This window comes from Zea mays, chromosome 1 (genome assembly GCF_902167145.1).
Source record: "Zea mays cultivar B73 chromosome 1, Zm-B73-REFERENCE-NAM-5.0, whole genome shotgun sequence".
Classification (NCBI taxonomy): domain Eukaryota; kingdom Viridiplantae; phylum Streptophyta; class Magnoliopsida; order Poales; family Poaceae; genus Zea; species Zea mays.
Window position 1 is genome coordinate 120742415 of NC_050096.1, and position 144179 is coordinate 120886593.

The window sequence follows — 144179 nt, forward strand, 5'->3', positions numbered from 1 at the left end:
GCCTGACTGCCTGTCAGACTCACTCTGTCGAGTGGCACTGCAGTCGGAGTGGCGCAGGCGGCGCTGTCCTTCTATCAGACCGGTCAGTGGAGCGGCGAAGTGACGGCGGTCACTTCGGCTCTGCCGGGGGGGGCGCGTCAGGATAAAGGTGTCAGGCCACCTTTGCGTTAAATGTTCCTGCGACTCGGTCAGTTGGTGCGGCGATTTAGTCAGGGTTGCTTCTCAACGAAGGCAAGGCCTCGGGCGAGCCGGAGATGTGTCCGCCGTTAAAGGGGGGCCTCGGGCGAGACAGAAATCTCTCGGGGTCGGCTGCCCTTGTCCGAGGCTAGGCTCGGGCGAGGCGTGATCAAGTCGCTCGTATGGACTGATCCCTGACTTAATCGCACCCATCAGGCCTCTGCAGCTTTATGCTGATGGGGGTTACCAGCTGAGAATTAGGCGTCTTGAGGGTACCCCTAATTATGGTCCCCGACAGGTCACTTCGGCTCTGTCGACTGAGGAGCGTGCGTCAGGATAAGGTGTCAGTCGATCCTTGCATTAAATGCTCCTGCGATACGGTCGGTTGGCGTGGCGATCTGGCCAAGGTTGCTTCTCCACGAAGCCTGGGCCTCGGGCGAGCCGAAGGTGCGTCCGTTGTTTGAGGGGACCCTCGGGCGAGACGTAAATCCTCCTGGGTCGGCTGCCTTTGCCCGAGGCTGGGCTCGGGTGAGGCGAGATCGTGTCCCTTGAGTGGACTGAGCCTTGACCTTAATCGCGCCCATCAGGCCTTTGCAGCTTTGTGCTGATGGAGGTTACCAGCTGAGATTAGGAGTCTTGGGGGTACCCCTAATTATGGTCCCCGACAAGTACATACACCTAAGTTTGGTCTTTGGTACCCCAATGGATCCACCTTTGATTTGATAGGATATTCAGATGCTGATTGGGTAGGGTGTAAAATTGATAGGAAGATCACATCAGGGACTTGTCAGTTCTTGGAAAGATCCCTGGTGTCTTGGGCTTCAAAGAAACAAAACTCAGTAGCTCTTTCCACCACCAAAGCCGAGTACGTTGCCGCAGGCCATTGTTGCGCGCAATTGCTTTGGATGAGGCAAACCCTTAGGGACTATGGCTATAAATTAACCAAAGTCCCTCTCCTATGTGATAATGAAAGTGCAATCCGCATGGCAAATAATCCCGTTGAGCACAGCCGCACTAAGCACATAGTCATTCGGTATCACTTTTTGAGGGATCACCAACAAAGGGGGATATCGAGATTGCTTATGTTAGCACCAAAGAACAATTAGTTGATATCTTTACCAAACCACTAGATGAGAAAACCTTTACCAAACTTAGGAATGAGCTAACCATTCTTGATTCTAGGAACTTTGATTGATACTTTGCACACATAGCTAATTTATATACCTTTGATCATATTTCTTTCATGTGTTATGACTAATGTGTTTTCAAGAAAATTATTATGCTAAGTCATAGATTGAAAGGGAAATGGAGTCTTCGGCGAAGACAAGGCTTCCACTCCACTCTACCGATATCATTTACCCTTCGCCGTCACTCCGCATCGCTCTCCAACTTTGGTGTCATCTTCACTCATATTCATTTGTACCATTGGGGAGAAAGTAAAAAGGGCTCTAAAGACTTCATTTTTGGCGATTAATGCCAAAGGGAGAGAGAGTATTAGCCCAAAGCAAAAGGACCGCACCACCACACCAATTTCAAAAAAAAAATCGAAACAAGTTTAAGTTTTTAAATGTTCTTCAATTGGTATCTTTGAAATTCCTTTAAATTCTATCTCAATTGGTATCTATATTTTAAGGAGGAGTTTTTCAAAATTGGTATCTAAAATATTTGATATTCTTTCAATTTGAAAAACTCTTTTGAACACTAAGACGAGAATTTCATTAAGGGGGAGTTTTGTTTAGTCAAAGGAAAAGCATTTGAAATAGGGGGAGAAAATTTCAAATCTTGAAAATGCTTCTCGAAATCTTATTCATATACCTTTGACTATTTGCAAAAAGACTTTAAAAAGAATTTCCAAAAAGATTTGCAAAAACAAAACATGTGGTGCAAGCATGGTCCAAAATGTTAAAAGAAAGAAAGCAATCCATGCATATCTTATGAAAGTATTAATTGGTTTAATTCCAAGTAACCTTTGCACTTACCTTATGCAAACTAGTTCAATTCTGCACTTATATATTTGCTTTGGTTTGTGTTGGCATCAATCACCAAAAAGGGGGAGATTGAAAGGGAAATAGGGTCAAACCTTTTTCCTAAATGATTTTGGTGGTTGAATTGCCCAACACAAATAATTGGACTAACTAGTTTGCTCTAGATTACATGTTCTACAGGTGCCAAAGGTTCAACACAAACCAATAAAAAGTTAAAGTTAGGGTTCAAAAGGAAAGGAGCAAAACCAACCGAAGGCTACCCTGGTCTGGCGCACCGGACTATCCGGTGCGCCACCGGACAGTGTCCAATGCACCAGGGAGATCAACTCTGAACTGTTCAGCTTCGGGTTTTTGGAGAGCCACTCCGCTATAATTCACCGGACTGTATGGTGTAGCACCGGACTGTCCGGTGTGCCATGCAGAGCAACGGCTACTGTGCCAACAGTCGTCTGCAAAAGTGAACAGTGAACTTGAACAGTGCACGGATAGCGCGCGCAGAGTCAGAGCAGCGCCAGAAGGCGCACCGGACAGTGAACAGTGACTGTCCGGTGCACCACCGGACTGTCCGGTGGTCCCAGTTGTCAGAGCTCCAACGATCGAACCCTAACGGTTGGGTGACGTGGCTGGCGCACCGGACTGTCCGGTGCACACATCGACAGACAGCCTCCCCAACGGCCATTTTGGTGGTTGGGGCTATAAATACCCCCAACCACCACACTTCAAGGCATCCATGTTTTCAGACTTCACATTCAATACAAGAGCTAGTGCAATCAATACAAGACACAAATTCAATAGAATCAAAGCCTCTCCAAGTCCCATTTCCACTCCAAGCAAATAGTGACTAGAGAGAGAGTTTTTGCTCGTGTTCTTTGAGCTCTTGTTCTTGGATCGCTTTTCTTCTTCCTCATTTCTTGTTCTCAACACCTTTGTAATCAAAGCAAAACACACCAAGGTGTGGTGGTCCTTGTGGGGTCTAAGTGACCCAATTGATTGAGGAGAAAATCTCACTCGGTCTAGGTGACCATTTGAGAGTAGGAAAGGGTTGAAAGAGACCCGGTCTTTGTGACCACCTCAACGGGGAGTAGGTTTGCAAGAACCGAACCTCGGTAAAACAAATCACCGTGTCATCCTCTCTATTTTCTTTGGTTGATTTGTTTTCGCCCTCTCTTTCGGACTTGATTATATTTGTAACGCTAACCCGGCTTGTAGTTGTGCTTAAAGTTTGTAAATTTCAGATTTGCCTATTCACCCCCCTCTAGGCGACTTTCAGAAACTTTGCCCGAAAGGGGAGATCTTTGCGCCTGGGTCGTCCGATCGCGAACCAGCGATCACAATTAGATCCTCCTCTTCACGAACGGGTACGCCACGTGGTCCACCCGATCGTATCCAACGGTAGGGTTTTAACAAGATGTAATCTAATCAGGGATACCTGATCCCAATTCGAGGGCCTAGACTTCTTACCGGTTCAAACAAGCCCCACTCTAATCTATGTTGTCCATCAACTAATTGATGCCCCCGACTCTCTTCTTTCCCTAGTTGCCAGGCACGGCGCCGCCGCCTGGCGCACGGTGGAGCACGCCGACGACTTTGCGTCCAGGTGACCCTGTGGTCCCAAACTCCAATCCAAGCGGTGCTACACGATGCGGAGACGAGCGCGAAATAACAGAGGGACTTATTACCTATGGTTGAAGCAACAGCCGAGTGGGTCCACGACGTGGGGTAGTTTGGCGTAGAGCTCGAACTCCGGCAAGCAATCCCTGGCTCCTAGGTTGTCGATTACGTCCGGGGAGGAGTCGCACACGTTCCACGTGGCCCCATGTGGCTCTAAGACTCGATCCCGGACCCCAAGCGACTTCATGGACAAACTAGGTAAACACTCGTATGTTGCTACGGATTGAACATGTTATGATAAGATATACTGAAATTAAAAAATTTCTAATTTCCATTTTATGTTTTTGTTATCATCTTTTAAAGTTCTTCATTTTGTTTTCTTGTAACAAACCTATTTGGTGGACCTACATGTGCTTGTACTTAGATGCAATACATAATATCATGTATTATAATTTTTTACTTTTTTCTACCTTAGCACAAAGTGGTTGCTGATCATTGCCCAATTTTGATTACTTTATGTTACAAGAGCAGATTATTTGAGTGGTCGATAAGCATTGCATTTTAATGTACATGGTGAATTTGTTTCGATGTGTAAGATTTATGTAAAATTCTTAACTTTAAAAGATTTAACAAAAACATAAAATAGAAATTAGAATTTTTTAAAAATTTAATATATATTATCATAACATGTTCACTCCGTAGCAACGCACGGACGTTCACCTAGTTAGTTATTAAAAAGACAGGATTGACAAAATGCTTTATGCAGGTTTTAAGCCCAAAATAATACAAGAATAATAATCACATGTGCACATGTCTATGGAAATTGAAATATGAGGGCTCATGCCCAGTAAATCAGAAACTACATTGGTTGGCATCACTCTTGTTAGTCGTCTATTGCAGGCAAATATCATATTCATGCTAAACTAAATTATGAATGTTTCTACTTGGATGAAGCTATGGTCAGGAGACTTCTCTATACCCATGCTCTTCCCATCTGCCCTCTTATTTTCTGTGTCATCCCACTGACCACCTTCAGCATGTAAGTTTGAGATCAGCACACGTGCTCCCACATCATAGGAGCTAATTTAATTACAAGCTGAAAGAAGTGACCCCCAAATTACATGATTACGCATCTTTAGATTTTCTTGCAGCTTATTACTAGAGTCTAGAAAAAAAAACTCTACGCCCAAGATTTTGCGATGTGTGTTGTCGGTTTCTGTGACAGTATACTGACCCATTGACCATGGACTTCTTAAAAAGAACCACACGTTGAAGCCTTCCATGAACAAAAGCAAATAAATATAGTTGCAATAAGTGCAAAGAGTAGCATTAAACCTTTTATGTTTCTCATACTTCAAGTTCACGTCTCTTTCTTTGCATAGTGAATAACGTGGAATGCTCGATTCAGATAAGGACCTCAGGGTCCAACTCTGCTCGTTGCTCTCATCAACAATGAAATGTGCATCACCACCTCCCTCATCCTCACCTTCTATATCTAGGTTTTCCAATTCTTTGGTGCACGCATCAGCATCATCACCGTAAGCTCGCTGATCAGAATGCAAATGTTCTCCAGGAATTTCAGTGTCATTCTCTGCTTGATGTTCAAAATCATCAGAACGTGCACTAATTATCTCAGAGACAGAAGAAAGGCCATCAGTTGAAGTCAGACCATGCTCCAATCCACTATTTTCAGAGAGAACTTTATCATCATCAATTGATGGAACAACAGAACTTGTCTCAAAACTTTGTCCAGATTCCTTGAGGGCATCACGCCTTGCCTTCCTCTGCAAATATCTTCTGTGCATGCTATGGCTAATAGCATGCATCCAACCTACATCGTTCTCATCGTCCTCCCATGCAACAGGTGCATCCTTCTTTGATGGCTAGAGCTCTATATCCTCTTGTGCCCCACAAAGACTGTTGGTATCACACATGAAGATATCTTGACTCTCAATATTCTTCAGAGGAAGTATTCGAGAATTTTCAGAGGAGGAGGGTGCTCTCGCAAATGGCTAGTCCCATGGATCTCAGCTTCTAACATGTAAGCCAAAGCAATAATATTTATATCAACATCTGAAAGCGTTTGGGTGTCTCCTGTCTCCCTGGCAAACTTAGTAACTGCAAGCAGGATATGGAGAATCAAGCATTAGTTCGGGTGGATCGCCATGGCGGAAATTGGTGGGCAATCAGGATAAATGCCTTAAAGTTAATCAATCAAACCCATCACTGCTTTATCATCCTAGAAAATTCTTAATTATGTGCATATCTCGTTTTGCAGGAGACGCCAACACATGAAATAAATCATGGAAACTTCAAGCAGCCATAACCAATACACAGTAAACCCAGCCAGTTACCCAACATAAGCAAACAGGCGGTAGGGAGCTTACAGAAGGAGGGCGATGGTAGGAAGCTCTTGGCTTGGGGTTCTGGCGGCTCGCGCGGTGTGACAAGGACATCGCTGAACGACGCCGCCAGCTCGGCCACCACCGATTTCCCTTTGTCCATCCTGCCCCGTGGGGTCAGATCGAGGGCGCGGTATGGGGCGGCCACGGCAGCAAGGTGGGCGTGGGTGGAGATGGCGGTGGCGCGCGCGCCGCTTTGGAGGGCAGTAGTGGGGCAGGAGGCTTACTGAGGATGGTCAGATGGAGAATCGACCATTGGTCCGGGCGGATCGCCATGGCAGAAATTGGGTACCTCGACGACTCGCCCAGTGGACGGCCACCACGGCAGCGGACCCAGCCCCGAGCAGACGAGAGCGACCTGTACGCCCCTCGCTAATTTCATATGCCGCTGGGCGTGGGGGCACATGGCGAGAGGGACGGTGTCTCATGCCGGGGGGAGAGGGGGCGCGGAGCGTGGGGCGCCGAGTTGGGGGTCGTGCGGTGTCTGTCGCGCCGGGCAATGCGCGGTGCGGGGAGGGGCGGCTCCGCGAGCGGCGCGGATGGCGGCGCAGAGACGGGATCTGCGCGATTGGGGAGGATCGCGGAGGAGAGGGGGCAGAACCGTGCACCATGTCATGTGGGCGCCTACACTACTGTCTTAAGAAGTAGTATAGATAACAATGGCGGTGGGTTTCCCGTGTCTCGGCAGAACAGGTTTGCGCGATTGGCGATATTCTCACGACGGCGGCGGCTCGGTGCTTTTGCGCGTGGGCTAATAGGAAGGGTCATAGGGTCCCGAATTTACCCCCATGCCTTCGGTCAGGGGTGGTTGCAACGACCTAACGCTGCGGCGGCAAACTCGTGCGGCTCTGTTACGTGGAGGAGAAAGGGCTGACGTGGGGACCCCACCCGTCAGTGACCACTCAATCATGGAGTGCGCTGAGCACACGAGGTGAGTAATTCGGCTGAGCGCGCGGGGTGAGTAATTCGGCTGGCGAGCGGGGTCCGTTTGTCGGCGCCAAAATGCCACGCAGAGGCGAGCGGCATCAGGCTGACAGACGGGGCCCGCCTGTTGGTGCCCACTTCCAGCCGGGCTGAAAGTGTGGGGAGAAGTAGATGGGTCGGCCACAGGTTTTTGGCCCAGAACAACCTGATCCCCAATTTCTTTTATCCTTTTCTTTTCCTTTCCTTTACTGTTCTTTTATTCTTATGCTCCTACATTTTTAGAATTTAAATTTTAATCCAAAGCTAAATGTGTTTTAAATTTAAGTTTGAGTTTATTGTATAAACAAAATTTCAACATGGTGCATACTTGCATATGTTTATTTGGTATTCATTTAAAAAGGAAACATGCTCCAATAATAAACCACATAACCATAAATTTGAATGGCTAAAGTCTTAGAAATCACATCTTTAGGGTTTACAGGTTCCCACATGGAGTACTCAATTGGTGTGTACTCACTTGGTTTTAATCCATACCAGCTTCTAATGTTTTTACAGTGTTTTTGTCTCTATGGATTGCAGCTGCAACATTACAAACAACTGGCTTCAATCATAAAATAAGCTTTTATTCTTCATTCATGCTGTTTTTAGGTGCTCGATCTCTGCATACATCCACATTATTTGTCTAAGTAGTGAACCCTGGGTTGTATATATAAATGATGAAAATTGTTGTTTATTAGTGATGAACATACATATTAACATGTTTCCACTTTGGATTTATGCTGTGATTTTGCCGGTGTCGTGAGTTCTTGATAAACTGTTTATTCCTTTTATTAATGCTTAGGTGTAGTGACTGAAGCTATTTGCACTAACCTCTAATGCTGTAAGAATTGGTGTTCTTGGAGGTAAATCACATACAAAGAAATAAGGTGGCCGTATCAGGATGATCCAACTGAATTTAAAACTTAACTTAGGAAATATAGTGTGATACCGAGTACATTTCTTTTAAACCTGAACCAGGATGATCCAACGGATTTTATACTATTGTGCGACCTTATGTCATCTTATTTCTTCTGAGCTCCGAAGGCTTTGTGAATTTCATGATGGATGATCAGCAACAAAATCTTCCAGAGAATTCTCAATTTGATGGAACAACGTCACATGTCTAAGATGTTGAGGTCAAGAACAATGTTGGAATTGAAGAATTAGAAAGGGGCCAAGGATGATTTGGAAACAGGAAGAAGATGTTAGAGTGGTAATTTTAAAACTTGAACTCATGTAGTAGTTTCTTGCTTGCATAAAGGAGTAACACTGATATATTTAGATTTTTAATTCCTTGTCTAGAGATGAGTGCTTGGCTCAAACCCTCTATTGACCCAATTTGTGGGAACAACAAGAAAAGCGACAAATATTGGTAGGACGTAGCGGATGAATACAACCGCACCACCGAGACAAATAGATTAAGGACAAGAACTCAGGTGAAGGAGAGGTGGCATAAAATAAACAAGTGGACAAACAAGTTTAACGACTACTGGCTGAAGGCTAGGAGAGTGTTCAGCAGAGGATATTATGATCAGATGTGGATAGACGAAGCACAGAAATGGTATCAACTAGATCACAATGGGACAAGTTTTGTGTTAATGGATGTCTGGTATATGGTTCGTAACCAAGCAAAGTGGATTGGATATAACAACCAGGTGAGGAATAAGAGGAAAGACATGGACAACAACAATGCAGCAGAAGGACTGAAGGAGATTGTGCTGAAGAATTTGGCCTTCCTCGGCCGATGTGGGTCAGAAGGCGGCTAAAAAACTAGCATACGATGGCAAAGGTAAATCAAAAGGAAGTGCTACAGACATAGACGAATTTAATAAGTTTGAAAACGTTTAGGAAGGTGTCTATGCTAAACGCTTGAAAATATGCTCGACACTTACTATACTCGCCTCCTCACACAAGAGTACAAGACGTCTGGAACGTCTAAGTTAAATCTGAGCATGATGCCGCTCTAAAACTTCTAATGAAAAAATGTTTCTAGAATCGTTTTAATATATATGGACTAGAAGCAACGAGTGTGAACTTTAATATGTGAGATGTTGACTGCCTGTTCGTTAATCTTTAAACGTTGTACTGATGCTATGGATTCTATGATTATTCGAAACTGCAAATGACATGGTCTGTTTGCCTGATCTTTTGACATCATATTTGTACGAACATAAATGTGTTTTTACTAGAGATGGCAATAAGAAATTTCTCGTCACGTTTTGATCTCCCAGAACCGTCCCCGGCCCCGCAAATAGCCACAGGGGATTTTTCCCGTACCCGTCCCTGAGCGGGGATTTTTTTTCCCACGGGGATCCCCGTACCTGCTTCATTAAACAAGACAACAGCTGGTCAGCAGCACGGTTCAATACTTTCAATAACACAACAATAGCAAGGTGCATACTTTCAATAATACATAGTTTCAATAATTTCAGCAAGACAACAACATAGACAGTGACCAGTTCAGTGTTCATAAATCACAAAATACATAATTCACTAGCACCATTTAAGCATCACGCCCCCACTGCACCAGTGACCAGTACATAACATAATGTATAGTTTCATAACACAATTAAGCACTAGTGACCATTACAAAATGCATAGTTCATAGTTCACAACCACTCATCTTGTTCAGCAACACAGTTTCATATTTCGACACAAGAACTTGTTCATCCACTCATCTTGAAGCAAACACGGTTTCAAATCACCAAAAGACAAGCATGTGTCACATGTGCGCTTTCTTTAGTTCTTGGTCTAATCAACTAGTGCAAGACCCTACAACAAATATCAAGGAATGTATGAATTCACCATATAACTCGGAAGAGTATGCAACAAGCTTTATTTCATTTATCATAAAATTAGTACCTCAATCCTATCTTTGATTTCTTGAAGATAACTCCAAAAGGTAGTAGTTCCATTGTTACCGTCACCTACAAAACAACCATGTTAACAGGATAACATAACGAATATGGTACAAAACATATTCTTTACTACTCTATAAGGCACTATTGTAGGCGTCCACAAGCATGGTTCTGCCATCCTCCACCTCGCGCCCGCGTCCCTGCTCCCTCTCGCGCAATCCTAAGAAACCCTCCATCGCCCCGCGTCCGTGCTTCTGCCCCGGCTCACCTCCCTACAGCCGCTGCAGCTCCCTCCGGCCTCCAGTGGTCTGGCACGCCGCTCCTCGCCCAGATCCGTCCGTGGTCCGCCCCTGCCCCTTCGGCCTCGCCCAGCTCCAGATCTCCCTCCTGCTCGCGGGCACGCGGCCTCGCCCTGGGTCGTCATCTTCGGCATCTGGCCTGAGGGGTGAGCGCGTTGGCGCCCCGCTGCCGCCACCGGCAATCCTCACTTTGCACCGTCCCTGCTTTCCCAGATCCTCCTTGGCCCCCAGGTGATCCAACAGTTGTGCCGCCCGCCGCCAACAGTGGCAGCCAGCCGACTAACGTCTTGGCCGGTAGAGGCACCCGCCTCCAACATCCTCCCCCCTCGCACCTTCATTGACGCCTACGCAACATCGGGCCCATGTTCTCTCGCTCCGCCTCAAAGCTGCAGCCCGCTACACTCCTAACCCTAGCTCTGTTTGGTCGCTCCCCTCGGGCCCCAACGGCGGTGGTGACACCATCCTCACAAGCGGGAGGTGCGGGCTCCCCTCCATCGTCGTCCTCGTCGGCCCAATCGCCGGTCGGTTCGACCCCAGGTATGGATTCGCTCCCTCCTAGGAGCCAGTCATCGTCGACCTCCTCTGCTGCCGCTGCCACGGGGGTAGGATTAGGGTGTGGAGGCGGGCGGTGTAGGGTTTTGACTAGAACAGGGTTGGATAGCGCGGAGGTGGATTGGGGGGTATGAGTGGGGATGAGGATGTCCGTGTAGAGGTCGCCGAACTCATCGTCTTCCTCCATCGCGGCGGGATCTGGGGAGGTGAAGGATGCGAGGCAGCGGCGGCTGGATGGACCAGATGGTGCTAGGAAGAGGTGGATTGGGGGGTATGAGTGGGGATGAGGATGTCCGTGTAGAGGTCGCCGAACTCATCGTCTTTCTCCATCGCGGTGGGATCCGGGGAGGTGGAGGATGCGAGGCGGCGACGGCTAGATGGACCGGATGGTGTTAGGAAGAGGAGGCTGAGTCGTGGAGTTTGCTTCGGAGCTGCTACGTCTGCGTGTTTGGCACTCCAAGCATGAGCTGGCAAGACGTCAAACACTCTGCTCCCCTTTTAAATGCAGAAATCTCTTCTCTACTACTCTTTGGTATGATTTTTTTCTAGATAACAAGTTGCCCGTCTTCGGAGGATGCGCGGCGCTCGATGGGGTACTGATGCTCTTTTTGCGCTGCCTAGGGAGAAGACGGATGATGTTTTGATAGGTACTGAACCGAAGAAGGAGAAGCATTACGTCCAAAGCCTGAATACGATGAGTACTTGATTCTGGCATGGATGCTCCTGATCCACCAGGCTGTATTCGTTCGCTACGTTTGGATCAGGTGGTCCATTCACTCTTAAAAATCTGTAGGTTAGCTAGATATCGGGGTACTTGTTCAAGAAATAATTTCAGAATTCACTATAAGATATCTGCACTAAAATCTTTGGATTTGCTTCAAAAATTTCTTAGGCAACACTATTTGTTTCCTCTGCACTATGTTTACCATTACCCTTTTCGGTTACTGGTGTTTTTCGCTCTGCAATTTTGTGACATCCTTATACTTTCTGTTCTTTTTAAGGCGTGAAGAATCATTACCTATTTTTAAAAGGAGATTGTTGGGTGACTTGCTTGATTTTTCTGCCAGGGAGCTTCAAGTTCAGGTACTCCTTTTCTCGACATGATCTACCTGCTAAACATGGATCTTTTTATACATTGTATTGGCAGTTGTTTCTTATAGCTCTACTGTTGCTACTTCCTACAGTTAATTTTCATGTTTTTTGTCTCTTCCTATAAAATAAATGTTTTTGTCTCTTCCTATAAAATAAATGTTTTTATCATTCTCTGGTTTAAATTGTGATATATTATGGGGGGTGGGGGATAGGAATAGGTACAAATGATATATAAATAATGATTATGGGCAATTCTTATGTTTGAAAAGAGTTCGTGGTAGCTTTGACTACATTCCCTACTAGCTGCTCAAGTATAACAGGTTGGTGGCACCTAGACACAGTAGCACTGCTATGTAACAACAGTTTTTCTGTTATGTTGTCAGGAATACTGACACTCAATCACATTTCTATTTGTAGTTGTTTTATTTTAGAGGATAGCTGTAATAAATTTGTTATAGTTAGAGACTGAAAACCTAAACTTAATCAGGGTTGGGTGATATATTTATAACAGAGTTGTTGGGCCTAAGCCCATTACACAAAGACTCCATTACAATTCAACCACCATAACTCTAATAGTTATAATTCTGAATGGTTTACATAATTACATTATATCATCATCATGCAAAGTGTTGCATTATGATAGAGTTCTGTTGCTATTGCGTCCTCCCCCACGCGTCCTTGCTCATGCCCCAAACGCGCCCTGCCATCAGCGCCACCAAATCCTCGGTCGATACCGCGCCATCAGCGCCACCAAATCCTCGTAGGGTGGAGGGGAGTTCACAAGGGCAAGGCGAAGGGGACCTAACGCGAGCAGGCCACTGCTGGAGGGAAGAAGCACGGGCACAGGCGGAGCTCGGAGGGGGCCGGAGGAAAGCCTAGAGTCCGGAGAGGTCGCCGCCTAGATATCTCAACCGCTGCCGCCTGGAGCTTCTCTCACCGTAAGACTTTCTTACCCGCGTCCCTACTCCATCACGCAACCTTGTCGACACTCAAAGCGCCGAAGCAACGCCTCAAACCCTAAGGCGGAAACCCCAACCGACGAACTCACTTTACCTCCCCCCACCATCCCCTTCCATCGGCGCCCGAGGGGATCACCACACCAGTCAAGGCCATGCCCTTGCCCAACGCCACCCCCCAAATCCACGCTCGCCAAGACAACCCCCCACCCCCCTCAAGAAGCCCGGCGATGGCGCCGTCATCAAGGCCAAGGAGAACAGAAGATCGCCTACGCCAAGATCGGTCAAGGCACGGTGGCGACGAGCGTGCGACACCTCCCAGACCCGCAAGGGAGGCGGGGCGAGCGTGCGACACCTCCGACGGCTCCACAGATCTAGCACCATGCTTAGCCGAACATGGCGAGGCCGGCGAGGAGGAGAAGGAGCGCGCACTCATGCTACAGAGGGGTAAGATGAGTTGTTTTATTTTAGAGGATAGCTGTAATAAATTTGTTATAGTTAGAGACTGAAAACCTAAACTTAATCAGGGTTGGGTGATATATTTATAACAGAGTTGTTGGGCCTAAGCCCATTACACAAAGACTCCATTACAATTCAACCACCATAACTCTAATAGTTATAATTCTGAATGGTTTACATAATTACATTATATCATCATCATGCAAAGTGTTGCATTATGATAGAGTTCTGTTGCTATTGCGTCCTCCCCCACGCGTCCTTGCTCATGCCCCAAACGCGCCCTGCCATCAGCGCCACCAAATCCTCGGTCGATACCGCGCCATCAGCGCCACCAAATCCTCGTAGGGTGGAGGGGAGTTCACAAGGGCAAGGCGAAGGGGACCTAACGCGAGCAGGCCACTGCTGGAGGGAAGAAGCACGGGCACAGGCGGAGCTCGGAGGGGGCCGGAGGAAAGCCTAGAGTCCGGAGAGGTCGCCGCCTAGATATCTCAACCGCTGCCGCCTAGAGCTTCTCTCACCGTAAGACTTTCTTACCCGTGTCCCTACTCCATCACGCAACCTTGTCGACACTCAAAGCGCCGAAGCAACGCCTCAAACCCTAAGGCGGAAACCCCAACCGACGAACTCACTTTACCTCCCCCCACCATCCCCTTCCATCGGCGCCCGAGGGGATCACCACACCAGTCAAGGCCATGCCCTTGCCCAACGCCACCCCCCAGATCCACGCTCGCCAAGACAACCCCCCACCCCCCTCAAGAAGCCCGGCGATGGCGCCGTCATCAAGGCCAAGGAGAACAGAAGATCGCCTACGCCAAGATCGGTCAAGGCACGGTGGCGACGAGCGTGCGACACCTCCCAGACCCGCAAGGGAGGCGGGGCGAGCGTGCGACACCTCCGACGGCTCCACAGATCTAGCACCATGCTTAGCCGAACATGGCGAGGCCGGCGAGGAGGAGAAGGAGCGCGCACTCATGCTACAGAGGGGTAAGATGAGTGGTGGGCTGAAGCGTGGGCACACACAGCGCCGCCACTTCAAGCAGGGTCACGAGAATGTCTAGAAGCACAACCCTCAGCGTCCTCCTGCTGGTGAAGGAGGAGAGGATCGAGAGGGCAATCCCTCATAGTGAGTTTTTTAGATTGTTACTGATTTTACCGTTTGTCTCATCTTCTTGTTTTTGTTCTAGAATCTGTAGCGATCCATCAGCGTCCTCCTGTTGGTTGAATTAAGGGGATGCTTGTAAATATTGATACAAACAATGGTGATCCTCAAGTTGGTATGTGTCAGTACTATATATAACTCCTTTGTTTTTGAATAAGCGTATGGCCTAATATTGTTATATGTGTTACACTTTGGTGGCCAGCACGAGTTGGCCTTCTTCTCCGGCTCTAGCGACGCCGCCGGCCCCGCCACCCCATCCCCATGCTCATCTTCCTGGTGGGTACGCTGGCGCAAACCCTTGTCCAGCTCAAGGAGAAGACCACTGCCTCCGCTAGGGCCGCAGTGCGCACACGCCCATCAGTGGGGGAAAAGAAGTGAGTTTTCTTATTATTTCCATCTTCGTCCAAAAAACCATGAGCATCCAACTTTTGTTTTTTAACTTGTACAAACACATCTGAACTGAATCTCCTCATGGTGAATTAAACAGTTACATATATTTGATTTTGTATGCAGTACTTAGTGACAGCTTGGTAGAATTGCTTTGGTGGACAGAATTGCTAAGCAAATCAGTAGTTTTAATGAAAGTGCGGGTTCCTAACCTATTGAGTGGGTAAGAATTATGTCTTGTTTTTCAATAACATTGTATCTGCTATCTAATACTTAGATATAAATGCTATATATTGGGACACAAATTCTTCTCACTATGATGGTGTTAATTCATATTTTGCTAAAATGAAACCCACTTGTTGTGCTGCAATTTCAGCCGTAAGTCTCAAATGGTGCAAGATGAACTGGCAAGGTTGGGAGAATCTATGGTACAAAGTGCCGAAGGAACCCCAGCAGTTGCTTTGGAGTTGTGCCAAGAATTTGAGGACAAGTTTCTTGGTCACATAACATCTGGTGAGGTTAGTAATGAACTTATACTTCAAATTTGGTTATGTGGTTATACCTCCTTAGATAGTTGATAATGACGTCAGTAACAAAGTTTACTGTTTTTAATGTAATAGGAATTGGTTGCGAGGTCCTTTGCTTTCACATAATTTAGTTTAGATTGAATTAATATGATATTAATCTGTTTGTAGAAGGACATTGACAACAGAGCAGTGCTTCGATAGAAACTGTAGTTGTGTTTAAAATAATTATAATTTTTTTTGCATTATGTTCTTCTTCTGCTGGGCGAGAAGAAACTGAACAGAGAACACCCACTACCACATGTCCCTTGCATCCCTACCTATTTTCTAAATCCCAAGTCAAATATGAAACCTGAAGCACATAGGGTAATAAAAGTAAGTCATGATATGTGTCTGGCTGTAGGGATATGATTTGCATTGGAAGTGTAAACGATGGGTGGATTGACTTCATGGACGAGCGCTCCTTTGGTCCTTTGTTACATGTTATATATCACCTTCATTGCAGTCTTATCACCTTCATTGTAGTCTTACTGCATGTTTTTGGTGTAACAAAATTTTTGCTATTCTCACCGTGTTTTGTGAGGAGGTAACTAACTGGCCGATGCTTTTGCCTCAGGAGCTGAATATTGTTGTGGCTCGCTGCTGGGATCACTGTGCCATCCAAAGATTATGCATCACAATTATTATTCCTTTTTAGGTACCCTGAAGATTTCGTTTCTGTTTTTAATGAACGATGAGTAGTTCATTGTGCCATCTGCACACACTGTTTTGCTATAATTGTCGCATACTAGATCCATGTATTGGGATATTTTTAAAAAGTTCCTACTATATATCAAGAATGTATTCGACAAAACTTGTTCTTTGATAGACATTGTCCTTAACTAGACTGCCAAATTATGTGACATTCATTAGACTCATGCATTTGATTATTTCGACTTATGTTGCATTATCTGCATTCAACTTAACATGTTTTCTGAAAATTAATATCTATGAGACAATCTTATTCTGGAAAGGTTTATTATCAACTTTTTAATGTTGTAGATAACTGTTATATTAATAGTGAACAGTTCATCCTATTATAATTTTTGTTACACCTTTTATATGGCCATCAGTAATCACAGTTAAGGGTTGGACAAAGGCACTATGTAGCGTGGCCCTTCTAATTGTGTTGCTGAAGTTCTTATTGAGGTTATTAAGGTTTGCCAACTTTTTAGGTAGGTGTTCTAGAGCACGGAAGGCCCTTGAGCTAAGCCAACTTTTAGGAGTCAATATTTCTCCAACAGGTACTTTTGCAGTAGTCATGAGTCATTGCTTATATGAAGTAAGGAGAGAAAATTATTGTTTCTCTTTTCTGATGCGTGAGGTTGTACATGGACATTCTACAGAGAGCTGGTGAAGCAATGTGCCTTTCAAGTACTACATCAATGATTTCTTATTTCTTTATGGACTTGTAGCACCTGAATGGAACCCATTTTTGAACTCTGCATTTTTTAAGATGACATTATTGTTGTATTGTAATATAATTTGATATGTATCAGTTTTGTTCTGTATTGATTATTGCCAAAGAATTTATGAGATATTGAGATCGATAATTTACGTGGTATTTTTTATGTAATTGTTGTGCAATAACATTTTGCTGAATATTTTGTATACCGTTGCAACGCACGGGCAACTAACTAGTAACTATGAAAGCAGTATCTAAAATAAAAAGAGCAATGACATGCTTATCGAACCCCCAAAGACTTTAATAGTTGAGCACTGGTGCCGGAGGAAGTGGTATTTGGAGTTGATGGAGCCGACAGAGCTCCTTCGACCGCAAGATGACTTTTCATCTTGGTGGTCCTAGTCCTGTTCAACTTGAGTATGGGAGGACGCTTGGAGTTCTTTCTTTCTACTAGAGATGGCACTTTGGCCGGCAGATCTGGTGGCGGGTCCAAGTTCAGAGCATCGTCCCTATTCCCCCTTTGTGTGGACCGTCAAGTTAGTTAATTACGGAACGACGAACTACTAGGGTTATCGTTGCAAAACTAATAAAAAAGTGCTCACTACGACACTGCCTCATATTCATCAATCAATATTTGTTTAGTTGTTCTCACCTTGCTTGTTCTCCATCGGAGTTCATGGCATTGGGAGACTGAGACCAGCAGCGATGGTGATTGATGAGCTTCCTGGGTGACGGTGACCAGTTCTCAGCGAGAGGGGTTCGACTCTCGGCTTGAGCTCACGTGCCTCGCGAGACGTGAGCATGGAGTAGTGGCTGGCTCCCGGGAGAGAATTGCCATTATGGAACAAGAGAAAAGGGGATTCGACGAAATGGAGGCGTTGGCGATGGCTTGTATGTTTTGGAGATGCAGCCGACAGACTATTCCTGATATGGACAACAGACAGAGATTTGCGTCATTTGTCAACATTTAATTCACTCTGTTCTCACGCCATCAAAAACCTGGCACCGCCGTTACTTGCTCACGCGGGCTGCTTCCCCAATCCAGAAACCCTAGCCGTCGTTTCGTGCTCACGCGGGCTGCTTCCCCAATCCAGAAACCTAGCCGCCTTTCCTTGCTCCTCTACGGATGGATCTTCCTCCGAGCCAAGTGGTTGCCGATGTTGTAGAAGCGGTGCGTGCTGCTGCCATCGCGGCTTCGGAGGCGAGATGCGCGGTCGTTATTACAGAGAAGGAGGCCAAGGCTGCGGTTCAGTTCGCCGCCATTGCCGTCGACAAGGTTGAAGCAGTTAAGGTCTCATCAAATGTGGTACGTATTATCAAACTCATACACTCCTATGTTTTGTTGCTAGATAGGGTACATGGAAACTGATAGGAAACTGATATCTTTGTACGTCGTGATTATCATCTGGTTGTTGCACAGGAAAATGTCGATTTCAAGTATCATGTGAACATAAAGAATTCGTTGACATACGATATTCAAGAAATGAGGAGCCAATCTACACTGTTGCATTCGGTTAATAAATTGTGTTCCACTATCCCAGAAGTAGAAGGTGGCAAGATAGGAAAGGTTTGCGGCCATCTGGAACATGTGTGCAAGAAGCTAGAGAATACTTCAATTGTCTGTGAACAAGATCTGGAAACAAAGAATCCTAGTTGGGACCTTTATGACAACCCTTCTGTAGATGATGAACATCCTTTAGATGATGATGAACTTTGTGACGGCTACAGTACAGAAGATCCAGAGCTATGGGAAATGGTTTTTGATGACCTCAAGTGGGAAGAGAATAAAGCTAATGTCTCATTTGATGAGCACTATCGTGTCATAAACTACAGGTTCGAAGAGATAAATGATCGTAACATGTAGTTGTGAGCTCGTGTTTGGTTTGGATGAAGGTATTTTGTATGTAATGCTCCAAATGTAGTATGTAGAACCGCTATCTGTCTGGAGCAGTAGCCATTTGTTGGTTGAAGGTATTTTGGATGAATGTATTTTGTATGCTATTATGTCTGTTCTATGAAACAGTAGCGTTATCTGTCTCGAATTGTGAAAGTGCATTCATCCCTTTTGTGAGTTTTGGTGATTTGGATAACAACACATTTAAAGGTCTAACAAGTTTGCTAAGTGTTGAACAGGAAATTCAGTATGATGAACATACTTGAATAGTGTATAATGATCAGTGAACAAGGTTAAACACAAGGTCAAATAACCAGTGAGACAATGCAAATGGATATAATATGGTCTCTATATTGGTTTGAATATATGGACAAGTCCTGAGAAATCACTATGCATAAATATGATCATAATAGAGGTTGAAGTGATTAAGAGGATTGGTCAAGCCAAAGTGAATAAAATATGAGGAATCGTGAATTGGCTTGACCATATTACTATTAGTCCATATATGAATATATGAGAATCAAACTAGAGCTTGATTGATCTTAGCAGTTATATCTAGATGACATTCGAGCAAGGTTCACAATATTGAAGAAATGATTCTCTCAATGGATGCTCAATAGGATGTGACTCAAGAATGGCTTGATAGGGTGAAGATAGCAAGGAAAGGGCTTCGAGGAACTAAGCGAAGGTGAAGGCCAAGCGACGGCTTGTAGACCGAGGTACCATGGCTAAGGTGAAGAAGAGTGTACTTGCACTAAGTCGATGAACTAATCAGCTATGAAGAGTTACAACATGTTGATGCATCAGTAAGGTGACTTGAAGCCATGATTTGAACTCATATATGGTGAAATGGCACAAGTCACAGGCTCGATTTGTGTTTGCTTCATAAGGTGAGACAAAGATGTTTGTGATCCTTATGAAGCAACATCATGGAAAAATCACACTTGAGACACCAATGACTCAAGGAGTTTACTTAATTATATTTTCTTTGACTTGAGTATAGGAATCGTCGTACTATCAAGGGGGATCCATAAAGAAGGTTGGTGTTGGTACTAAAGCTCAAAATCCTTGATCTAAAACTTCCATTTTACCCTTGTTAATTCTTAGTGAAAGTATGTAGTACAACCTTTTTAAGTCTATCTCAGCCAAAATTGCTCTCTAGAAAATACTGGTTCAGCCGGACACTCAACCGGTTTTTGTCTGGTGGAAACCGGTTCAACTGGTTTTAAAACAGGTTCAACCAATTTTTGCACTGTTCACTTTTTCTGCCAGTCTGCTGTGTCAGCCAAAAAGCTGTACGCAGCTTTTTGAAAACCGGTTCAACCGGTTTTGGAACCGGTTTTTGAGCAGAAAAGTCAAAAACGGCTAGTTTTGGAGCCCCACCTATATATACTCACTCCTACCTCTCTCCCCTACAGTAGAGCACGACCCAAACCCCATTTCTAACCTGAGAAACACCTCCCACTCTCTCTCACACACCTCTTGTCTCTCCCATTTCAAATCTTTGGAGAGAAATCTTTGAGTGAGTTTGAGAGCTGTGGTTTTTGTGCTTCATCTCCAAATCTTTCTTACTCTTCTTCATTCGAGCTTTGGTACTACATCGAGTTCTTTGTGGATTCATTACTCTTGGAGCTTCTAGCTCCTAGATGACTAGGTGTCTCTTATGAGTCTCCAAATCTTGTGGAAGACCACAAGAAAGTTTGTATTACCCGCTCGTTTGAGCAAAGATTAGTGTGTGGGCTTGACCTTTGTGGTCGGCAAAGGGAGGATTAGGGTTGAAAGAGACCCGGCTCTTTGTGGGTGCCTCAACGAGGAAGTAGGGCACCTTGGTGGTGTGACCGAACCTCGGGATAAATCTTGTGTCTCGTGTGTTCTTGCTCATTGTGTTTGTTTGTGTTCTTCGTTCTCTCACCATTCCGTGGAAGATTTGTTTATATCTTTTTGGTGTGTGGATTTTGAGAAGTGCCCTTCTCAGATCTACTACTTTGAACCATGTGGATCAACTAGAACATATCATTTCCAAAGTTAACTGGGTGGATTTCGAGATCAATTCAGTTTTATATCTCATTCTTTAGTTGAGCTCGTGCAAATCGGTTGAACCGGTTTTGACACCGGTTGAACCGGTTTTACCCAGTTCATTTCTAGTTTTTGTTGAAAACGATTTAACTTGCCTATTCACCCCCCCCCCTCTAGGCAACTTTCACTTGGTATCAGAGCCTAATCCTCGTTCTAACGCTTAACCGCGTGAGGAAAAGATCATGTCGGGGGGGACTAAGAAACGAAAGTGCTTCTAAGCTTCAAAAAGTTGAGGTTGCCTCGACTTCATCTTTTGTTGCAGATGTTGATCCTAGGGCAATAGATCTTGCCATGAGAATCGCCGAAAGGATGTTCCTCAAAATGAAGGAAGATGAGGCGAAGATCAAAATTGAAGAAGAAAATGATCGATGGAGACCAAACGATGAATCCACCTCTTCACAAGGTTTGTCTTTCAAATCCACTTCTCATATGTGCTTTATTGCTAATGGGAGTGACAGTGAAAGCGAAAGTGAGGATGAGGAGGAGCAAGGAAGTGATAGTGAAGATGAGGATGATCTTCAACAATTCTTCGCTCAGCTAAGCAAGAAATATCGTATGAGCTTGCTCAAACTCATGAAAAGAGAGGAAGAACAAAAAGAAATGCTTCATAAGCAAGAAGACTTCCTCATCAGAAAAATCGAAGACTTAGAGAAGTTGACCAAAGAGCATGAGAAGCTAAAGTGCTCTCATGATGATTTGGTCCAAAGGTATGAAGACATTTCAATTGAGCAAATTAAAGTTGTTAATCATTCATCATATATTGCTCAATTAGAAAATAAAAATGCTATGTTCAAGAACACGATAGAAAGGCTAAATATTGAAAATCTAGCATTGCAAGAAAAACATGATATGCTTGTGTGCTCTCATAATAAATTTATGGATTCACATATCATGTTAGAAATGGCTCATGAGGTTGTGTTAACTAATTTGAAATCATACCAACCTCACATATGCACATGTACTCAAGTAGAAACTATATTATCATGTGCTAACAAATGTTGCTCTCAAGAAAGCCAATCTTCCATTGAGCTAGAAATTTCAGGAATTAGTGATATTTCTATCACACAAGAAAATAAAGAGCTCAAGGAAGAAGTTGGAAGGCTAAGAAGGAGCTTAACTCTTTTGAAGGGAAAGTGTCATGCTCAACCTTCTCAAGATAACTGTGATAATATGGTGAAAAAGCTTGAGAAGGGGACAATCGTAGCATGCACAAAACCCCTTCAAAATAATACCAAGCTTTCCAAGAAGGGCATGAGCAAAATTTATGGTAAGAAAATTAATGCTCATACTATTTGCTCTAACAATGTACCTATGTGCTTCAACAAAGAAAGATCAAAGAGAAGCGATAGAAGGTGTTATGGATGCAAGGAGAAGGGTCATGAAATTGATTCATGCCCCCACATGAAGAACCAAGACCTTGCATGATCAAGAAAGATGACCATCAAGAAAGATGAAAGCAAAAGGCAAATGCATTGCAAGGACAAGAACCGCATTTGCTACAATTGCCGTGAAAGAGGTCATCTATTCAAGGTTTGTCCAAAGGGTAAAACTCCTAAGCCTAACTTGTCAATACATTCAAATATGCTTAGGAGACCCAAATTTGACTCTTGTGCTAGAAAGGTAATTAGTTCACCTAAAACTAGCACAAAGGCCATTTGGGTGCCTAAGTACTTGTTAGCTAACCTTGGTGGACCCATCCAAAAATGGGTACCAAAATGTACTTAATAAGTTTTGCAGGTACCCAGAGATGATATGAAGCTTTGTGGTGCTTGAGCAGTTTAACTTGATTCTTATCTCAAGCTATCAATCTTACATTGTCTATCCTTTAAGATTGACCCAAAGATAAATTGAGTTGTTATATCATTAACTTCATATTCATCTCTAGCAATAACTTGTGTTGTAGGGAATAAAGATTAACCTTTGTGGGAATCAAGCAAAAGGCCTACAACCAAGTGATATCCAAAGGACGGTAACAATTAATTCTTAAGTGCACATTGCTTTTAATTAGTATATTCCTTTGTGTCTTTTGTAACCACATAGGAAAAATAAAGCACTTGAGAATGAACTTAAAAGATTTTACCGTGCCTTGGTAAAGTTCCAATCATATGGTAGATTGCAAGTTTATATTTTTATATTGTGACAATCTACATGATTTAAATTGGTTGTATGTATCTTGTGGCATATTTCAAATTTATTATCGTATTATTGCCATGACCTAGACATAAAGAGGATTATCCCATGTTCTTAAATGAATAGAGTGCTAAGTAAGAAATTCAAATTCTTAAAGCACTTACCAAAAGGGGAATTCTTATATGACTAGAGTTGTGAGACTAATGTTTCTATCCAAGTATTTATGTAGTCTCACAACATGAGAATGTGTTTCCCAAATGGAGTGTGCCATTCAACATTCAAAGAAGATCGAACCAATACTATGTGATGTATTCATTCTTGTTTAAATTGGTTTTGAGTCTTCTACATTAATCACTCACCATGCTATGAATTAAACTTGCCATGTAAACTTAATTAAATAATCATGCTACTTTCATCTTTTTTACAATTGATGTTATGCATGATGCTTGTAAGGGTAATTTAGTTCATATCATGAGGTTTCCTTGTTTTAGTAACCTTCTTGTCATTCATATACTAGAGGTTGCTAAATAGGAAACTATTGCTTGTGTTACTAATACAATCTATTTTAAGATATTTCATGGAAATTCATAAGTAGAGATTGTGCTCTTTCAATTGGTAAAATCACAAGCTTTAAAGGTTAATCTTCACCTAAAAGAAAGATTAGGAATGCTCAAGGCAAAGGTATGGAACAAATTGCTTCAATTGGTAGTTGATCAATAGTAGTTCCTTCCAAGTGGCATTCTTTCAATTGGTAATAATATATTCTATGGAAAGGAATGTCAATATGAAGGTTAAATTCCTTTTGGCTTAAATTTGTAAATTGGTGCATATTGTGAATTCACTGCTCCATGTGCATTAACTTAAAAGGAATTTAATTTATGCCTTTACGCCTCATAAATGATGATTTGTTTGCCATTCATATATAGATATCATCATTCATTAAATACTTCCTTGTACTACTAATACCTCTTTTCAAAGTGTTTTATCGACTAGTTTTAAAAGGAAAAGAGATAACAAAGAAAGAAGTCTCCACAAATGATGAAAAGAAGAATACTAAGGTGACACCACCACAGATAGTAAGATCTGTCAAATTGGTATAACAAATGGTACATTCTATATGGTGGTAAGTATTCTTAGGCATAAGTTAATTCATTGCAAATTTGTCATGCCTTGACCATGATATGTAATATACTCCTCATGAGACTCTTAACTGAATTGAAAGTGCATGTGGAAAGCCATTCAAATACTTGATGCACATATCTAGTGGGAGAACATTATATATCTTGTGTCATAGAGAATAAGTTTCACTTGAGTAAGCTATACTAAGACAATCCAAAATGGTAAATTTGTATCTCATTCATATAGATTGTAATCTTTGTTTTCTAAATAGCTACTCTTGATGTAGTTTAAAATTCCCTTATCGTTAATTCTAAAAGTGCATAAGAATCTTTTTGTTGATATTCATCACATACATATGCACTAACATGGATATGATTTTTAAACTGTAAAAGGTACAATTAGTGATCCATACTCTCTAAATTTTGGAAACCCATATTTTGATATCTTAGAAATCTACTTCAATCGATATCCATATGTTTCACATTGAATTGGATCACTAAATTGTAAATTCCATGCATAACTTGTCTTTATGATATGAATGCTTGTGCAACTAACCTTGATAAGCTAGGTGCACCCAAGGTCAAGCTAGGTTCATCATCAAGAAGGCAACACAATGATGTATCAAGAAAAGGAGAAAAGGCTCCTATTCTTAACTCTAGCTTTTATCTGTGTGATTAAATATTGACTTGAAACCATGTAAGATGGTTGTCAAGTATATGTGGATGCCTACACAAAGAGAAAGGCCACAATAAAGATTGTGTGGGTACTCAAGGCTCTTACTACTAATCTCAAAGGACCCAATTCAAATTAGGTACCAAGATACGAAGCTTAAACTTGTTTTGCAGGATCACTACTTCAATGGATCAAGTTGAGTGCTCGATAATGAATGTATAAATCATATTCGAAGATAGTAGCAAGGATGGTAACAACTGAATCTCAAGTGCATATTATTTTCAAATCTTATCTCTTTTGTGACTTGTGTAGCCACTAAGAAAAAGAGAAGCACTTGTGGATATACATCAGTTGTTGATTATGAAATAAAGGTCCAATTGGAAGATGAATGAATATTATCATATGATCAATAATCCAAAATTATGTGACGTATTCTCTATCTAGTTAATTTGGATTTGATTCTTCTTTATTAGACACTCACCATAATATGGATTAAGTCAGCCCTTTAGACTTCATTGAATAACCATGCATATTATCCATGTCATTCAAAATATATTGTGCATGAGGGCTCAAGGGAAATTTAGTCCATACTATGAGGTTTCTCTATTTTAGCAACTCGCTTGCCTTCCACATATAAAGGGTTGCAAAATATGAAACTAGTGCTTGTGCTACTAATGTCATCTCTTGTGTTGAGTTTATCCATAGAAAATCTATGTTAAGAGATGGTGCTTGTTTTAAATTGGATAAATCACAAGCTTAAAGGATACTATTCAACTAAAGTAAGATGAAGTTGATAAGAGGCCAAGGTATGAAAACTTACTCTCATTCAGTTGCTTTAGTATTCTATCCTTAGTGGGATGTACCATAGTATAGGTTAATTTCCTTGCAATATAAAATGTTCAATAGTGCATATAACTTTGACATGAACTATATGTGTGCACTAATTTAAAGGAATTTAGTCTATCATTTTGGGTTTCAATATTGATGATTCATTTGTCATTCACATATAAGGATAATCATTTGTGAAACCCTCTCTTGTGTTTCTAATGCTCTCTTTTCTAAGTGTTTCAACAAGGTTCTCCCAAGTTCTTTGAAGATGAATTCAAAATCTACAAATATAAGAGTCTTGGTTGTTTCAATCATTGAGTTTCAATTGATATCATATCAAGTAAGATCAAATCAAGAAAAGATGAAAGAAGTTCATGATCACTTGGTTGGATGAAATCTTAAAGAGAAAAGAGATCACAATGATTCAAGAAGGGAGTTATATTTCTTTCTTTCTTTCAACCAAATAATGAAGATGTAGTGACATAATCATATAATATCATTCATATGAGGTTTGAGGTTCATATTAGCATGCTTTACCCTTCAGGATTTTAATTGATATACTTTCAGTTCTTAAACTTTCAATTGGTTTAATTTTCATCATCTATGTAAAGCATGTTATGTTAAACCAAGATATAGTGCAAACTTCACCTTTAACCTCGTATTGTTGATGTGCATAAGTGTACTTTGTGTACTCTTGCATGCACAAATTGAGGAAGAGTTTAGCCTATATCTTGTGAGGCTAATGATTTCTTCAAGTTCATGTTTTGTAGTCTCACACCTTGGAGAACATCAAATGAGGATGAGTGGTTCCAAGGAAATGATCAAATATTTACCACATGTCACCCCATGGATTAGTTCTATTGGGGAACGATATGTGTTCTGTAGCATAAATTCAATTGTTTCAAATATATTATGCCTTGACCAAGATATATGATGAACTCCTCTAAGAATCTTAATTGAATCAAGTGCATGTTACAAGTAATTCGAGTACTTGATGCATACATTTATGGGGAGCTCATTCTATATCTTGTGTCCTTAAAGACTAACATTTTATTTTAGTGAATTTGTGTAGTTCTTTGAAGAGAATGAGTTTCTCTTGATCGTTTAACGAGGATAAGTTTCTCTTTGAAATGTCAAGCCTATCAAAAGCTAAGATAGAAATTCATGATTATAATGAAGACCATATGGCATGGAACAAAGGTGTGTCACTCCATGAACTATTGTATTACATTTGTGTATCTAGGCTCTTACAAGTTAGTGTATGCATGTATATGCAATATCTTAAGTCACATCATAAGGTTGCACTTGAATCTTGGCTTAAATTATTGCATATCATGTCTGTTAGTATACCTTTTGATTATGAGTAATTCCTTAAATTGGTGCAATTTCATATTTTCATACTTTATTTGTACCAAGGTTCAAATTGTAGAACTTAATCCCCTGGCCTCACAAGTCCAAGTGCATAAGCTAAACAAGTATTCATCACTTATATGCATACATTTAGGGGGAGAATGGTCTATAATTTGAATCTTTGAGACTAACTTCATTTTCAAGTCTATTATGTGTGTAGTCTCAAATTAGAAAGGAATCTTCAAGCAAAGACAATCGCTTCCACTGCAAAATTTGATGGGTATCAAAGATTCTTTGCTCCAATAAATGTATCTTCTGTACATTTCATAAGAGAATGAGTTTCTCTTGTATATGCTACTCCAACGTCATCTAAAATTGGTAAATATGTATCACATCCTTTTGGATTGCAAATGTCTGAAGTAGCATAGCTTATAAATTCTCTTGTCTAGAACTTAATTGATTAAATAGTGCACATGTTCCTTATGTTGCATGATTATGTTCAATTGATACTCCTTGTATGCCAATGGTACTTTAAGTTGCAAATAAGTACTCTCAATAGATATCAATTGAATCCATATATATGTGTGCACTAAACTTGAGGAGAACATTGTGTAATATGCTATTAGTGATCTGCTTATCTATAAAATTGTATCAATTGGTGTTTTCAATTGATATTTCGTACATGGTCACTAGTTGTATAATCCATACTTGTGCAATTTTCATGTTGCCTCTTGTTATGATAAGAAAATGCTAGGTGACATCTAGACTCCAGGTATCAAGATTTATCTTTCAATTAGTATGACAATATTCATTTGATATCTTGGACCTATGTCACAATTATGCCAACAAGAGATTGCAAAATGAACTCTAAATACAAAACAAGTGTGGAACACCCCTTTGAAAAGGTAAAACACAAAGGTACATCACTTATGACACTTCTCCATTACCTTTGTGCCATATAAGGACCATTTTCATGATAGTGTGTTCAAATCTTGATTAATCATAATTTCTACCCTTTATATTCTTTATATCTTTTTTTGGAGATTTATGACAAAGGGGGAGAAATTGTGCATTAAAGCTTACCTTTAGTCTTATGTAACTAAGTGTAAAAAGACTTTTGAAAAGGGGGAGAAATAATTGACAAAAGGGGGTTGAATCATAAGTAAAGCATAAGATGAAGGAAATTGATGAGTGCATAATATGTCATGAGCATCACGTTTATTTATGACACAAAGCACCCTATGAATAATATGATATAAGTTGTCTTCACTCTTTGACCCAAACATGTGCTTTTGGCATTTGAGTACAAAATTGGGATTTTCTAAAATGCACATATTTAGGGGGGAAACTATATCATAGGATTCAAAATCTTATTTATCAAATCTTATGTAAGCTTTAAATGTGTTGTCATCAATCACCAAAAAGGGGGAGATTGAAAGTGCATTCATCCCTTTTGTGAGTTTTGGTGATTTGGATAACAACACATTTAAAGGTCTAACAAGTTTGCTAAGTGTTGAACAGGAAATTCAGTATGATGAACATACTTGAATAGTGTATAATGATCAGTGAACAAGGTTCAACACAAGGTCAAATAACCAGTGAGACAATGCAAATGGATATAATATGGTCTCTATATTGGTTTGAATATATGGACAAGTCCTGAGAAATCACTATGCATAAATATGATCATAATAGAGGTTGAAGTGATTAAGAGGATTGATCAAGCCAAAGTGAATAAGATATGAGGAATCGTGAATTGGCTTGACCATATTACTATTAGTCCATATATGAATATATGAGAATCAAACTAGAGCTTGATTGATCTTAGCAGTTATATCTAGATGACATTCAAGCAAGGTTCACAATATTGAAGAAATGATTCTCTCAATGGATGCTCAATAGGATGTGACTCAAAAATGGCTTGATAGGGTGAAGATAGCAAGAAAAGGGCTTCGAGGAACTAAGCGAAGGTGAAGGCCAAGCGACGGCTTGTAGACCGAGGTACCATGGCTAAGGTGAAGAAGAGAGTACTTGCACTAAGTCGATGTACTAATCAGCTATGAAGAGTTACAACATGTTGATGCATCAGTAAGGTGACTTGAAGCCATGATTTGAACTCATATATGGTGAAATGGCACAAGTCACAGGCTCGATTTGTGTTTGCTTCAAAAGGTGAGACAAAGATGTTTGTGATCCTTATGAAGCAACATCATGGAAAAATCACACTTGAGACACCAATGACTCAAGGAGTTTACTTAATTATATTTTATTTGACTTGAGTATAGGAATCGTCGTACTATCAAGGGGGGTCCATAAAGAAGGTTGGTGTTGGTACTAAAGCTCAAAATCCTTGATCTAAAACTTCCATTTTACCCTTGTTAATCCTTAGTGAAAGTATGTAGTACAACCTTTTTAAGTCTATCTTGGCCAAAATTGCTCTCTGGAAAATACTGGTTCAGCCGGACACTCAACCGGTTTTTGTCTGGTGGAAACCGGTTCAACCAGTTTTAAAATAGGTTCAACCGGTTTTTGCACTATTCACTTTTTTTGCCAGTCTGCTGTGTCAGCCAAAAAGTTGTACGTAGCTTTTTGAAAACTGGTTCAACCAGTTTTGGGACCGGTTCAACCGGTTTTTGAGCAGAAAAGTAAAAAAATGGCTAGCTTTGGAGCCCCACCTATATATACTCACTCCTACCTCTCTCCCCTACAGTAGAGCACGACCCAAACCCCATTTCTAACCTGAGAAACACCTCCCACTCTCTCTCACACACCTCTTGTCTCTCCCATTCCAAATCTTTGGAGAGAAATCTTTGAGTGAGTTTAAGAGTTGTGGTTTTTGTGCTTCATCTCCAAATCTTTCTTACTATTCTTCATTCGAGCTTTGGTACTACATCGAGTTCTTTGTGGATTCATTACTCTTGGAGCTTCTAGCTCCTAGACGACTAGGTGTCTCTTGTGAGTCTCCAAATCTTGTGGAAGACCACAAGAAAGTTTGTATTACCCGTTCGTTTGAGCAAAGATTAGTGTGTGGGCTTGACCTTTGTGGTCGGCAAAGGGAGGATTAGGGTTGAAAGAGACCCGGCTCTTTGTGGGTGCCTCAATGAGGAAGTAGGGCACCTTGGTGGTGTGACCGAACCTCGGGATAAATCTTGTGTCTCGTGTGTTCTTGCTCATTGTGTTTGTTTGTGTTCTTCGTTCTCTCACCATTCCGTGGAAGATTTGTTTATATCTTTTTGGTGTGTGGATTTTGAGAAGTGCCCTTCTCAGATCTACTACTTTGAACCTTGTGGATCAACTAGAACATCTCATTTCCAAAGTTAACTGGGTGGATTTCGAGATCAATTCAGTTTTATATCTCATTCTTTAGTTGAGCTCGTGCAAATCGGTTGAACTGGTTTTGACACCGGTTGAATTGGTTTTACCCAGTTCATTTCTAGTTTTTGTTGAAAAAGATTTAACTTGCCTATTCACCCCCCCTCTAGGCAACTTTCAAATTGCCATTTGTCTGTTATGTATGGTGTTTCTGTCTGACTGGTGGTTCTGTTTGTCTATTTTCTCTGATGGTGTTGTTGTTGGCGACAACACAAACTAGGTTCGCGACAACACAAATGAATTCAGTTTCTGTCTGTGTGGTGTTACAGCGACTTAGTTCACTCGGATAGGCGACAACTGAATTAACACAAACTGTTGGTGAATTCATACAGACGACTGGCGAAAACATAAACAAACTTAGTTCATTTGGTTTGGCGACAACACAAACTGAATCAATACAAACTGAATTAACACAAACTGAATGAACTAGGCTGGCGACAACAGAAACAGAAACATAGTGATTTCATACAGAAGACTGGCGACAACAGGAACAAACTTAGTTCATTCGGTTCGGCGACAACACCAACTGAATTAATACAACAGAACTGGATGCAAAAGTGGGTGCAGAAGTTGGTACAGTACAACAGAAACTAATCCTGAAGTTTGGCGACAACAACAACAGACTGAAACTAACTGACAGTACAACAGCAACAACAGAAGTTTGGTGACAACAACAAACTGGTTCTTCTGAGCAGTTAATACTGGTTCTTCTGAGCACTAATCCCCGGTCTTTTCTTGGGGGTGATATTCTTAACTAGACATTTCCTTGTCGGTGGTGGAGAAGTTGGTGGAGTCTACTGGGCTGTTGCATCGGCCACTTGTGAAGTGATTTGTGCACCGACTGGCTCGCAGTACAATACCCAATTGTTCTGGCTCTGAAAGCTCTGGCTGTGATGCAGTAGTACCCCTTGGACTGTATATTTGTAGTACCCCTTCTGGCTCTTCAACCTCTTCTAGCTCTGGTTGTTCACGTACTGTCTGTGAAGAAGTACGCAGCTCTTTAGGAATCCAATTTTTGGTGGTGTTCTTCCGTGGTTTCCTTTTCCTACTCAAAAAAATACTCAAACATTTAGTTCATGAGTACTATTATAAACTAAGCATATAGAAGTAAGTTAAGAACTAGCCTTTTTTGTGCCATTCAAAGGGCACTTGTAGCAAGATTGGCGGTGTCCTAATTCACCACAATTAGGACAAGTGTATTGCATTTTGAGTCGCTTTCTCGTTTTTTCATTGTCGTTGCAACTACTTTTTCTAACACTCCCACCCTCGAGGCAGCTTTTAATTCTATTTTTTCTTTGCCTACCAAGACCTCTTCTAGCAATTGGTGCAAACACTCCACTGGCGAAATCAACAGATGGCCAAAACGAACGATCACCAATTGGTTCCACCCTTCTTGAATATGCTATCCTGAATCTTTCAACAGAGTAATAATCGTCAACAAAATTTTCCATGCCTACATCTCTGCAATCTTGGGCTATTATTAGGGCTAGACCATGTTGACACGGTTTCCCAGTGTGCTGCCATTCCTCATAAGAACATTGTTTCAAGTCTGCTTTCACCACATGTTTCGTCATACAATTTGTGTTGTCTCGTACCTCAGCCATGTAGTTTTCACATTTTACAATGGACAAGTGACCCAAACCTCTAGTCCTAGCCTTTAGCAAAGCTAAGACAGATTGCAAAATCCTTCCTTCAAGCTTCTGACCAATCCTTCACCTACGATGAAACAACTCCATCGTCATCTCCCTAATTTTCTCAGCCAAATCACACACAGGAAGGTCTTTGTGGTCTTTAACCCAGTTATTAAAAACCTCAGCCATGTTATTTGTGATGTAATCACATTTGATATATTTGTTGAAACCACTCCTATACCAAAAGAATTTGTGGTGTTGGTCTAAGTACTCAGCAATCTTATGAACATTTCTGACCTGGCTGACATGGTGTTCAAATACATCCCTCCTATATGCCCTAGCTGCTGGATACATGTGCTCTGAACCAGCATGGTGTTTGACATAGTTTCCCATTAAGTGTCTGAAGCATTCTCTTCTCTCAGCATACGGGAAAACATCATTTACATCATGCATCAGGCCTTTTTGTGCATCTGAACATATAGTAAGAACTGTCATATCACCCACGACCTTTTTCAACTGTGTCATGAACCAAATCCTGTTGTCAACCGTCTCTGATTGGAAAATGCCAAAAGATACAGGGTACATCCAATTGTGGCCATCTACACCAGTAGCTGATGCTAGATGCCCGTTCCATCTACCGTTCAATGTCGTCGAGTCTACACTAAGGTAAGGTCTGCACCCATCTCGGAACCCTGATATGCATGGACCTAAGGCACAAAAGAATCGACTAAAATAGTACTTCCCATCTTCCAAAATAACATCAATCTCAACCACACTATCGGCATCTTTGCAAGTACAACCTCCCTCCAAGAGAACAAGAGCTGGAAGCTTTCCTCCCAAGATCCATACAACTCTTTCAACGCTTTCTCTTTCCCCTTCCAAACTGTATCGTACCCAATAGTGACATTATGACTTCCCTGTAGTGTTTGTTGTAACTCTTTAGCACCCATTTGTGGTTTCTTCATGAGCAGCGGTTTAGCGTGGAATGCAACCCAACCACTAGTTGGAGTAGTAGTCTTCCTCCTTCCACTTGATGTGCAAGTGTGCACATCGTCTAGTACAACTACCACGATAGTAGGCAATCCTTTCTTCTCTTCACGTGCATAGATCCTCCAAGGGCAATAACCACCCTTACAATATCCAACGTATCTGGTTGTCGAAGTAACATCAATTCCAAGCTCGAACTCATGTTTTATTGCATACTGACGCATAGCAATCCTAAATTCTTTCATGTTAGGAAACAAACAGCCTGGCTGCATAGAAGGAATCATCCTATTGTACACCACCCTCTTCTCATCTGGAATGAAGTCTTCACATGGCTGATTAGCATGGTGGTCTTCGTTGTCAATATCCACACTTTCTTGCGTATGACAAGTTGTACCACTGCTATAAAATCTATCACGCATTCTATTATTCGCAGCCTCATCCTCTTTATTGAGTCCAAGATTACAATATATCTCATTTTCGCATGGTACTTGTACTCTTCCTTCTTCATCCAATACATCAGAAACTACAATCGAATCCCAGTCCAGTTGTGTTGTTCCATCAATCCTCTGAACTTCCTATATTACAGACAATGCAGGAGCATCCAAGCATTAGCGAGATTATTTTCACAATTAATGACATAGTTCTGTAAATTAATCTCACCTCACTGCCACCTATTTTCCCCAATGGCACTAGTGGCGCAGATGAACTTGGTGAAGCAAGATTGGTAAACGGTGATGGCACAGGGTGTAGATCGGGGGAGTTGAGAGGAGCGATGCAGTCTGGCGAAATGCCAAACGGATCGAAATCCATGGATCCGAACTCAGATAAACCCTAAGCTCACATCCGGGTATGGTAAGAGGAGAGACGATAACAACAGAAGAGAGATGAAAGTCGCCTAGAGGGGGGTGAATAGGGCGAAACTGAAATTTACAAAGTTAATCACAACTACAAGTCGGGTTAGCGTTAGAAATATAATCGAGTCCGCGAGAGAGGGTGCAAAACAAATCGCAAGCGAATAACGAGTGTGACACGCGGATTTGTTTTACCGAGGTTCGGTTCTCGCAAACCTACTCCCCGTTGAGGAGGCCACAAAGGCCGGGTCTTTTTCAACCCCTTCCCTCTCTCAAACGGTCCCTCGGACCGAGTGAGCTTTCTCTTCTCAAATCAACCGAGAACAAAACTTCCCCGCAAGGACCACCACACAATTGGTGTCTCTTGCCTCGGTTACAAGTGAGTATTGATCTCAAGAAAGAATGAGAAAGAAGAAAGCAATCCAAGCGCAAGAGCTCAAAAGAACACGACAAATCACTCTCACTAGTCACTAAAGCTTTTGTGGAATTGGGAGAGGATTTGATCACTTGGGTGTGTCTAGAATTGAATACTAGAGCTCTTGTAAGTAGTTGGAAGGTGGAAAACTTGGATGACTTGAATGTGGGGTGGTTGGGGGTATTTATAGCCCCAACCACCAAACTAGTCGTTTGGTGGAGGCTGCTGTCGCATGGCGCACCGGACAGTCCGGTGCGCCAGCCACGTCACCAGGCTGTTGGGTTCCGACCGTTGGAGCTCTGACTGCTGGGCCCGCCTGGATGTCCGGTGGCACACCGGACATGTATTGTAGAGTGTCCGGTGTGCCACTTCGCGCGTGCCTGACTTCTGCGCGCTCTGGCGCGCATTAATTGCTTCTGCAGGTGACCGTTGGCGCGAAGTAGCCGTTGCTCCGCTGGCTCACCGGATAGTCCGGTGTGCACCGGACATGTCCGGTGAATTATAGCTGAGCGGATTCCCGAAGCTGGCGAGTTCAGAGTCGCTCTTCCTTGGAGCACCGGACAGTCCGGTGAATTATAGCGGAGCGCCTCTGAGTTTTCCCAAATGTGAAGATTTTGACTTGGAGTTCCCTGGTGCACCGGACACTGTCCGGTGGCACACCGGACAGTCCGGTGCGCCAGACTAGGGCAGCCTTTGGTTATCCCTTGCTCTCTTTGTTGAACCCATTTCTTGGTCTTTTTATTGGCTAAGTGTGAACCTTTGGCACCTGTATAACTTATAGACTAGAGCAAACTGGTTAGTCCAATTATTTGTGTTGGGCAATTCAACCACCAAAATCAATTAGGAAAATAGGTGTAAGCCTAATTCCCTTTCAATCTCCCCCTTTTTGGTGATTGATGCCAACACAAACCAAAGCAAAGATAGAAGTGCATATTTGAACTAGTTTGCATAATGTAAGTGCAAAGGTTGCTTGGAATTGAGTCAATATAAATACTTATAAGATATGCATGGATTGTTTCTTTAATTTTTGACATTTTGGACCACGCTTGCACCACATGTTTTGTTTTTGCAAATTCTTTTGTAAATTCTTTTCAAAGTCCTTTTGCAAATAGTCAAAGGTAAATGAATAAGATTTTGCGAAGCATTTTCAAGATTTGAAATTTTCTCCCCCTGTTTCAAATGCTTTTTCCTTTGACTAAACAAAACTCCCCCTCAATAAATTCTCCTCTTAGTGTTCAAGAGGGTTTTGAGATATCATTTTTGAAAATACTAACTTCTTCCCCTTTTGAACACAATGAGATACCAATTTGAAATTGCCAATTGAAAATCATTAGTTTTTAAAATTAGGTGGTGGTGCGGTCCTTTTGCTTTGGGCTCATGCTCTCTCCCCCTTTGGCATAAATCGCCAAAAACAGAGTCATTAGAGCCCTTTGAATTACTTTATCCCCCTTTGGTCATAAATAAATGAGTGGAGATTATACCAAAGCCGGAGAGTTGCTCGGAGCGACGGCGAAGGATGAGTTATGGAGTGGAAGCCTTTGTCTTCGCCGAAGACTCCAATTCCCTTTTAATACACCTATGACTTGGTTTGAAATAGACTTGAAAACACATTAGTCATAGCATATATAAAGGCGACATGATCAAAGGTATATGAATAAGCTATGTGTGCAAATCAACAAAAGAAGTTCCTAGAATCAAGAATATTTAGCTCATGCCTAAGTTTGTTAAAGGTTTGTTCATCAAGAGGCTTGGTAAAGATATCGGCTAATTGATCTTTAGTGTTAATATATGAAATTTCGATATCTCCCTTTTGTTGGTGATCCCTTAGAAAATGATACCGAATGGCTATGTGTTTAGTGCGGCTATGCTCAACGGGATTATCCTCCATGCGGATTGCACTCTCATTATCACATAGAAGAGGAACTTTGGTTAATTTGTAACCATAGTCCCTAAGGGTTTGCCTCATCCAAAGTAGTTGCGCGCAACAATGGCCTGCAGCAATGTACTCGGCTTCGGCGGTAGAAAGAGCGACGAAATTTTGCTTCTTTGAAGCCCAAGACACCAAGGATCTTCCCAAGAACTGGCAAGTCCCCGATGTGCTCTTCCTATTAATTTCACACCCCGCCCAATCAGCATCCGAATAACCAATTATATCAAAAGTGGATCCCCTAGGATACCAAAGCCCAAACTTAGGAGTATAAACTAAATATCTCAAGATTCGTTTTACGGCCGTAAGGTGAGCTTCCTTAGGGTCGGCTTGGAATCTTGCACACATGCATACGGAAAGCATAATATCCGGTCGTGATGCACATAAATAGAGTAGAGACCCAATCATCGACCGGTATACCTTTTGATTGACGGATTTACCTCCCTCGTCGAGGTCGAGATGCCCATTGGTTCCCATGGGTGTCTTGATGGGTTTGGCATCCTTCATCCCAAACTTGCTTAGAATATCTTGAGTATACTTCGTTTGGCTTAGGAAGGTGCCCTCTTGGAGTTGCTTCACTTGAAATCCTAAGAAATACTTCAACTCCCCCATCATAGACATCTCGAATTTTTGTGTCATGATCCTACTAAATTCTTCACATGTAGACTCGTTAGTAGACCCAAATATAATATCATCAACATAAATTTGGCATACAAACAAGTCATTTTCAAGAGTTTTAGTGAAGAGTGTAGGATCGGCTTTTCCGACTTTGAACCCATTAGTGATAAGGAAATCTCTAAGGCATTCATACCATGCTCTTGGGGCTTGCTTGAGCCCATAAAGCGCCTTAGAGAGTTTATAAACATGATTAGGGTACTCACTATCTTCAAAGCCGGGAGGTTGCTCAACATAGACCTCTTCCTTGATTGGTCCATTGAGGAAGGCACTCTTCACGTTCATTTGATAAAGCTTGAAGCCATGGTAAGTAGCATAGGCCAATAATATACGAATTGACTCAAGCCTAGCTACGGGTGCATAGGTTTCCCTGAAATTCAAACCTTCGACTTGGGAGTATCCCTTGGCCACAAGTCGAGCTTTGTTCCTTGTCACCACACCATGCTCGTCTTGCTTGTTGCGAAAGACCCATTTGGTTCCTACAACATTTTGATTAGGACGTGGAACCAAATGCCATACCTCGTTCCTAGTGAAGTTGTTGAGTTCCTCTTGCATCGCCACCACCCAATCCGAATCTTGAAGTGCTTCCTCTACCCTATGTGGCTCAATAGAGGAAACAAAAGAGTAATGCTCACAAAAATGTGCAACACAAGATCTAGTGGTTACCCCCTTATGAATGTCGCCGAGGATGGTGTCGACGGGGTGATCTCGTTGGATTGCTTGGTGGACTCTTGGGTGTGGCGGTCTTGGTTCTTCATCCTCCTTGTCTTGATCATTTGCATCTCCCCCTAGATCATTGTCGTCATCTTGAGGTGGCTCATTAGCTTGATCTTCTCCTTCATCAACTTGAGCCTCATCCTCATTTTGAGTTGGTGGAGATGCTTGAGTGGAGGAGGATGGTTGATCTTGTGCATTTGGAGGCTCTTTGGATTCCTTAGGACACACATCCCCAATGGACATGTTCCTTAGCGCGATGCACGGAGCCTCTTCAACACCTATCTCATCAAGATCAACTTGTTCTACTTGAGAGTCGTTAGTCTCATCAAACACAACGTCACAAGAAACTTCAACTTGTCCAGAGGACTTATTAAAGACTCTATATGCCCTTGTGTTCGAATCATATCCTAGTAAAAAGCCTTCTACAGTCTTAGGAGCAAATTTAGATTTTCTTCCTCTTTTAACAAGTATAAAGCATTTGCTACCAAAGACTCTAAAATATGAAATATTGGGCTTTTTACCGGTTAGGAGTTCGTATGATGTCTTCTTGAGGATTCGGTGTAGATACAACCGGTTGATGGTGTAGCAGGCGGTGTTGACTGCCTCGGCCCAAAACCGATCCGAAGTCTTGTACTCATCAAGCATGGTTCTTGCCATGTCCAATAGAGTTCGATTCTTCCTCTCCACTACACCATTTTGTTGTGGCGTGTAGGGAGAAGAGAACTCATGCTTGATGCCCTCCTCCTCAAGGAAGCCTTCAATTTGAGAGTTCTTGAACTCCGTCCCGTTATTGCTTCTAATTTTCTTGATCCTTAAGCCGAACTCGTTTTGAGCTCGTCTCAAGAATCCCTTTAAAGTATCTTGGGTATGAGATTTTTCCTGCAAAAAGAACACCCAAGTGAAGCGAGAATAATCATCCACAATAACTAGACAGTACTTACTCCCGCCGATGCTTATGTAAGCAATCGGGCCGAATAGATCCATGTGTAGGAGCTCCAGTGGCCTATCAGTCGTCATGATGTTCTTGTGTGGATGATGGGTTCCAATTTGCTTCCCTGCTTGGCATGCGCTACAAATCCTGTCTTTCTCAAAATGAACATTTGTTAATCCTAAAATGTGTTCTCCATTTAGAAGCTTATGAAGATTCTTAATCCCAACATGGGCTAGTCGGCGGTGCCAGAGCCAACCCATGTTAGTCTTAGCAATTAAGCAAGTGTCGAGTTCAGCTCTATCAAAATCTACCAAGTATAGCTGACCCTCTAACACTCCCTTAAATGCTACTGAATCATCACTTCTTCTAAAGACAGTGACACCTATATCAGTGAATAGACAGTTGTAGCCCATTTGACATAATTGAGATACGGAAAGCAAGTTGTAATCTAATGAATCAACAAGAAAAACATTGGAAATGGAATGGTCAGGAGATATAGCTATTTTACCCAAACCTTTGACCAAACCTTGGTTTCCATCCCCGAATGTGATAGCTCGTTGGGGATCCTGGTTTTTCTCATAGGAGGAGAACATCTTCTTCTCCCCTGTCATGTGGTTTGTGCACCCGCTATCGATGATCCAACTTGAGCCCCCGGATGCATAAACCTACAAAACAAGTTTAGTTCTTTGTTTTAGGTACCCAAACTGTTTTGGGTCCTTTGGCATTAGATACAAGAACTTTGGGTACCCAAACACAAGTCTTTGATCCCTTGTGTTTGCCCTCAACAAACTTGGCAACTACCTTGCCGGATTTGTTAGTTAAAACATATGATGCATCAAAAGTTTTGAATGAAATGCTATGGTCATTTGATGCACTAGGAGTTTTCTTTTTAGGCAACTTAGCACGGGTTGGTTGCCTAGAACTAGATGCCTCACCCTTATACATAAAAGCATGGTTAGGGTCAGGGTGAGACTTCCTAGAATGAATTCTCCTAATTTTGCTCTCGGGATAACCGACAGGAACAAAATGTAACCCTCGTTATCTTGAGGCATGGGAGCCTTGCCCTTAACAAAATTGGACAATTTCTTAGGAGGAGCATTAAGTTTGACATTGTCCCCCTTTTGGAAGCCAATGCCATCCTTGATGTCAGGGCGTCTCCCACTATAAAGCATACTACGAGCAAATTTAAATTTTTCATTTTCAAGTTCATGCTCGGCAATTTTTGCATCTAATTTTGCTATATGATCATTTTGTTGCTTAATTAATACCATATGATCATGAATAGCATCAATATCAACATCTCTACATCTAGTGCAAATAGAAGTATGTTCAACGGTAGATGTAGAGGGTTTGCAAGATTTTAATTCTACAACCTTAGCATGTAATATATCATTTTTACTTCTAAGGTCGGAAATGGAAGCATTGCAAACATCAAAATCTTTAGCCTTAGCAATTAATTTTTCATTTTCATTTCTAAGGCTAGCAAGAGATATGTTCAATTCTTCAATCTTAGCAAGCAAATTATCATTATCATTTCTAAGATTGGGAATTGGAACATCACAAGCATTTGAATCAACCTTAGCTAATAAAATAGCATTTTCATTTCTAAGGTTGTCTATAGTCTCATGGCAAGTGCTTAGCTCACTAGATAGTTTTTCACATTTTTCTACTTCTAGAGCGTAAGCATTTTTAACTTTAACATGCTTCTTATTTTCTTTAATAAGGAAGTCCTCTTGGGTGTCCAAGAGATCATCTGTTGGGGGCCTTCGGCTTCCGAAGGTCCTCAAAAACATGATTTGACAATGTTTTCCAAGTATGCGAGCAGGCAGCTTCGGAATCAGGTTACGGGTAAACAAGAGCATGGTCAAGACGAAGCTTGACTGGGATGGAAGGCGATCATGACGAAGGATGAGACGATCACGAAGCTATATGCAGAAAAGCTTCGGCATGACAGCAGAAAAAGGGAACCGACTTAAAGATGAAAAGCCAAATTAGACCTCGAAGAATTACTATAGAGTTATTGATAAAAGTAAAGGGCATTAATGTAATTTTACACGGGCTGTGTCCCGTGCCTATAAATAGATGAACAGTATTCCCGTACTGTTCACGCTGACTTGGCATTAGCATCACGCTTGTACCCTTACTTTCCTTCAAGCCGAAGGTACATTTGTAATTTGTTGTTGTTTATATAAGTAAAATAAATAGAAATAAATTAATAATAATGTTTAAAGTAATCATGCTATTTTCCGTGTTTGTGTATAAATCTCTTTTATCTTTTATTATGATTATGAAGGTGTGACCTTCATAACCTTCGTCCGAAATCCATTATATCCAAAGGGAAATAATGCTTCGAAGGACGAAGGGCTTTGATATTTAACATTTTATGTTGCCTTGTTCTTAATTCATAGCATTTGAGAACAAGTCCCCAACATTGGCGCCCACCTCCGGTGAACTCACTTCCATTTCTTGAGCTTTGAACACCTTCGGCAAGCATCACCTTCGGCATGCCGCCGAAAAAAGCTTCAGCGACAGGGGCTGCCACTCTGCAGCCGCTGGACCCCAATCAGGACGTCCTTTCTCTTTGGGAGGCCCGAAGCCAGAAGAGGAAGGCCACTAGTCCAATGCCTCCGGAGGACGACTTGGACCAGGAAATCCAAAACCTAGAGATGCTCCATCAATAGGTGCAACGAAAGAAGGAGAAGATGGCTCGTCTAGCTGACCTTCAGAGGCAGATAGATGACGCTTCGGAAGAGGTTCGTCATCTTGCCCAAGATGACCAGAACCGAAGGCCTCCGCGCAGAGAGCTTCATCAGGAAGGCTTCTACAATGAGGACGACTGGTATGAAGATTTCCATCAAGGAAATTTTGCTTTTGATGATGCTTCTCCTCTATCAACAGAATTGCAGGCTACACCATGGCCCCAGTCTTACAAGCCACCCCAGCTCCCCATGTACGACGGTCATACAGACCCGAAGCAATTCTTGATGAGCTATGAAGCAACCATATCTTCGTATGGTGACAATACTGCAGTCATGGAAAAGTCTTTTGTCATGGCCGTCAAGAGTGTCGCTCAAACCTGGTACTCCACTCTTCGGCCAGTGACAATCACCTCATGGCAGAAGCTGAAGGATATGTTGATAACCAGCTTCCAAGGGTTTTAGACGAAGCCAGTTACTGCTCAAGCTTTATTCCAGTGTACCCAGGACCACGAAGAATATCTTTAGGCGTATGTCCAAAGGTTTCTGCGTCTGAGGGCACAGGCGCCAACAGTGCCCAATGAAATTGTCATTGAGGCCATGATTAAGGGACTTTGGCCGGGACCTTCAGCGCAGTACTTTGCCAGGAAGCCACCACAAACTTTGGAGAAGCTGCTCCAGAAGATGGACGAGTATATTCGAGCTGACAATGACTTCCACCAAAGAAGGGAGGAGGCATTCAGGTTCTCTGAAATGACCAGGGGCTTCGGAGGAAGATTTCATCCGAGGCACGTCAGGTCAATTCATAACTCCACTCAGAGTGATGATAGAGGGAGCCAATAGCAAAGGCCACAATACTCCTCGCAAGCTTCGGGGCAGTAGCAAAGTTCTTTTCGGCCGCCAGCGCCAAGGGGCAGAGGCACTAGGGGCTTCGGGGGAAGATTTGGGATCAGCTAAGAAAAATCTACTGCCTATTCTATGGTGAAGACAAGGGCCATACCACCAGGATGTGCCATGTTACCATCCAGAAGCAAAAGGAGATAGCAGAAGCTGCAACACAACAGAGTCAGCCGAAGCAGGTCATGCATACTGCTTCGTACCATTCGCCTTACATTCCAGAATATGTAGGCAATCACTCTGCAGCTTCTGTTGCTTCGGCAAGCCAACCCCAAGCATCTTGGCAACAGCCTCCACCACCAATACAACAAGGTCAGCAGCCTGAAGGGAGTCAGCACACTCACCTTCAGCGGGACTTCAGAGAGGGGTCCGAAGCTCGCACAGTCAATAGCACTGTGCCAGAGTCGAAGCACATTTACTGACAAATATCCTACCTCGATAGCAGATTTTCGCATTTTCACATTCAATATTATTTTCTTTTTAATAAGGAACAATTATGGAGAGTCTAAATGTCTTTTATCGTCTTTTAATTTCTTGTAATAGCTTCGCTTTTTACCATAATAAAAATATATCTTCTCCATAGGCCTAAGTTGCCGAAGCATGAGAATTTATGATGGCAAGGAGGACCTTCGAATTATCAAAAATTTGTTCTAAGGAACGCAACGCAATTTTTTCGAAGCAGCAAAAAGTCGTTCCTAAGGGAGTGCAGTGTAAGTTTTCTGAGCCTACAGCGAAAAATAAGCGCTGATTCCGCCGAAAGTAAAAGGCGAAGAAGCTCCTAAGGGAGGCTTACAGCGAAAAATAAGCGCTGATTCCGCTGAAAGTAAAAGGCGAAGAAGCTCCTAAGGGAGGCTTACAGCGAAAAATAAACGCTGATTCCGCTGAAGTAAAAGGCGAAGAAGCTCCTAAGGGAGGCTTACAGAGAAAAATTAATGTCAACCTTTGGCAAATATCATTTTGCACAGCATTACATCATTACATCATTTGCATAGCATAACATCATACATCATAGTGCATCAACAATGCAAGAAGGGGGTCTCGATATTGATATTCGAAGATTGTTTTGAAGAAATAGTGACAAGGCACAAAAAATAGCCGTTGAAAGGTTATACCATCGTCAAACTCTGAAATGGAAGGACCTATTGATTATTGATTTTACAAGGATTGGTCATTGATTTTTACGAAGCATGAAAAGAAGGGAAGGTGTTTTTTCGCCGAAGGCTAAAAAATGGTACGTATATGATGTTTCATGCATCGTCAAAAATAGAATTATAAACAGCTAAAATGCTATATCCAAAGTTACACCATATTACACATGATACTCAGCAAGCATTACAATCTAAATGTTTTTACAGCAACATTTAATCTTCCTTTAAGACTACTTCTGCAGCTTCATTTAGAAGCTGATCAACAACTCTATCCATGATGGCTTCGGCCATTTGTTTAATTTCGTCATCCCCCTTCGTGTGGGGGCCTGGTGATAGCTCAGCAGATTCTCAGGGAAGAGAAGATATGGATATATTACTATTACAAACCACGAACAAGTTCGAAATCAAAAAATTACAACGAAGAGCCAGTTATCACTAATTAATACCTATTTGTCCTTCGGGCTCTGCGCTTTTCTCAGCAGCCTCTGCTACCTTCCTAGCGTCATGGATGCCTTTTTCGCTTTTTTGGATGATTTCTTGGGCCATTTCTCGGCCGCCATTGTCCCAGATGTCGGTGAAAAATTTCCCACCGACCAGGCTTGCTTCGGCCGAGGGGTCTTTTATATCTTCGAAAGACAAGGCAGTTTTGGATTGCGCTAAAGATTTCACATGCTCACAGCCTTTTCTTTCCAAAACAGTAACAATCCCCCTAGCGCCCGAAAAAGCACAAATATCTCCGCGGCTATTCAAGATTTCCTCGAAGGCCTCAGCTTCGTGACTGATCCATTCAATCGGGCCTTCTGGATTACCTCTTGTGAAATTTTCTTCGCTAGAGAATGCGCCAACGCTGGCGAAGCTGGATTTTATTTTCTTAGCACATTCTATCGATTTGTCATAGCACCTTTTCCTGGATGCACGAAGCTCTTTAACATTTATTTCCAAATGATTTGTCCATTGATCATTAAGTTCTCGTTTTGTCTCTTCAAGTATGTGTTCTTCTTTAGCTCTGGCTAGCTGTTTCCGAAGATCTTCAATTTCGCGTTTTTGGGCTTCAGCTTGAGCCTTAGAGGTAGCTTCGTCTTCCTTTATTTTATCCACCAATGTAAGCAGAATTTTATCTTTTTCCAAAGCTTCATTCCTCAGCTTAATAACCTCTGTTCGTAGGTTGTTGAAAGCAATATTGTAGCTCTCGTCTTCGGCATTCTTTTGCGCTCTCAAAGCGTTGCTCAGTATTAAACCCTATATGAAAAAGAATTAGTATAAGAATAAAAGAATGATTCAAAAATAATAAATTTCCAAATATACAATTCTCACACCTTCAGGCTATTATATGCAAGGCTATCCGCAAGATCGTCCTTCGTCATAGCACAAAGTCCAGCTTCAAGCTTCGGAAACCCCATACTTCTAGCCATCTCCCGGCAGACAGATAATTCTTTGTTGTCTGGGAGACAGTATAAGAAGTCATCTTCGTCTGTGCCATTGAACACTAAGGCCCCCTTCGGATACTTCAGTTCTCGGGCATAGTGGTTAGCTTCAAAAATCTCTTCTTCAGATAATCTCTTCCCCGAAGCATGTCGTACAATATAATCACGTATTTTGGAAGATGCTTCGGGGGCAGCAGTGCCAGTTTCTTCACTCAAAATTTGTTCTGCTATACCTGTTTTTTCGTCTTACAAGGATTTCACCTTGGCGGGCTCTGAAGGCCCGGCTTCAGTTTCAGACTGTGGCTTTGAAGCTTCGGCGTCAAAGGTTTCAGTGTACACTTCAGAAGTTTTAGCAATTTTCTTTGGAGTTGTGCTTGAAGATTTAATTGTCTCTAAAACATCTAGCACATTAACCATCCTTTTTCTTTTAGGGGTCACTGCTGGACCCTTATGGCTTTTTGTTGCCTCAGTTTTTGCCGAAGGACTCAAGACTTCTGATGTTTTTACTTCCTCAACCCTCGTTTCTTCTATTTTTCAGTCACTGGCACTTCGGCCAACACTTCAATATTTGGTAGGGGAGCTGTCTCTTTAGCTTCGGTGGCCGAAGGAGTCCCACCGGCAAATGCAGGCACTGTGGCCGGTTCAATATAACGTGGCCGGTGTGTGAGAACTTTTATCCTTCTCCTCTTCGGCGCCGGCTCGCTAGGAGCGGCTGAAGCAGTTTCCTTCGCAGAAGATGTATTCTTTCTTTTTTCACCCCATGCCGGATAATGGTAGTCGGGGTAGACAAACCCAATTGCATCAAAAACTCGATTGAGCCTTTTCCTTTTTCGGCCTCCGAAGGCCGCCGATAATGCAGTATCTTCGGCCTTTGAGTATACACCAAGTAATTCATCACTGATGGCCTCAATACTTTTCAACCAGTCATCATCTGGCTCAACGAATTTATCTCCGTATTTAAATGTATATTTCAACCTGACTAGTCCACCTTCGTCAGTTTCTTTAATGGTCTCCTTCGGCATTTCCCATTTTTCCACAAGTGGCCATATTCTGAAGGCAATGTGTTCTTGGACTAAATCCCTTGTCCTAATAAAATAACAAACAACACCGAAGGCTCTCTGGCATTCTTCGGCTGCTTCATTCATTTCCACCTTCGGCCTTCGCAGGCCGAAGCGTTGCCAAATGGGACGCATGATGATCCTTTTTATATCTTCCCGTGATTTCAAGTCATTCTTCACGTAAAACCATTCCGTCATCCAGTCGTCGGGCCACCTCTTTCGAAAGGTCGGCACGGGGCAGCTTGACCCAGACTGGGAGCCGAAGCTGTAGCAGCCAAAATTGTTGTGATACTGTTCTTTACCCCCAGGGTTTTGTCTCGTACAGTAATTCATGTATGTTGCAGAAACTTTTCGCATTAGGTTCCAAACCTTGGCTTCTCACGGCCCACACAAAGATATCCATCCTTATGATTGCTTCGGGGGTAAGTTGGTGAAGGTAGATTTCAAATATCTTCAGTATTTCTACAACAAAACTGCTTAAGGGAAATCGTAGTCCAGCTTTCAAGAAGCTTCGAAATACCACGACTTCATTTTCCTCAGGAGTCGGGCAAGTCTTCTCTCCTTCATCAGCCCTCACAATGGACAAGTCCCAGAAATATCTGCCCCTCATATTGACAAGATGATTTTCTTTAATACTTGATTTACCAAAAACCGCATGGCTTGGTCGCCAAGCTCGATCTTCGGAGTCTTCACCACCACTATCCACATCATAACTGTCACTGTCACCAGTATCTTCAGATAAACCCTCCAAAATTTCTTTAGTAATCTTCTCTGTATTAGTCTTTGACATTGATTGAAGAAAGCCCAGATGCATCTCCTTAGAAAGACTTAGCTTCGAATCACCAACAACTTTTTTATCTTCAGACATCCTTGCAAACGCTGAGAAAGTCCTCTCGAAACCGAAGCTTAAAAATCTAAAAAGCCAAGCAAGTGTTGTTGCGCGCAGGCTAACAGTTGGGTGAGTAAAAGCAGTTGGCAAGAGAGCGTGCCAAATAAACTTGTGATGAGCTCTTATTTATACACCTAGTGCGTTGAAAACTGGAGGGTCCCGCTTGTCAAAGACTGTTGCTATTCTAGCAAAGAGAAGGTGTTTTTTCGGACCTTCGGCTTAAGGCCTTCGTCCATGTCGCAATATGAATTTATCATTCCAGCAAATTAATATTGCGAGGGGCTACTGTTGGGGGCCTTCGGCTTCCGAAGGTCCTCAAAAACATGATTTGACAATGTTTTCCAAGTATGCGAGCAGGCAGCTTCGGAATCAGGTTACGGGTAAACAAGAGCATGGTCAAGACGAAGCTTGACTGGGATGGAAGGCGATCATGACGAAGGATGAGACGATCACGAAGCTATATGCAGAAAAGCTTCGGCATGACAGCAGAAAAAGGGAACCGACTTAAAGATGAAAAGCCAAATTAGACCTCGAAGAATTACTATAGAGTTATTGATAAAAGTAAAGGGCATTACTGTAATTTTACACGGGCTGTGTCCCGTGCCTATAAATAGATGAACAGTATTCCCATACTGTTCACGCTGACTTGGCATTAGCATCACGCTTGTACCCTTACTTTCCTTCAAGCCGAAGGTACATTTGTAATTTGTTGTTGTTTATATAAGTAAAATAAATAGAAATAAATTAATAATAATGTTCAAAGTAATCATGCTATTTTCCGTGTTTGTGTATAAATCTCTTTTATCTTTTATTATGATTATGAAGGTGTGACCTTCATAACCTTCGTCCGAAATCCATTATATCCAAAGGGAAATAATGCTTCGAAGGACGAAGGGCTTTGATATTTAACATTTTATGTTGCCTTGTTCTTAATTCATAGCATTTGAGAACACAAGTCCCCAACATCATCCTTTTCATGGATAGCACTAATCAATTCATTTAATTTCTCTTTTTGTTGCATGTTTAAGTTGGCAAAAAGAGTACGCAAATTATCTTACTCATCACTAGCATTATCATCGCTAGAGGACTCATATCTAGTGGAGGATTTGGATTTAACCTTCTTCTTTTTGCCGTCCTTTGCCATGAGGCACTTATGGTCGACGTTGGGGAAGAGAAGGCCCTTGTTGATGGCAATGTTGGCGGCGTCCTCGTCGGAGGAGGAGTCGGAGGAGCTCTCGTCCGAGTCCCATTCGCGACATATATGGGCGTCGCCACCCTTCTTCTTGTAGTATTTCTTCTTCTCCTTTCTTCTCCCCTTCTTGTCGTCGCCCTTGTCACTGTCACTAGAAATAGGACATTTTGCTATAAAATGACCGGGCTAACCACACTTGTAGCAAACCTTCTTGGAGCGGTGCTTGTAGTCTTTCCCCCTCCTTTACTTGAGGATTTGGCGAAAGCTTTTGATGACAAGCGCCATTTCCTCGTTGTCGAGCTTGGAGGCGTCGATGGGTGTTCTACTCGGTGTAGACTCCTCCTTCTTCTCCTCTGTCGCTTTGAATGCGACCGGTTGAGCTTCGGACGTGGAGGGACCATCAAGCTCGTTGATCTTCCTTGAGCCTTTGATCATAAATTCAAAGCTCACAAAATTCCCGATTATTTCCTCGGGAGTCATTAGTGTATATCTTGGATTGCCACAAATTAATTGGACTTGAGTAGGGTTAAGGAAAATAAGTGATCTTAGAATAACCTTAACCATTTCGTGGTCATCCCATTTTTTGCTCCCGAGGTTGCGCACTTGATTCACCAAGGTTTTGAGCCGGTTGTACATGTCTTATGGCTCCTCCCCTTGGCGAAGACGAAAGCGACCGAGCTCCCCCTCGATCGTCTCCCGCTTGGTGATCTTGGTTAGCTCATCTCCTTCGTGCGCGGTCTTGAGCACGTCCCAAACTTCCTTGGCGCTCTTTAATCCTTGCACCTTGTTATACTCCTCTCGACTTAGAGAGGCGAGGAGTATAGTTGTGGCTTGGGAGTTGAAGTGCTCGATTTAGGCCACCTCGTCCTCATCATAATCCTCATCCCCTACGGATGGTACCTGTGCTCCAAACTCAACAACATTCCATATACTTTTGTGGAGTGAGGTTAGGTGGAATTTCATCAAATCACTCCACCTAGCATAATCTTCACCGTCAAAAGTTGGCGGTTTGCCTAATGGAACGGAAAGTAATGGAGTATGTCTAGAAGTGCGAGGATAGTGTAAGGGGATCTTACTAAACTTCTTGCGCTCATGGCGCTTAGAAGTTACGGAGGGCGCGTCGGAGCCGGAGGTGGAAGGCGATGACGTATCGGTCTCGTAGTAGACCACATTCCTCATCTTATTTTTCTTGTCGCCACTCCGATGCGACTTGTGGGAAGAGGATTTCTTTTCCTTCCCTTTCTTTTTGTTGCGGGACTCTTCCGATGAAGCCTTCCCATGACTTGTAGTGGGCTTGTCGCCGATGGGCTTGTCGCCGGTCTCCATCTCCCTCTTGGCGTGATCTCCCGACATCACTTCGAGCGGTTAGGCTCTAATGAAGCACCGGGCTCTAATACCAATTGAAAGTCGCCTAGAGGGGGGTGAATAGGGCGAAACTGAAATTTACAAAGTTAATCACAACTACAAGCCGGGTTAGCGTTAGAAATATAATCGAGTCCGCGAGAGAGGGTGCAAAACAAATCGCAAGCGAATAAAGAGTGTGACACGCGGATTTGTTTTACCGAGGTTCGGTTCTCGCAAACCTACTCCCCGTTGAGGAGGCCACAAAGGCCGGGTCTTTTTCAACCCCTTCCCTCTCTCAAACTGTCCCTCTGACCGAGTGAGCTTTCTCTTCTCAAATCAACCGGGAACAAAACTTCCCCGCAAGGACCACCACACAATTGGTGTCTCTTGCCTCGGTTACAAGTGAGTATTGATCTCAAGAAAGAATGAGAAAGAAGAAAGCAATCCAAGCGCAAGAGCTCAAAAGAACACGACAAATCACTCTCACTAGTCACAAAAGCTTTTGCGGAATTGGGAGAGGATTTGATCACTTGGGTGTGTCTAGAATTGAATACTAGAGCTCTTGTAAGTAGTTGGAAGGTGGAAAACTTGGATGACTTGAATGTGGGGTGGTTGAGGGTATTTATAGCCCCAACCACCAAACTAGCCGTTTGGTGGAGGCTGCTGTCGCATGGCGCACCGGACAGTCCGGTGCGCCACCGGACAGTGTCCGGTGCGCCAGCCACGTCACCAGGACGTTGGGTTCCGACCGTTGGAGCTCTGACTGTTGGGCCCGCCTGGATGTCCGGTGGCACACCGGACATGTACTGTAGAGTGTTCGGTGTGCCACTTCGCGCGTGCCTGACTTCTGCGCGCTCTGGCGCGCATTAATTGCTTCTGCAGGTGACCGTTGGCGCGAAGTAGTCGTTGCTCCGCTGGCTCACCGGACAGTCCGGTGTGCACCGGACATGTCCGGTGAATTATAGCGGAGCGGATTCCCGAAGCTGGCGAGTTCAGAGTCGCTCTTCCTTGGAGCACCGGACAGTCCGGTGAATTATAGCGGAGCGCCTCTGAGTTTTCCCAAATGTGAAGATTTTGACTTGGAGTTCCCTGGTGCACCGGACACTGTCCGGTGGCACACCGGACAGTCCGGTGCGCCAGACTAGGGCAGCCTTCGGTTATCCCTTGCTCTCTTTGTTGAACCCATTTCTTGGTCTTTTTATTGGCTAAGTGTGAACCTTTGGCACCTGTATAACTTATAGACTAGAGCAAACTGGTTAGTCCAATTATTTGTGTTGGGCAATTCAACCACCAAAATCAATTAGGAAAATAGGTGTAAGCCTAATTCCCTTTCAAGAGAGATGTATGGGTATGGAGGACGACGAGAACTCACCGCCGCAAGAGGAGACGCAAGAGATGTCCAGCCCTGAGAACACTTCAAGCCGCGAAGGAGAGAAGAAGACGACGTCTAAGCATGGCGACAGTAATGGTGAAAGGACCCCAATTGACTGTCTCATATCCATTTTGGAGTTTGTCTGACGGTTGCATCTCTAAAACATAGAAACCATCGTCAACGCCTCTATTTTATCGAAACCACATCTCTCTTGTTCCATAATGACAATTCTTTGCCTTCCGGTGGCAGGGGTGACTGGGTGTGGCGCATAACGCACTGCCGTTGCGGGCCTGTGGGCTGTGGCGGCTGCAACACTAGTCGCGTCTCGCGTGTGCGGCTAGGGTTCAGCACTCCTCTATGTTCTCTCCTCTACAGCAGTCAGCGGTACAAGCGTACAGCCCAAGCGACCAAGCCCAATACTCCAAATCTCAAGCCCAATGCACACACGTAGCCATGGATGGTCGGATGGAGTGGAGTGGACTGTGGACCGATCACCGATGACCTGCAAACAGAATGGTTTTAACGGGGCGAGTAGATGGGTATCGGGGATGGGTATTGGTTGACCATGCCCGAACCTGCTATTTTCGACCGATAATGATTTTGTACTGTTTAGATCCCTGTGGGGATCAAATTAACCCCACATCAGTCTCCTAATGAAGACATTCACTACGAAGAATCGGGGATCGGATCATCATTGTCATCTCTAGTTTTTACCTGTCGTTTATGTTTGTCTTTGTCATTAAGTAAAAAAATATAAAATCATGACGTCAACCGTTTGCATGAATGGTATCAATATTATGTTTTATCTAAATTTTATATTTACAACATATGTTTGTATACTAGGGCTGTCGCTTCGGATTAAACCAGTTGTTTGAACTGCTACAACTATAATTTATAGAGACAAAAATACTGTAGCAGTAGAAGTCGATATGGATCAAAGTCACATGTGAAAGTTCTTGTGTACACTAGATCAAACATTGTTTAATGAAAGTAAACGTGAATCATTTATTAAGAAATAGGGTATAAATACACCCTATGGTATATACCATCATGTGTATCTTCCACTTAAAATACCGTGCAATGATGTTAGAGTTATATATATATGCTCTAAGGTAAACATTCTTAACCTTTAAAAGATACTAACAAGAGCATAAAATGATAATTAATGCTTCTGCATCTCAATATATCTTATAATTATGTAGCCACGAGCATACAACTAGTCTCTATCTCTACTATCTATTAAGGACCTAATATGGGCGCCGGGTGCTACCACAGCTTCACCCTCCCTACACCCGGTGCCCACAAAATATAGTGCAAAACTAGCACTCGAACCCACACCCCTCTGCTATATAAATTTAGGGCTAACCACTAAACCATACGTACCTTAGTGTTTACAAATAAACAAAAAATATATTTGTAGCCTAGATGTCGCTTCCCACGCTCCCCGTCTCGTGGCAAAAACAGTGTAGAACGAACACTCGAACCTACAATCCTCTGATCCACAAATTTAGGATTAACCACCAAACAATATGTATCTTATTGTTTCCAAATAAACAAAAATTATATTTATAGCCTAAGCGTTGCTCTCTATGCTCCTCTAACTCGTGGTAACGCACGAACACGTACCTGTATTTAAGAAAACCAAAACATTTTATAATTTTAAAAAGAACGCCCTCTCGAGCATTTCGGAGGGAAAAAGGAAAACGAGGCATAAAATTAGGAGTGGTCTTTGGGGAATTCTGTTCCGCAGAATCCGAGTCCAATAGCTCTCCTCCCCAGGGCTTTCAACTTCTCCAAACCCCATCTCGCCGCCGAGGCCGAGCGAGCAGAGCAGAACACCACGTCGGCGGCTTTTCCCTGTCTCTCCGCTGGATACTACACCCGCCGCCGCAGCGCCGATCCTGTCCGAGTCAAGCGGAGCGGGGGATCGGATTGGTTGCTTCCTTCCCTCCATCTCATGTTGGTGGTAAGCAGGCCTAGCTGGTTCGGGTAGATTTTCTTGTCTTCCCTAAGTTCTAAGCGGTGTTGTTGTTCCCCTGTCATACCCAAACACATCTTCGTTTGCGTTCGTCTAGTTGCTCCGCTCTGGAGTTGCGTGCTTCGTGCCCAGCTGGTAATCGTATGGCCCTTGCTGTTCTTGCTGCTGCTGTTGACTGTGCAGGATGGACTAGTTTCAACCTTAGGATCTCTTGCTACCTAATTCAGGTGCGGGTGCAGCTTAAGTCGCATAGATTTTGGGTTTTCAGCTGAAAATCACGTGTCCCATGCCAGTTGCGCCCGTGCGTGGGGTTTTAGCACGGTTCAATTGAGCTGTTTCAACAAAACCTTATTATTGCGCTCGTTTCTTGTACTTGCAGTTTTTTCTTCGTGCCTGTGTTTTCCGATTAGAGTTACTTTGTTCCACGTTTAGTTATACTTGATTATCCTGCGGACAACCTGATATTGTTTCCTTGCCACTGTCATCCCAATGTGCTGTTGATAAACGAACGACAATTTATCTTATCTAGTATAGGAAAAATCAAGTTGATTGCCACTAGCTTTGGATTATACTGGTTGCTTGTGACATTCATTATATTTTAGGTTAATTATTGCAAAAGTAGAGTGTCATGTACACGGTTAATTAGAAATATGTCACTAATTTTGAAAAGTTAGAAACTAGTTCATTTTCAAGCCACTCCATGGCATCAAAATGAACTAACCATCTAATTTTACAAAAGTAGAGTGGCATGCATACAATTAATCCTTATATTTATTTTATATCTATTTGTATAAAGAGCTCGCCGTGGATAGGAAGGGGTGGAAGTGTGCAATTCACGTGCCAGAACCTTGATTTATAGTTTCGCTTTTCCTCCTTAATCGTTTGACCTTTTCTTGTGCCCATTTAGACCTTGCTGGTTCTTGTGGGTTTTATCTCTTTTATGTGTTCCCCCGTTTCGTCGTTTTCGGTTCTCCTTTGCCTTTGTTTCCCCTTTTTTCTTTGGGGGTTGAGCTCTGAGGTTTTCATACGGGGTTTCATCTCTAGCCTACCCCAACGTGCTTGGGACAAAAAGCTTTGTTGTTGTTGTTGTATATCCTGCATATTTTTTGCTGACAATTTGGTAGAATTATAACAATTAGTCCAAAAATTGGATTACTCCTTTTGAAACATTAATGATTATTTATATCAGACAAGAGGGTACCACACAATCTAAAAGAAAGTTTTATAGGGCGACCTTTAGACCTGCTACTGCTATGTATGTTGTATGGTGCAAAATGTTGGCCTACACAAATGACAACATGTTTAACATATAAGTGTTATGGAAATGTGTATGTTGCATTGAATTTGTGGCCATATAAGAAGGGATCAACCTGGAACAATGATATACATGATAGGCTAGAAATAGCATCAATTAAAGAAAAGCTTGTCCAACACCGGTTGAGAATTGAGATGGTTTGAACATGTCCAACAGATTCCTCCAGAAGCACCAGTGCATAGTGGATCCTAAGGCGCAATAGCAATCGTAAGAGAGACAAGGGAAGACCGAAGTTGACATGGGAAGATACAGTAAAAGAAGACTTGAAAGGATGGAATATACCTAAAGATTTAGCCTTTAATATGAGTGCATGGAAGACAACTATCCATATGCCTAAACCTTGACTTGTGGTTTATGTTGGATTTCAATTCTAGCCTATACCAGCTTGTTTGGGACTAAAAGGCTTTGCTGGTGATCTGTATTAGATAAATTTGAGCCTATACTACTCATACTGACATTGTTATTAAAACGTCGTTTAAACGACAAAACGTGTTTAAAAGTTGGAACGTCCGAACGTTTTAGGTTTAGGGCGTAGAACGTCCGTTTCGAGTGTTTAAGCGTCCAAATAGCGTTTTAGGGCGTTTTAGACGTTCTACCCGTCCTGGGCCTTTCTTGGGCCTTTAGCATTTTCTAGGTCACTTTCCTAGGCACTGGCCAGCGCTGGATGCAGCGCCCTCACTCCCTTAGCCAGCCGCCGCTCTGCTCTCCTCTCTCCTCTCCTTAGCCACAGCCGGCCGCCGCTCTGCTCTCCTCTCTCCTCTCCTCAGCCACAGCCAGCCGCCGCTCTCCTCTCTCCTCTCCTCAGCTAGACAGCCAACCGCTGCTCTCTGGCGCCCACAGCAGCCCAGCCGCGCCCACAACAGCCCAGCCGGTAGCCGCTGCTCTCCTCAGCTAACAGACCACAGCAGACCGCCCTCGGCCCTCCACGAACTGTGGCACTGCGCCCACAGCAGACCATATTGGTGAGCACTGATTTTGTGCAACCATATTGCCCAACAATGAATCAATCATTCATGCTCAACCATATTGGTGAGTACTGATTGTGCAACCATATTGCTCATAGTGAATTTCAATGGCAACAAATAGTGAGGCAAATGACTCCTATGACCCACTCAAAGATCAATCACGAAGGCCAACGTCAAATGATCCAGGATGATCTTTTTATGCTATTTGGTTTGTGAACTCAACTTATGTATGAACTTATTCTATATTTGAATTTCTATGTCAAGTCTGAAAAGACGTTTCAACATTCGTTTAAACGTTTAAAAGTTAAAAAGTTGGTTCATAACGTTTTAACGTTTTACCGCTTTAATAACCATGCATACTGACTTAGATGTGTGTTGATGGACACAAAATGTGGTGGTTTCTCAAATTTTTAGCGGGGGCGATTGCAACACAAATCTGCTTGTTACTTAATATAATTTCTCCTTAGTCCTTACCCTGGAAATGTGATGAAAAGAGTACTAGAAACAAGATTCAATGTCAAAACTTTGATGCTCTGTGCTATACTGAACTCCCTGACTCCCTGTGAACTTTCTGAGGCCATCTGTCTTACAAGTTACAACTTCCACCCAATGCTTAACAAATCCTAGGTGGCATGCATACTTGAATCGTACTTGCGTTATTGCATGCATTTGGAATTTAAATTGGCCTCTTCTTTCAATATAGGACCATAAATGAGCTAGTGTGCTATGTATGTTCACTGTACCAAAGTGTGACCAGGCTGGTTTTTAGGTGGAAAAGAGTGGCATAACCCAAAATGTGGTGGCCTCTGTAGTATGCTTTTGCTTACGTATGTGCTACTTGTTGGGAGAGCTCAGCACATGATGCTGTGGTTTCTTCTGGTGCCAGGATATGGCCTAATGGTGTTATCTCATTAGGTAGTCTCTAGTAAGTAATTACTCCAACCTAATTAAGATGGACTTTCTGCTTACCAGTCAAATTTTTGCTTCTTGATGTTACTAGAAAAATGATAAGTACTAATTGAAGTAGTTCTTTTCTGTTGCTAAATGATATATTTTTTAACAATAGCTGTTGAGTGCCATTAGAGTGAAATATCGAGAATAGACTGTCAGAATTAAGTGCCCATAGTTGCAGTTTTCTAATCCACACACAATCTTATGCTGGTGTAATGGTTGGTTGTTTACCTGATGCTGTATTTGCTATTTCGTTATATGATTTCCCTCTTTCTTCTGTCAATATATTTTGTTTCTTCATAGGACTGAGAGATGGAGTTTTAATTTCAAATAGCATCTAGAGGACTGCCACTAAGCTTTTAAGTTGGTATATAATGGGTGGCTGTTGTTGCTGTTCGTCGAGAACATCTGAAGCAGTTAGAGCACGAGCACCAGTTGATATATATGTATGGAAATTCGCTCTCTTTCTTCTCTACATCAATGTTACTATCTTCCTTTTTGTGACACAATCCATACCAAATAGCATAAAGATAATGTCAGTGAGTCTGTCTTACAATTGTCTTACTATACTGTCAAAGATGAAATAGGCAATCTGTTATTGTACTCTTTATGTTCTTTTATGGAATACGCAGGAGAACTGCTCATCTTTGTATTAAGAGAGAAAAGGGGGATCCGGAACTTTGCCCCCTGCTCTGGACCAAGCAGAGAGGGCTGCCAAAACAAACACAACTGAGACTAACTAAACAGGCAATATGGGTAGAACCTGACCAACACTCAGAAAGCCACTAACTAGCCCACCCTTTGAACTGGAGTGAGTTCTTTAAGATGTTTGGCTTTGGCAAAATACCAAAGATGGTGTTCTTCAACAAATTGTGCAGGGTCTTCTGCATGCTGCGCTGAATTTTATTAAAGAGAATGGCATTCCTATGCTTCCAAAGAGATCAAGCTCCTAGAATGATGACCGAGTTAAACTGCTTTCTTGACCAGTTTTGAGAGGTGCTCAGTTGCTCTCCTCCATCAATTAGCAAAAGAGGTCTCAACTTGACTTGAGGCTGTTGAGGCAAGGCCTAGCTTCTTCTTGGTCACAAAACACACATTGCTGAGGGTGGGCAAGACCTTTGCTAGCCGGTCAGCCGTCCAACACTTATTTCTAATTTCTAGCCATAGGAAGATTTTGCACTTTGCTATAACCCAAGTTCTCCATATATGCCCCATGGCTCAAAGGTCACAGATTGTCGGAAGAAGGTCGAGTAGGCTGATTTAACTGAATATTGCCCAGAGCTAGAGCATGTCTACATGTGTTGATCTTCATTAGCATTGAGGGCCACTTCTTGGACAACATCCCAAAGATGAAAAAACTCATAAATACTAGATGGAGAGAGATTTCCTTGAATATCAGGGATCCATCATTTGATCCTCGAGAACCATCAACTACTGTTCTTGTTTTTTTGAATCTTGCTGAGCTCCTCAAACAGATGGAGCTATTTCAGCTATAGAACAACCCAACGGCCACTTATCAGACTAGAGCAGAGTTTAGACCCATTACCCACCATCGTTGACACAACAATGGAGGAGAGAGCTAGGGCATTCTTGTGGACAAGAATTTCCACCCCTTTCCAAACTCTTGAAGACTCGGTTTTTTTCAAGCCATAGCCAACGAATTTGGAGAGCCCAACTCATTCTTTCTAGATCCAAAATACCTAAACCACTGAGGTTGATAGGTCTTTGTACTTCGTACCGTGCAACCAAATAGGATTTGCCATCCAATTGTTGTCTACCTTTCCAAAGAATCTTCTCAATTTGTCAATAGCCTTGATGAACCATTTAGGGACCTTGATGGCAATAAGGACATGGATTGTAACATCAGGGATGACAAACCTCACCCAGGTGGCTCAACCGACCATATTCATTAAAGTTGCCTTCCATCCCGGAAGCTTGTTACTAGTTTTCTCAATCCACTGCCATAAAACTCTTCTTGTCAACTTCTTGTTAGAGATAGGGAGATCCAAATAGATACAAGGGAATTCAACATGAACATAAGGGAGTGACTACTCCATGGCTTGCACCTGGTACTGATCACATTGAACGGGGATGGCACAACTCTCTTGCATATTAGTGTGAAGACCTGAGGCCTCTCCAAACTTGCTGAGAACATTCCTCGTGAGTTGCATTTCTTCTTCATTTGGTTTAATGAATAGAACCATGTCATCAGCATAAATCTATCGTTTGACCTTGAAAACCACAAGAGGTTGCAGCAAACCTAAGCCTCCCGCTTTAAGAAAGAGACTATTAAGGACATCCATGACTAGAATAAACATCATTGGCGAAAGGGGGTCTCCTTGAAGAAGACCTATCCTATGGCTGATCTCCTTTCTAGTTTGCCTATTAAGAAGGATGCGAGTTGAGGCAGTGCCAAGCAGATTAGAGACCATGTTGCACCAAATGGGACCAAATCCTATATGTCTTAAACCTTCTAGCAAGAATTGTCTAAGAGACCGAGTCAAAAGCTTTGGAGATGTCCAATTTTAGAAAAAAACTAGGAACCTTTTTATTATAAAGGTGTTTTATTGTTTATTGGACCATGAGATGATGTCATGAATGCAACACTCGTTTATAAACGGATTCTGGTTGGCTGCCACGAACGTGTCTAGATGAGGAGCCAACTTATTTGCTAAGATTTTCATCACAAGCTTCACAAAGCTATGGATTAGGCTGATTGGGTGAAAATCTTTTGGAGTAAAAGCTTCATTCTTTTTGGGTTTAAGGTAAGGTAAGCCAAGTTGAGCAACCACGGTTTTCTATCATCTCCCTGTTGAAGAGTAATAATTGTCGTCAAGAGTAATAATAAGGCAAGTTGAAAGCAACCATAATTTTCATGCGCTCAGCCTTACCATCCTGAGAAGAGGTGTAGGGACAGAACATCCGGAGCTGTACGCCATGGGAGAAGGATCGAGCGGAGTTATCAAACTCATGATCATTGTTATACTGGACAACCTTAATGGTGCGACCAAATTGAGTGAAAACCCACGCGAAGAAGTGTTGAAGAGTCGCAAAAGTATCAGACTTTGAATGCAAGTGAAAAGTCCACGGATAATGAGAGCAATCATCAAGAACCACCATATAATATTTATAACCCAAAACACTAATAACATGAGAGGTCCACAAATCATAGTGTATATCTGTATGAGATCAAAATTTTGCATAGCCTGAGAGGAGCTAGAGATGACTGAACTACTACATAACTTGTACAACATATCGGGGCTAGGATAACCGAGTTGATGATGCCAAATTGCCAAGTGCTAGAGGTAGCGGGAGTAGTTAGTGTGTGCGACTGCAGCGAGGACGAAGACGACGATGTAGTAGAAGCAATAGGTGGAGAAGTGGACGTAGGCAACCGCAGGTTGTACATGGGCTGGAGCTATCACATCGGACAAGAAGGCTTTGGGCAGCGAGATCCTTCACAGACAAGCCAAAAGGATCAAACTCAAATAGATCAAGAGGTATAAGTGGTAAATTCACGAATAGATAAAAGATTTTGTATGATATGGGTTGACAAGAACATTGCGAAGATGGAAAGGCTTGGGAAGAACTGAATCACCTACAAATGGGGATAATGTTCCCATTGCCCACAATGATAGATGAAGGACGAGACATGAGGTGGGTGAGAAGAAGAAATTATTTCAGTGTCTGGAGTGGTGTGGTAGGATGCACCAGAATTAGCAACCCAGTCAGTGACAACAGGAGTCAGGGTCATCATGCTGAAGGAGCTAGCAAGTGACAGCTGATCCCACCTGTTGCAGTATAGAATACAATACCCTAGCTGCAGGAGTACAAGATATGGAACCCTAGTGGGCCAGACCTATATACACAGATACTCTAACACCCCTCGCAGTCGAAACTCTAGCCACTGCAGATGTTGAGACTGGATCGAAACTCCGTGAACACCACTGATGGGAGCCCCTTGGTGAAGACGTCGACGAACTAGGAGGTGGTCGGGACGTGAAGAACGCGAACAGCTCCACAGGCGACCCGTTCGCGGACGAAGTGAAGGTCGATCTCGACATGCTTCGTGCGCTGGTGTTGGACGGGGTTGGTGGAGAGGTAGACGGCGCTGACGTTGTCGCTGAAGACCAGGGTGCTCGTGGCCAGCGGGCTGTGGAGCTCATGGAGCAACTGACGGAGCCAAGTCGCCTCAGCCACGCCATTGGCTACGACGCGACACTCGGCCTCAGCGCTGGAGCGGGAGACAACCGGCTGGCGCTTCGACGACCACGAGACGAGGCTGTTGTCGAGGAACACGGCGTAGCCCGAGGTGGACCGACGCATGTCTGGACAGCTCGCCCAGTCGGCATCGTTGTAGACGCGAAGCTCAGTGACTGAGGACCGGCGTAGAAGGAGACCGAAGTCGAGAGTGCCTCGCAAGTACCGCAGGATCCGCTTCATCGCGGTGAGATGCGGCTCCCGAGGGTCGTGCATGTGGAGGCACACCTGCTGGACGACGTAGGCGATGTCGGGCCTGGTGAAGATGAGATAATGAAGGGCCCCGACAATACTCCGGTAGCCGGTGGGATCGGCGACCGGTGGGCCGGCGGCGGAGAGTTTGCCTTGTGTATCCATCGGAGTCTCGCAGGGCTTGCATTCAACCATGCCAGCGCGTTCAAGAATGTCGACGGTGTACTGCTGCTGGTGGAGGAACAGGCCCAGGAGACGGCGCTCGACGGTGACCCCCAGGAAGTGGTGGAGTGCCCCCAGGTCCTTCATCGCAAACTCCTGCTGGAGGCAGGAGATGATGCGACGCAGAAGCTCAGGGGAGGAGGCGGTGAGGACGATGTCGTCGACGTAGAGGAGGAGGTGTGCTGTATCTGAGCCGGGACGGAGGATGAACAGGGACGTGTCCGACTTGGCCTCGACGAAACCCTGCGAACACAAGAAGGTGGCGAAGCGACTGTACCAAGCCCGGGGGGCCTGCTTGAGGCCGTAGAGGGACTTGTTGAGCTTGCAGACCATGTCGGGGTGAGCAGGGTTGACAAACCCAACGGGCTGCTGTATCTGAGCCGGGACGGAGGATGAACAGGGACGTGTCCGACTTGGCCTCGACGAAACCCTGCGAACACAAGAAGGTGGCGAAGCGACTGTACCAAGCCCGGGGGGCCTGCTTGAGGCCGTAGAGGGACTTGTTGAGCTTGCAGACCATGTCGGGGTGAGCAGGGTTGACAAACCCAACGGGCTGGGTGCAGTAGATCGTCTCCGTGAGGGTGCCGTGGAGGAAGGCGTTCGTCACGTCGAGTTGGTGGACCGGCCAGTCCCTGGATAGTGCCAGAGTCAGAACAGTCTGGATGGTGGCAGGCTTGGCCACCGGACTGAAGGTCTCGTCGTAGTCGACCCTAGGGTGCTGGGTGAAGCCCCGAAGCACATAACGAGCCTTGTACCACTCCAGGGACCCGTCGGCGTGCAACTTCAGCTTGAAGATCCATTTCCCGGTGACCACGTTGGTGCCAGGGGGAGAAGGCACCAAGTCCCAGGTGTGGTTAGCCTGGAGAGCCTCGTACTCCGCTTCCATGGCGCGCCACCACTGTGGGTCGGCAAGCGCACCACTGACAGTCGTGGGTACCGGCGGAAGAGCCGGAGAAGAGGTCGCGGAGAGAATTAGGCGATCAGGCGGCCGAAGGATACCGGCCGCGCGCCTGGTGACCATCGGGTGGATGTGTCGAGGATCCCGGTGGACGATGACGGGGTGATAGGTCGGGGCCTCAGCGCGAGAGCGAGTCGGGGTACCGCGTCGACCACGACGCTGGTACGTCTAGATGGGGTCGGTGTAGCGAGACGACGGAGCGGTGTGGGATGGTGCAGAAGGCGCCGGTGCCGCACGGGGCTGTGCGGGAGACGTGGGGGTCGCGCGAGGCGACAGAGGGGACGCTGAGGCCGCACGTGGTTGTGCGGTGGAGGGCGGTGCTGAGGACGCCGAGGCCGCACATGGTAGTGCGGGGGTGGGCGGCGCAGGCAGGGCCGCGCGAGGCGACTCAGGGAGCGCCGGGGCCGCACGTGGCTGTGCGGGGGTGGGCGACGCAGGCAGGGCCGCGTGAGGCGACTCAGGGAGCACCGGGGCCGCACGTGGCTGTGCGGGGGAGGGCGTCGCAGGCAGGGCCGTGCGAGGCGGCGAAGTGGACGAACCGGCGGGAAACGGGGGCATGATTATGGGGACACATGGTCGAGGTCGGGGGACACGTCGAGCTCGGGGGACACGTCGAGCTCGGGGAGAGGCAGCGGGAGAGGAGGAAAAAGGGAAATCCGACTCGTTGAAAATGACGTGACGAGAGATGAGGACTCTGTGGGATGTGAGGTCAAGACACCGATACCCCTTATGGTCGGGGGAGTAGCCGAGGAAGACACAGCGAGTGGAGCGAGGGGCGAGCTTATGAGGAGCAGTGGAAGCGAGATTGGGGTAGCAAGCGCACCCGAAGACACGAAGATTGTCGTAAGAGGGATGGATGCCGAAGAGAGCGTAGTAAGGAGTGGGGTGGGCAACTGCCTTGGTGAGGAGACGGTTGAGGAGGTAGGTGGCAGTGGCGAGGGCCTCAGGCCAGTATCGAGCGAGAAGAGAAGCCTGAAAAAGTAGAGGGCGCACGAAATCGTTCGTCGTGCGAATCATACGCTCAGCCCGGCCGTTCTGAGGAGACGTGTAGGGGCATGGCATGCGGAGGTGGACGTCGCGAGAGAGGAAGAAGTCACGAGACACATTGTTATAAAACTCGTGTCCGTTGTCACACTGGATGCTTCGGATGGTGCGACCAAACTGAGTGGAGACCCAGGCGAAGAAGTGAGACAGGGTGGGATAAGTGTCAGACTTCTGACGTAAAGGAAAAGTCCACATATAATGCGAGAAGTCATCGAGAATGAGTAAATGATACTTAGATCCAGAAATGCTGATTACAGGAGATGTCCATACATGGGGACCTAACTGACAAGCATGACAGAGGTGCTCAAAAGATCTCCTACAACCTGAACCAGAGGTGCTGCTGGAGAGCTTGGACATCACCTCGTGGCCGGGGTGACCAAGACGACGATGCCAAGTCACAGAAGAGGCGGCCGCAGCAAGGACATGTGGGGCAAAAGTCGATGTAGGGGAAGCAGGCAGGCGGAGTGTGTAGAGCGGCCCGGGGCTGTCACACCGAGCGAGAAGGGTCCTGGTGGCAAGATCCTTCATAGAAAGACCAAACGGGTCAAATTCCATGGAACAAGAGTTGTCAGTAGTGAACTGACGGACGAAAAAAGATTTTGAATGATGTGGGGGGCAACAAGAACCTTGGATAAACGGAAAGGACCGGGAAGGACCGCGTCACCTACTGAGGTGACGGGAAGGGCAGAGCCGTTTCCAACCACGATGGAAGAAGGAAGGGAAGGGTGGGGGGGGGGAGAGGTGGAGGACAGAATACCTGCGTCCGGGGTGGTGTGGTAGGAGGCACCGGAGTCAGCCACCCAGTCAGAGACCGAGGTGGGTGGGGCCAGCGTCATCGTGGAGAAGGAGTTGGCGAGAGACTGCGTGTCCCACCCATTTGTCCAGGGCCCCCACACGGGCTGGGTCGGAGGCCCCGGAAGGGGAAGGAGCCCCTGCTGAGGCTGAGGAGGTGCCGAGGGCGCTGCCGGAGGTGGAGCGGCAAAGAAGACCTGCTGAGGGGTGGTGGGGCGAGGGGCCGAGGCACCCGCGGACGGCCCAGGCTACATGTGGATGGTGCCAGTCCACGGGTTGTAGACAGATGGCCACTGGGAACCACCTGTCGTGTCACTGGATCCACTCTTGCGACCACGTCCGCGACCTCCCCAGAGCCATTAGGCTGCCGAAGAGTTCCAGGCGACGGGGGACCGAAGTGCGGTGAAGAGGAACCCCCCGGAGGCAGAGGGGCAGCCCGAGGAGCGCTGTAGAGCGCCGTGGCGGGAGCGGCGGTCGCAGTGGCAGAGAGGCGAGGCTCCTCGAGAAGCAGATCGTTCTTGGTCTCCGCAAAGGTTGGAAAAGGCTTCATGCGGGTAAGAATGGGCGTCACACGATCGAAGCGAGGGCTCAAACCGCGGAGGAGGTTGAGCACGAGGCACTCGTCGGTGATGGGGGCCCCGAGGGTGCGGAGAGTGTCCTCCATCGTCTTCATCTGACGGCAGTACTCGTCCACAGAGAGATCGCCCTGAGCAAGCTGACGGAAGGGGATCTCGAGGTACAGGATCCGAGTCTGGCGGTGGCCGAGGAACTGAGCCTCAAGGGCACCCTAGATCCGGTGAGCGGTATCGTCCGGCACGCGAACGATGTCCTGAAGTTTAGCCGTGAGGGTGCCATGGATCCAGGAAAGCACCACCTCGTCCATCAGAAGTCAATCCTCTGACGGGTCAGGGACCGCTGAGAGGACGTGGTCGGCAAGGGCGTAGCAGCGGAGGGTCTGCAGGACTTGGTCGCGCCACCGGGGGTACTGAGTGGAGTCCGGCGCAAGAACGTCGGTGACGGTTGCCCGAATGCTGGTGAGGGCCGCCGCCTGAGCGTGAAGAGAACCGCGAAGGGTTGAGGCCGGGGTTGGCGTGGGCTCGAAGGTGTCGGCGCTATGGCGAGCGGACGTGGGGGAGCCATCCGACATGCCCTTGCCGGCGAGACGGTGGTAGGTCTCGGCGTACTGACGCTCGATGGCGTCGACAACCGCCTGCTTTTGCTCAAGAGCACGAGCGTCGTCCTGGGCCCGCTGGCGAGCAGCTGTAACGGCTGCCCGGGTGGCGGCGAGAATGGCAGCAACATCATCCGAAGGAGCGCACAGGGAGGAGGTGATGGCGGACAACTGGCTGTAGACAGTCGTCGGCAGGGGGCAGCTACGCACGGGAGCCCCGCCAGTCGTGTCAAGTGGGACATGTGGAAACCCTGGCGCTAGCAGTTGGGAGCGAAGCAGGGCGGCATCCGGCAGGGAGAGCACAGGAGCCGGCCGAGACCCGTCGGGGCTAGGGGCGGCCGCGAGTGTGGCGGATTGGGTCGGCGCGGGCCGGGGTGGCCCGACGGTGGGGGGCAGCCTAGTAGTGATGACGGAGGCGTGCCCCGTCGGTGCGCCGGGAGCGGCGATGGGGCGCGCAAGGGCGGAGACAACAGATGTGGTGGGGAAGGGCGCCGCAGGGGGCGCGGTGACTGCCGTCGGCGTGCTGACCACATAGGGTAGGGTCGCCAGGGACGCAGCGGTGCGCGGCGGTGCTCCTGCCGCAGAGGGGAGGGGTGCCGGAGGGGTGGTGGGTACCGACAGCACGCCGGCCGCAGGGGAGACGAGCACCGGAGGGGCGGCGAGGCCCGGCGGCGCTTCTGCCGTGAGGGAGCTGGTCGCCGGAGTGACGGCGAGATCCGGCGGCGAGCCGACTGCGGGGGAGGAGACCGCCGTGGGCGCGCCGGCCATGGGGAAGATGGCCGCCGGGGGCGCGACAAGAGCGGCACGGTAGGAGAGAGGAAGGGGAGGGAAGGGCTCGCCGGCGCGTGGGGAGAAGGGTGGGGCGGCGACCGACCCGCCATGGAGGGGCGGCGGCAGCTGGAGGAAGGGTGGGGGCGGCGGCTGTAGGAAGGGAGAAGGAAACCTAAAGCTCTGGTACCGTGTTGTAGTATAGAATACAATACCCTAGCTGCAGGAGTACAAGACTATATGGAACCCTAGTGGGCCAGGCCCATATACACAGATACACAGATACTCTAACACCACCCACCAAGCCGCGAGTTCCATAACGGAACTAGTGGGGTGGTAGGGGTAGAAGCGGTGGCTAAGGTGCCGATGGCATAGAGGGAAAGGGGCCAAGAGGGTACCTCGAGCCGTGCATCGTCAGGTGAGCTGTTTGGGGTGGAGGCAGATGCGGGGAAGGTCTACCAGGGGATGGGCCGGTCCACATGGAGACGCGACTAGTCTACGGGTTGTAGAGAGAGGGCCAAGGAGTGTCCTCTTGACCACCCTTGTTGGTTCGCTTTGGGGCCAATCACCAAACGAACCCTAGGGCCGGCGCACGACGTGTAGGACCTTGTGGTTCTCTCTACGGGAGCGTGGACTGTCCGCACTTGGTGGCCGGACCATCCGCTACTGCGCAGAGGGGCTTCAGTCTTCCCTGCTGACGCGTGGACCGTCTGTGATTGGGCAGTGGACCGTCTGCGTGTGCGCAGAGGGCTTCAAGATCTTCAGCACCTAGATCTCGCCCCTCGGGAGGGACCCCGTCAGGGAGGAAAGGTCCTAGGGTTGTCTTGGGGTCGGCAGACCACCCAAGACGCCTCTAGGCGACATAGAGTCGAGGATGGGTGAAGATTGTGGATGAGAAAGGCTAATTACTTCTACTCCTAGGGCAAGAAACGTAAAGACAATGATAATAGATTGATTTGGATCGATTGTGTTGTGTTCCAATCGGTCGTACCCCTTCATATATATAGTGGGGAGATCTGGACCTGTTCCTAGGCGTATCCCAACAGATTCTTGTGCGATTAGTTGGATAAACACGCATGAGATAAGGATTCCTGCCCGAGTTAATCTGATCGCGGACCGTTCGAGCTATACATGCGGATCATTCGGGGCGTGGACCACCCGGGCCACATGGCCGGACCGTCCGGCCTTCCCCAGGTGCCACAAATGGTGCTCAACAACCCTCACCTCCACGTCCACCCTACCATCGATAGCGACCACTACCCATAGACCCCGCATTCCCCTAGGTCCGGACTGGGAGGGAGGGTGCGTGTAGCCAGAGGCCGAAGGGATAGACGAGCGCGACCACGAGCCCCCAAGGTAGGAGTGGAGGAGGGTGGTCGCAAGGTCTGGCCCCGGGGGTGGATCTGTAGAGAGTGGTAGCGGCATCGAAGCGAGGAGGTGCCCCCTTGGTGAGCTCCTCGAGGATGATGTTATTGCAGACCTTGGCGAAAGACAAACAATATCGAATGTAATCCAAGTCCGGAGGTGATGGTAGCGCTTGTTGAGATCACAGAGAAGGTCGAGGACGAGCGTGCAATCGGAGACAAGCACCCCGAGGTCACAAAGGGAGGCCACAACGCCTTTCATCTAGCAGCAGTACTCAGTGATAGAGAGGTCCTCTTAGATGAAATCTGGATGGCGACATTGAGGTGGAGAGCTTGAGTCTTGCGGTTGCTGAGGAACTGCTCCTCGGTGGCAACCTAGGCCTGACGAGCAGTGCCACCACGCTCGTGAATGATATCTTGTAGTTCAACAGTAATCGTCCCGATGATCCAAGAGAAGACCACACTAACCGTCTGACGCTAGGAGGGGGATAGTGAGGGACACTATGTCCGTGAGGACGTGGTCGTCCAGGACGTAGCACTGTAGGGTGAGGAGGACGAGGTCCTACCAACATGCTTAGGTGGAGGAAGTCGGATCGAGGATGACGACAACCAGAGAGCGGATGTTCTAGATACCCGTCGCCTAGGCATGGAGGTTGGCGATGACGGCAACCTCGTGCGCCAGGGGGGTGGTCAACCACTTGGGGTTCTGTGAGAGGGTCGAGGCAGGGAGAGCCAAGTAGATGGCTCTTAGCCTCAGCATGGTAACATGCATGGGTATTGACGACAATCTGTTTGTGCTCCCAGCCTCCCAGACTAGAGCAGCGACACGTTCATGCTCCCGAGCAATAGCCACAACCGCCTTAGCAACCATGAGGGCTGCAACTAGATTGGAGTGGGCAATCACGATGTCGGGTGCGGAGCAGGATGGGGCGCTCGGTGCGGGGGAGGTCGTGCCTAGGACAGTAGCGTCAGGGCCGAGGCCAGCTAGGCCAAAGGTAGCTAGGCCCGTGCCCAGGCGAGGGGTGGCCAGGTCAGCAGCGCCCGGGCCGGGGACACCAAGGCTCCGCTGTGCGGTGGAGGCGGGGGCGGGCGATGGTTGAAGGTCAGGGAAGGCGGTGGTGTTGGTGGATGAGTGAAGCCCTGTCTTAACCGAGGACCAGCATTCAGCAACGAGGTAGAAGAGAGCCAAGGGGAGGAGAGCCTGCTGTGTGGAGAGGGGGCCGCCAGCCATGGTGGTTGTGGCCTGGGAGTGACTGATGGCGGTATGGGGTAACTGGCAGCTGGGGGAGGGGAGGAGGGAGGAAAGAGTGGTTGGATACCATGTTAGAGGAAGTGAAACCCTAATTCATTGAATGGTCTGAGTAGTACATATATCAGAATTACATGGGCTGGGCTCTAGCCTCATAACATTTAAATAGAAATACAATAGTCTAACATGATCCATTAAGTTCAGTCCATGGAGAAGAATTTGGAAAAGTTGGGCACCTCTTCGGTGCAGATTCTTTCTGTGGCTTGCTAAGAATAATCGATGTTGGACAGTGGATCGTCTTGCCAAATGTGGTCTCCGTCACCTGGAGGTCTGTCCCTTGTCTGACCAAGTTGATGAGACCCTCCAACACATTCTCCCTCGGTTGTGTCTTTTCCAGTCAGGTCTGGGTCTTGATCCTGCAATCTTTGAACTTGGCTGACATTGCCCTCTTGGTGGCTGATTCGTGTTTTTTCCCTGGTGGGCACTGGGCACTCTCTGTCAAGCTGGTGCCCAAAATTATGCTTAAGGGGCTTAACACACACTGTATTTTAGTGGCCTGGGAAATCTGGAAATTCAGAGGCATGAGTCTTTGGGTATTTTCTCTTCTAGGTCCTACTACATGGTTCTGTTTATGGGCTTCATCACCTTTGAACCATGAAAAAGACTTTGGAAATCTTGGGCTCCTCCAAAATGCAAGACCTTTTTATGGTTGGCCATGTAGAACAAGTGTTGGACAGCTGACAGACTGCAAAAGAGGTCTTCCTCATCCGGAAGCATGCCCTTTTTGTGACCAAGAGCAAGAAACGGTACAACATTTGTTGACTAGTTGTGCCTTCACCAGGCAGTTTTGGTACAACATTCTCTCCCCCTTTGGTATGGGCCGGCTCACTCCCGGGCCAGAGGAAACTACACTTGCTGACTGGTGGAGAGAAGTGGGCAATCGAGTGCACAAAGGCTTTAGAAAGGACGTCAATAACGCCATTATCTTGGGAGCATTGCTTATGGTTACATCAAAACATAGTTATTTTCGATGGAGAATCTCGGACCATTGGCAAGGTGCAGAGAAGCTTCCTAGATGAGCTAGCTTTATGGGTCTTGGCTGGTGCCAAACACCTCTGGAGCCTAGCTCTTGCTGCTGCTCGTAGTGCAGCAAGGTTGTTTTAGTAATTTTTGGTCGCCCTTTTGTACCTTTCCTTATGGATCCATTTATTTATGCCTATTGTTGGCCACCATAGGGAGGCTTTTGTACCGGTCCTCTTGGACCTTAATCCCTTTCTTCTTAATATAATGAGACACAGTTCTCCTGCGTTTTTCGAGAAAAAAAGAAACCTGTGTGTGTTTAAGGGCTCCCAGCCAAATATTCAACTCCTCCATAGAATAAGAAGTGAGGGCCTTCTTTCGTGTGCTGCTGGAGCTTCTGAGTTGCATGAGCTCCTTAGTAGGTCGCTAACCCCAGCTGGTTAGGTGTTGGAAGTCCTGGTCATTTATGTTGTTTCTTATGTAAATCCCCTTAGGGGCATGTATTGTACTCAGGTTGGGTAGCTTTGACCTTTTCCAACTGTTTTCCTACTAAAATGAAATGACACACAGCTCTTCTGCGTCGTTCGAGAATTTTTTGTTACACAGTGTGCATTTGTGCTATTTAGTTTAATATAGTTTGTTAATTGCAAAATTTCCAGTCATAATTCATACTTCAGTTGACCTTGATATAGCTTCATGTGTTTATTAGCCTTACAAACTATTAATTACCTTGCTTGTTATTTAAGTTTTCTTAGATTTTCTTGTTCTATAATTCAGCATCAACAAAATCTTGAGGAGCAGGAGCCATTGTCTTCAATTTTTGATGGATCATCTCCAGCCTCTGCAATTGTTGCAGTAGACACAAATCTGGATACTTCCACACCTGACACATATCGAGCGCCGCCTGCACCCTTGCCTTATGATGTTATTTTGGCAGTCCCAAATAACCCTGGTAAATAATTGACTAGCAGTTATATGACTGATGATTATTAACTATTCTTACTGTCTTAATGGTTGATCTTAGGTTTTGGAAACTCTGTAGGTTTGGAGAAGCCAGACACTAAGAGCAAAACTGATGACCAACAAGAGTCCATAAATGATCAGGAGTCTTTAAAGGTGGATGAGTCATGTAAGAAAAGTGTCACTGAAGATAAGGCTGATGAGGAGGATGTTTGCCCTATCTGCCTTGAAGGTTGTGTTTCTCTTGTTCACTGAAAAATTTATTTGCATAGTTTTTTTTTCTTCCTCAAACACGCAGGAGACCTGCGCATATTCTATTAAAGAAAGCTGTCCCCTCACGATCCTTACAAACAACCATTCTAACTCCCACTAAGAGACCAGAAGGGTTGTAACACTGAGAAAAAGATCTCCCAAGCAAACTAGGCTAACGACCCAATAAAGACTACATCTTGCTGCCATCACGATCTAGGCCCAGGAATTAGAGCTTTTTGGCTCCAACAAGACCCCAAATTTTCTCAACTCTCCCTTGAAGAATTTATGTGCAATCTGTAATTCTGTAGGGAGGTGGGAATTCCATAAGGTTCAAGCCCCCAAAATCACAGTGCTATTAAATTCCTTCCTTTGAGCTTTGTTAATGTGGCAACTTGCTTCTCTCCACCATTCAACAAAGCTTGGTTCAGATTGCCTGGGAGTAACACACCCAAGACTAGCAGATGCTAGTACCATGTCCTTTTGTTAGCGTGATGTATAGGACCACGGGCCCAGGGGGGTTCGGCTGCAACCCTAGGGAGTGCGGCTGCTGTCGCCTCCCTCCCTGGTTTTGGTAGTGTTGGTTATGTTTGGCAAGGATTCCCTAGATTAGCTCTTTCCTTTCTAGATTAGATCTTTCCTATTCCTGGGACATCCTTGCCTATATGTACTGAGCCTTGGGCTCCCTCCATAATCAATCTACTATCTTTCCCAGCCATCCTCTTTCATGGTATCACGAGACCGGGACTTTTCTCTCTCGCCCTTCCGCTGCCCCTGCGCACACTAGCTGTGCATCGGTATGGTTGGGACTCCTCCCCCCTCCCTCGTCGATCCTGCCGATCAGCCTCGCCAAGACGGGATGCTCCTTCGCAGACCAACGCCGAGGCTCGCCGCGCCCTCCGCGAGGCTGCTCTGGCCGCCGCTCAGGCAGTTGAGCAGGAAGTCGCCGACGCCTCCAACGAGCGCGACGCCGCCGCGGAGCGCGTCCGCGCTGCCCTCGCTCGGGCGGTCAAGGCCTGGGCCGCCGCCGCCGCCGCCGCGGTTGATCGCGTCGAACAGCCTCACGCGGGCGGCGAAATGAGTGTCACCCACGCCATGGTGCTCCACGAGGCCGCTGCCGTCCTCAACCTCCACGCTCAGGCGGTCTCCGTGCAGAACGCACGCAGCCTGGTGCTGACCGTCCTCGACACCGCCGACAACTACCCCCTACCCCCGTTGGCGCGAGCAGTTCCTCCTCGCCGTCACCAAATACTCGCTGCTAGACCACGTCCACAGCGACTCCGTCTCGGCCCTTGCTGACTGGACTCGGATGGACGCCGTCGTCAAGTCATGGCTCTACAACACGGTCTCCGCTGACCTCGCCGACGCCATCGACTTGGGCGGCGAAGCGGAATGTGGAGCTCGTGGAGGAGCTGGCGTAGCCAAGAAGCCTCAGCAACACCATTGGCGACATCGCGATACTCAACTTCTGCACTAGAGCGAGAGACAATATTCTGACGCTTGGAGGACCAGGAGACCAAGTTGTCGCCGAGGTACACAGCATAGCCCGAGGTGGACTTGCGCGTATCGGGACAGCCAACCCAGTCAGCATCAGAGTAAACCACCAAATCATCTCTCGTCACGTTGTCTTCGACGAGTCCACCTTCCCTTTCGCCGAGCAGCCCTCACCGCCCACGGCTGCGGACTTCACCTTTTTAGATGAATTCTCTAACTCGACAGTCCCTCCTATAGGACCGCCGACCATGTCTTCTGCAGGATCTCCAGGTTCTCGTGGTGCTGTTCTTTCTGCGCCCCCAGTCCCCCCGGGGTTCCTCGCACTCCCGGGTGCTGTGCCACGCGCGGCCTTGACTCCCTCCTCGCCGATCGAGGCGCTGCTGTCCTCGCCACGACCAGTCGTGACCTCGACCACTCCCGCGCCACGCGCGGCCACGCTGGCCTCCTCCGCACTCCCACGCCGGCCTCCTCCGCACTCCCACGTGCGGGACAGCCGGGCTTCCCCGCGTTGCCACGCGCGGCACCGTCTCCACCAGGCGCGCAGCCCCCAGTTCTGCGCGTCTACTCCAGGCGCCCCAAGCCAGTCGCCCCAGCACTGACTGGACCGGCTCCTGCGCCAGCCCCTGCAGCACCGGCTGCTCCTCCAGCACCCGTCCCTCTTCCCTGGGGTGCTGTCGCCGTCCCACCCACGGTCAACCAGCATCACATGGTGACTCGGGCCAAGGACGACTTTCGCTTGCCGGTGCTGTACCATGCTGCGCCCCTGTCTCCGGTTCCGAAGACCTTCCATAGTGCCCTTGCCGATCCCAATTGGTGGGCTGCTATGGAGGAAGAGCATATAGCGCTTCTCCAGAACCAGACTTGGGACTTGGTTCCTCGGCCCCGACATGCCAACACTGTCACGAGCAAGTGGATCTTGAAGCACAAGTTTCACGTCGATGGTTCTCTGGAACGCTACAAGGCTCGTTGGGTCCTTCGTGGTTTCACCCAGCGTCCTGGCGTTGACTTTGCCGAAACCTTCAGTCCCGTCGTCAAGCCTGCCACAGTCCGCACGGTGCTCTCTCTGGCTCTCTCCCGCCAATGGCCAGTTCACCAGCTCGACGTTAAGAATGCCTTCCTCCATGGCACCCTGACAGAGACGGTGTTCGCTGCTCAGCCCTCCGGATTCGAGGATCCTGCTCACCCTGACTTTGTTTGTCGCCTGAACAAGTCACTTTATGGGTTGAAGCAGGCTCCTCGTGCTTGGTACAGCCGCTTCGCCACGTACCTGGCCTCCCTCAGCTTTGTGGAGGCCAAGTCAGACACTTCGTTGTTTGTCTACCACCGAGGTTCTGACACAGCCTACCTGGTCCTCTATGTCGACGATATTGTTCTCACTGCCTCTTCGACACATCTTCAGCGGAAGGTCATCCTGGCTCTCCACCGGGAATTTGCTATGAAGGATTTGAGAGAACTTCATCACTTCTTGGGGATGCAGGTTCAGCGCACTACTGATGGTATGGTTCTCTCTCAGCGGCAGTATATGTTGGACATCTTGGATCGTGCTGGCATGGCGGAGTGCAAACCTTGTACTACGCTCGTCGACACCAGTCCCAAGATCTCAGCTGACTCTGGAGCTCCAGTCGCCGACCCGTCAGATTATCGCAGTCTTGCTGGCGCCTTGCAGTACCTGACCTTCACACGGCCCGACATTGCCTACGCCGTGCAGCAGGTCTGTCTTCACATGCATGATCCGTGAGAGCCTCACCTGGCAACTCTCAAGCGCATCCTTCGGTACATTCAGGGTACTCTTCACCTGGGTCTTCATCTCCGTCCGTCGACTCAGGATGACTTGGTGGTTTACTCTGATGCTGACTGGGCTGGCTGTCCCGATACGTGCAAGTCCATCTCAGGCTATGCTGTGTTCCTCGACGACAACTTGGTCTCCTGGTCCTCCAAGCGTCAGAATATTGTTTCTCGCTCTAGTGCAGAAGCTGAGTACCGCGCTGTCGCCAATGGTGTTGCTGAGGCTTCTTGGCTACGCCAGCTCCTCCATGAGCTCCACATTCCGCTTCGCCGCGCCACAATTGTCTACTGTGACAATGTCAGCGCAGTTTACATGTCCTCCAACCCGGTACAACATCAACGGACGAAGCACATCGAGATCGATCTTCACTTCGTCCGTGAGAAGGTCGCGATGGGTGCCGTGCGGGTTCTTCATGTTTCCACGACATCCCAGTTTGCCGACGTCTTCACGAAGGGGCTGCCTTCTTCGGTGTTCACTGAGTTTCGGTCCAGTCTGAATGTCCGTGGCTAAGCACCGACGTTCAAACTGCGGGGGCGTGTTAGTGTGATGTATAGGCCCATGGGCCCAGGGGGGTTCGGCTGCAACCCTAGTGGGTGCGGCTGCTGCCTCCCTCCCTGGTTTTGGTAGTGTTGGTTATGTTTGGCAAGGATTCCCTAGATTAGCTCTTTCCTTTCTAGATTAGATCTTTCCTATTCCTGGGACATCCTTGCCTATATGTACTGAGCCTTGGGCTCCCTCCATAATCAATCTACTATCTTTCCCAGCCATCCTCTTTCACTTTTGAGGCGCCGCAGCGAGGTGGGGCTCTACCCCCTCACAACGCCTAGGCGTTTATGCTGGACTCCTAGGAGACACCATACACATATTGTAAGGTGTTATAACTTATAAGCTAGAATTTTATATACTAGTGCAGTACTACATACCTGCTTTGTTCCCAATTCTTGAGCCCAAGTTCCTTTCTTCCCTTTCCAAAAGCTCTTCTCCCATGTAGCATCCATCCCCTTTGAAGGAAACTACATGGCAATTCCAAATTCAGTAGTCTATGACAGGAAGATAAGTAAATGAACAGGTTATCAGTTGTTGGGAATTAATAGGAAACAATATTCAGAGGCAAGATAACAAATTAGCACGCACTAGTGCATGCATGAGCATGGCAATATGACATCATAATCTATCTCTAGTAGCCCACGAACTTAGAGACTGAAGTATTTAACCCTAAAGCTTACTAATTACTAGTCAACTACACCAAAGCCATATAACAGAGTGAAGGACAACCAATGATTTCAAGTCGCCTAGTCGCCTGGTCGAACCCTGGGACCGACCAGGCGACTAGTCGTGATTAGGTGACGACTAGGGCGACTAGTCGACCCCTAGTCGGTCCCTGGTCGTCCTAGACTAGTAGTTATACTTATATAGGTATATATATAAATATACATGTATACATTATATAAATTAGAACAAACAACTAGGATAAACAAAGTAACATGTTGCTTCATTGTTTAGGGTATAGGGTTATTTAGGGTTTAGGGGGAGAAGTGGGGGAGCAGGAGGGACCTTCAGATGACGTGCTCATCTCGTCACTGGTTCGCAGCCACCGCCGGTTGGAGATTGCAGCAGTGCAGCAGGCGAGTAGGACTGCAGAAGGGGCAGGGGACGCAGGGTGCTGTAGCCGCCGGCAATCAGGAGTTCAGGACTGCAGGGGCTGTGCCAAGAGAGGAGAGGAGACGTGCAGGTTGGAGCTGTTGGCGGCTAGGATAGAACAGAAGAGGAGAGGGTACTCTAAATTAGACTGCAGATGGGCTAAAAAAGGCCCAATAGCTAAACCCTAGCCGGGACGACCAGGACACATAACTCGGACGACTAGTCGTCCTAGTCGACGATTAGTCGGACGACCAGGACGACTAGGTCTTCTAGTCGAGTCGTCCAGCAAATCGTGTCCTAATTGCCGACCAGCCTGACTAATCACGATTAATCGCGATTAGTTGGACGACTTGAAATCATTGAGGACAGCACAAAAGAGGTAAAGCAAGGGTGCATGACACCCAAAAACAGGGTTGAGTGCAAAATGTTGGGATTGAGAACAGTGGGCCCAAACACTCAGGAGCAAAGATGACAGCTAGCTTGACAAAACGGATGGCTGGGACCAGGAGCTCAAATGTCTTGTCAAGACTGCCCCGTCCCAGGGGCGGACCCACAGGGTGTTCTAGGTGGGCCCTGGCACACCCTAAGCCAGCCCACCAAGGCCCAGCCCCTGTATCTTCTTCCCCAGTTCGTCATCGGTCTTCATGTTTTCATGCAGAGTCGACTGCGCCAGAACGCCGCCGCGGCGTTCGTATGTCGTGCGCTCGTGCCTATGCCTAGCCTCTTTGCGTCCAACACCTGTAGCCCTGTACCCAGTCGGTGCCTAGTGCCTACCTAATCCCAGTGTTCACGCATAGCCGTTGTGTGCCTAGGTTCTAACTGCTATTATCTTTTCAGTTTTTTACCGGTGAAGTTAGGGTGTCTAAGGTTGTTTTCTGATGATTTAATTAATAATCTCCCAATTATGTCATACTTGCTTGCCATGTCTAGTAGATTTTGCGTGTGTATTTGGGGGTTGGAGTAGTGGTATATGTTGATTATAATGGGAATTCATGGTTTAAATTATGATTATTTTAAGCAGCAACGCTAATTCGTCCTAGTATACCAACACTGATTATACAAAATTGTATATAAAAAATTGTTGTGGCACACCCTATATAAAATTGTTGTGGCCTTCTCTTATTTTGCAAGTAAGCTGCCATCTCTATCCTGATTCCAGTAACTTTTGGACACATGAGAGCATCTCCATATTCACCAGCCAAATGTTGCTTGAACCTCTTTATGGCTCCTGGAACCTCTTCTCCACACAGGATACATGTCACCCAGTATATGTTGGATAAGTTGGACACCATACGAGTGTAGGTCGTGTCGTGGCGCCTCCAACGCCCAGCGCTTCTACCACGCCTTGTTGCCTAGGTCACATAAACCATGGCTAGTACTGTACTACAGGGTGCCAAAGCTGTTGAGAATGAGAAGGCACAAGTAGTTAAGATGTGCTGGACGTTCTCATAATTCAGCGAAGCTTGATCGATAGGTTATTAACTTCATATATTTGTTGAATCCCTTTATTTGATTGTGTATGGAGCTGAATGTACCTGCTGTGCTACTCTTTGTTCAGGTCTGCTGTTTTCTGGCTATCAGCCTATGTTAGATTTTTTGGTATCATATCTAGTTGTTAGCAAATTTCATGCTGTAAATAAACTTGTAATTGCGTCGATGCCAGTAGATGTTGCTACACTGTCCTTCATTCGTGTTGTGGATTGCACCGAGATAGCCTTAAGCAATTCACTAATCTGCTGACACACACTGTTGGAACCAATCTGATAGTGTAGGATATTGAAATTCCATAGAAGCCTCCCCTCATGTAAATTGTTTGTTGGTATTTTAATATTTCAAAATTAGTAAGGTTCACGTGCCTGAACCTTGATACGTGGCTTCTGTTGGGTTTCAACTTTAGCCTATCCCAATTTGCCTGGGACTAAAATGCTCTGTTTGTTGTTGGTATCTTGCTGACTTCAGTTGCTGATGTACATATGTACTCTGATTATTCTCAGCAGCCGTGCATTGAATGGCACCATCTAAGTTACATCTTATATTGTTGTATTGAACCTGAACATTCATGTAATATTGTTATTTATTCTTCACAGAATATGATGAAGAAAATCCCCGTTCTATAACTAAATGCGAGCATCATTTCCATCTTTGCTGCATTCTCGAATGGATGGAGCGAAAAGATACTTGCCCAGTTTGTGACCAGGTTAGTACTGAAATCAGTATCGGCTCTAATATATTGTATTAGACATGGGTGTTTTTTCCCTTTGCTATCATTTACTGTATATACATGGAGATCCATTCTTTCTTTTTAAAAGGTAACCTTTTTATCAAGCATTCAAGCTTAATAAAAACTTAGTAAACTCATGTAGAATGAGAACACACGGACTTCATCTATGTGGCTCTGTTATGGGAGGTGTTTAATTACAACATGTATATTGTTTTTTTTTCAGTTCAACTCACTAGGTTAGATACTGTTGCTTTTGCGCAAATTATTGCTTGAAGACATGGTTTCCCTTTTTTGCTGTAAGCAGCCTGTATTATTGCAGATTACTTTGGTGGATGAGATGTTCGAATAGGTTTGGTAACCTTGGTGGATCATCACTCGAAGCTGTTCGTTACTGAGAAAGTGCAGCAACTAATTTACTTTTGATATTGATCCATTCCGGGTGGCTCGCATGGTAATGAATTGAGGGGGCAAAAATTGAAAGGATGAATGTCATGAAATGTATTTACAACGCCTCCTTTGTCATGCGTTGTGTCATGCTATATATATGCCGGCTTGCGGGTTCATTCAGTTCAAAGTCCAGGACTATCCTTTTGCTTTTCTGAATTCAGAGTTTCAGACATCTGCTGGTTCTTCCAGGTTCCGGTCAGCTGTGTATATCATATATTAGGTGGTTGCAGGTAAAAATGGTCTAGAGGGTGGGGGTTGCTTTGTACAATCCACATGGTATTTAAGCTTCATGTATATAATCTTTTCTGTTTCTCTTCGTTTTGTTCTGCTGAATACTTGCAGATCCTTACTGTTCTGATAAAACTTACTGACTCCCAAATCTGTGCCAGACAAAACGTGTTTCAGGAACATAATACATCTGATAGCACTTGTTAAAACAGCTTTGGGGGCCTGCAAAAAACGTTCACATATGTGCTTCGTTGAATTTATGGGACGGGTGAATACCCCGGCTCTCAAAAGTTGCAATTCTCTGGGTCAATCCTCCAGGTTCGAATGCCAGAGTTGCATACAATTTTCTTTTTGTCACTGTTATAAAGTACTGCCCAGATAGGATGGCGTGTCAATTCAATTGACAGCCCTGATCTGTGGGCCCGCTTGGGCTGCTGGTGCGGTGGCGGCGGCTAGCGCTGTGGGCCTGTGGCAGATTGGCAGGGGGGCGGCAGCGTGTAGGGGCTGGGGCTGGGGCGGTGACTTGTTGGTGGCGTAGTCTCTAGTGGAGCGTTTGGGTGGCACGTGGCAATTGTGGAAAATACGGGGGCTCTTTTTGGAATTAAAGTATTTTCACAGTTTTTGAGCAATATCATGGTTTATAAAAATACTTAGTAGTTTATGCCATATGTTATTTGGTTGCATTTCTAAAATCTATTTTTTTTTTCAAAAATCATGGTATATTAGATACCATCATTTTCGATGTATGTTTTGGAAAATCTACTTCAACCCAAAGTTTCAATGATACAGCTATCTTTTATCCAAATATATGATTTAAAATGTTGTATCTAAACAATATTTCTTAAAATTATGATATTTTTTGAGCCGGCTAAAACTATAGTACTATGATAACAATTACGAAGTATATGATGGTATTGTAAAACTATGGTTTTGAGAAGGTTTAGGCTTAGAAGCAAGAGATATTATTAGAGGTGTTGTTATAGATTCGAACTCCAATTTTTTCCTATTCTGTTTCTATTTCTTCTTCCCCTCTATTTTCTCATTTAATATAGACATTTTTTATTCGTAGGCAGACCGTGGATGTGAACACTATCTTTGTATAGGGGTGGTATTGGATTCTAAAATGTACACTATAAAATTTTGGATCGGATTGGATTAGGATTAGTTCTATTTCTATTCATTTTTGAACTAGTTATAAAGAAATATTTGGATTGCAATCCATTACCATCTCTACCTATACATACCTATACATGACCCTTGGATATTGTTCATGTTGGCCCGTTTCGAGCCTAAATGGACGTTGTAGCCTAGAGCCCTACACCATGGAGGTTTCTCTTGGCATGCTTGTCCTAACTTTCAGGCCTACAGGATGTTACGTCTTCCCCTCCTATACATACCACATCCTCATGATATACTGATGTTAGGTTGTTGATTCTGTCTCGAAACAATGGCAAAGCTCTATAAAATTGATGCCTTGGACTACTTTATAAAACTTGAAGGTTACTCAAAAAGCTCTAAGATATTTTGTGGATAAATATAGCGCTAAAATCATAATATACCACAATATAGACAAATAGTATTTATCTCAATTCAGCACCTAAAAATACAACAAACTTGATAAAAAGATAAAAGTACCTACTTAAAGGCAATTTGGTCCTTTCCTCGCCTCTAATAGCTTCATCTACCCAGTAAACTTGTTATGTAGATTCCTTGAGCACAAAGGGGAAGCTGTTATAGTTCATTTTTCAGAAAGATAAGTGTAGTTTTAGTGTTGGTGTTTTTTAGAATTATTAATGTTGTACTGCTTTGCGGAGACACCTTAATGCGTACGTGGAGTCATTAGGGCAATATTACTTTTTAATATACTCGTGAAAAAGACTAGTTTCATGCGGCGAGTGTTTACTTTGAGATATACTTACAGACTCTCAAGTGGAAGTTTGGCTAGAACATCTATATGACCACTGAATTGGTTTCTCTCCAAATTCCTGCATTCATTGTGAAAAGAATGGCACAGATGTAGATCCAAAAGAGAGTATGGATGGATTCATTACTGTAGGTTTGCGGCAGTCGATAATGATCATCGGACCAGGGAAGGATGGTCGATGCCATAGAGTGGAGCGCAGGCCATAGGCCTTGAAAGGGAAATGAGCTCTAAGACATTTATGTATTGATTTTGGTGTTTGATGCCCACACAACATTATGAACTAACTGGTTTGCTAAGTGTATGGTCATAGGTTCATACGAATGAATGTGGGAAGATTCAAGTGAGAAACAACTCAAAACTTAGTAAAAAGGACATAAATCATAAGAAGTAAACTCTGAGTGGTTTGAGTATTTGAATAAGTTCTAAGTGACCCTAGGAACATTTAGGTGCTTAGGGCCTTCAATGGGGGTGATGGAGGAGGCTATGGGTGTTGGCGCGCTAGCTTACATCATTTAAAATGGTTTTCTAGTAACTTCATAATCCTACCAGACTTCATGGCATAGGCTAGGGATTTTGCGACCCTGTCTAGAGTGATGAACCTAGTGATCATATAGAGAATCTTCACTATAAGAGCTTTGCATTTTATTCTCCTAACTCTCTTGGAGACCCTTGGAATGTAGTGAATATAGAGATTTAACGTTTTTGAAGGAATTCTGACATTGTTTGGTTGGGATCATGCCTGTTGACTTGTAGAGGCTTGTCCTGCTCAGGTTGGCACTTAACTCTTCGATTTTCTCCCCTTTGCTTTCATGTTGGCTTGGTCTTAGTGCTATTTTATAATACTTGGCAGGCTTCAAAACCTAGGGATACCATGTAAGGTCGTGGAGGATGTTAGCGTTGGAGCTCAGGCTAAGGGCAATACATGAAACACTTTACTGGTTAAGAGCTCGACGATGGTTATACATTATCAGACATAGGCTCCATGCGAAGGCTAGGTTCTTGAGAAGATAGGCACAAAGGTGTACGTTTTAACCTAGGAGTAGATGTCATTCTTTTATGACTTTTGTAAAGAGTGGAGGGGGGCATTTTTGGTTGTATAAATGTATTTTGTCCGATGCAAATTTCCTCCTAGGGGGGCATATGTAGGATGTGAATCCCATAACCATGATGTAGGGTGGCTTATATGTTGATGGCGATTCATGGGAGCTTTAAAAATTGAGTCATGAACGATCTTTGATTACCAACTTTTTACATTTTATGGAATGCATATATGATGATGATTCTACCTTTATGAGCTAATTTGCATTTCATGTTGTTGAATAACTTTAGTATGCTCTAGGTTTTCTCATGGTACACATACTCCTTGTCGGCACCCTGAAACAGGGGTACCCCTTACTACAGTAAAGAGGCACGGTGCCCGCGCGGCTATCTCTAGTTGCGCGGTAAACAGTACCCGACCCCACCACGTGGACGACTCCGGGGTCGCCACGTGGCCAGGGAAGACAATATCCTCCAAGGTATCAACGGTGGGTCTGGACCCCCATGGGAAAGTGTCGGACCCCTGCATATCCGGACCGGACCTCCGGGCAGGGTCCAGGACCTCCGCGGGTACAAACCGGACCCCCGGGACGGGTCCCAAACCTCTCTGTGTAGGGTCTGGGCCACCCTCAAGAGGGTCCTGGGATTCTGGGATAAAGAATACCCAGGCCTTAATCGGCCAGGCGGGGGTCCGGAGCCGACACGTGTCCGGACCATACCATGTACACTTCTGCTCCCCGCTCAGGCGGAGACCCGATGCTGCCATGTGGCCTACTGCCCATGACGTAAGCCAGCGGGTGGAGCCTGACGTAAGGCCTCTGGGCCGCAGGCGCTGCATTTATTACGGATAAGGTGCGCCGCCTGTCTATTCCACTAGCAGGTGATGTGCCGCCTCGACATTTAATGAGCCCTGCCACTCCACTGGCAGGCGATGTGCCACCTCAGCATTTAATGTGCCCTGTCCACTCCGCTGACGGGCGGCGACCAGGCCATCCTGCAGGCGGCGTGTCTGTCCATTCCGTTGGCAGACAATACGCCCGTGCTGCGGCATACACTGTGCTCATCATCACTCGTACGTTTCCAGTGAAGCTTCCGCCGCACGTCGATACTACGCAGGCTACAGATATCAGGGCGCAAGGAGATTGCACCGGCAATTAGCACTAGCTGCTCCAAGTATTACATCCGTTATGTCGCTGGGCCCACATGTTGGGGCTCAACACCCTTGTACGTGCCCGCCTTCATCTATAAAAGGGGAGGCACGCAACGTTACAACTCAGACACACTTAGACCCAGCTCAGGCTCACAAGTTCATACAAGCTCTATACATCACACAGTGGAGTAGGGTGTTACGCTCCGGCGGCCCGAACCACTCTAAATCCTTGTGTGTTCTTGTGTTCATTCATCGCTTAGCAGACAAGAAAAACTCTTAGGACCCTCCTCATCTTAGGATTTAGGGCGGGTGCATTCCGCCACCCGGTCGGAGAATTTCCTCTCCAACATTTGGCGCGCCAGGTAGGGGCTTGGCATTAGGTTTTTGCTTGTTCTTCTGCTCAACACCATGGTCCACATCGTCGAGCACCATGATTTCTTGCCTGAGGACTTCGTGGTGGAAGAAGCGGCTGCCTCTTCCACACCGCGGGCAACCAACCTCCCGGCGCCTGGTGCGACCACTGCTGTGCACTTTGCGCGGCAGCACACTCCCGCACAAACGTCCAGGGCATCTAGGGCTACGCCTGGGGCGCTGTCAGCGGCCAGAGAGTTGTTGCTCCACCCTCCTAGCTCCACGGCCTCCCCGGGGGCCATGAAGCAGTGGCGCGACAACGTCGATTGCCTGCTCGGCATGGCGCACTCTGGATCAACCAGGCCAAGGCCTCGGTCATCCCGGCGCCAACACGAGGCGTCGGCATCGCTGCGCTCTCCCTCGGTGAGGGCCGCACCGACTGAGGACCTGCGGGTGGAGCTCAACCGCCGGCGAGCGGGCGAGGACGCCCCAGTCTCTATGGAGAAGTCTAATGACCTGCGGGCGGAACTCAACCACAGACGTGCGAGCGAGGATGCCCGCGTCTCTCTAGAGAGGGCGCGTGAGCGCCGACAAAATGTCGAGGGCCACAACCTCGACTACGACTTCGCTGCGGTTGCACCGCAGACCCCAACGGGCGCCCGAATTTAGACGGGTGTCCCATTGGCTGGCGTGGGCTGCGCTGCGCTGGCAGATCACCTCCGCGCGGCGACCTGGCCATCCAAGTTCCGGCCACACCTGCCAGAGTAATACGATGGTACAACAAATCCGTCGGAATTCTTGCAGGTTTACGTCACCGCCATTACGGCAGCCGGTGGAGACACCACCGTAATGGCAACATACTTCCATGTTGCCTTATCTGGGCCAGCCCGGACTTGGCTCATGAACCTTTCCCCAGGATCGATCTACTCCTGGGAAGAGCTTTGTCTGCGGTTCACGGCAAACTTCGCTAGTGCTTACTAGCAGCATGGCATGGAGGCCCACCTCCACGCAGTGAGGCAGGAGCCCGGGGAAACTCTCCGGGCCTTCATCTCCCGCTTCACGAAGGTACGGGGCACCGTACCTCGTATATCAGATGCTTCCATCATCACTGCTTTCCGCCAGAGGGTACGTGATGAAAAGATGTTGGAGAAGTTAGCCACGCACGACGTGGAAACTGTCTCCACTCTCTTCACTCTGGCCGACAAGTGCACCAGAGCTGCCGAGGGCCGTGCATGGCACTCGGCACCACAAACCGGAGTCGCCCAGACGGGAGGCTCCGGAGCCATCGCTCAGGATGGCAAAAAGAAGAAGAAGAACCGCGACCATGAGAAGCCGTGGTCTACCGCTCCGATTGTCGCAGCCACGACTGGGGGCCGGAGCGAGCGCAACAAGCGCCCCCGGCCACAGGGAGGCAACAACACCTCATGCCCTGTGCACCCAATGCTCGAGACAGCGCCTCGGAGTGCCATGAGATCATCAAGATCGCGAAGCGCGTCAGCGAGCGACGCGAACAGTCGTCCAAGGATGGCTCCCCACCCCATCACCGGCCTGGTAAGGAAAGGTCCAACGACGGTGAGGTGGCCGCGGAAGAACGAGAACTCGGGTATCAGTCACCCGAGGGGGATCTCAAGGATGTCTTCACTGAAGATTCCGACTCCGGGGATGACAACGACCGCCGCAAGAAGCTGTACGTCATGTACGGCGGGAGCTGGGAGCTCACCTCCCGCAGGAACGTCAAGTCCCTACGCCGCGAGGTCCTATCGGCGACTTCGGGTGTCCCGAAGGCTGCTCCACATCAATGGTGGAGGAGCACAACCATCTCCTTCGGGGCATCCGACTACCCCGACAACATGGCAGGGGCCGATGTGCTACCACTCATCACCGCCCCTGTCATCGCCAATATGCGGCTGCATCATGTGTTGATTGATGGCGGGGCAGGCCTCAACGTCATCAGCCATGCTGCATTCAAACAGTTGCAGATCCTGGGGTCCCGTCTAGGACCCTCTCGCCCATTCTCCAGAGTGAGCCCACAACCGGTGTATCCCCTTGGGAACATCGCTCTCCCGGTTACATTCGGGACCGAGGAGAACTTCCACACGGAGAACATTGTGTTCGACGTCGCTGAGGTTAACCTCCCCTTCAATGCCATTATCGGCATGCCGACCCTATACCGGTTCATGGCCATTGCCCATTACGGGTATTTGGTCCTCAAGATGCCGTCTCCAACCGAGGTCCTCACCGTGCGGGGCGACCGCGCCGCCGCGCTTGCAGCCGTAGAGAAGTTGCTCGCCCGGACGACGGAGGGGGGACCCCCTCAACCCCCGGCACCAAGGCACTCCCCAAGGTGCCAAAGGTGCAACCATCCGGGGCATACGACGTCCCCGTTAAAGCCATCCAGCTTACTGTGGATTCCACCCAGACTACTCGCATTGCGGGAGATTTGGGTGAAAAATAGGAACTCGCACTCGTCGCCTTCCTCTAGGCAAATGCCGACGTGTTCGCATGGGAGCCGTCGCAGATGCCTGGGATCCCCAGGGAGGTGATCGAGCACCATCTGAAGATCAACCCCGATGCCAGGCCGGTGAGTCAGAAACCTCGCAGGCAGTCCGTTGAACGGCAAGACTTCATCCGAAAGGAGGTCCGGAAGCTGCTAGACGTTGGCTTCATCGAAGAGGTTCATCACCCAGTGTGGCTGGCCAACCCAGTTATCGTCCCCAAGGCGAATGGGAAGCTTCAGATGTGCATCGACTACACCAGCCTGAATAAGGCCTGTCCTAAGGACCCGTATCCATTTTCACGTATATATCAAATCGTGGATTCTACCTCCGGGTGTGACCTATTGTCATTCTTAGATGCTTACTCTGGTTTCCATCAAATCCAGATGTCTAGGGAAGATAGGAAGCATACCGCTTTTGTAACAGTGGACGGGCTTTACTGCTATGTTGTTATGCCTTACGGTCTAAAAAACGCCTTGCCAACATTTGTGCGGGCGATGAGTAAGACATTCGGGGACCTAATTAGGGACAAAGTGGAAGTCTACGTCGATGACATCGTGGTCAAGACTAAAAGAGGGTCGACCCTAGTGGAAGACTTAACCCTGGTCTTCGACAAGCTACTGGCAACCCACACGAAGCTGAACCCGGACAAATGCGTCTTTGGTGTCTCCGCTAGGAAGTTGTTGGGGTTCCTGGTTTCGTACCGGGGCATTGAAGCAAACCCGGAGAAGATCAAAGCGATCGAGGCGATGAGGCCTCCGGCTCGTATCAAGGATGTCTAGAAGCTTACGGGGTCATTAGCCGCCCTTAGTCGCTTCATTTCGAGGCTGGCTGAGAGGGCGCTGCCCTTCTTCAAGTTGCTGCGGAAGTCCGGGCCCTTCTCTTGGACCGAAGAGGCGGAACAAACCTTCCGGGAGTTGAAACAGCACCTGGTGTCCCTACCAATACTGGTAGCTCCAGAACCAGCGGAGTCGCTATATTTATACATCGTGGCGGCCGCGGAAGCGGTGAGCATGGTGCTGGTCGTCGAAAGGACGGCACCAGAAGGCCAGGAGCCTGAGGACTCGGGACCGGCTATAGGGGTCCAGACCGTTCAGAGGCCGGTCTACTATGTCAGCGAGGTCCTTCATGAGGCGAAAACCAGGTATCTTGAGACGCACAAACTCCTCTATGTTGTGCTGATCGCGTCCAGGAAGCTGCGCCATTATTTCTAGGCACATAGGGTTGTGGTGGTGACCTCCTTTCCGTTAAGGGCCATCCTCCACAACTCTAATGCCACATGCAACATCGCCAAGTGGGCTGCGGAGCTCGCTGAGTTTCAGCTAGACTTCCAACCTCGCCACGCCATCAAGAGCTAGGTCTTGACTGACTTCATCGTAGAGTGGATGCCTCCCCCAAGCGTCCCTGGGGGTCCGGATCCCGATTCAGACCCCACACCTGCGAAGCCCAGGGGTCCGGTCTTCACCGAGCCCCACTGGACGCTCTACTTCGACGGATCCGCCCGCCAACAAGTTGGCGGGGCCGGGGTGATCCTCATTGATTCAAGCGGAGATCAAGTGAAGTACATGGTGCACCTTGAGTTCAAGGCCACCAACAAAATGGCAGAATACGAGGCACTGATCTTCGGCTTGTTGGCGATCCTATCCCTGGGGATCCGCCAACTCCTGGTGAAGGGAGACTCCCAGTTGATCATCAAGCAAGTCCGCGGGGAGTGTAGCTGCAATGAGTCCAGGCTCGCAGCCTACCTTCTCCACGTGAGGAAGCTAGAGAAAGACTTGACAGCCCTGGAACTGCAACATGTTCCTCAGGCCGACAACTCGACGGCAGATGACCTCTCCGTGAAGGCATCAACTTGGGCACCCGTGCTTGAGGGCATCTTTGAAAGACGGCTGCTGAGACCCACTGCCCGGCCTGCCGAACTAGGCGAAGAGGGCGAGACTAGCACCTCGAAGCTAGCGGTCCCGGTGGTGTCCCAAAACCCACCAAAGACTATGTGTTCCACAGGGGGCCCTGCCGGCCCCTTAGCGCCGCAGCCAATATCTCAGAGTGGTCCTGATGCATGGATCTCCGAGATCCGGGACTACCTGAAGGAGAAAATCCTTCCTGATGACCATGTGTTCGCAGAGCGCATAGTGTGGTTGGCTAAACGCTACGCGGTGGTGGAAGGGGATCTCTACCATCGCGGCGCCAACGACATTCACATGCGGTGCATTACCCAGGAGGAGGGCTGTGAGTTGCTCACGGAGATCCATGGAGGAGAGTGCGGAAGTCATTCATCATCCCGCACACTGGTCGGTAAGGCCTTCCGGCATGGCTTCTATTGGCCAACCGCTCTCCAGGATGCAGCTGAGATGGTAAAGTCCTGCAAGGCGTGTCAATTCCACGCAAAGCAGATACACACACTATATCAGGCTCTACAAATGATTCCGCCCTCCTGGCCATTCGCCGTATGGGGGGTGGATATCCTAGGACCATTTCCCAGGGCCGTTGGCGCGTACCGGTACCTCTTCGTCGCCATCGACCAGTTCACCAAGTGGCCAGAGGCCACTCCTGTGGTCAACATCACCCAGGGTGCTGCTGTCGCCTTCCTTAAGTCCATCGTCTGTAGATTTGGGGTCCCAAGCCGTATCATTACGGTCAACGGAACCCAGTTTACAAGTCAGATCTTCCAGGAGTATTGCGAGGGCATTGGCTCCCAGCTCTGCTTCGCGTCCGTGGCTCATCCCAGGAGTAACGACCAAGTCGAAAGGGCAAATGCAAAGATCCTCAGGGGACTCAAGACGCGCACCTACGATTGCTTGAAGAAGCATGGTGCAAATTGGGTCAGTGAGCTTCCGTCCGTGCTATGGGGAAACCAGACAACACCCAGCCGAGCCACCGGGGAGACCCCGTTCTTCCTGGTCTACGGGGCTGAAGCCTATCTTCCCCTAGAAATCATCATGGGCTCCCCACGGGTCCAGGCTTTCGATTAGTCTATGTAGGGATAGCTGCGACGTGAAGACATGGACTTCATTGACGAGCGCAGATGGCAAGCGGCAATCCGAAATGCGTGGTACAACCAAGTGCTTAGGCGCTACCACCAACGGTTCATGCATAGTAGGAAGCTCGGGGTCGGGGACCTAGTCCTGAGGCGAGTACTGAACCAAGAAGGGCTCCATAAACTCTCCCCCAGCTGGGAAGGACCCTTCAAGGTGACGGAAGTATGCCGACCCGGGTGTGTCCGCCTTGCCACAACTGAAGGAGAGCCTCTGCCCAATCCCTGGAACATAGAGCACCTCCGTTTGGGTCCTAGTCGAGATTACCTCCTGGGGACCAGGTCACCAATTCTTTCTTAAATATACTGGCATCCAGCCTCGACAAGTCGAGCCTCCATCCCAGGGGGCCAAGTACCAGGGAAGAAGTTGGCAACGACACACACAACAAAGGGAAAGTAGCATGCAGATAAGTTGTAATATTGCTTGATAAGTAGTACGTAAAAGTATCTTGCAAAATCAAAATATATTACAAGCCGCTTCCCAGCGGGACCCTTGCTTTCTCCCCGCAGATCCGACTACTCATCATCAGTGGGATCCCGCTGGAAGAGCTCGGCCACCACATCTACAACATCTTGTATGCTCCCCCGGGCGACGTCTTCGACGTCGGCCACCGGACCTGCGATCACCGGCTGCAAGGAGATGGCCAGGTCGTGGCTCCGGAAGCACGTCAGGATGTACTCTATTACCGCCCGGCAGAGTCTGCTGTCCTCAGCCTCCAGGAGGGCGCCAAGGATCTGGTCCAGGCATCGAAGGTGGTCGGCGGTGGAATCTAGCACCGGGAGCGCGTCGGAAATGGACACCGATTACTTCGACACTGGGATGGGGCTCACCCCCAGCGGCACCAGCGCCGAGCTTGCCTCGTCGGCCCATGAGGCGATACGCTGGACCCCGGTGCGATGCTCCGCCAGGAGATCTTCAAGGGTCTTCTTGATTGCCTCCATCGCCTGGGAGCCCGGAGCCGCCAGCGCCGCCTGGGCTACCTGCGCTGCCTGCGTCGCCTGAAATCGGCAGACCCGCTCCTCCAGTGTCCGCTCCTTCTCCTCCAGTTTCTTCTCCTTCTCCTCTGCCTCAAGTTCATGATCGGCCATCAACTTGTCCCGCCTATCCCACATCTCCTCCCTGAAGGCGAGGTCCTTCTCCTGCTAGGCGAGATTCGTCGCCCGCTCCTCCAGGGAGGCATCCTTCGCCTTGAGGTTCTCCTCGTCGAGAGCGATGTTGCTGGCCCTGTCATCGAGTTCTCGCTGCAGCTTTTGCCGACTCGCCAGAACCGCGGTCTGCTTGTCCCGCTGTTTCTCCAGCATCACATTATAGGCCTTCAGCTTTTCTCGGAGCACCGTGATGACCTCCTCCCTCTGGTCCAGGTGCTCCTCCTTCTTGGCCAGCCTCTTCTCCTTCTGGGTCACCTCCCACTCCCAGTCAAACACCTTCTGGAGGTCCTCCTTGTAGTCCTCGCGCTCCTGCTCAAGCTCGAACCGCTCCGAGGCGAATTGGTGGGACGCGGCCTTGGTGCGCTCCTCCAGCTGGGCGCGCCAATCACCGAGGCGCTGGTGCTCGGTCACGAGCACCTCCCACTCTCGCAGGATCACCGCCTCGGTCTCCCGGAGAGCCTGATGAGCGTGGGACAGCACCCGAGGGAGGGGAGTCGGCGCCGCTTCTGGCTCGGCGCTGGACCGGAGCTGCCGTCCAAGAATAACCTCTGGCTCCTTCGGAGTGGGCGGCAGGATGGAGCTGGACGCGCCCCCCGTGTCTCTCGACGTTGCCAACGGTGTATTCGACGACATCGCCGCCGTGGGGTCTGCAGTAGCCGTCAGCGGCGCTACTGCCTCCGGACCCCCAACTGGAACCTGGGGGCCTGACGGCGCCGGCTCGGCAGTGGCAGGCGGAGGTAGGTCGTCGGCACCACTCCCAGCGGACGCCTGCTGTTGGGAGCCGGATTCACCAGTGGGAGCGACTTTGGGAGCAGAGGGGGAGGAGGCCCTGATAAGCAGAGGATGGGTTAATACCCGTTGATATGATAACTAAACCAGTGAAAAAAATAAAAAAGGGGCACACTTACTTGGGGCCCTGGACCTTCCAGCGACCCCGGAAGCGGGACGTTCGCTGCCCCTGCTACTGCTGCTGCTGTTGATGCTGCTGCTGCCCCTGGAGTGACGGCGGCGAACCTGATGGTGGTGGCGGTGGCGATGGGTCTGATGATGGTGGTGGAGGAGGACTAACGCGCCTCTGCGCGCCCTGGGCCTGGGAGCCGGCCTCCACGGTCCCGCCATCCGTCCTCTGACGCTTCTGGGGGGAATCCAAATCAAGGGGTGGGTCCGAGACGAAAGACCCATCGGCGCGACGCAGTCGGTGTCGCCTCTCTCCCTCCGACCTCCTGGTGGCGCCCGGAGAGGAAGAGCTGCCCGCAACCCCTTTGCCCTTGTCCGAGGAGTTGGGGCCGTGGGGGGAGCTCTGGAGCCCGCATCGGCGGGCTGGGAACCTCCGGCCGATACACCGGGAATACGGATCCCCTGGTGGGGGTCCCGGCCGCCGGTTTGGCGGACCGCCATGCCGCTCTCATCGAGGGTCGGCAGCCAGGACAACACCGCCGACCGCAACCCTGGATCATCGCAGAGCGGCGGAATGCCCTGGGGAGGTATCAAGGATCCGGGAATAAAGGCCTCACCAGTGATCCCCTTCACTGAAATCTCCAGCAGCTCCCAGGACAGGTCGGTCTCCGGCCCACGCTGAATCTTGCCAATGTCATTGGGGCCGGTGTACCAGCAACACAAACGCGGCCTCCCCTGCAACGGCATGACCCGGCGCTTCAGGAAATCACCGACTACGTGCATCGAGGTCAAACCACCGGCCGCCAGTTCCTTGATCCTGTTCAGTACGGGCTCGAACTCCAGCGCAAGGGACGGTTTGGCCCTCCATTGCTTCCGGTCGAGTCTTGGTCCATCGTTCGACAGGGCAAGGTGGTAGTTGGCCTCTGCACTGGCGATCACCTAGTCATTGCGCCAGTTCTCCCACCTCGCGCCGCCAAGGGTGGCGATGTAGGCCACGGTTGGAGCTAACCTCGTCTAGAAATAGTAGGCACCGAGGTGGTCCTTGCCCTTCCCAGATCTCACCAGCACGAAGAATTGGCGAAAGAGGGAAGTGCAGGCTGCCACCCCCACGAACATCTTGCAGAGGTGGACGAAGATGGCCACCTGGAGGATGGAGTGGGGCGTGAGGTGCTAGAGCTAGAGTCCGAACTCCTCCAGCAGCAGTAGGAAGAATGGTGAGATCGGCAACGCCAACCCGTAGGAGAGGTAGGAGATGAAGAGCACGAACTCCCCGACGGCGAGGTCACCGAGGTTGGGTGGTGCCGGCCCAGATCCTCCCGGCGAACGCCGGCTCGCTCCATCCGAGCAGGCGGCGCACCATGTCGAGGACCTCCTCGGTCTGGAAATGCTCGGGACAAACCAGCGAGGCCATGGCGACTGCGGCGGCAGAAAGTAGAAGAGCGCGAGTACAGAGAAGCACAGAGGGCTTAGAGATGAAAGGGCACAACGGTTGGAGAGAACGCGAAAGCGTGACTGCTGGCCGCGGGGTGAATTCCTTTTCAGGGAAGGCTCTCCCGCTCGCGTCCCTGGAAATCCTGTCCGACGCGCGCCTAGCACCCGCTGTGACCCAGTCCCCGACTCGCGGGCCCGGGTCCGCATGTCGTACACCTGGAGTACTGATCTCTGAGTGCAGAGAAGACGGACCGTCACGCGGGGAACGATCCGCCGCACGATCACACGCCGCTTCGGGGCTGCTACAGGAAGATATTTTTTCTAACCGAGGCGGCGGTGACGAGGCACCCCGCGCTTGACTCGATGGAACCGCCAGACGTGGGGACCTGGATCAGTCAGCCACGGGGACAGATGTGGCAGTTGGCATGACCGAGGGCAAACTAACGGCGCGTACGTCACCAGTCATACCACGTCGACGCAAGATTCAAGTTTTGGCCCCACCTGCAGGCTCGTATCCTCCCCTGAGGTGGGCCCGGGGCCTCTGTCGGTATCCTGAAATAGGGGTACCTCTTACTACAGTAAGGAGGCACGGTGACCGCACGACTATCTCTAGTTGCGCGGTAAACAGTACCCGACCCCACCACGTGGACGGCTCCGGGGTCGCCACGTGGGCAGGGAAGACAATATCCTCCAAGGTATCAACGGTGGGTCCGGACCCCATGGGAAAGTGCCGGACCCCTGCATATCCGGACCGGACCTCCGGGCAGGGTCCAGGACCTCCACGGGTACAGACCGAACCCCCGGGACGGGTCCCGGATCTTTCTGTGTAGGGTCCGGGCCACCCTCAGCAGGGTCTCGGGATTCTGGGATAAAGAATACCCAGGCCTTAATCAAGGCCATGCGGGAGTCCGGAGCCAACACGTGTCCAGACCATACCATGTACACTTCTGCTCCCCGCTCAGGCGGAGACCCGATGCTGCCACGTGGCCTACTGCCCATGACGTAAGCCAGCGGGCGGAGCCTGACGTATGGCCTCTGGGGCGCGCGGCGCTGCGTTTATTGCGGATAAGGCGTGCCGCCTGTCTATTCCACTGGCAGGTGATGTGCCACCTCAACATTTAATGAGCCCTGCCACTCCACTGGCAGGCGATGTGCCGCCTCAGCATTTAATGTGCCCTGTCCACTCTGCTGACGGGCGACGACCAGACCATCCTGTAGGCGGCGTGCCTATCCATTCCGTTGGCAGACAGTACGCCCGTGCTGTGGCATACACTGTGCTCATCATCACTTGTACGTTGCCAGTGAAGCTTCCGCCGCACGCCGATACTACGCACGCTGTGGATATCACGGCGCAAGGAGATTGCACCGGCAACCAGCACTAGCTGCTCCAAGTATTACATCCGTTATGTCCCTGGGCCCGCATGTCGGGGCTCAGCACCCTTGTACGTGCCCCCTTCAGCTATAAAAGGGGAGGCACGCAACGTTACAACTCAGACACACTTAGACCCAGCTCAGGCTCACAAGTTCATACAAGCTCTGTATATCACACAATGGAGTAGGGTGTTACGCTCCGGCGGCCCGAACCACTCTAAATCCTTGTGTGTTCTTGTGTTCATTCATCGCTTAGCAGACAAGCAAAACGCTTTGGCCCCTCCTCATCTTAGGATTTAGGGCATGTGCATTCCGCCACCCAGCCGGAGAATTTCCTCTCCGACACTCCTCTACCTTCGTCTTTGTTTCCATCTTGAGAGCTTGTGCTAATGTCTTGTATGTTTGTGTGTTCAACTCTTAGAAAGATTGTATTTGATGTACATCCTTCAAGTTATATGATGGGTGACGCTTATGGGTTTCGGCTTTGGTATTGTGAAGGCTACATTACATTTGAGATTCTATCTTGGTGGAACCTCTTTGTTTTGAGTTTCCAAATTATTGTTTAGGGTTTAAAGCCCATGACAATGAGAAAGTCTTCCTTCCTTTTGGTGGTTTGAGGAGCTTCGAGTTTTACCTTGTTATTGAGCCCATGGATGCTTTCTTCCTTTGTGATGGATGAAAGGTGGTGTGTTTTACTCAACCTTCCCGACGTGTTGCTACCTTGGTGGTTTTACACTATTGTATTTGATATGGGATTGTAGTTTTACATCTATTTTGGATTGAAGTGAGCTCATTTTGCTCTTTTAGGCCTTCAATTCCTGAAGTGACACCTTTGAGATAGGGAAACACGAGCATGGGCTGACACCTTGGTGCATTTTGATGCTATAGAAGCTTCTGTTGAAGGTTGTTGAACTCATGATTGGTGGATTCCTTTGACCTTCATCTGTTTCAAACGTGTGTCATCTTTTAGCATGCCTATAGTTAGATGCTAGAAAGTTGGTGCTTAGACACTCTCACTTTTGGTTGGAAGTGTTTTACTAGGTCTTTGATTTTGTATAGATGGATTCTATGCCACCTAACATTGTTGGCTTTAGGGGGTGTTATGAGACTTCTCGTGGTATCCCCTAAAGGCCTCTGTTGCTAGCAGGTTTGTGCTGACTAATGTCGTGCGTTGATGGCTAGTGTAGGTGTCATGACACTTTTGCCATTTTTCTAACTTTTTTATTTTATGATTCTAGTCATGGTACCCTAGGCTTCCTGGGGTCAATGGCCTTTTGTTGTACATTGGGCTCCATGGTTTGAACATGTAAAGAGAGGCTTGGTAGTTTATGGCGAGGCACTTTTGGTTGGCTTATGGGGACTTGGTTTGCTATGATGTGGAGAAGAAGGTGCTTTTGTCTTCTTTTATAGTCTTAGGCAGCGTGCAACATTTGCTGCATGGACATCTAGCTATGTTAAGTGCTTGGCGTCTTGATTTTGTACTTTGTTAGGAAGGTCTTCAAGTCTTAGGCATTTGATGGTTTTTGGTCTCATTCCTGATTGCAAAATGGTCTTTGTTTGATGAAAGTCTTTGAATTATTGAGAGTGAAAAAATCGATGCCCAATTGCTAATAGGTCTTTATCAGGTGATGCCTTTTTAAACAGCAGAAATTTAAATGCATAACTATGGTAGGTCTTTGTTGGTAGAAATTTAAATGCATAACTATGGTAGGTCCCTCCATACTTGCCCCCTTGGGATGGTGGGAGGGGTCTAACTAGATCTATTCCACATCTTTGTAGAGGCTATGTTGGAGCTATTAGTTGTGTGGCCCTGAATGGTTGGATTGATGTGGGGATGTATTTTAGCAAGCTTAACATGTTTTTACTATGTGATCTACATCTTTGATGTGGGTGGGCTAGTGGAATTCTTCTCTTATTGCCTTCACTAACAATGACCTTGCTGCTATGTGTGTGCAGTACAAGCTAACATATATTTCATGTAAGGACACAAGGCCTTTAGCTTTGGGAATGGATTTGAGCAATGCAACACCCCTTTCTTGTACATGTTTTTTGTTGATTAGGGTGTAGTTTTTGGCTCTTATCGCCATTCTACTGGCAGAACCTTCATCCTTTGTCTAATAAGTCATATTAAGTTGTTCCATTATTCCGTGCCTCTAAAATTTTGATTTTGTGAGGTGGACAGTCCTGAAGGTCGTAAGATGATTGCCTTTTGCTAGTGACACCAATTCCTAGTAAAAGGTGCCTTTGGGGATTCATAGGTTATTTGTTGTTGTCTTCACCATGTCATCTGCTTCTGATTTTTTTTGCTCTTGGTATGTATTTCAAGGTGAGCCTCTGGTTCCTTGGTTGTATACTCTTTCTCAACTTTGTACTAATTGTGGGTTTATCTTGGCTAATAGCCATTGCGCCCTCTGGGCCTTTGCATTGTTTAGTCTTAATATAAGACCTTTGTATTCTGCAATGTTGTTTATTTCCTTGAATTTTAGCTTGGCAGTGTTGAAGGGTGATATTAGATCTATCAAGGCTCCTACCACTTGGTGCCCCAAGCCTCATCTAAGAAGAGGACCTATTAGAGACCTGTCGAAGCTCCTATAAGAAACCACAACAGGACAACACAATTAAAGTAGTGTCCCTCTCCTTTCACGTTCAAAGGGTTCAAATGTGCTAAGGATGGTAGTGTGGATGGAAAAACGAGTGTTTGAAGTCATTGGATATAAGACAAAGTAGCGTAAACGAATCATGTGTTTAGTTTGCATGGGGTTATGCAATTTCCTTTTTCTTTTATTGCATAAAAGAGAGATAAGAAAAATGCAGCATATGAGACCTTTAGAATGTTATACCTTCGAAGGTCTACCAAGTTGACTTAAATGCTCAAAGACAGCAGATCTTCGAATGCTCTTTAGGACAAAGGTACTATAGGCTCAGGTCGTACAAGTGACAGACCCCACGCCCATGTGGTACTGTACACCTATTTGTAGGGTCGATGTTACATATATCTCAGCTTAGAATTACAAGAATACCTATTCCTCTATACAAAGACTCTATACAACTAGAAACAAGCAATTGTGTCTTATCATAGGGAAGAACTGCCAAGTACATCTTTGAAATTCGCCTAGAGGGGGGGGGGGGTGAATAGGCGAAACCTGAAATTTGTAAACTTTAAACACGCACTAAGGCTGGGGTTAGCGTTAGAATTAAATCGAAGTTCGAAAGATAGTTCTTCTTGCTTAGAGTTGCTCAATCAATGCGGATAACGTTTGGGAGCACTCTCAAATCAATATGAGCAAGGGAACTTTAGAGAGAGGAAAGAGGGGAAACAAATCAAGTGGTAATCAACACAAGTGAACACGGTGCTTTGTTTACCGAGGTTCGGTTCTAAAGAACTTAGTCCCCGTTGAGGAGGCCACAAAGACCAAGTCTATTCCAACCCTTTCCCTCTCTCAATCGGTCACACAGACTGGTCAAGGCTTCTCCATAATCACTTGGGTCACTAAGACCCTGCGAGGATCACCACACACTTAGGTGTCTCTTGCTAGCTTTATAAAGCACTTAGAAGAATGAGAATAGAAAGTAGAAAGCAATCCAAGCAACAAGAGCAACAAAAGAACACAAAACACTCTCTCTCAAGCCACTAAGGAATTGAGTTGATTTGGAGGCTTGGAGAGGATTTGATCTATTGAATGTGTCTTGGAGTGTAGTCTTTTGCTCTTCTATTGAATGTTGAGTTCAGAAAACTTGGATGGCTTGAATGGAGGTGGTTGGGAGGTATTTATAGCCCCAACCACTATTCTCGCCGTTGTTGTCGATGGCGCACTGGACAATCCGGTGGTGCACCGGACAAAGCACTGTTCACTTTCCGGTGCGTGCCACGTCAGCACGCCGTTGGGGTTTGGAGCGATTGACCGTTGAAGTTCTTTGTCTTGTAGTTGCACCGGACAGTCCGATGGCACACCGGACATGTCCGGTGCGTTTTGACTTTCTGCTCTGACTTCTGACCGCGCACTGTACACCTTTTGCAGTCGATCATTGGCGCAGGTTACCGTTGCTCCGTTGGCTCACCGGACAGTCCGGTGAATTATAGCGGAGCGCATCCCTGGAAAAACCCGAGAGGGGCCTATTCGAGTGGTGCTCGGCCTGGGGCACCGGACAGTGTCCGATGCACACCAGACACTGTCCGGTGCGCCACTTGCAGCACCATTTCAAGTCTTTGCTTCCAAATTTATTTGAGTCCCCAACTTAATTTCTTTCTTGGTTTATGTTGAATGTTATGCACCTGAGAGAAATGATAACTAGACAAACTAATTAGTCCACATGGTTTGTGATGGACGTCAACCACCAAAATCGATTTTAGGAAATGATTAAGTCCATTTCCCTTTAATCTCCCCCTTTTTGTGATTGATGCCAACACAAACAAAAGCAATATAAAGTGTAAAAATGCAACTAGTTTGCAATTATGATAGATGTGCATAGGTTACTTAGATTTAAACCAATTGAAAGACTTTCTACATAAGTCTAAAAATAAACGTGATTGCTTTCTTATATTTAACATTTTGGACCACATTTGCACCACTTGCATGTTTTTGCAAATCTTTTGGAAAAATCTTGTCAAATTCTTTTGCAAATAGCCAAAGGTATAAGAATATGATTTCAAGAAGCATTTTCAAGATTTGAAATTTCTCCCCCTGTTTCAAATGCTTTTTCTTTGACTAAATAAAAGCTCCAACTGAAGAAATTCTCCCATTAGCTGTCAAGAGGGTCTTTGAAATAGATACCATTTGAAATAATTTCTTCCTTTAGGTTATCAAGAAGGTTTTGAAGCAGATACCAGATGAAATTATACCAATTGAAAATTTTAAACCAAATGAAATATCAATTGAAATTTGAATTTTGAAAATGTGGTGGTGCGGTCCTTTTGCTTTGGGCCTAATACTTTTCCCCCTTTGGCATGAATCGCCAAAAACAAAGAACTTTGAGAGCCCTTTAAATTCTTCCCCTTTGGTAATTAAAGTATATGAGTGAAAGGTCATACCAATTGAGATTTTCCAGAGTAAAGGCAAAGGATAAATGATACCGTTAGAGTTGGAGTGGAAGCCTTGCCTTTGCCGAATACTCCATTTACCTGTCAATTTAAGACTAATCATAGAGATATACTTGAGAGCATATTAGTCTTAGCCTTGGCACAAGAAGAATAAGAAATATACAATTGTACCAAATGAAAGAGACATGATCAAAGGTATATATATGTAACTCTATAAAAAACCATCAACTAAAAATAATGCATTTAGTTTATTAATGGTAAATATGGTAATGAATTTTTCTTTCAAGTATTTGATTTTTATTTGCATTTAGTGTAATTTAGTTTGCTCATATTTGATTTTTGGATGTTTAGTAGAATTTCTTTTATATTGAAAATCCAATTCCTTAATATAGAAATATTGGTCTAAAAATAAATATTTTAGCTATAAATAATTTTGGTATAATTATTATGATTTTTGAATTATTTAAAAATATATTTATTTATATTTTTAAAAAGAAAAGAAAAAGAAAAAAACTAATCACTCGGCCATGCCGAATTCAGCCCAGCCGAGGCCCATTAGGGTTACCAGGCGACCCAACCGCGCCCTTATTCCCTCCCCTCTTGTTCCCCTGGCTGCGCCCGGCCGCCCCACGCTCGACGTCCACGCCCCGACCCGCGCCCGGCCGACCCCGCGCCCTCAACGTCCGCACCACGCCTGAGGCGGAAACCGCCGCGCCCTCTCCTCTCCCCCCACGTTCTCTCCTCCCCTCAATGGTGTTAATGGCCGTTAGTGGCCATTGACAGCCAACCGTTTCTCTCCTCGGCTCTCCCTCTCCTCTCCTCTCTCTATAAAGCCCGCCCGACCTCTCCTCCCTTCTCTCCCTCCCCGAGCTCCCTCGTTCTCTCTCTCGCGACGCCACCGACCTTCGGAGCTCCACCACCGTGCCCTACACGCCGGAGCCGCGCCCCATCGAGCCGCCAGGCCGGAGCCCGAGCCTCACCGCGCCCGTTCCCCTGCTCCCTGCCCGGCCGAGCCCCTCCCCTGCTCGCCGACCCCCCTGCGCGTGAGCACAAGCTCAAGGTAGAAGAATGCCAATTTTGCATTTTAGTCCCTGTTTTGTAAATTAAATTAATTCCGAGATTTTTAGTTTAGAAATTATCGAAAAGAGACTCCGATGTATACGTGTAATCATAAACAAGCTCCGCAACAGTATTTTGGACATGTGTATTATTTTATTTTCAAAAAATAAATTATGTCACTATTCATTAACTTGGTGATTTTCATACTAGAAACGTTTACGATTTAGCACATAGAACAATATTTGTTAGTAGTGGTTTGAGTATAGCTTTATTGATAAAAGAAAGTAGAAGAAATACTAGGCCACGTATTTTCGGTCAGATGAAAAAAGATTTTTACTAGTCATGATAAATGTATTCATAAGTATAGCACTTAATTACTTAGAATTAGTAAAATACTTATTTATGTCATAATAACCATGTTTATGTTATTACAAGTCCAATTAGTAATTTAAATTAATTCTTAGAATATTAATGTTAGGAGATTTATAAATAAACATTTTTATCTATACGTATAATTTCTATTTAGAAAGAAAAGGGATAAAACTCAAAAGTCTATTATTAGTAATAAAGAAAATAATTCCATAAAGTTTGTCAATACATGTTTATCTATATTATACTAGATAAAAGTAGTGTCATAGTCACCTACTCATATTTTCACCAATAATAACTCGCAGCAGTAGTCATAATGGATTAATAAGTATTTACGCTGTAAGACGTATTTATGAGTATAATTGTGTGATGCATGAATGTGTATGTAATGGTGAATGATTACCCATGTAATGGTGTATGTTTATTTATTTGGCGTACGTATTTTTTTGTATGTACGATACGCATATTGATGCTAGAAGTTGACTGTGAGGTAGACGAACCAAACTCGTTCGAGGACGACCCACAGGACACTTTCGTGCAAGGCAAGTGGATTCTCCCTCTGCATATTCTATTTATACCCCAAGTAATGCATATAATAATGTTTACTTTTTGGATATATTGCATATTTTGATGGGATTGGCCTAAATAAGGATTTCCTAGAATTACCAACCCTATTCCTTGAATTACCCTGGATAAAATACTTTGCTTAGCAATTTTTGCTATTGCTCAACCTGATGAATATGATGTCACTCTTTTAATGATACTATGTTCCAAAAATGGAGTTTTATTATGTTGTTAACCCGATGGTTAAACAAGAACATTTTGTGTTAAATGGAACATGGAGTGACCACCCAGGATAACAGTGCAACCACGAGTGCTATCATGGCTCTGGCATTGTTAATTAGCTCTATGGACTTAGTGCTTAGCAACCCTACCTAAAAGATGGGCAAGAGCGGGCGGCAGTGGTTTAGTGACATCTCATGTTAACATGGGGTGGTAGTCTTGGCTAAGTTACATCACCCAGAGGGCCATCAGTACTGACGTGGAAACCTTAGCGGGTGGCTTTGTACTAAGGATATTTTGTGAAAGCCTCATAATGGATCCCTAGCCATTCACCTCGGCAGTGTTTACGGGTCTGATCAACCTAGGCTAGATGGGATACATGGGTTGTGCGTAAAGTTGTACCACCTCTGCAGAGTGTAAAACTGATGTCAGCCGTGCTCACGGTTAAGAGCAACCTAGACCCTCACATAATAATTGAACTTAAAGATGGACAATAAATCGAGATCCGATGATCTACCAATGGTTTGCTTAAGTGATTTCACTTAAGTACTTTTGATATAATCTTATACCTTTGACTAATTGGGATACTTGGGATACACACTTATTAGTAAGACAGGTGTTGCTAATAAAATATTGACCAACTAAAATGCTTACCGCTTATCCATAGCCTACCTTGTTAACTTGCATTAATTTTCCCCCACTTGCTGAGCCCCGACTATAAGTGAGCTCACCCTTGCTAGTATTTTGATTAGAGGTTGATGCTGAAGACTTCGCTGATGACGCTGATGAGTTTTGAGTCTAACGATGCGCCAGTCACCTTCCTATGGAAGAGTACCCATATTTAATTCCGCCTTAGTTTGATTTTGATACTTGTTAAAGATACAATGATTCAGATGATGTAATAAAGTTACTCTACTCTCTTTACGCCTTTATTGCATTGTCTTTTGATATATTACACTTGTGATGTCAACATATGTGTGGAAAATGGATCCTGGCCCACATATGCTATGCATTCGATTTTGCCCCCAAGAACCGGGTGTGACAATATATGAGCTATGTGTGCAATGTTTCAATCAAAGTTCCAATAATCAAGTATATTTAGCTCATTCCTAAATTTGCTAAAAGTCTTTTCATCTAGTGGCTTGGTAAAGATATCGGCTAGTTGGTTGTGGGTGCTAACATAAGCAATTTCGATATCCCCCTTTTGTTGGTGATCTCTCAAAAAGTGATGCCGAATGTCTATGTGCTTAGTGCGGCTGTGTTCAACGGGATTATCCGCCATGCGGATTGCACTCTCATTATCACATAGGAGAGGGACTTTCACTACTAGAGATATGCTTATTTAAGACGCACATTTTAAGACAGATACCAAGGCATTTTATAAAAGTGTCTTTTATCATACGGTGATGAACAAGGTAAGACAGTTTGTTGGAGATCCGTCTTTAATAAAAAAGTTTTTTGAGACAATTACATCGTAAGAAATGTCTTATATTGATAAATGCTTTATGACTTATAATGTTTTTATTCTCGATGGTTCTTTATAATAAGTGTCTTAAAAAAACCTAATTCGAGACAGTTTATCGGACATAATGAATTAAACTAATAACTTTTTAGACAGTTATAAATTTAAAACTGCCTTATATAATATCTTTTAAGACGGTTTACAACCATCCTAAATGTGGAACATCTTTTACGACTCCATCAAATTTGGACACTTCATAAGTGTCTTAATAACTAAAAATTAACCGTCTCGTATAACAAGATATGTAGTAGTGTTTGCTCAACTTGTAGCTATAGTCCCTAAGGGGTTTCCTCATCCAGAGTAATTGTGCACAACAATGTCCTGCAGCAATATACTCGGCTTCGGCGGTGGAAAGAGCTACTGAGTTTTGTTTCTTTGAAGCCCAAGACACCAGGGATCTTCCCTGAAACTGACAAGTCCGTGATGTGCTCTTCATATCAATTTTACATCTAGCATAATCAGCATCGGAATACCCAATTAAATCAAAGGTAGATCCCTTGGGGTACCAAAGCCCAAACTTAGAAGTGTAGACTAGATATCTCATGATTCTTTTCACGGCCTTAAGGTGCTTTCCTTAGGATTTGCCTGGAACCTTGCACACATGCATACGGAAAGCATAATATCCGGTCGTGAAGCACATAAAGAGAGTAAAGAACCTACCATCGACCGATATACCTTCTGATCTATGGATTTACCTCCCGTGTCGAGGTCGAGATGCCCATTTGTTCCCGTGGTGTCTTGATGGGTTTGGCATTCTTCATTCCAAATTTCTTGAGTATGTCTTGAATGTACTTAGTTTGGCAGATGAAGGTGCCCTCTTGAAGTTGCTTGATTTGAAATCCAAGGAAATACTTCAACTTCCCCATCATTGACATCTTGAATTTTTGTATCATTATCCTACTAAATTCTTCACAAGTTGACTTGTTAGTAGACCCAAATATAATATCATCAACATAAATTTGGCATATAAACAAGTCTTTAGCAATTGTTTTAGTGAAGAGAGTAGGGTCCGCTTTTCCAACCTTGAAGCCATTAGTGATAAGAAAGTCTCGTAGGCATTCATACCATGCTCTTGGGGCTTGCTTGAGCCCATAAAGCGCCTTTGAGAGCTTATAAACATGGTTAGGATACTCACTATCTTCAAAGCCGGAAGGTTTCTCAACATATACCTCTTCCTTGATAGGACCATTGAGAAAGGCACTCTTCACGCCCATTTGATACAACTTAAAGCCATGGTAAGTATCACAGGCAAGTAATATACGAATTAACTCAAGCCTAGCTACGGGAGCATAGGTTCCATCGAAATCCAAACCTTCGACTTGTGAGTAACATTTTGCAACAAGTAGGGCTTTGTTCCTTGTCACCAAACCATGCTCATCTTGCTTGTTGCGGAATACCCACTTGATACCTACAACATTTTGGTTAGGATGTGGAACTAAATGCCATACCTCATTTCTTGTGAAGTTGTTGAGCTCCTCTTGCATTGCCACCACCCAATCCGGATCTCTTAGTGCATCCTCTATCCTATATGGCTCAATAGAAGACACAAAAGAGTAATGTTCACAAAAATGAGCAACTCGAGATCTAGTGGTTACCCCCTTGTGTATGTCACCAAGTATGGAGTTGATGAGGTGATCTCTTTGAATGGCTTGGTGGACTCATGGGTGTGGCGGTCTTTGATCCTGGATCTCTTGATCATCTTCCTTGTCTTGATCATCTTCATCTCCCCCTTGATCAATGTCCTCCTCCTAAGGTGGCTCATCGTCTTGGTCTTCATCCTCTTCTTCTTGAGCCTTATCCTCATCTTGAGTTGGTGGAGATGCTTGCATGGAAGATGATGGTTGATCTTGTGCTTGTGGAGGTTCTTCGGATTCTTTTGGACACACATCCCTGATGAACATGTTCCTTAGCGCGACACATGGAGCCGCTTCATCATCTAGTTCATCATGATCAACTTGCTCCACTTGTGAGCCATTAGTCTCATAAAACACAATGTCACAAGAAACTTCAACTAATCTAGTGGACTTGTTGAAGACTCTATGCCCTTGTGTTTGAGTCATAACCAAGTAAAAAACCTTCTACTGCTTTAGGAGCAAATTTAGAATTTCTACCTCTTTTAATAAGAATAAAGCATTTGCTCCCAAAAACTCTAAAATAAGAAACATTGGGCTTTTTACCAGTGAGGAGTTCATACGATGTCTTCTTGAGGATTCGGTGAAGATATAACCGGTTGATGGAGTAGCAGGCAGTGTTAATCGCCTCCGCCCAAAACCGGTCCGGTGTTTTGTACTCCTCAAGCATGGTCCTTGCCATATCCAATAGAGTTCTATTCTTTATCTCCACTACATCATTTTGTTGAGGTGTGTAGGGAGAAGAGAACTCATGCTTGATGCCCTCCTCCTCAAGAAATCCTTCAATTTGAGAGTTCTTGAACTCCGTTCCATTGTCGCTTCTAATATTTTTGATTCTCAATCCAAACTCATTTTGAGCCCATCTTAAGAATCTCTTTAAGGTCTCTTGGGTTTGAGATTTTTCCTGCAAAAAGAATAACCAAGTGAAGCGAGAATAGCCATCCACAATAACAAGACAGTACTTACTCCCGCCGATGCTTATGTAAGCGATCAGGCTGAATAGATCTATGTGGAGTAGCTCAAGTGGCCTGTCAGTTGTCATGACGTTCTTGTGTGGATGATGAGCTCCAACCTGCTTTCCTACTTGACATGCGCTACAAATCCTGTCTTTCTCAAAATGAACATTTGTTAGTCCTAAAATGTCTTCTCCCTTTAGAAGCTTGTTGTGAAGATTCTTCATCCCAACATGGCCAAGTCGGCGATGCCAGAGCTAGCCCATGTTAGTCTTAGCAATTAAGCAAGTGTCTAGTTCAGTATTATTATCATTAAAATCAACTAAATATAGCTGACCATCTAACACTCCCTTAAATGCTATTGGATCATCACTTCTTCTAAAGACAGTAACACCAATATCAGTAAAAAGACAATTGTAGCCCATTTTACATAATTGAGAAACAAAAAAGCAAGTTGTAATCTAAAGAATCTACAAGAAAAACATTAGAAATGGAATGGTCAGGAGATATAGCAGTTTTACCCAAACCTTTGACCAAACCTTGATTTCCATCCCCGAATGTGATGGCTCTTTAGGGATCTTCATTTTTCTCATATGAGGAGAACATCCTTTTCTCCCCTGTCATGTGGTTTGTGCACCCGCTATCGATTATCCAACTTGATCCACCAGATGCATAAACCTACAAAACAAATTTAGGCCTTGTTCTTAGGTACCCAAATGGTCTTGGGTCCTTTCACATTAGAAACAAGCACCTTGGGGTACCCAAACACAAGTCTTTGGACTCTTATGTTTGCCCCCAACATATTTGGCAACTACTTTGCATGATTTGTTAGTGAGCACATAAGATGCATCAAAATTTTTAAATGAAATGTCATGCTCATTTGATGCATTCTCAATTTTCTTTTTAGGCATTTTGATATGAGTTGAATGCCTAGAGCTAGAACCCTCATTTCTATACATAAAAGAATGATGAGAAGCATTATGAGGTTTTCTAGCATGAATTTTTCTAATCTTATGCTTGGGATAGTTTTCAGGGTATAAAATGTAACCTTCTCTATCCTGAACCATGGGAGCCTTACTGTTGGGGGCCTTCGGCTTCCGAAGGTCCTCAAAAACATGATTTGACAATGTTTTCCAAGTGAAATATGTGAACAGGTATATTCGGAATCAGGTTACGGGTATACAAGTGTCTGGTCAAGACGAAGCTTGAGTGGGACGGAACACGATCATGACGAAGGATAAGATGATCACGAAGCTATGCGCAGAAAAGCTTCGGCATGACGGCAGAAAAGAGGAACCGACTTAAAGATGAAAAGCCAAATTAGACCTCGAAGAATTATTATAGAGTTATTGATAAATGTAAAGGGCATTAATGTAATTCTACACGGGCTACGTCCCGCGCCTATAAATAGATGAACAGTACTCCCGTACTGTTCACGCTGACTTAGCATTCGCTTTTCGCATCACGCCTGTACCTTTACTTTCCGTCAATCCGAAGGTACATTTATAATTTGTTATTATGGATATGATAGTGCAAATAAAAAATAAGTTGATGATAATACCTGCATTATTATTTATATTTCATATATGCATTCTTCTTTATCATCTATCGAGCTTACGAAGGTCTCTTCTTTCATAACCTTCGTCCGAAATTCATTATATCTGAAGCGATATAACGTACTGAAGGACGAAGGACCTTAATATTTAACACTTTTTATGTTGCCTTGTTCTTAACTCTTAGCATTTGAGGACAAGTCCCCAACATTGGCGCCCACCTCCGGTGAACTCACTTCCATTTTTCAAGTTTTGAACACCTTCGGTAAGCATCACCTTCGTCATGCCACCGAAGAAAGCTTCAGCCACAGGGGCTGCCACTCTGCAGCCGCTGGATCCCAATCAGGATGTCCTTTCTCTTAGGGAGGCCCGAAGTCAGAAGAGGAAGGCCACTAGTCCAATGCCTCCGGAGGACGACTTGGATCAAGAAATTCAAAACTTGGAGATGCTCCATCAACAGGTCCAACGGAAGAAGGAAAAGATGGCTCGTCTAGCTGACCTACAAAGGCAGATAGACGAAGCCTCTGAAGAAGTTCGTCATCTTGCTCAAGATGACCAGAACCGAAGGCCTCCGCGCAGAGAGCTTCATCAGGAGGGCTTCTACAATGAGGACGACTGGTATGAAGATTTCCATCATGGAAATTTTGCTTTTGATGATACTTCTCCTCTGTCAACAGAACTGCAGGCTACACCTTGGCCCCAGTCTTACAAGCCACCCTAGCTCCCCATGTATGATGGTCATTCAGCCCCGAAGCAATTCTTGATGAGCTATGAAGCAACCATATCTTCGTATGGTGGTAATACTGCAGTCATGGCAAAGTCTTTCGTCATGGCTGTCAAGAGTGTTGCACAAACCTGGTACTCCTCTCTTCGGCCAGGAACAATCACCTCATGGCAAAAGCTGAAGGACATGTTGATAACTAGCTTCCAAGGGTTTCAAACGAAGCCAGTCACTGCTCAAGCTTTATTCCAGTGCACCCACGACCACGAAGAATACCTTCAGGCGTATGTCTGAAGGTTCCTGCGTCTGAGGGCACAGGCACCAACAGTGCCCAATGAAATTGTCATTGAGGCCATGATTAAGGGGCTTCGGCCGGGACCTTCAGCTCAATACTTTGCCAGGAAGCCTCCTCAAACTTTGGAGAAGCTGCTCCAGAAGATGGACGAGTATATTCGAGCTGACAATGACTTTCGCCAAAGAAGGGAGGAAGCATTCAGGTTCTCTGAAATGACTAGGGGCTTCGGAGGAAGATTCCATCTGAGGCACGTCAGGTCAATTCACAACTCTACTCAAAGTGATGATAGAGGGAGTCAACAGCAAAGGCCACAGTACTCCTCGCAAGCTTCGGGGCAGCAGCAAAGCTCTTTCCGGCCGCCAACGCCAAGGGGCAGAGGCGCTAGGGGCTTCGGGGGAAGATTTGGGGATCAGCCAAGAAAAATTTACTGCCTATTCTGTGGTGAAGACAAGGGCCATACCACCAGGATGTGCCATGTTACCATCCAGAAGCAAAAGGAGATAGCAAAAGCTGCAACGCAACAGAGTCAGCCGAAGCAAGTCATGCATACTGCTTCGTACCATTCGCCTTACATTCTAGAATATGTAGGCAATCACCCTGCAGCTTCTGTTGCTTCGGCAAGTCAATCCCAAGCATCTTGGCAACAGCCTCCACCGCCACCACCAACGCAACGAGGTCAGCAGCCAGAAGGGAGTCAGCACACTCACCTTCAGCGGGACTTCAGAGAGGAGTCCGAAGCTCGCACAGTCAATAGCACTGTGCCAGAGTCGAAGCATATTTACTGACAAATATCCTACCTAGACAGCAGCTTTTCACATTTTTGCATTCAGTATTACTTTCTTTTTAATAAGGAACAATTATGGGAAGTTTAAGTGCTTTTTATCGTTTTTCAATCTCTTGTAACAGTTTCGCTTTTTATCATAATGAAAATATATCTTCTCCATAGGCTTAAGTTGCCGAAGCATAAGAATTTATGGTGGCAAGGAGGACCTTCGAATTATCAAAAATTTGTTCTAAGGAATGCAGTGCAATTTCTTCAAAGCAGCAAAAAAGTCGTTCCTAAGGGAGCGCAGTGTAAATTTTCTGCTCAAAAGTCGTTCCGAAGGGAATGCAGAGCTTACAGCGAAAAATAAGCGCTGATTCCGCTGAAAGTAAAAGGCGAAGAAGCTCCTAAGGGAGGCTTACAACGAAAAATAAGCGCTGATTCTGCTGAAGTAAAAGGCGAAGAAGCTCCTAAGGGAGGCTTACAGCGAAAAATAAACGCTGATTCCGCTGAAGTAAAAGGCGAAGAAGCTCCTAAGGGAGGCTTACAGTGAAAAATAAATGTCAACCTTCGGCAAATATCATTTTGCATAACATCACATCATTACATCATTTGCATAGCATAAATCATACATCATAGTGCATCAATAACGCAAGAAGGGGGGTCTCGATATTGATATTCGAAGATTGTTTTGAAGAAATAGTGACACGACACAAAAAATAGCCATTGAAGAATTATACCTTCGTCAAACTCTGAAATGGAAAGATCTATTGATTATTGATTTTACGAGGATTGGTTACTGATTTTATGAGAAGACGGATATTGTTTACGAAGCATGAAAAGAAGGGAAGGTGTTTTTTCGCCGGAAGCTCAAAAACGGTATGTATATGATGTTTCATGCATCGTAAAGAATAGAACTATAAACAGCTAATATATTACATCCAAAGTTACACAATATTACACTTGATTCTCAACAAACATTACATTTTAAATGTTTTTACCACAGCATCTAATCTTCCCTTAGGACTACTTCTGCAGCTTCGTTTAATAGCTGATCAACAACCTTATCCATGATGGCTTCGGCCATTTGTCTAATTTCGTCATCCCCCTTCGTGTGGGGGCCCGGAGATGCCTCAGCAGGTTCTGAGGGAAGAGAAGGTACGGCTATATTACTATTACAAACCGTGAACAAGTTTGAAATCAAAAGATTACAACAAATAGTAAAAAACCACTAGTTAATACCTATTTGCCCTTCGGGCTCTGCGCTTTTCTCAGCGGCCTCTGCTACTTTTCTAGCATCATGGATGCCTTTTTCGCTTTTTTGAATAATTTCTTGGGCCATTTCCCGGCCACCATTGTCCCAGATGTCGGTGAAAATTTTTCCACCGACCAGGCTTGCTTCGGCCGAGGGGTCTTTTATATCTTCGGAGGATAAGGCAGTTTCGGATTGTGCCAAAGATTTCACATGCTCACAACCTTTCCTCTCCAAAATAGTAGCAATCCCCCTGGCACCCGAAAAGGCACATATGTCTCCGCAGCTATTCAAAATTTCCTCAAAGGCCTCAGCTTCGTGACTGATCCATTCAATCGGGCCTTCGGGGTTACCCGTTGTGAAGTTTTCCTCGCTTGAGAAAGCGCCAACGCTGGCGAAGCTGGATTTTATTTTCTTAGCACATTCTATAGATTTGTCATAGCACCTTTTCTTGGATGCACGAAGCTCTTCAACGTTTCTTTCTAAATGATTTGCCCACTGATCACTAAGTTCTCGTTTCGTCTCTTCAAGTATGCGTTCTTCTTTAGCTCTGGCTAGCTGTTTCCGAAGATCCTCAATTTCGCGCTTTTGAGCCTCAGCTTGAGCTTTAGAAGTAGATTCGTCTTCCTTTATTTTATCCACCAATGTAAGCAGAATTTTATCTTTTTCCAAAGCTTCGTTCCTCAGCTTAATAACCTCTGTTCGTAGGTTGTTGAAAGCAATATTATAGCTCTCGTCTTCGGCATTCTTTTGCGCTCTCAAAGCGTTGCTAAGTATTAAACCCTATATGAAAAGAATTAGTATAAGAATAAAAGAATAATTCAAAATTTATAAACTTCCAAATATACAATTTTCATACCTTCAGACTATTATATGCAAGGCTATCCGCAAGATCGTCCTTCATCATAGCGCAGAGGCCAGCTTCAAGCTTCGGAAACCCCATACTCCTAGCCATCTCCCGACAGACAGATAATTCTTTGTTGTCTGGGAGGCAGTATAAGAAGTCATCTTCGTCTGTGCCATTGAATACTAGGGCCCCCTTCGGATACTTCAGTTCTCGGGCATAGTGATTAGCTTCAAAAATCTCTTCTTCAGATAATCTCTTTCCCGAAGCATGTCGTACAATATAATCAAGTACTTCGGAAGATGCTTCGGGGGCAGCAGTGCCAGTTTCTTCAGCCAAAATTTGTTCTGCTATTTCTGTTTCTTCGGCTTCCAAGGATTTCACCTTGGCGGGCTCTGAAGGCCCAGCTTCAGTTTCAGATTGTTGCTTTGAAGCTTCGGCGACAAAGGCTTCAGTGTGCACTTCGGAAGTTTCAACAATTTTCTTTGGAGTCGTGCTTGAAGATTTAATTGTCTCCAAAACATCTAGCACATTAACCATCCTTTTTCTTTTTGGGGTCACTGCTGGACCCTTTTGGCTTTTTGCTGCCTCAATTTTTGCTGAAGGACTTAAAACCTCTGATGTCTTTGTTTCTTCAGCCCTCGGTTCTTCTATTTTTTCCGTCGCTGGCACTTCGGCCAGCACTTCAATATTTGGCAGGGGAGTTGGCTCTTTAGCTTCGGTGGCCGAAGAGGTCTCATCGACAAACTCAGGCACTGTGGCCGGTTCAATATAACGAGGCCGGTGTGTGAGAACCTTTACCCTTTTCCTCTTCGGCGCCGGCTCGCTAGGAGCGGCTGAGGCAGTTTCCTTTGCAGAGGATGTGTTCTTTCTCTTTTGACCCCGCGTTGGATAACGGTAGTCGGGGTACACAAACTCAATTGCATCAAATACTCGGTTGAGTCTCTTCTTCTTTCGGCCTCCGAAGGCTGCTGATAGTGCAGTGTCTTCGGCTTTCGAGTATAATCCAAGCAATTCATCGCTTATGGTCTCAATACTTTTCAACCAGTCATCATCTGGCTCAACGAACTTATCTCCGTATTTGAATATGTATTTTAGCCTGACTAGTCCACCTTCGTCAGGTTCCTTGACGGTTTCCTTCGGCATTTCCCAGTTATCTGCAAGTGGCCATACTCTGAAGGCAATGTGCTCTTGCATTAAATCCCTTGTCCCAATAAAAGAGCACACCGCGCCGAAGGCTCTCTGGCATTCTTCGGCTGCTTCATCCATCTCCACCTTCGGCCTCCGGAGGCCGAAGCGTTGCCAGATAGGGCACATAATGATACCTTTAATATCTTCCCGAGTTTTTAAATCATTCTTCACATAAAACCATTCCGTCATCCAGTTGCCGGGCCATCTTTTTCGAAAGGTTGGCACGGGGCAGCTTGACCCAGACCGGGCCCCGAAGCTGTAGCAGCCAAAATTGTTGTGATACTGCTCTTTACCCCAGGGTTTTGTCTCATACAATAGCTCATGTATGTTGCAGAAACTTTTTGCATTTGGTTCTAAACCTTGGCTCCTCACGGCCCACACAAAAATGCCCATCCTCATAATTGCTTCGGGAGTAAGTTGATGAAGGTAGATTTCAAATATCTTCAGTATTTCCACGACAAACCTGCTCAAGGGAAATCGCAGTCCAGCTTTTAAGAAGCTTCGGAATATCACGACTTCATTTTCTTCGGGAGTCGGACAAGTCTTCTCTCCTTCATCAGCCCTCACAATAGACAAGTCCCGAAAATACCTGCCCCTCATATTGACAAGATGGTTTTCTTTAATACTCGATTTACCAAAAACCGCATGGCTTGGTCGCCAAGGTCGATCTTCGGAGTCTTCACCACCACTATCCACATCATAACTGTCACTGTCACCAGTATCTTCAGATAAACCCTCCAAAATCTCCCTAGTAATCTTCTCTGTATTGGTCTTTGACATTGATTGAAGAAAGCCCAGATGCATCTCCTCAGAAAGGCTCAGCTTCAAATCACCAACAGCTTTCTTATCCTCAGACATCTTCGCAAACGTTGAGAAAGTGCTCTCCAAACTGAAGCTTAAAAATTTAAAAAGTCAAACAAGTGTTGTCACGCACAGGCTAAAAGTTGAGTGAGCAAGAGCAGATGGCAAGAAAGCGTGCCAAATAAACTCGTGGTGAGCTCTTATTTATACGCCTAGTGCGTTGAAAACTGGAGGGTCCCGCTTGTCAATAACTGTTGCTATTCTAGCAAAGGGAAGGTGTTTTTTCGGACCTTCGCCTTAAAGCCTTCGTCCATGTCGCAATATGAATTTATCATTCCAGCAAATTAATATTGCGAGGGGCTACTGTTGGGGGCCTTCGGCTTCCGAAGGTCCTCAAAAATATGATTTGACAATGTTTTCCAAGTGAAATATGTGAACAGGTATCTTCGGAATCAGGTTACGGGTATACAAGTGTCTGGTCAAGACGAAGCTTGAGTGGGACGGAAGGCGATCATGACGAAGGATAAGATGATCACGAAGCTATGCGCAGAAAAGCTTCGGCATGATGGCAGAAAAGAGGAACCGACTTAAAGATGAAAAGCTAAATTAGACCTCGAAGAATTATTATAGAGTTATTGATAAATGTAAAGGGCATTAATGTAATTCTACACGGGCTGCATCTCGCGCCTATAAATAGATGAACAATACTCCCGTACTGTTCACGCTGACTTGGCATTCGCTTTTCGCATCACGCCTGTACCTTTACTTTCCATCAATCCGAAGGTACATTTATAATTTGTTATTATGGATATGATAATGCAAATAAAAAATAAGTTGATGATAATACCTGCATTATTATTTATATTTCATATATGCATTCTTCTTTATCATCTATCGAGCTTACGAAGGTCTCTTCTTTCATAACCTTCGTCCGGAATTCATTATATCTGAAGGGATATAACGTACTGAAGGTTGAAGGACCTTAATATTTAACACTTTTTATGTTGCCTTGTTCTTAACTCTTAGCATTTGAGGACAAGTCCCCAACACTTACCCTTAGCAAAATTAGATAGTTTCTTGGGGCATTAAGCTTGATGTTGTTTTAGCTTCCTTGTTGGAAGCCAATGCCATCCTTAATGCCAGGGCGTCTCCCATTATAAAGCATGCTACGAGCAAATTTAAACTTTTCATTTTCTAGCTCATGCTTGGCAATTTTAGCATTTAATTTAGCTATGTGATCATTTTGTTCTTTAATTATGGCAAGGTGATCATCAATATATTCAACTTTAATGTCTCTACATCTAGTGCAAATGGTGACATGCTCGATAGTAGATGTAGATGGTTTGTAGACATTCAATTCATCAATCTTAGAATTTAAATTAGCATTCTCATCTCTAAGATAGGAAATTGAATCATTGCAGATGTTAAGCTCTTTAGATAAATTTTCACATTTTTCTACCTCTAGAGCATAAGCATTTTTTTCTTTAACAAATTTCTTATTTTCCTTAACGAGCAAGTCCTCTTGGCATTCTAAGAGATCATCCTTCTCGTTAATGGATTTTATCAATTCATTAATTTTCTTCTTTTGATCTTTAGTAAGGTTAGCAAAAAGAGAAGTTAAATCATCATTATCATCACTAGAGCTACCCTCATCATCGGATATAGTATATTTGGGGGTATCTCTAGAATGTACCTTCTTCTTTTTGACTCCTTAGCCATTAGGCATTTGTGGTCGACGTTCGGGAAGAGAAGGCCTTTGTTGATGGCGATGTTGGCGGCGTCCTCGTCGTCGAAGGAGTCGGTGGAGCTCTCATCAGAGTCCCATTCCCGCCCCATGTGCGCCTCGCCACCCATCTTGTAGTATCTTTTCTTCTCCATCTTTTTCTTCCCCTTCTTGTCGTCGTCCCTCTCACTGTCACTTATATATGGACATTTTGCAATGATGTGACCGGACTTACCACATCTGTAGCACACCCTTTTGGAACGGGGCTTGTAGTCCTTCCCCTTCCTTTGTTTGAGGATTTGTCGAAAGCTCTTAATGATAAGAGCCATCTCCTCGTTATCGAGCTTGGAGGCATCGATTGGGAGTCTACTTGGTGTAGACTCTTCCTTCTTCTCTTCTGTTGCTTTGAATGCAATGAGTTGCACCTCAGGTGTGGAGGTGGCGCCTTGCTCCAAGTTGACAATGTGTTTGGAGTCTTTGATCATTAGCTGAAAGCTCACAAACTTGCCAATTACTTCCTCGGGAGACATTTGTTTGTATCTAGGATCTCCACGGATTAGTTGTACTTGAGTGGGATTACAAAAAACAAGTGATCTAAGAATAACCTTGACCATTTCATGGTCATCGCACTTGGTGCTCCCGAGGTTGCGCACTTGATTCACCATTGTTTTGAGCCGGTTGTATATTTCTTGTGGCTCCTCTCATTTGTTGAGGACGAATCGACCGAGCTCTCCCTCGATCGTCTCACGTTTGGTGATCTTGGTCACCTCGTCCCCTTCGTGCGCCGTTTTGAGGACGTCCCAAATCTCTTTGGCATTTTTCAACCCTCGCACCTTATTATACTCCTCTTGACACAAGGAGGCGAGGAGTATAGAGGTTGCTTGAGAATTAAAATGCCTAATTTGGGCGGCCTCGTTCGAGGCATAGTCCTCATCACCCACCTGTGGTGCCTGCGCTCCAAACTCAACAATATCCCATATGCTTTCGTGGAGTGAGGTTAGATGGTGCCTCATTTTATCACTCCACATGCAATAGTCTTCACCATCAAAATATGGTGGTTTGCCTAGAGGTACTGAAAGTAGAGGAGTGCGTTTAGGAATGCGAGGATAGCGAAGAGGCATCTTACTACACTTCTTATGCTCATGGCGTTTCGAAGTAGTAGACTCGGCGCCGGATGTGGAAGGTGATGAAGAATCGGTCTCATAGTAGACCACCTTCTTCATTTCCTTTTTCTTCTTGTCACCCATCCTATGTGACTTGATGGAGGAAGAGGATTCCTCCTTGTATTTGTCGCCGGACTCCCTTGACAGAGTCCTTCCCGAACCTATGGCCTTGTCGCCGGTGACAATCTCCCTCTTGGTGTGATCTCCAGACATCACTTCGAGTTTGTTAGACTCTTAATGAAGCACTGCCTCAATTGAAAGTCTCCTAGAGGGGGCAGGGGGTGAATAGGCGAAACCTGAAATTTATAAACTTTAAACACGCACTAAGGCCGGGGTTAGCGTTAGAATTAAATCAGAGTTTGAAAGATAGTTCTCCTTGCTTAGAGTTGCTCAATCAATGCGGATAACGTTTGGGAGCAAACTCAAGTCAATATGAGCAAGAGAACTTTAGAGAGAGGAAAGAGGGGAAACAAATCAAGCGGTAATTAGCACAAGTGAACACGGTGATTTGTTTACCGAGGTTCGGTTCCAAAGAACCTAGTCCCCATAGAGGAGGCCACAAAGGCTGGGTCTATTCCAACCCTTTCCCTCTCTCATTCGGTCACACAGACCGGTCGAGGCTTCTCCTTAATCACTTGGGTCACTAAGACCCCACAAGGATCACCACACACTTAGGTGTCTCTTGCTAGCTTTACAAAGCAGTTACAAGAATGAGAATAGAAAGGAGAAAGCAATCCAAGCAACAAGAGCAACAAAAGAACACAAAACACCCTCTCTCAAGTCACTAAGGAATTGAGTTGATTTGGAGGCTTGGAGAGGATTTGATCTATTGAATGTGTCTTGGAGTGTAGTCTTTTGATCTTGTATTGAATGTTGAGTTTAGAAAACTTGGATGGCTTGAATGGAGGTGGTTGGGAGGTATTTATAGCCCCAACCACTATTCTAGCCATTGCTGTCGATGGCGCACCAGACACAGCATTGTTCACTGTCCGGTGCGTGCCACGTCAGCACGCCGTTGGGGTTTGGAGCGGTTAACAGTTGAAGTTCTTTGTCTTGTAGTTGCATCGGACAGTCTGGTGGCACACCGGACATGTCCGGTGCGTTCTGACTTTCTGCTCTGATTTCTGACCGTGCACTGTACACCTTTTGCAGTCGACCGTTGGCGCAGGTTACCGTTGCTCCGTTGGCTCACCGGACAGTCCGGTGAATTATAGCAGAGCACATCCCTGGAAAAACCCGAGAGTGGCCTGTTCGAGTGGTGCTCGGCCTAGGGCACCGGACACTGTCAGGTGCACCACTGGCAGCATCATTTCAAGTCTTTGCTTCCAAATTTATTTGAGTCCCCAACTTAATTTCTTTCTTGGTTTATATTGAACCTTATGCACCTAAGAGAAATGATAACTAGGTAAACTAATTAGTCCATGTGGTTTGTGATGGACGTCTGCCACCAAAATCGATTATAGGAAATGATTAAGCCCATTTTCCTTTCAATCTTTTCCTCCTCTTCTATAACCTCATTGTTGTTGCATCTCTGAAGGTAGTTCAATCTTGTTCAGGTTTTGTCTCATCCTTGATTCTTGTCCTTTATCCTATCATTCAATAATGGAGAGCCAATCGAAGCTTCCAATTCAAAAACATGGTTCAAAGGTTTCTTCCTGAAAGATCACAATGACATTTTTCCTCAAATGTGGAGCTTCGACAAAAAGCCTTCTCTCCAACAATAGGCCCTCATAGCTCATTTTCTATAGCGAGATCAAAACGTGAAACTCAATTGAAGACTTTGAGTCGGAGGTTCACAAAACTCAACTGAGGGGCTTTGAGCTCAAACCGCGAAATTCAATTGATGCTCGACCATGGCCATACCCAGCGTGTGGCTGCACCTGTCGAGGCCCTTGCGTGTGAAACCATATGGAGAAACAAGCCCATGTTTTTTTGCATTTTTTACTATACCTTTGGCTTGTGTCGTTTATTTGTAAGTGAAATAGAAATAATGGTAGAGTTGTACCAAACATATTTACCTCAATCAGCTTCACTAGTGGAGAGCCAGATGAACTCCAAAATCAGATTCTTTTTTTTGTCGGTGAAGCTGTCTCAAACAAATTGTTGGGGGCCTTCTTCCTCCGAAGGACCTAAAAAACGTGACGAACCATATGTTTCTAGTATGACATGGGTTACTACATGGGGGCTTCGGCTTCAGGATGAAGGTTTTCTCTTGTGACAGGGTGAAAACATAGCCCGAAGGTGATGAGAATGGGCAATAGAGCTACAACCAAAGAGCATCGGCTTGAAGTAATGATGAAGACCAAGTATGATGAAGACCGAAAAGGGACAAAGACTATCTAATCCTTAATGATTTGCATTATGTTTATAGATGAATATCAAGGGCATGAATGTACTTTCACCTGTGCTGTGTCCCATGCCTATAAATAGATGAACAGTAGCACCGTACTGTTCAATCTGGATTATAATCACTCTCTCGCATTCGCACCTTCGAGCAAGCCGAAGGTACCAATGTAACATTAATCCTGTTAATATTCATACATGTTTATGGAATACAAATATGTATGAATTAATAAGATGCAGTTACTGTCCTTGTCCTTTTACATTCTTATTCACATATTAAATGATGAAGGTATGTCCTTCTTGACCTTCGTCTGATGAGCATTATGCCGATGTGGGGATAATGCTTCGGAAGACGAAGGTCTGTAATATTAACAATTGTGTTGGCTTGTTCTTGATATACAACATTTGAGAACAAGTCACCAACATTGGCGCTCACCTCCGGTGCACTCACTTCCAACTCGAACGACCACCTACGGCAAGCATCCACCTTCGTCATGCCGCCGAAGAAGACAACAACGCCAGGGGCTGCCCTATAGCCACTGGAACAAATCAGGACACACTCTCCCTGCGAGAAGCTAGAAGCCAGAAAAGAAAGGCTGCTAGCCCAACACTTCAGGAGGAGGAGCTGGACCAGGAGATTAGGGACTTAGAGGCAATTCATCAGCAAGTACAAAGGAAGAAAGAAAAGATGCTTCGGCTAGCCGACCTTTAGAAGAAGATCGACGAAGCTGCCGAAGAAATGTGTCACCTTACCCAGGATGACCAAGACCGAAGGCCTGCACACATAGAGCTTCGTCAGGAAAGCCCAACCAATGATGATGAATGGTACAATGACTTTCATCATGGTAACTTTGCTTTTGATGATGCTTCTCCTCTGGCAGTAGAGTTGCAGGCTACCCCGTTTCCACCATCTTACAAGCTACCTCAGCTCCCCATGTATGATGGACATTCAGACCCGAAGCAGTTCCTGATGAGCTACGAGGCTACCATATCCTCGTATGGGGGCAATACTATTGTCATGGCAAAGTCCTTCGTCATGGCAGTCAGAAGTGTGGCCCAGACATGGTATTCTTCTCTTTGGCCAGGGAAAATTACATCGTGGCAGAAGCTAAAGGATATGCTGGTCACCAGCTTCCAGGGCTTTCAGACAAAGCCAGTCACTGCCCAAGCTCTATTCCAGTGCACACAGGACCATGGGGAGTACCTGCAGGCGTACGTCCGAAGGTTCTTGCGACTAAGAGCTCAAGCGCCTATAGTGCCCAATGAGATTGTCATTGAGGCTATGATCAAGGGGCTCCGACCAGGACCCACAGCTTAATATTTTACAAGGAAGCCACCACAGACCTTGGAGAAAACTTCTCCAGAAGATGTATGAATACATCCGAGCTGACAACAACTTTCGCCAAAGAAGGGAGGAAGCATATATGTATTCTGAGATGACTAGAGGCTTCGGAGGAAGACTTCACCCCAAGCACGTCAGAACAATCCACAATCCCAATGCAAATGACGATAGGGCCAATCACACTCAGAGCAGTCAACACAGCTCACAGTCTTCGGGCATGCAACAAACTTCCTACAGGCCACTAGCCCCAAGAGGCAGAGGGGGGAGAAGCTTCGGAGGAAGGTGTGGTAATCAGCCCAGGAAACTGTTCTGCCTATTCTGTGGCGAAGACAAGGGACATACCACAAGGACGTGAAAAGTCATGATCCAGAAGTAAAAGGAAATCGCTGAAGCCGAAGCACGATAGAATCAGCCGAAGCAGGTCCTGCATACTGCTTCGTGCTACTCTCCGTATATCCCGGAGTATGTGGACATGAGTTACATTATTCTCTACTCTTATAAGTCTTTCGCTCCGAATCTCGGGACAAGATTCTTTTAAGGGAGGAGGGTTGTAACACCCCAGGTGTTTATCGTCTGCTCGACCTCGAGTGCAGACTTTAACACGTGATAGCGGTGAATAAAATGGACACTAAATTTTAATCATCTTTGTCATTCACGATTTTAATATCGCATTTGTCTCTGTCTATCTAGACTCTTCCTAAAGTTTTCACGAAGTTCGGAACATATTTGTTCTAAAAATTAGCGAGTCCTGTGATTATTTAAAATTCATCAATTGTGCAAATACGAATTTAAAAACTTAGTTCAGTCTTCCAATTTTGTCCCAAACAAAATTTATTAGAAGCTCGGCGACAAGAGTGTTGATACGAGATTAAATTGGACCGAGATAATTAGAGCTGATATTGAGTATTCATAATTAATCTGTTTCCATGTTAAGACTGCGGATACAATTATCGGGTTTCGAATCGAATCAAATTAAGTACAGTCTACAATATCGAAGCTGATCTCGTTTGTTTTGTGTTTCTCGCCCCAGATCCAAAACTTCGGATATAAATAACGGGTGAAAATCCATCTGACTCCGAAGTATTCACTAAATTAAATCCAGTCCTAGTATTGTTGTCGATCTTATTTTTGTTCGACCCTTTTATATATCTTTTAGACCCTCATTTCATACACCAAAATATCTGCATTTCGCTTTTGAAAGAAAAGAAAAATAAAAATAAAAGAAAATAGAAATATCTCCTTTTGAGATTTTTTCCCACCGCTTTCCATTTATTAAATATGCCAAGCTACCGCCCACGATTTTTTTGTCCCAGCGTCATCCACACCAGGTCGTTGCCCTGCTCCCTGCCTCCTTCGGTTCCTATCCCCTATTTGACCATTTTTTTTAATTTTATCCTCACGTCGTCTCTTGCTCCATATGGAGACCATGCCAAAGCTTATCTCTCTCATGTAGGCATGCATGGAGAGCACATCTTCTAGTTAGCATTTTCACATACGTATACCTAGAAGTCTCAAAGCCGTTGCTCCGGCTCAGATTCTTATCTCATCGCGCGTCAACTTCTCGCTCAGGCGTCGTCTTGTCTCAGCTCGTTCTTCATCCCTGCGCTAGCGCGCACCTTCTCCAGCGTCTAGCTCACCGGCTTTAGCTGCAGTGTGATACCCAGTTTGCAAAGAAGAGAAGTTGGAGGTCATTTTTGCTTTGTTTTCTTTTGTTGTTTCTCTTTCGGGTGGTGCGTATTTGGGGTTTGGAATTTTTGGGAAGCATTCACCAGTAAAATAGTAGAATGAGGTTTAGTCTCATGCGCGGGGTCGGAAACTGACGCGTGAGCGAGTTGGGCCGTGGATCTCGATCCGGCCCACTAGCCTCCCCCCTAACCCTAGCCCCCCCTTTTTATTACCTTGGAGTGCAGCCGCCCCCTTCTCCCATTTGCTTGGCCACCCCCCTCTCCCTCTCCTTCTTCCCCAAGAGCTGCAGCCACCCCCACACAAAACCCTAGCCGCCCCCATTCAACCCCCCTCTCCAAGGTGCAGCCCTCCCGCTGGTTCTCCGTCGCGTGGCTGCGAGCTCTCAATTGAAGTTTGGAGGGAGGAAGAAGGAAGGAGGAAGGGAAGAACCCAAGGTGAATTTGTGATTATCTTTTGTTGTTTATGTGCTGCAATCAAATTGATTATGTGTTTATCTATGCGAATCGGTAGAGGTGCTGTCCAGAAATCTTGTGGGTGGGCGAACAGCAGTAATTCTAGTGATTTCTGGGAATTTTGGTGGGTTAATTAGTGGGAATCAGTGGGAGAATCATGTAGAACTTTGTCATACCTTTCCAACGAGTACTTATGCGCTCGATTCGGAGTTATATTTTAGGAGATATCGTTGTTTGAATCCGGGTATGTTGCTGTAAAAAAACAGATTTTCAGGTGGGCGAACAACAATAGTATTAGCAGTTTCTGGGGATTTTTCGTGGGTAATTAGTGACAATCAGTATGAGAATCATGTAGAGCTTTGTCTTACCTTTCCAATGAGTACTTATGCGCTTGATTCGGAATTATATTTTAAAAGATATCTCTGTTTGAATCCGGGTATGTTGCTGCCCAAAAAAAATAACAGATTGCAGGGTTCATCTTGTGGACTGTTTTGGGCTAATTAGATGTTGGAATTTAATTATAAATTATATACAAAACTTGTGGGGAATTTTATGTAGATGCCTCTGGAGTTCTTTCTTGTTACCACTGCTGTCATAATTTTAAAGTTATGAAATTGTTAAGCAGCGCCACTGCAGTTTGGTGGGTGTGGGGAGAGTTGTTACCCGCGGCGGGGTTTGAAATTGTGCGTAGGTGCGGCGTCGTTTATGAGCATTGTTATGTGAAATTGATGCACTAAGTTGTGTGTCAAAAACAGGTGGTGGACTTCCGGATCGTACTTAGGGATTTGTCCAAACTTCCTGTGAAGGCAAGTAAAGTAGTGATGGTTATTCCGTCAGTCGATTAAAGTGTCTTATACTTGATTATGTTTGTGCTATTTGTGTTCGTATTCATATTCCTAATTGGGTACCATCGTTTGAAGACATTCATGTTTTATGGTTTACATATGTTGAGGTTGTGGCTTGATCATGTTACACATGTTGTTTACTATTTGGAATGAGTGGAAGTATATGTTCGGCACATTTTATTTGGGAAGGACTCATGTTGTTGACATGCATAATACATTCATCATCCATTGCATGGAAGTTCCGCCGCAATCTTATGGTCCGACCGATCCGGTACAATGAGCATCATATGTTGCCTATGATGCAGCTTCATATCCTTAGAGGTATGAAGGCAGAAGTCATTACTGCATCTGTAGCCATGTGCATTCATGGGTGAAGTGTGGAACCTATTATGTGGATGTGGATAGTGTAGATCTTTACCTTGCGATTCATCTTGGAACTAAGTAATTGGTTACTTGTTTACTTGCTGCAAATTACTATTCAAGAAGGAAGTTGTGAACTACGTGGTTGTTTAAGCACGGTTTGTTTACATTGTCCAATTGTTGTTTGCCCTTTTTACTTGCTGAGATGTGTCATCTCACTCTTGCATTGTCTGATGCAGGCACATGATCTTTGCTTTGGTAAAAGAAGGGATGTAGCAGCACGACCACTACACCTTTAAATAAAGGAACCACTGCTTAATAATGATGTTAAACAGGGAGGGTCTAGTCTGAGGGATTAATATGTTCTAGCCTTTCATGGTAGTTGAACAGATTTTGGGGTGGGCTGAGTTACCTATCTTTTTATTTGGTCATGAATGTTCATTACTACCTTTGCATTTCGATTATACTATGTGAATTATCTTTCTTTTATATTATGTATAAACTTTATGTTCCCCTCGTTATGCTTCTTTCAAGGGAGGTGCTGCCGGATTTTGCAATACTTTCTTTCTCTAGTTCTTTTCTTATGTTGTATAAGTTTTGTGGGAAGGGTATTTGGTAACATTTATTGTGTGGGAGCTTTGGGGTGTTACAGTTGGTATCAAAGGGTATAGGCTGTAGGTCCTAGCAAGTGGAATAATAATAAATTGACACACTGCACATGTAGGATGGGTTTCCTGCCTTACTATTGATATCTTATGTTATTGTCAGTGCTGGATTAACATTGTTTGAAGAAGTGCTATGCCAACCTTATTTACTTACTCCTGTGGCTGCAGTTATGCCGCCTCGTAGGGCTCTTGGTAGCCCGCAAGCCCCTAGTGGGGATTCTATGAGTCCGGCAGCAATGTTAGCCACGATGCAGGCCATGCAGCAGGAGTTGGCCATTCTGAGGCAGGCTATTCCTGTTGCTCCTGCAGGTGCTGCTCAGGGTGCTGGTGGTGGAGGAGTGCCCAGGGGCGCTGTTCCCGTGGGTGCTGCTTCAGGTGGTGGGGCTGAGGTGCCTCTTCCTGTTAGTGGTCTTTCTCTGATGCAGTGGATGGGCATGAAGTTGGACAGTTTTGATGGCAGTGGTACTCCGATCGAGGCGACAGATTGGCTAACTTACGTGGAGGATAAGATGAATGTCTTCGAGATTGTGTATGGGGATCATGTTCGCTTTGGCACACAGCTGCTGAAGGGAGAGGCTCAGATTTGGTGGAGAGGCGTGCAGGCAGCTCACTCCTCTTCACCAGGAGTCCTGTCCTGGGATGTTTTCATCAGGAAGTTTAAGAGGAGGTTCTACCCGGTCACCTTCCTGGAGAAAATGAAGATTGATCTACAGTCCTACAAGCAAGAGAAGTCCGTCACAGAGTATGAAGTGGGCTTCAACAAGATGGTCCGCTTTGTTCCTCATGTGGCTTACAGTGAGTTGGAGAAGGCGAGCCAGTTTCGTCAGGGCCTGAAACCTTCTATCAGGCATGCCCTGGGAGCCTTTCTGTTGGTGGATTTCCGTACTACAATGGAGTAGGCATTGGGTGTGGAGATGCAACACCAGTACACCATGGAGTCACAGAAGTCTTCGGGTGTTGATCAGCCTCGTGGCTAGGACGCGAGGACTGGAGGTCTAGCCCACAAGAGGGGCAAGTCTCAGCACCAGTACCACCACCCCTACCGTGGCAAACCCTCTAAATCGGGTACTTCGGGAGGAAGTACTCAGAGGTTTCGGGCTATCCCTAAGCCCGGGCTAGGGCTGGTGTGTTTTCGTTGTGGTGATGCGCATCGCCGTGCAGAGTGCCAGTGGAGTGGCAGGTGTTCTATCTGCAGTCAAGACCATAAGGATGTGGTGTGTAGGAGGAATCCCAATGGGAAGCTCAGATGGGAGCCAGTGACTTCCTCCTCTTCTCAGGGCACTGTCAACATGATGTCAAGCGCTGAGCAGCAATTTTCAGTTCCACTTCCTCCGCAACAGTTTTATGTGCCTTGGACTTCTTAGTTTGTGCCGATGCAGGGTTTTCCTCAGTATCTGGCTGCGCCTACTCCTGCACCGACTACTCCTATGCCGTCTCAGTTTGGAGCTCTGCGTGTGCCTCACCCGTCGGCTCAGGCGGGTTCTTCTGTTAATTTCACTCCGGGAGCTTCCTCTTCTGCGGGTATTTCCGGAGCTTATGTGCTACTCGCTGCGGATGGCAGAGAGCAAGGAGATGTGGTGACAGGTACGATTTCAGTTGATTCGTTTGTGGCCCATGCTCTTTTTGACTCTAGCGCTAGCTATTCGTTTGTTTTGGAGAATTTTGTGTTGCGGGCTGGTCTTTTGGTGCAGAGGTTGGGACACCCAATTTTGGTTAGTTCTGCTAATGGCTCCATTAGTAGCTGTTCAGTTTGTAAGGGGTGTTCCGTCATCCTTGCTGATGAGGTCTTTTCGACCAATCTTGTTGTGATTTCCTTGGGGGCTTTCGATGTTATCTTGGGTATGGATTGGTTATCTCAATATCGCGCAGTTATATCCTGTTTTTGGAAGACAGTGTTATTGCAGGCGCCGTCGAGTAGGGAGGTGGTATTCTTGGGAAGTTCCCCAAAGTTCACGTTATCCTTGTTGGCGCAATTGCTTCCGGATCGCCGGTCAAGGAAGTCGGGAATCTTTTTCTCCATGGTGGTGGAGGGTGAGGTTGCCTTGCGGGTGCAGGACATCCGGGTGGTGTGTGACTTTGCCGACATGTTTCCGGCAGAGCTTCCAGGCGTTCCTTCGGAGCGTGATGTAGCTTTTGAAATCAAGCTGATTCCGGGTACGCAGCCTATTCATAAGGCACCGTATCGGATGGCTCCAAAGGTGCAGGTTGAATTGAAGCGGCAATTGGATGATCTGCTGGCTAAGGGTTTCATTAGGCCTAGCAAGTCGCCATGGGCTTCCCCAGTATTGTTTGTTGAGAAGAAAGATAAAAGCAAGAGGCTATGTGTGGATTATCGTGCTTTGAATCAAGTGACAATCAAGAATAAATATCCGCTACCCCGTATTGAGGTTCTGTTTGAGCAGTTGAGGGGTGCCCAGGTGTTCTCCAAAATTGATTTGAACTCTGGTTATCATCAGTTGAGGATTCATGAGGAGGATATTGAGAAGACAACCTTTTGCACCAGGTATGGGCATTACGAGTTCATAGTCATGTCTTTTGGCTTAACTAATTCCCCTGCTGCTTTTATGGAATCAATGAATAGGATGTTACATGAGTTCTTGGACGACTTTGTGGTCATGTTCCTGGATGATATCCTTATTTATTCAAAGACCGAGGAAGAGCATGAGCGACATCTCTGTCTCGTTCTGAGTGCTCTTAGGAAGAATCAATTTTATGGCAAATTGAAGAAGTGCGCCTTTTGGCTGTCCGAGGTGGCTTTCCTGGGGCATGTGATTAGTCAGCAGGGCATTGCGGTTGATCCCAAGAATGTCGCGGTTGTGGTGGAGTGGAAGAGACCCTCTAGTGTCTCTGAAATCCGAAGCTTCTTGGGGCTCGCCGGATATTATTGACGCTTCGTACCAAATTTTTCCAGCATTGCTAAGCCTTTGACTAGACTTTTGGAGAAGGGTGTTCTGTTCGTCTGGTCCAGCGATTGCGAGGTCAGCTATCAGACATTGAAGAACAAGTTGGTGAGCGCCCCTATCCTAGCTTTGCCTGAGAGTGGTAAGCGTTTCACAGTTTTTACGGATGCTTCTCGAATTGGTCTTGGCTGTGTGTTGATGCAGGAAGGCAGAGTGATCGCTGATGGCTCAAGGCAGTTGAGGAAGCATGAAGGGAATATCTAACTCATGATCTTGAATTGGCCGCGGTGGTCTTTGCTCTAAAATCATGGAGGCATTATCTCTATGGCGAGTCTTGTGACATTTACACTGATCATAAAAATCTCAAGTACATTTTCACTCAGGAGCTGAATTTGAGGTAGCGTCGATGGCTCGAATTGATTAAAGATTATGATTTGTCCATTCATTATGACCCTGGGAAGGCAAATGTGGTGGCTGATGCCCTTAGCAGGTCCGGGGTTCCAAAAGTGACCTTGCCTTTGATCGCTGATCTAGACCGTTTGGGGATCGCTTTGTGCTATGTCGGCACCGCTAGTGAGGAGACTCGGATGCTTATTCAATCCTCCCTCATGGAGAGAGTGCGTGCGCTCAGCAGCAGGATCATCTATTGCAGGAAGCTCAAAAGAGGGTTGGTGATGGTAAACCCCGGGAGTTCACCATTGATGAGAATGATTTGGTTCGTTTCAGGGGCCGTCTTTGTGTGCCTCAAAAATCAGAGGTGAGGATGGATATCTTGAGAGAAGATCATAAAACGCCTTACACCGTTCACCCTGGTGAAACCAAAATGTACCGAGATTTGAAGCAAAACTTCTGGTGGAAGCGGATGAAGGTCGACGTTTCTAAGTATGTGGCTGCCTGTGAAGTATGTCAGCGCGTGAAGGCCAAGCATAAGCGGCCTGCAGGTTTACTGAAGCCATTGGAAATTCCGCAGTGGAAATGGGAGCACATCACCATGGATTTTGTGGTGGGTTTACCTCGTTCTCCTTGGGGCAGGGATGCTATATGGGTGGTAGTGGATCGCTTGACTAAGTCTGCGCATTTTATTCCCATGAAGACCACAAATTCAGCTTCAAAATTGGTTCCCTTGTATATGAAGGAAGTAGTCAGGCTTCACAGGGTACCTAAGTCCATTGTTTCTGATCAAGACTCTAAATTTGTATCCAAATTCTAAGAGAGTCTTCACAGTGCATTGGGCACCAAGTTTTCACTTAGTGTCGCTTTTCACCCTTAGACTAATGGTCAGTAGGAGCAAACGATCCAAACCTTGGAAGATATGTTGCGTGCTTGTGTTCTGTCATGGAAGGGTAGTTGGGAGGATCATCTTCCATTGGCAGAGTTTGCTTATAACAATAGCTACCAGGCTAGCATCAAGATGGCACCATTTGAGGCTTTATATGGCAGGCGGTGTATCTCCCCTCTGTGCTGGGAGACTTTGGGAGAGAGATCCCTGGTTGGTCCTGATTGGGTTCAGCAGACTTCTGAGAAGGTTCGGGAAATTCGTCAGAATATTTTGGCCGCTCAGAGCCGTCAGAAGAGTTATGCTGATGTGAGGAGGCGAGATTTGGAATTTGTAGTGGGTGACTAAGTCCTTCTCAGGGTATCACCTACTAAAGGAGTTGTTCGGTTCGGTGTCTCCGGAAATCTTAGCCCGAGATACATTGGACCATTCACTATCTTTGCCCAGGTGGGCAACTTGGCATATCGCTTGCAATTGCCGGATTCCATGGCAGGGTTGCACCTGGTTTTTCATGTCTCTATGTTGAGGAAGTTCTTGCGGGATCCGAACCATCAGATCAAGATGGAACCAATTGCTGTGCAGTAGGATCTGACTTTAGAGTGTCGTCCGGTGCATATCTTGGAGTCCTCGGAGCGTGTTTTGAGGAAGAGATCAATCAAGTATGTCAAGGTCTTGTGGACTAATCAGTCTGAGCGCGAGGCTACTTAGGAGCTTGAGGAGCTGACGCGGCAGAAGTATCCGGAACTTTTCGCTGTGGGTGAGTATTGTTGATTCATTAATCTTTTCTTTTGTCGTTCCGATTGAAGCGTCAGAATTCGAGGTCGAATTCTTTTTAAGGGGGGTAGAGTGTGATACCCAGTTTGCAAAGAAGAGAAGTTGGAGGTCATTTTTGCTTTGTTTTCTTTTGTTGTTTCTCTTTCGAGTGGTGCGTATTTGGGGTTTGGAATTTTTGGGAAGCATTCACCAGTAAAATAGTAGAATGAGGTTTAGTCTCATGCGCTGGGGTCGGAAACTGACGTGTGAGCGAGTTGGGCCGTGGATCTCGATCCGGCCCACTAGCCTCCCCCTAACCCTAGCCGCCCCCCTTTTTATCCCCTTGGAGTGCAGCCCCCTTCTCCCATTTGCTTGGCCGCCCCCTCTCCCTCTCCTTCTTCCCCAAGAGCTGCAGCCACCCCCACACAAAACCCTAGCCGCCCACATTCCCCCCCTCTCCAAGGTGCAGCCCTCCCGCTGGTTCTCCGTCGCGTGGCTGCGAGCTCTTAATTGGAGTTTGGAGGGAGGAAGAAGAAAGGAGGAAGGGAAGAACCCAAGGTGAATTTATGATTATCTTTTGTTGTTTATGTGCTGCAATCAAATTGATTATGTGTTTATCTATGTGAATCGGTAGAGGTGCTGTCCAGAAATCTTGTGGGTGGGCGAACAACAGTAGTTCTAGTGATTTCTGGGAATTTTCGTGGGTTAATTAGTGAAAATAAGTGGGAGAATCATGTAGAGCTTTGTCATACCTTTCCAACGAGTACTTATGCAATTCGGAGTTATATTTAAGGAGATATCGTTGTTTGAATCCGGGTATGTTGCTGTAAAAAAAACAGATTTTCAGGTGAGCGAACAACAGTAGTATTAGCAGTTTCTGGGGATTTTTCGTGGGTAATTAGTGATAATCAGTATGCGAATCATGTAGAGCGTTGTCTTACCTTTCCAATGAGTACTTATGCGCTCGATTCGGAATTATATTTTAAAAGATATCGCTATTTGAATCCGGGTATGTTGCTGCCCAAAAAAATAACAGATTGCAGGGTTCATCTTGTGGACTGTTTTGGGCTAATTAGATGTTGGAATTTAATTATAAATTGTATGCAAAACTTGTGGGGAATTTTATGTAGATGCCTCTGGAGTTCTTGCTTGTTACCACTGCTGTCATAATTTTAAAGTTATGAAATTGTTAAGCAGCGCCATTGCAGTTTGATGGGTGTGGGGAGAGTTGTTACCCGCGGCGGGGTTTGAAATTGTGCGTAGGTGCGGCGTCGTTTATGAGCATTGTTATGTGAAATTGATGCACTAAGTTGTGTGTCAAAAACAGGTGGTGGTCTTCCAGATCGTACTTAGGGATTTGTCCAAACTTCCGATGAAGGCAAGTAAAGTAGTGATGGTTATTCCGTCAGTCGATTAAAGTGTTTTATACTTGATTATGTTTGTGCTATTTGTGTTTGTATTCATATTCCTAATTGGGTACCATCGTTTGAAGATATTCATGTTTTATGGTTTACATATGTTGAGGTTGTGGCTTGATCATGTTACCCATGTTGTTTACTATTTGGAATGGGTGGAAGTATATGTTTGACACATTTTATTTGGGAAGGACTCATGTTGTTGACATGCATAATGCATTCATCATCCATTGCATGGAAGTTTCGTTGCGATCTTATGGTCCGACCGTACTGGTACAATGAGCATCATATGTTGCCTGAGAAAGGGTATGATGCAGCTTCATATCCTTATATGTATGAAGGCAGAAGTCATTACTGCATCTGTAGCCATGTGCATTCATGGGTGAAGTGTGGAACCTATTACGTCGATGTGGATAGTGTAGATCTTTACCTTGCGATTCATCTTGGAACTAAGTAATTGGTTACTTGTTTACTTGCTGCAAATTACTATTCAAGAAGAAAGTTGTGAACTACGTGGTTGTTTAAGCACGGTTTGTTTACATTGTCCAGTTGTTGTTTGCCCTTTTTACTTGCTGAGATGTGTCATCTCACTCTTGCATTGTCTGATGCAGGCACATGATCTTTGCTTTGGGAAAAGAAGGGATGTAGCAGCACGACCACTACACCTTTAAATAAAGGAACCACTGCTTAATAATGATGTTAAACAGGGAGGGTCTATTCTGAGGGATTAATATGTTCTAGCCTTTCATGGTAGTTGAACAGATTTTGGGGTGGGCTAAGTTACCTATCTTTTTATTTGGTCATGAATGTTCATTACTACCTTTGCATTTCGATTATACTATGTGAATTAGCTTTCTTTTATATTTTATATAAACTTTATGTTCCCATCGTTATGCTTCTTTCAAGGTAGGTGCTGCCGGATTTTGCAATACTTTCTTTCTCTAGTTCTTTTCTTATGTTGTATAAGTTTTGTGGGAAGGGTATTGGGTAACATTCATTGTGTGGGAGCATTGTGGTGTTACATGCAGGGCGCCATCAGCCGGTCTTCTTCCCCCACCCCGTCTAGCTCAGGAACCGAGCCATCTGCAGCACCGTGTGCGCGTCGTCCTCAAGCCCGCTTCTCTCTGCTCGGCCTCCAGCTTCAGCTCGTGCCCAGGGCCTCTCCTCGCCCGACGCCGCATCACATGCTCCCTGCTCGGCCTCCCCAGCGTGCTGCTCCCTCGCCTTGGCCCCCCTACGAGCTCCTTCTCCCTCGCCCGGTTTTCAGCTCGGGCCTCGCCGGATGCAGACGCCGCTTCTCTGACCTCGCCTCGACACTCAATCGCTACAGCACGCTATGCCGTGTGTGCCGCACTGTCATCGTTTGCTATCCTCATTCTCACCAATTTTCCTCATCGTTTCTTGGCTACAACCGCGTCAGCTCCTACGCGTCGTGCACGTCTTGTGTTCGGGTCGAGCCCCAGTATTTTGAGGAAAAGGAAGCTCCAATGCATCGACCGGTGAAATGAATAAACTAGTGATAATCATGGTCCTTGCGAAATCTGAGATCAGCTTAGTCGTGGTAAGCTCATATATTACTCTGGCTATTTGATTTGATTAACAAATTAAATGAGTATATTGGTCACGACGATTCTTTAGTTAGTTGCATCTGTGTTGTGGTTATATTAAATGTTAGCTAAAATGTCTTAATCGAATGCTTGTTTGATTTAAAACCAATAATCGTTGTCGTTCTCTCTTTAACCGGATCTCGTCGATTAGCATACTATTTAAATTGGATGGTGGAGAGTGAAGTTTCGTGCGTCGATCGCTAGATATTCGGTGTATTGCCCAACTCGGAATCGTCGTCGTATTTGCGGATCTTGACTCGAGTTAAGTATTATATAGACTTATAGTAGTTTGAGGAATAGTTTGATTTAATTTAGAGTGTGTTCTATTAGTCAACAAATTTTCGCGTAACTAGAAATACTTTTACTTTAGTGAAATAAATAACTAAAAAATTAAATTGTTACACTAGTTTTGAATTTTATGGAGTCCATGGACCCAATTCTCAATTTAATCCATGGTGGCGTTTTTATGTTGGCTAGAGCCATATTTTAATTATTTGATGGAGTCGATATTCTACGTTAATAGTTAGTATAATCGGTCATGTCTATGATCGGTAATGTCATACTCAGATATTGATTAGTTAGATTAGTAGTCATGACTAAATGTTTATTTGTACCTTGGTTATGATTACCCAAAATAATTAGAAAGCGAGTAACCTTGATAACTTTATTTCTGTAAAAACCGGAGGACTACCGGTGGAGAATGCACATAAGCGCTTTAGATCTTTGGTTGCTAGGAAAGCGGTTTCATAGAACTTTATGATGTATGATTACATTCTAGTTGTTAGATTATGGATAAATAAGATATTTTATTTAGTTGGTGTATTATGCATAATAGTCTAGAATAATAATTATAAAAACTAGTTAGTGGACATTGTTTTTTTAGTGTTTTAAATCTTTAGGATTTAAGTGGTTTACAAAGTTGATTAATATGTTTCTATCCTTATTTTGAATTATTGGTATTTAAAAATAGTGAATCTTCCTTGTGGTTTTAAATGATTTTTACACACTTTAAGTCTATCGAAAAGTGCATTAGATTTATAGGAGTTGCTTGGAAACCCTTTGATGCATTGGCTACCTTGAAATCCATTCCTTTTATAGATACTTCTGGTGAAGTATCAAATATGATTTACAAAATTGCTTAGCCCTGCCTAGAGGTAAATCTTGCAGATAGAGTTTGTCCTTTGCACTAATGCCTAGCTCAGGTTTATCCTGAGGAAGGATGGCTCTACCTACAAGAATATTTTCACCAGGATCATTGGGAGATCTAATGCAAGGTTTCCTATGATGTTTTAATCATCCTAAGGAACACAAACAATCCTAAGGATGGAAGTACTTAAATTGAGACTTAGGCTAGGAACAGGTGATGTTCTACCCAGGTTGATTAAGGATTATAGGGAATGTAGGCTTGATGATCGAGGACCTTTTAACTGGCCATATGCCTCATCATGGGTAAGCTTTTCCTCGGCCGGACCAATACCAGAAAGGTCACCACGCGATGTGAGTGGAGAGATGGCGAGAGTAGCGTGTACCCTCCGTGGCAAGAGGCTGGACGGTGGAGTATCTGTGCTCTTGGTTGGCGTGAACCCATTCTGGTCTTGAGAAACCCAGTGGCGAGTTGACATATGCAAGGGTTAAGTGCTACATATGTCGTGTGGTTGGAGATCCCCAGCTGGGTATTAATCGATTCGGATCGCCGTTACTTCTTGGATATGAAGAATTGGTCACTGACCTGCAATCTAAGTCATGGATGGAATCATAATGAGCAAAAATCATGATGTACTGAATAATGTGATGATGAATTTAGACTAGATGCAAATAAGGTCTATTAATACTTAATCTAGCATTAAAATGTTGAAAGTAAGGACTCATTTTAGTAAGCTTTCTGCAAACTATTAATGTTGATTCTTGCAAAAAGCCTTTCCTTGATTCCCAAATCTAGCATATCCTTGAGAGTCTTTTTCCTTAGTCGGGTAAGACTTGCGAAAGTACACTTCGTACTTAGGGTTTTCGAACCCATGTTGTTGCAGGTACTAGATTTGTGCTGCTGTGAATGGTGCTAAGCGCCGGTGGGCACGACCTTCTTATAGGTTAAAGTAGCTCTTCTATGCTTCTTATTGAGGATTGTCATTGAGCTAGCATTTATTTCAAACTTATAAATAATTTATAACATTTCAAACTTTATTTCTTTGAATCACGTTTGTAATCACTCTGATAAATATAATGTAAATTTGTTGTAACTTATAACTTTTTGTAATAAAAAATTCCGCTGCAAAATGTTGGTGTGTGATTTGTGTTTACTTAATCTTGTGATCTTGGTTGTAAGTGGTTTACTCGGGGTCTTTGGGACACTCAGACGGATCCTGTTAAGTTATCCGGTGCACATGCATAGCCGTCTGAGGTCTTTGAGACAAGGACAGGTGCATGTGGACCCAATAACTTGGGAGGTTCTGCGATAGCTGGTATCGGAGCAGGATTAAGTATAATATGGTCACATACGTATTTTTAAAACAAAGTTTTAGTTTTGGAAAAAAACTATTTTCAACTAAACACATTGTTTGGTTTTGAAAACAGATTTGAAAAACTATAATGCTAGCAACATCCTCTCTTAAGCCCTAAATTAAGGACTATCATGTGGCTTAGTTCAAAACACTAACCCACAACCGGGGGGATATTGCATACATGTGTAATGTTGTTTTTGAGGCCATTCAGTTTTGAATGGATCGACGCTCAAGGTAAGGTGAGATGTGAGAGCATGACCGAACAATCGTCGGTCTAGGGAAGAGCTTGAAAAGCGCTTGATTATATACATGTTACACACATGTATATATGAAGGCTGCGATGTGGAGTATTTACTTTTCTGGGATTCAGTACCCCTTGGATGTGTATGGGTATACAGACGTGGGAATATTGAGAAGTGTAATGTACTTGTAACGACGCACCTACGCTCAGGTAAGAAGGTGAGTTACCATAATGAGCTGCCCTATGGTTAAAGTGTGGCAGCGGCGCCTATGCGTGGCTCGACGCTTAATGAAGAGCTGGCCTCCATATAGAAATATGTGGAGTATAAACTGTGATAAACTGTCATGTGTGAATCTTGCATCATGGGAAACTGGGCTGTGATGGAATTTTCTGCAGGTAAACTAACCTCGAAAACGTATGTGTAGCTGACGACTAGCAAAACACCGAGAGAGAGTCGTAAGTATGCCACCGATATAGAACGTTACTGCCACATTATGTTGGCAAAATCAGTGAGGACACTTAGGATGAGCATGCATCCTGATTGTTGCATCATGTTTGTCATCTGTGCACGAAAATGCTTCTCTCACCTTTATTCCAATACTTGGTGATTATAGATAATGTCGTGTCTTAGAGATACGTGTTTAGATGGCTTTTAGCTTTTCTTAATTTGACCATTAGTGCAAATTGTGTTTGCACTTATATTTGATGTGCCGATAGAATGTTTGTGACCTGTTTGCCTAAACCCAAAACTTGGTCATGTTCTTATTTAGTGAACCATAACTCAAATTGTTATCAGTCCTTCGAAATCCCTCCAAGTTTCCAAGCATGGATAAATTTGGATTTTCCGTTATCACCCCATGACCAAACTAATGCAAATGAATGTTTAGATTATTTCTTTGTTTGATATCAACGTGTACCCGGGCTTGAAACAAGAATCTCGAGTCATGTCTCCTTCCAAAATCATGTCCTTATTCGGTTGGTGCAAGCTGATATCCCTATTCTAGTTTGCCTCTCCTTGAGGATCACATTCTGGCTTTCTTAATCTAACATGGGAAAGCCATGTCCAATCATTTTCTTGAACTAGATGTCTTTGGGTTCCGCATATCTCTTGAAGGCATACCAATTTAATCTTCTGATCGTTCTCTCCGTATCTAATCAGATACTAATCCTTGACCTTGTAATCTCTGCGATGGGCATAGAAATATGCTTGGGCTGAAGTAACAGTCTCCCATCGTACTTCCTCATCAACCAATTTAGGTTATGGTCATGCTTTGTTCATTTCATCGGGCCATGATCTATTTGGCTCTCTACTTGTAACCATTCTTACAGGTGGAGTATCTCTTTGTATATTGTCACCTTGCTCAATCCATTTGTGTCGTGCGAGATTTCTTATTGGTTACGTCTGGTAATGGTGTTATGACTAAAACCGATGGTGCCGCGACGAAACCGAGGGCCTCCTGTGAATGTACACACATGGTTGTGCTGCTCGGCACGCGCTGGTGTCATGGTTAGTAGTTGTAATCCATTATGAGACTATATCAATATGTTATCTGGACACAATCTAGTTTTGCCATGCATGATTCATTATTGGTGTTTTTTAGTAACGGTGTCATGATTATGACTTATGGTGCCGCCACGAAACTGAGAGCCCCTTGTGAATGTACACACAAGGTTATGCTGCTTGGCGCATGCTGGTATCGAGGTCTTTGGTCATGATTCATTATGGAACTACTCTAATATGTCATCTTCCGTATATCTCTTCCTTGAAATGATTTCGATGTTGTTTGTCAAGTGATCAAGCAACATCTATCATCTCTGTTGGATCAAAAGAGCATACCACTCTAATGTGCTCTTTAACGAATTCACTACCAATTTAGAAATCTTCATAAAAAAATCAATCATAACTCTCCGATTGTCTAAACTCCCTTTTAGTTCAATCTACCTTGAAAGAGCGCTAATAATAATAATAATAATAATAATAATAATAAGTCAAGTCGACTGTTAACCATCTAGTCATCACTCTAGTCGCGCCTCGATCGCCTCCCATGTGATTATTCCACATGTGTGATTAGGCGGAGTCGCACTAGTGCAAGATGAGGTTGGTTCATTGTGAAGCCAACATTTGTTGATAATCTTCGCTGATGTTTCCTCGAGTCTCCATTATATCATTGGACTTGGATTTTCTGGCTAACACGAGTTACTGTGATGTTGTTCGACATCCACACTCGTCTTAGGTGCTATGAATTTTCGATGACCACTTGTTGGTAAACCTCTTTCCGTGTGTTTTACCCAAGAGGTTGCATCTAGTTCTGTTTGGATGAAGTCGCATATCTACCATTCGCTCAACAGACTCAGATAGTACAATGTTGTCAGAAAAAAGCAAACTGCACACATGGAACCTTATGTGTTCTTCTAGCAAACATCATCTCTATTGGTAGACATCTCTAAATTAGCTTAAGGCGATACATGTTATATCTACTAGAGAAACAACATCCTGAGATACTCGCCTCCGCTTGGAATATCCTTATGCTATCGCTAATATGGACAGGAGTTACATTATTCTCTACTCTTATAAGTCTTTTGCTCTGAATCCCGGGACGAGATTCTTTTAAGGGAGGAGGGTTGTAACACCCCAGGTGTTTATCGTCTGCTCAACCTCGAGTGTGGACTTTAACACGTGATAGCGGTGACTAAAATGGACACTAAATTTTAATCATCTTTGTCATTCACGATTTTAATATCGCATTTGTCTCTGTCTATCTAGACTCTTCCTAAAGTTTTCACGAAGTTCGGAACATATTTGTTCTGAAAATTAGCGAGTCCTATGATTATTTAAAATTCATCAATTATGCAAATACAAATTTAGAAACTTAGTTCAGTCTTCCAATTTCGTCCCAATCAAAATTTATTAGAAGCTCGGCGACAAGAGTGTTGATGCGAGATTAAATTGGACCGAGATAATTAGAGCTGATATTGAGTATTCATAATTAATCTGTTTCCCTGTTAAGACTGCAGATACAATTATTGGGTTTCAAATCGAATCAAATTAAGTACAGTCTACAATATCGAAGCTGATCTCGTTTGTTTCGGTCCATGTGTTTCTCACCTAGATCCAAAACTTCGGATATAAATAACGGGTGAAAATTCATCTAACTCCGAAGTATTCACTAAATTAAATTCGGTCCAAATATTGTTGTCAATCTTATTTTTGTTCGACCTTATATATATATATATATATATATATATATATATATATATATATATATATATATATATATATATATATATATATATATATATATATATATCTTTTAAACCCTCGTTTCATACCCCAAAATATCTGCATTTCGCTTTTCAAAGAAAAGAAAAATAAAAATAAAAGAAAATAGAAATATCTCCTTTTGAGATTTTTCCCACCGCTTTCCATTTATTAAATATGCCAAGCTGCCGCCCATGATTTTTTTGTCCCAGCGTCATCAACACCAGGCCGTTGCCCTGCTCCCTCCGTTCCTATCCCCTAGTTGGCTCATTTTTTTATTTTATCCTCACGTCGTCTCTTGCTCCATATGGAGATCATGCAAAAGCTTATCTCTCTCATGTAGGCATGCATGCAGAGCACGTCTTCTAGTTAGCATTTTCACATACGTATACCTGGAAGTCTCAAAGCTGTTGCTTTGGCTCAGTTTCTTATCTCATCGCGCGTCAACTTCTTGCTCAGGCCTCGTCTTGTCTCAGCTCGTTCTTCATCCCTGCGCTAGCGCGCACCTTCTCCAGCGTTCAGCTCGCCGGCTTTAGCTGCAGGGCGCCATCAGCCGGTCTGCTTCCCCCACCCCGTCTCGCTCAGGAACCGGGCCATCTACAGCATCGTGTGAGCTCCGTCCTCAAGCCCGCTTCTCTCTGCTCGGCCTCCAGCTTCAGCTCGTGCCCACGGCCTCTGCTCGCTCGACGCCGCAGCACATGCTCCCTGCTCAGCCTTAGAAATACTTTTCCTTTAGTGAAATAAATAACTAAAAAAAATTAAATTGTTACACTAGTTTTGAATTTTATGGAGTCCATGAACCCAATTCTCAATTTAATCCATGGTGGCGTTTTATGTTGGCTAGAGCCATATGTTAATTATTTGATGGAGTCGATATTCTACATTAATAGTTAGTATAATCGGTCTATGTCTGTGATCGGTAAATGTCATACTCAGATATTGATTAGTTAGATTAGTAGTCATGACTAAATGTTTATTTTTACCTTGGTTATGATTACCCAAAATAATTAGGAAGCGAGTAACCTTGATAACTTTATTTCTGTAAAAACCGGAGGACTACCGGTGGAGAATGCGCATAAGCACTTTAGATCTTTGGTTGCTAGAAAGCGGTATCATAGAACTTTATGTTGTATGATAACGTTCTACTTGTTAGATTATGGATAAATAAGATATTTTATTTAGTTGGTGTATTATGCATAATAGTCTAGAATAATAATTATAAAAACTAGTTAGTGGACATTGTTTTTTTAGTGTTTTAAATCTTTAGGATTTAAGTGGTTGACAAAGTTGATTAATATGTTTCTATCCTTATTCTGAATTATTGGTATTTAAAAATAGTGAATCAACGTTTGGCGAGTCGTTTGACATTGGGCGTTAGCTAAGGATGGTATAGGACTTGTGCTTAGTTTATTATCGCTTGTTGTTCGAATTGGATTCAGTTAAATTAAAATAGCGTGGACATGGTATTTAGTACCATCTCGACATCTAGTATTTGCTTTTAAGTGCTATTATGTGCCTTGTCGCTAAGTGTTTAATTCTCTATCGTGCAACATTATTTATCTTGTGCTATTACCGCTCATATTCAATCATGTGCATCATGCATTTCATTAGGCGTGCTAGTTGATCACGTGATGCGGAAGACGAGCCGAGTCGACCCCAAGATATCGTAAAGCGCGAGCTACTCCAAAAGGTGATGCTGATGGATGAACCTAAAGATGGATGACCTGATCAAGTGCTAGGACAAGGATGATCATCAAGTGGTCGTCGTCTAACAAACACTAACTTAGTGTTATTCCAAGCAAGCCCCGGTGCATGCATCCCCTTCCTTGTGTTTTTAAATGAGTTTTAAACACTTTAAGTCTAGCGAAATGTGCATTAGGTTTATAGGAGTTGCTTGGAAACCCTTTGATGCATGGGCTACCTTGAAATCTATCCCTTTTATAGATACTTCTGGTGAAGTATCAAATATGATTTACAAGATTGCTTAGCCCAGCCTAGAGGTAAATCTTGCAGATATAGTTTGTCCTTTGCACTAATGCCTAGCTCAGGTTTATCCTGAGGAAGGATGGCTCTACCTACAAGAATATTTTCACCAGGATGATTGGGAGATCTAATGCAAGGTTTCCTATGATGTCTTAATCATCCTAAGGAACACAAACAATCCTAACGATGGAAGTACTTAAATCGAGACTTAGCTAGGAACAGGTGATGTTCTACCCAGGTTGATTAAGGATTATAGGGAATGTAGGCTTGATGATCGAGGACCTTTTAACTGACCATATGCCTCATCATGAGTAAGCTTTGCCTCAGTCGGACCAATACCAGAAAGGCCACCACGCAATGGGAGTGGAGAGATGGTGAGAGTAGCGTGTACCCTCCGTGGCAAGAGGCTGGACGGTGGAGTATCTGTGCTCTCGGTTGGCGTGAACCCATTTTGGTCTTGAGAAACCCGGTGGTGAGTTAACATATGGAAGGGTTAAGTGCTACATATGTCGTGTGGTTGGAGATCCCCAGCTCGGTATTAATCGATTCAGATCGTCGTTACTTCTCGTATATGAAGACTTGGTCACTGACCTACAATCTAAGTCATGGATGGAACCATAATGAGCAAAAATCATGTTGTATTGATTAATGTGATGATGAAAATAGACTAGATGCAAACAAGGTCTACTAATACTTAATCTAGCATTAAAATGTTGAAAGTAAGGACTCATTTTAGTAAGCTTTCTGCAAACTATTAATGTTGATTCTTGCTAAAAGCCTTTCCTTGATTCCCAAATCCAGCATATCCTTGAGAGTCTTTTTCCTTAGTCGGGTAGACTTACGAAAGTACACTCCGTACTCAGGGTTTTCGAACCCATGTTGTTGCAGGTACTAGATTTGTGCTGCTGTGAATGGTGCTAAGCGCCGGTGGGCACGACCTTCTTATAGGTTAAAGTAGCTCTTCTATGCTTCTTATTGAGGATTGTCATTGAGCTAGCATATATTTCAAACTTGTAAATAATTTATAACATTTCAAAGTTTATTTTTTGAATCACTTTTGTAATCACTCCCATAAATATAATGTAAATTTGTTGTAACTTGTAACTTTTTGTAATAAAGAAATTCATCTGCAAAATGTTGGTGTGTGATTTGTGTTTATTTAATATTGCAATCTTGGTTGTAAGTGGTTTATCCGGTGTCCTTGGGACACTCAGACGGATCCTGTTATGTTATCCGGTGCACATGCATAGTCGTCTAAGGTCTTTGAGACAAGGACAGGTGCATGTGGACCCAATAACTTGGGAGGTTCTACGACAGCTAGGTTTAGCAACAACGTGACCTTCAGGAGGAGTTCGAAGCTCGCACAGTCAACAACACTGTGCCCGAGTCGAGGCATATCTACTGAAGGTGGTGCAACACTTACACCAAAGAGTGTTTTAATCCAATGTATTCTTACTCACTTTTTGTATTTACATTTTTCTCCAAAAAGACAATACAAGAAGGTTTAACCTTCAGTCTGATCTAATAAGACTGTGGATACACCATCAAGTGTAACAATAACTGCTCACAAATCTCCAAAGTCGTTCCAAAAGAAATGCAGAGTAAGTCATGAAGCTCCAAAGTCGTTCCTAAGGGAATGCAGAGCTTAAATGCCACCTAAGTAAAGGGTGAAGAAGCTCCAAAGTCGTTCCTAAGGGGATGCAGAGCTTAAATGCCACCTAATTAAAAGGTGAAGAAGCTTCAAAGTCGTTCCTAAGGAGATGCAAAGCTTAGCTCCAAAGTCGTTCCTAAGGGAATGCAGATCTGCAATACCACCTAAGTAAAAGGTGAAGAGACTCCAAAGTCGTTCCTAAGAGGATGCAGAGTCTGGGTGTGTATCGTGTGGATTTTTACCTTCGGCACAAACATCATTTTGCATCATACCGTCACATCATATCACATAACATCGCATCATACATCATTTTGCATCAGCTAAAAGTCGTGGAAAAATAAGGAAAAGTTGTTTCTTTGAAAATATTTGTCGGACCATGAAAGAGCATGTTGTAGCACAAGATATGCCCCAGCAGATATAGTTTTACACAGGAGGAGAACCTTCGCTAGCAGTATACTGCGCAACAACCGTGACACAATACCCAACATTGAATCAACATAAGGGGAATCTTTTTCTTCGTGAAGCATGAAAAGAAGGGAAGGTGTTTGCAGATCAAAAACGGTATGTACGAAGGTTTCATGCATCACAAAGAAATTCATCACATTAACTTACATACAAAAACTTGATGTTTGGTTCTTACAAAAGACAAAAGCCATATACAAGCATTAAACTCTCAAATGTACAAAGTTTTAGTCTTCTTTCAACACCTTCTCGGTGGCTTCATTTAGCAGTCTGTCGACAGCTTTGTCAACAACTTCCTTAGCAGTTTTTATAATATATAGCGCTTCCATCATGGCCGGGTCAGCTTCGGGGTTATATGGCTCCGATGGAGGTGAAAGTTCAGCTACATCATAAAAAATGTTTGTTAATTCTGAAGCTAAAACGAATTCTGAAGCTAAACCTCAGTAAAGGTACCTATAAGCCTTGCACGCTCGGCAGCTTCTTCAGCTTGTTTAGCTTCTTCTTGAGCGTCGTGAGATTCTTTTTCATTTTTTCTAATCGCTTCATCAGCTATCTCACGGTCGCCCTTCATCCACACCTCGGAGTAAAATCTCCCGCCTAGCGTAAAAGCTTCAGCCGAAGGGTCTTTAATGTCATCTGCTGAGAAAACAAATCCTGGTTGAACTACAGCCTTAGCATGTTCGCAACCAGCTTTCTCTAAGATCGACGTGGCCCCCCGTGCACCAGCGAAGGCGCAAAAGTCTCCTCAGTTTAAAATTTCGTCAAAGGCTTCGACTTCTCCGCTGATCCACTGGACGACTCCATCAGGGCCGCCACGGATGATTTTTTGCTCAGAAGAATATGCCCCAACCCTAGCAAAGCTGTCCTTCAATTTCTTGGCGCATTCCAAGGATATTTCATAACATTTCTCTTTTGAAACACGAAGCTCATCGGAGTTCTTTTGTGCTCTAGACCTTTCGACCTCGTAAATTTCATGCTTCACTACTTCAACTTCAAAATTTTCAGCAGCTTTAGCAACTTTCTTTTTCAGCTCCTCCACTTCGGCTTGATGAGCTTCGGCTTGTGCAGCAAGACTAGTCTCGCTAGATTTCAGCTTCTCCACTAAGGAAAGTAATATCCTATCTTTCTCAAGAGCTTCATTTCTCAATGATATAACTTCTGAACGAAGGTTCCCAAGAGCTATTTTGCAGCTCTCATCCTCTGCATCTTTTTGAGCCTTTAAAGCCTTACTCAGAATCAAGCCCTGAAAAAACGACGAATGAGCAAGAAATGAGGGTAAGAAAAACCATAGAAATGGTTCACTATAGAATGACAAACCAAAACATACACACCTTCAGGCTGTTATAAGCAAGACTGTCCACAACTGATCCTTCGACATCGCAGATAAGCCGAGTTCAAGCTTCGGATATCCTATATTGTCTGCCATTTCCCAGCAAACATTTATCTCTTTATTGTCGGGCAGAAAATAAAGTAAATCATCTTCGTCATCGCCACCATACACCAAGGACCCTTGGGGGTACTTCAGATCCCTGGCATAATGCTACGCTTCGGCAACCTGCCTTTCTGATAGCTGCTTTCCCAAGGCATGTCGAACAATGAATTCTAGCTCTCTAGTAGATGCTTCAGGAGCAGGATATTTGAATTTCTTAGAAGCACTCTCTTTCTCCAGGGTTATCAGAGCGTTTTTTGAAGGTCCAGCTTCGGCAGAAACTTCTGAAGGTCCAGTTTTAGTAATAGTCTGAGCCATGCTAGCGTCGTCATTTCCCCCCGAAACATTAGCCTCCTTTCTAAGTGCTTCGGTAGAAGCAGGAGTTGATGTTTTTACAGACTCCATAACAGCATCAAGCACACTAGCCATTCTCCTTTTCCTCGGAGTTGCTGCGGGGATGCTTGATGGTTTTGGTAGTTCCGTTACGCACACTCAGTGCCTTTAACTGTTCTACCGTCTCCTCCAGTTTCGGCTCTTCAGTCACATTTGTCCTAGCTTCGACTGGCAAAGATCGACCTGGCTCTATGATAGGAGCGGCTCCCTCAATTAGCTTCGGCACGTCGGCCGTTTCAATGCGCATGGGTTGGTGCATCAAAACTTTAACCTTTTTCGACCTCGACACACTAGAAGTTGCTGAGGTAGCAGCTTTCCTCTTCTTCCCCTGCTTTCGCGTGGGATAGCAGTAATCTGGATACACAAACCCGATGACATCAAACACCCTATTCAATCTCTTTTTGCCCCGAGCACCGAAGGCAGTTGTCATAGCTTCATCTTCAGCCTTCGAGTATGCTCCAAGCAGCTCATCGCTAGTTGCCTCTATCACATCTAACCAGTCATCATTCGGCTCATCAAACTGGCTCCTATATCGAAAAGTATACTTCAAATAGACCAAACCATTTTGGATGGAGCCAGTGTCAGCCTCCTTCGACATCTCCCATCTGCTTGCAAGTGACCACACTCTGTAATCAATATGCTCTTGGACTAAGTCTGTTGTACCGATGTAAGTACACAATGTATTGAAAGTTGCCTGACACGCCTGCACACCATTTCCAAGTGCAATGACCGGCTTCCTAATGCCGAAGTGAGACCATATAGGGCGCTGAATAACCCCTGTTATATCTTCCCTTTCACTAAGATCAACCTTCACATAAAACCATACTTGCATCAGCGCGGGGTACAAAGCTGTAGCAGCCAAAATTGTTGTGGTATGCTCTTTCCCGGTCGCCTTCGTCTGATATGATAACTCATGGATATTACAGAAACACCTGGCATCTGACTCCAGCCCTTGGCTTCTTATGGCCCATATAAAAACTCCTACCTTGATAATAGCTTCGGGAGTAAGTTGATGAAGATAAATTTCAAAAGTTATTAAAACTTTGACCAACATTTTGTCCAGAGGGAACCGAAGTCCGGCTTTCATGAAGCTTTTGAAAACTACCACTTCGTCAGCTTCGGGAAGAGGAACATTATTCTCTCCTTCGGCCCTCACAATTGAAATGTCACGAAAGTATCTGCCTCTCATTGCTTCGATCTGCCCTTGTTAAATAGTCGACTTTCCGAAAACAACATGGCCTGGTCTCCATGGACGATCTTCGGCATCTTCATTTACACTTTCCACGTCGAAACTCTCACTATCGCTGGAGTTTTCAGATATTTCAGCCAGCATCTCATTGGCAATTTTCTCCATGTTGGTTTTTTCCATAGCTTTGTAAAATCCAGCTAGTGCCGGGTCAACGGTCTTCTTCTCCTCAGCCATTTAGGCAATGGTTGCTAAAATGCCGAAGCTCAAAATTCAATTAAACTCGACGTAGTAGGGAAGGTTAAAACGGCAAACACAATGCAAGCAGCTAAAATAGCGCGAAAAATACTCACGACATAGGCTTCAATTTATATGCTCAGAGCCCCATGGATTGGTGGGTCCCTGCAAGTCAGTGTGATTCTCTATTCTAGCGAAGGTAAGGTGTTTTTTCGGACCTTCGGCTAAAGGCCTTTGTTCACGCCGCAGTCTAAATTTGTTACGAAGAAACAAATCAATACTGTGAGGGGCTACTGTTGGGGGCCTTCTTCCTCCGAAGGTCCTAAAAACGTGACTAAACATATGTTTCTAGTATGACATGGGTTACTACAGAGGGGGCTTCGGCTTGAGGATGAAGGTTTTCTCTTGTGACAGGGTGAAAACATAGCCCGAAGGTGATGAGAATGGGCAATAGAGCTACAGCCGAAGAGTATCGGCTTGAAGTAATGACGAAGACCAAGTATGATGAAGACCGAAAAGGGACAAAGACTATCTAATCCTTAATGATTCGCATTATGTTTATAGATGAATATCAAGGGCATGAATGTACTTTCACTCGGGCTGCGTCCCATACCTATAAATAGATGAACAGTAGCACCATACTGTTCACTTTGGATTGTAATCACTCTCTCGCATTTGCACCTTCGAGCAAGCCGAAGGTACCAATATAACATTAATCATGTGTGACACCCTAGGTGTCTATTTCTTGTTATGTCGGGAGATTTATCCTAATCTCATATGCTCAGTGGAAATTTGTTTTTCTCGGTCGTGTCTATCTCCTTTATCAAGTTACTTGTGAAGGTTTCATAGATCTCTGATTTTATTCGATCTCGAGAGAGAGGCCAAATTTGGAGCCTGTTAAAACTTGTGTCTCATGAAGCAAATGCAAATTCAAAAGTCAATCTTGTCTCGCAACAT

At 45.3% G+C, this 144179-nt stretch overlaps 2 protein-coding genes and 1 long non-coding RNA gene across 13 annotated transcripts; 1 reads left to right on the forward strand and 2 right to left on the reverse strand.

Moving 5' to 3' along the window:
- Positions 1–4592: 4592 nt before the first annotated feature.
- LOC103638235 (RNA-binding protein NOB1) lies at positions 4593–6771 on the reverse strand. The gene is made up of 2 exons (XM_008661221.4): positions 6161–6771; positions 4593–5891 (listed from the first exon to the last, which is right to left on the reverse strand). The coding sequence occupies exons 1-2, from the start codon at positions 6276–6278 to the stop codon at positions 5734–5736; spliced, it is 276 nt and encodes a 91-aa protein (XP_008659443.1). The 5' UTR covers positions 6279–6771; the 3' UTR covers positions 4593–5733.
- Positions 6772–9602: 2831 nt separating this feature from the next.
- On the reverse strand, positions 9603–74987 carry LOC103638248 (uncharacterized). Its single transcript, XR_558649.2, has 4 exons — positions 74756–74987; positions 74125–74214; positions 10001–10065; positions 9603–9910 (listed from the first exon to the last, which is right to left on the reverse strand). It is a non-coding gene; the product is annotated as an uncharacterized lncRNA (long non-coding RNA).
- LOC100281881 (uncharacterized) lies at positions 52153–78030 on the forward strand. Of its 11 annotated transcripts, none has more exons than NM_001407998.1 (6): positions 52153–52452; positions 55976–56118; positions 69490–69664; positions 69737–69904; positions 76930–77039; positions 77383–78030. In NM_001407998.1, the coding sequence occupies exons 2-6, from the start codon at positions 56047–56049 to the stop codon at positions 77410–77412; spliced, it is 555 nt and encodes a 184-aa protein (NP_001394927.1). In that variant the 5' UTR covers positions 52153–52452; positions 55976–56046; the 3' UTR covers positions 77413–78030. The 11 variants fall into 11 exon arrangements, 10 of the variants coding, with proteins under 10 accessions (NP_001394927.1, NP_001394926.1, NP_001394840.1 ...); NM_001407997.1 differs by having other exon boundaries at positions 69755–69904; NM_001407911.1 differs by having other exon boundaries at positions 52153–52429.
- Positions 78031–144179: the final 66149 nt, after the last annotated feature.

Excerpts from the sequence above, each read along its gene's own strand:
- LOC103638235 (XM_008661221.4), bottom strand. The coding sequence starts at position 6,278 with ATGGACAAAGGGAAATCGGTGGTGGCCGAGCTGGCGGCGTCGTTCAGC. Across the intron at positions 5,892-6,160 it reads CCTACCATCGCCCTCCTTCT|TTACTAAGTTTGCCAGGGAG; the intron begins GTAAGCTCCCTA and ends TCCTGCTTGCAG.
- LOC100281881 (XM_008677453.4), top strand. The coding sequence starts at position 56,047 with ATGGGTGGCTGTTGTTGCTGTTCGTCGAGAACATCTGAAGCAGTTAGA. Across the intron at positions 69,665-69,736 it reads GGCAGTCCCAAATAACCCTG|GTTTTGGAAACTCTGTAGGT; the intron begins GTAAATAATTGA and ends GGTTGATCTTAG. Across the intron at positions 77,040-77,367 it reads CTTGCCCAGTTTGTGACCAG|CCTGTATTATTGCAGATTAC; the intron begins GTTAGTACTGAA and ends TGCTGTAAGCAG.